The sequence below is a fragment of the Stylophora pistillata genome, chromosome 9 (genome assembly GCF_964205215.1).
Source record: "Stylophora pistillata chromosome 9, jaStyPist1.2, whole genome shotgun sequence".
NCBI classification, from domain to species: domain Eukaryota; kingdom Metazoa; phylum Cnidaria; class Anthozoa; order Scleractinia; family Pocilloporidae; genus Stylophora; species Stylophora pistillata.
This window is the reverse complement of record NC_142527.1, coordinates 20,475,861-20,617,714: the sequence shown is the minus strand read 5'-3', so window position 1 is coordinate 20,617,714 and position 141,854 is coordinate 20,475,861. Positions and strand designations below refer to the sequence as shown.

Here is a 141,854-nt window from a genome sequence, read left to right as displayed (position 1 = left end):
CTGAGAATATGGTGGATTGGAGTGGAAAGAAGCCACGAACTTAAATTTGGATACTATGTTTCATTTATTGACACGCCTTGGTTGGCCATTGTAAATAATTAGCATTTTACAGTTTTAGTATTTGGTAGTATGAGCGCGATATCAATTTTTATGGTGAAATTGCGGCTGTAAAATGATTATCAGAGGTGGTTATTCGACCCGAATATTACCGAATAGCTGCAGTTGGAAAATTCATGCAGAGTTTTGGTTTAATATGTGTATCAGTCGAGATAATGAACAAGTCTTTTTGTAAATATACGTTACAGTTGGTTATTAGGGAGAACTCTATATAATGTCAGCTAATTAACAAACGATTGTCTCTCGGTCGTACAAATGGCTTTAATATAGTGAATTTTCAGATGGCAAGGTACAGAACTGGACAAATGTTACATAAATTCTGAATAAACGCCCGCTCTTAACCTCGAAATGATTGGATTACCCGAAAATAAATGACTGGTAGCTGGATTGATACGATGGGCATCAACTGAGTCGAAGGAACTCAGGGTGTAAGACACGCTCGGGAGCCTCCTCTTCCTCAGGAAAAGACTCTTCTTTGTGCTCCTTGGCAACCCGATAACGCTAATACCGTCCCATGGTTACCATCTCACCTGCACACCCTAAGTAACACGCGCTGGTTTTATGGTTCTCTGGTTTCAAATACCTTTTCATTTGTTGTTTCTCAGCGATAGTATATATTAAGATTGCGGCAGCAACTATTGTAAAGTTTAGTTAAAATTGATTTAAGATTCTAAATACTGGAATACTTCTACTCGTTAATAATCGTTACTAGAAATTAATTTGATTTTGCGCTTATTTCAAGGGAGAAATTGGGGTTATGGTAAATTTTATGGAACCATTTGATAATTAAAATTATATCTCGCAAATAAATAATTAAACATAACCGCGACTCTCGCCTTTCCGAGTCTACCCTTCATATAGCAAGTAGCAGTGTGAATATACCTATAGTAGTCCAGAAACCTGAGAACTACCCTCGTTTGCTAAAAATTTGTCGGAAAAATTGCACACGACAACCCTCAGAGGCATTGTGGGTAGTTTTCATTTTAAATTCCTCGACGTCAAGATATCAGGGAAATCTGAGAAAACGTCATTGTAGGAAGAGGACTAATTCTGGCGGGTTGATGAATTTATTTTGTTTGCAAGGCTGACTTAATTCTTATCTTGACCAAAAAAATTAACGACGAAAACGATGCATACACAGCAAGACCGAATTCAAATTGACCTATAGAAAAACGTGAATAACGTAATATTCTAATTTTGTTCCTGTCGTATTCACGTGCATGGCTGTAGTCATCTCCGGTTCATCCGTCCTTTTGTCCATATTTTTGTTTCACTTATGAAAATTCATTGATAACTGGATACTCAGATTACTTTTCGCGATTCTCGCGTGCATTTCCCGACCACCTTTCTGCAAACAGCTGTATACGATTGCATGATTATTTTATATTTTCTAGAATCAACGAAATTCTTCCCTAATGACCACAACAAGTTTTGTGATAAACTATGCACTATGAGTAAAGTAACTAAGAAATAAGGTAAACTTTAAGGTCGAGTCGCCTGATGCGGAGAATGAGTATAAACCGACAGGCGAATAACAACATTGAAAAAAATGCAGTCGAACCTATGACTGTTCAATGCTGGTTCGGCTGTTTTTGAGTCAGTTGAGCTTCCTACAGGAAATTCCACCAATAGGAGTGAGCGAAAGAATTCCTTACGACACACCAGCATGTTTATCTACTTTCTGTCAGTCTAAAGGAAACTGCATCTTACTCATATGTGGAAAAAAGACCTGGAATAATTTTATTGCAGAGGATATTTTGTTGCGGGCCGGAAATACTTGAAGCTTATTCTCCAAGGTGTTTGAAATCAATAAAAAAAAAAAATGTAGAAATTGATATTGCTAAATTTGTCTGTTTTCTATTTTCAGGCTAGACTGGAGAAACCGCCGGAGTTAAAAAACCAATTGAACTGCACGGATAAAATTTGAAGTGGTAAACTAATCTGATTTCGTTTGCTTAATCTTTTGTAGTATCTTTCATCACAGTAGATCAAACAAGCAATATCGCAGCCACCCTTCATCTTGCGACAGAAAGAAAAATATATTGACTCTGTATTTTCTACTCCGATATCAGGATAAAATTCTCAGAAATCCATGCGATTAGCCGTATTTGTATAAGCACATTCAATACATTGATAGATAGAAATGTCTTAGAAAGTAAAAACACAGGAAATTGACGCCAGCAAGTATTAAAATGATATGCCTAATTGAAATTTCTTCCCAAATTTGCCAATAATAACAATCAAACTGAAATCATTTGTTTGCCCCAATTATGATTTTTATTTGAGCAACGTTTCGATAACCTTGCGATTTATCACTGGGAAAGCAAAATAAACGGGAATATAGCGGATTTAGCAGAGATACTGCGGAGATTGAAGTTGGTAAGAAAGACCCATTTGTTTGACTACTTTTTTAACGCGATTCAAGTGAACATACGGTTTTTGTATTATTAACAATATTTCAAACCGCAAACACATTCGTTCTCAATCGAGTCGTGCAGTTTATTGAAAAACAAGACAACTATGAACAAATAAATCAATCGTAATCATGATCAGAGCCTACCAACGGCGCACCCTGAATCGCGTGGTTTTTACAGCTGCTCTTTTGATCTTGTCGAAAAGCGAACTATTAGCATATTGTTCCTCTGTGTTTACAATCAGGATCTTGAGGTGCTTCTTGTTTTGAATAACTTCCGAAATACACCGTCCTATCCCTGACAATTTGCACGCTTCGATCTGCGCCACAAAATTCCTTTGTAACATCAAAATCAGTTCTGATTATTGATTCATTTCAGACAGACAACAAATTTAAAATGTATCCCCTTAATGCACGCTAATATTTGGTCTTTTTTCTTTCCTCTCGTCGAAGGCCCACGCTTCCCGTTATAAATTCCTCGTGTGTGTGAAGAACGAGGATTTGTTGATTATATTCCACATTTCTTTTAGGGAATTTGTACACTCTTTTACCCGCCATTGACAACATCTTCAATTTTCCAACTTAGAGATCCACCACGCGATGCGATCTTTATTAGACTTTGGTGAATACTTTAAGTAGGTGAGGAGGTTAGTTTTGCTCACTTGTTCAAATTTAAATGTTTTTACCCATCTGTCGCTGCATCTCTCACTTAAGCCGGTAGACACAATTCACGTGGTCGTACAATCAAGCTTCTTTACAGCATTTTTAAATCGTGCAAGATGTACGTTGTTGCCAGAAACTTTCGATACTGTCTTAGACTCACACCTTGTGTTTCAATTTCTCTTTCCATTTGCTCGCAAATCGCATGCCGTCTATTCTCTGGTTTTACCCAGCTAACCAATCGCTGAAAAGCCGAAGAACGCCTTCTCCTTTGCGACTGTGTTTGCTTTATTTGCGAAAGCTCTTCAACTTCGTCTTCCTCTGTAATTTCAACAGTGCCATTTTCCTTACAAGCGGATACTCGAGGAGAGATGCCCTTGCTCTGAAGACGTGAGCATTCTGGGGTGTTGTGAGTCTCCTGATCCGCACCGAGACTGCTATATAAGATCTCTCTCTTGGAAGTCGTTTCGCAGTTGGCTCGGGATTCACTGCACTCAATGCTATCGGTATTCTTCTGAACTCTCTTGTAGCCAAAGGGCCGGTGAATCTTGGACAAGAATCGCTCCTTCAGTCGTCTAAGCCTTTTCGCCATCGAGCACGGAAAAAGGTGAAGACCCGTGCGCTTTGTAGTTGAAGCCTCAATGCAAGATGCTGTAGTTTGAAAACTGTACACAATGCAGTTTATCACTGCAAATGAAATATTGCGCTCTGGTGTGATATGAAAGGTAGATTACTGTGCTGTTGTTTTGTTCGAGAGAGCGATTGTTACGTAAATCCGGCCACTGGAAAATGAATTAAAATCCTTCGTGGAACTAATAAAGAGAGGTCTGTTTCGATAAGAGGAACCGCTTCGGGCGAAAAGCCGTTTGAAAGGTTGCACGGCTTCACGGAATGGTGTGTCTTTTATGTTTATCTGTGAGTCCTTTCGGTTAGAAACGTGACCTGTAAAGGTAATATGATATTCTAATGGCGTTGAAAAACAGGTAAATATTGGCCTAAATGTGCGTCACCTCTCATATTTACCTGCGTATGTTGTCATGTAAATGAAAACGTGAAGTCTGCTCGAGCTAGAAACTAGGTGGAGGAAATGGTATCTGCAATTGGTATTCATGATTGTAAACAAATTTTTAATGTTCTTGTTTGAGACTGCCTTTGTTCTCAGTTGGCGCAGTGTTTTCACTGTCGTCTATTCATCCAGTTTAGTTTGTTCCTTTGTGAGGAACATGTTACAAGTGCTTGTATCAATTTAAATCATATTTGTCAGTCCATCAAAGCTGACATTACACTTACTTCCATTCTTGTCACTTTTGTAAACAGTTAGAAAATCTCTATTCATCTGTCTTCTTTTTTACTAGGATTAAAACTCTTTTTCCGATTAATACCGAGTAATTTCCATCAATAGAGCCCAATACATATTCAGTCATCATTTAGGAAACTAGCTAAGTGACATGATATAGCTAAGTGATATGATGGTTAAAATACTTTTAAATTCTTTTATCACGTAAAATTCTTCTTGAAAATTCGCCAAAGAAAAACCTTTACTTTATCTGGCACAACAAGCAAGAGGTTTTTTCCCTCTCGCTCTCTTTGCAATGAATTTGAAATTTGTGGAATTTTCTTTGGATTTCTTTTTTTTATGTAAAGGGTTAGAAGGACATTAGATTACTGGTAATTTAAACATGAGCACTACCTAATTTTCCGAGCACTTTCCAAAGATCTTTATGACGTCAGGAAGACATCAGGAAGATAGAAGAACTGATGATTCAACGTTTGCGTCGAGATACTCACTGAAAAAGCCATGACTGACGAACTTTTAAAAATTGACTTTTGAAAACATTGTAAAAAAATTCGTCATGTCAGTCACGTCAAGATGTCGTCCTGTTAAAATTGTTCGTCTTAAGAAGAGCATGAACTTCATCATGATAGCAAGCCATATTTTTTAACTTGTTATTGCGAAATCTTACACCTATTAAAAATTTATGACTCAACGAAATGTGTGTTGAATATTCCTCCTTGCTATTGTTTCAGTTATTCCTTGTTAATAGGATTCAACTGAGAAAATAGCACAGGAGAATGAAACAATCCCCAGGAAAAATTATGCCTTTGTAAAAGTCTAATTCAGCATCCTCACAGGCTGTGCAAATTTTGGAAAATCATTTGCTGAGGCCGAGCGCTTTAGTGTCCTTTGATTTCGTGCGTGGACACAATTACTGTACGACTTTGTCAGTTGTATTTAATTTGGCTTACTGTGTCTTTTCTTTGATTCATCGTTGGATTCTTAAGCCGGCTTGTGGTGTGCAATGCCTTTGCATTGCAATGTCTGATATTATGACCTGGCCAATTGGAATTAATTAATGCTTTCAACCAGTCAGATGCCCAACTTACACCAGGTACGGCGTAATGTTTTTTTTTCCTTTAATTTTTTTTTTTTCGAGCTTGAGGTTAGCAAAGTGTACTACATGTGTATTTTCTCGGATTTTTCACTGGTTCCTTTACCTTTTTCCTGATTGGCCTTTGGGCTTTTTGATTGCTAATTACCTAGTTTATTGCGTGAGGTTAATTGAAGCTCGCTCGAAATGGCTTTTTTTCTGACTGCCGAATTCTGACTTCTATATCACCCACCCTCCTATCAAAAACAGTTAGTAAGTTTGCTTTAAGGTTACTTCACTAGTCACCTTCGCGGATTTCTTTTGTACGTGAGTTACGTTTACTAAAATCCTAATAAACTATGCATCAGAAGAAAGCTTGATAAATGCAGTTTACTATAAAAATATAAGTGAGTTTTCCTTTTAGGAATTATTTGGAGCCGGTAAGGCGTGAAACGACCTAGGATTCTTCTTTTGAATTTATACTGAGGGTATCGCATGCCGCAGCACAAGCAAAATGGCTGTACAGTCTTATTCATAAGGCGTCAACGAACTAAACTTTGACAGGCCCTTTCGATATTCTAATTGGTAGTCTAGATATCGGCATATCTAAAGTTGGAGTAGCTTAAAATATACTGAGGCGCGTTGCGTAAATGGACGCCACGGTTTAAATATTTCAAATATCAAAATTTCCCGACAAAGATTCGTCTGTCATTATACCTGGAACGTTTTGACGAAACTTGACGAAAATCTTTCAAATCTTAATTTCCTATAAATTCACTCAAAGTGGATGCATTCCTTCCAAAATCAAATGTGAGATTTTAGCTCATAAAGGTTCGTTAACAACTCGCGCCACGCCAGGAAATTATGTCGACTCATGAAACCGCAAACCAATGGGACAGCGGGGAACCTCAAGGCGTCAAGGATTTCCCGCTGAAAGAAACGCATTGCAGACACGTTTTTCTTTTTTATCTCGATCACTCGGGTCTCTGTAAAACGCGGACCGGATAGATGCGGATGGCGGATGCGGATAGAAAAATGCGGATGAAAAATTGCGGATGGAAAAATGCGGATAGAAAAAAAAATCGGTTGAAAAGACAAAAAAAAACAACAACAACATTAACGTGTCATTACAGTCGAACCCCGCAATGTCCAACCCCTGCGATAGCACAAAAGCAAAATTCGTATCTTAAGGATACTACAGACTTCGTCAATTTTATAGAAAATACGAAAGTCCCGGAGAACGTTATACTTGTTTCAATGGACGTTACGCTTATATACAAATATACCACAAGAGGAGTGAATAGACACTGTATGCAAAGCATACGAAATATTCTACAGAAACGGAACTCCTATCTCTACACAATTACTAAAACAAGCGCTTAGGCTAATTCTCAAGGAAAATTCCTACCATTTATGAAAAGCACCACCTTCAAACACATGGTACGACCATGGGCACGAAAATGGCAGTCGCCTTTCTAATATTTTTATGAACAAGGTAGAGACAAATCCTTGACAAAAGCCTTTTAAGAGGCTGTCCGCCTAAGAACGGATAAGGCAAATTTCGGACCTTCACCGATTTCCCTGATTTTTACTGTAAAAGTCGAGACTTCTATCCCATGAACAAATATTGCGTTTATTTTGAACCAGTCTGGTGTTTTCACTTTTTACGAGATATTTTTCAAGGTGACCTCAAAGGCACCCGGTTTCCCCCCCCCCGACCTCCATAATTTAGCTACAAAAGTCGATCACTGCTGTAGCCGTATTTTCAATTCTAACGAGCTTTCTATTTTATATGTCTAAGATCAACCTTTTGCCATTACGTTAATGGTAAAATAATTACACTGTATATATTTTTCACTGAGTTACAAATTTTTCAAAATACTTACCTCGAGCACTGAAATTTGTGATGCGTGAGGTACGTCTGGTTGAAAGCTATTTTCTCTTATGTGGGACCTAATCTCGAGTCAAATCTATTACAGCCTATAAGCACTTACACCTAATAAGTAAATTATGGAATAGAACTTTTGGGCACTCTTCATGACGCGCCGCAGAGAGCTTTGCGAATTTAACAAATATTCGCCATTTTGATCGAAACCAGAGATAACACGATCCGCACATGAATCCGATTTCTAAGCCCTAACGGCCTAAAACTTTTTGAAGATAAAGTACCAACTCCTTAATGAAGTATCAAATCGATAAAAATATTGTTTTGTCCGTTTTACATGGCATGGAGGAAATGCTTCAGATTAATCTTTCTCTGTAGTCATATGCAAATTAGCTGCATGCGTTCCTTGTTTTTCGACACACGCGTCCAAAATAGTTTCCGTAGCAATATTTGACCATGCAAACAATAGTTTCTATAGAAGTGGAAACGTTACTGTTGTATCCCTTTTGGACTTGAGAAACTTACTTAATGTTCAAGAGCGCTAGCCTTTGTTTTCAGTTATCAACGACGTGTCAACGGAATTTGTTGTTGAAAAAGTTGTTCATTTCACTCGTGTTTATTATTGTGGCCAATTTGCCAGATTTGACCATTTCTTCCAGCTATTTGCTAAAGTTTTCCTTCTAAGTGGTTAGCAAGTTGTTCATCATCATTTGTAGAATGGCATCACAGTTGGTTTGTTAGCCTAATGGTAAGAGCGCTGAACCGGCGGTGTTGCAAAAGTCAGGGGTTCGAATTACGTTCAAGCATGAATTTTTCAGGTTTATTTTCTCAAATTAAAAGTTTCGTCTATAATTGCGATGAACTTCTTCTCGTTCCGCAGTTCCAATATACTGTATTCATATATTCATCATTTCAAAACGGTATTTGTTGAAGAGGTGAAATTTACATGTTTACTTTTTCAACGTGACTGAGTCAGTTACGCCTGGTCACGCAACATCTAGTTTCAGAGGTTTATCTTGTCGTCGAACCAAACGCGAATCTTGAAGATATACAATATGATTGAGTCATCGAGAGTAGGAGAATCCTGCCGGGAGAAATTGAAAAATAATGCAAATGATTGAAACTGGCATTTTAATAAACTCCTGCAAAATTCACATATCATTAATTTCTCGAAATTAAGAAAATCACAAACTTATATTTACGCGTAAATGCTATTAACATCTCCCACGGTCAGGGTAGTATTTTTTCCTTTCTTTTTTCTCTTTTAATTTTTGCGAGTTAAGAACATCGCCACAAACTTAATGACGACAAATTTTGAGAGATTTTCGCGAATTTTCTCAGAAGTGATTACGTTAATTCGCTGAGTACAACTGTTTATCAGGTTACTTTGAGGCTGTGCCTATTGTTCTAAAACAAACTCGCTCCACAGGCACCATCATTTGTTTTCCTGGGCTATGCAGCTTCTGATATAGTTTAATTAAAGCGTTGGCACTCCTGTATAAATGACATCAGTTGCTCAATAAGGTCTTTTTTCCTGTCTCTCGATTTAAATGGTACTTCAAAAAACGAGATTTCTTTGAGCATTGCTACATTAAAAAGACTAAGCTTATTCTCCTTTGCGCACTCGCACAGATTAAAGGCATCGTAGGACAGAGGGTGCTGCGGCTTTAGTTCATTAAGGATGTGTTCCATCAGCCGTTGTCGTTCAGCCTCCTCTTCCTCTAGGGACAGTTCCTTCGGATTTTGCTTGATTTCTGAGGGTGTTCGTTGCCTTTTTCTGTTTGCTGTAAGGCAAGAGAAAAACCCCTACACTTGGCTCTTGGTAAGCCACTCGTCTCGGTCAAACAACCTATTATTCTGCTCGTCTCTTGCCTTTCGCATATCATTCGAAACTTGCTGAGGGTCAGCTTCTAGCCCTGATTGTTCGCCTTGATCAAAATTTCCTGTTAAATAATTCTTAACTTTGTAACTGAATCTAGTGGATCCTGCTCGTGGCTTGGGTAGGGCCCAGCCCATACTGACAGTGTTTACTGGAGGCATTGAGTCACGTACAACCTGGTGGGTACTAGTTTCGCACTGTGGTTCGTCATTGATGCTGACTGATGTAGTAAACCTCTCTGCCCAATCTCTACGGAGTTTATCATATACTGTTTCTGACAGCCTTTCATCCTTCACACAATGGTCCCCCACGTTCAAATGTAACTCGAGCTCTGAAAACGTTTGGAAACTCTTCACGCATCCAAGCTCCGAACATTCAAACATGTCCATCTTTGAATCGTCCAAATCATCGTCTTTCATTTGAACCCTCTCTTCCAGGAACTGTGTATTCATACACACGTGCATTGTGAAAAGGGAAGAACTCCTTACTTACAACGAGAGCGGTGTCCCCTTGGTCATTTGAAACTTGCTGGTCGTAAGAAATCTCCTTGCCACGCCCTATTCCATACGACCTCCACGCACGTATACTTTTTTCCCAAACTGGATGTTGTGTAGCTTGCTAAAACAATCTATCTTGTTCACTTCTAAGGTTCTCTTAGACTCGTCAACTTCACATACGCACGCGGATGTACCTTTCACTGGTCTCTCAGAGAGCGCCTTTCTCATGTCTCCCGCTGTTAGAATGTCGTGTCCATCGTTGCAGAAACATCGGATGCATGTTTTCATTGGGCACAGGATACGATCACACAATCCTTGCCATACTGTGGCTCTGAAAAGTCATACCGAAAGACTTCAATACCTGCCCGCTGACCGATAAAAGAAGCTGTTAGGAAAACGAGCTCTGTTGCGTCTTGCCGGAAAAAAACATCTCTTGCTACTGAAGAGAGGTTAAGGAAATATTACTGGTAAGATCTTCGATGTCCACTTCTCTGTGGTTGATGATAACTGAATTAGTTGGCGATAAGCGTGCAAAACAAACACTGCTGTTTTACTTAATCAGCGCTTCGTGGAAGATGAAAATGGCCATAAACTCAAAAAATACCTGGCCTTAGAAGTGTGGAATAATATGCTCTTCAGTTAAAAGAGACAGCTCTTTGTGTTTAAGAACATCGTAGAAAAAAAATTTTATGGACACAATTTTAAAGAATGCTAATTTGCATAATTTGTTAACTATAAACACAGGTCTTTCCTCTTTAGAACACCAATGTTTTCAACTTAACGGCGAAAAAGTCGCATGATATGTATTTTTCAATATAAAAATCCGCTCTTCAGTTTTATTTTATGATTTGTAACAAGTTCTCAGATCCCAAATTTACCTGTTGGTCGGATCGCGTTATCTTTGATTTCGATCAAAATGGCGAATATTTGTGAAATTTGCAAAGCTCTGTGCGGCGCGCCATGAAGAGTGCCCAAAAGTTTTATTCCATAATTTACTTATTAGTTGTAAGTGCTTATAGGCTGTAATAGATTTGACTCTAGATCAGGTCCCACATAAGAGAAAATAGCTTTCAACCACATGTACCTCACGCATCACAAATTTCAGTGCTCGAGGTAAGTATTTTGAAAAATTTGTAACTCAGTGAAAAATATATACAGTGTAATCATTTGACCGTTAACGTAGTGGCAGAGGGTTGATCTTAGACATATAAAATAGAAAGCTTTTAAGAGTTGAAAACACGGCTTCAGCAGCGATCGACTTTTGTAGCTAAATTATGGAGGTCCGGGGAGGGAAACTGGGTGCCTTTGAGGTCACCTTGAAAAATATCTCGTAAAAATGAAAAAACCGGACTGATTCAAAATAAACGCAATATTTGTTCATGGGATAGAAGTATCGACTTTCACAGTAAAAATCAGGGAAATCGATGAACGTCCGAAATTTGCCTTATCCGTTCTTAGGTGGACAGCCTCTTAAAACCGCTTGTTTGGAAACGTTACATAGACGACATCTTCTCGTTATGGAGTACAAACAAAGCAACAATAGAACGTTTCATTGAAAAAGCAAACAATCATCACCCAACAATAAAATTTACGGCTGAAATTTCCAATACGGAAACAACATTCTTGGACACCTACATCTATAAAGGCGAACGATTCGAAAAGGATGCAATCCTTGATGTGCGTACTCATTTTAAACAAACTGAGACATTTCAGTATACACACTATAGTTCCTGTCACCCACAATGAGTTAAGAAAGGCTTCATAAAAAGGGAGGCCCTTAGACTTCTCAGAAAAAACTCCTCTCAAACAATATTCGAGGAGAAAATTGCAAATTTCAAAGCGCATTTGCTAAAGAGAAGCTACCCAGAGGACCTCATTAACACAACCTTCTCAGAGGTGAATTTCAAAAAGAAGGAAACTAGTTCTTCAACAGAAACCGAAGACGGACCAACGAATCTTTCCTTTTGTTACACAATACCAACCATCAGTGCCAAACCTAAAGCAAATTCTCATGAGACACTGGCATTTAATAGAAACACCACCAGTACTGAGCGAATTATACAATGATCCGCCGCACATATCTTGCAAAAGAGGGCGATCGCTCAAAGACATACTCGTGAGGGCCAAACTTTGAATAGGCTATTTTAAACACGAGCTGGGGAGTCGTGTAGGCCTGTCAATCCCCTTTTTTACTGTAATGACATGTTTAATGTTTTTGTTTTTTTTGTTTTTGTTTTTTTTTCCATACGATTTTTTTTTTCTATCCGCATTTTCCATCTGCAATTTTTCATCCGCATTTTTCTATCCGCATCCGCCAACCGCATCTATCCGGTCCGTATTTTACAGAGACCCCGATCACTCAGTGGAGGGGGACGACATAATAATGGGAAAAGTTGCGGCAAAATTGGAAAAACAGAAAATTTGCATAGAAGCAAGACAACGAAGCGATAGCTAATGTTTTTGTATCAAGGCTGGTACTTGCATGATTAAACGAAAACTTGTTTTTAACTTCATGAATTACAAATTTTGGTTAGACGGCGACTTCTTTGTTCGAAATCACACATAACATGAAAAACGAGCACCAAGGTAAGTGGTCGCCGCGAAAATTCCCCCGGGGCATTCGTCCAGCGACGAGATTGTGACACTAACCTGAATTTTTTACATTTATTTTAAAATACGTTTTTCTAAATAACTTGGACTCTTTCGGAGATCTGAATTTTTTAATTACTTTCGAAGTTCATTACCATAAATTGGTCTTCAGGAAAAATCGCTTAGCAACTTCTGTGTCTAATCCTTTGGTTCACAGATGTTCATAAAAACAAAAACAACCCATTAACTCACTTTGCCGTGCATGAGTCCTTGAGGGTACATTAGTTCTTTTGAAAATCTGCTTTCATAAGATATTATACTTCTGAAAGTTCCTCCTTCTTTTGTCATCAGTGACCTAGAGACCAAGTGCTCATTTACATATGTCGTTGTTTTTCTTTTAGTCTAATGGATTGTATGAAAATGTTTTTTAAGCGAAAATTACTTTTAGAACAAACCTCAAGGACACGTTTTTTGAGGAAAAATACAGTTTCCATTCTCTCAGCGGAAACTTGCTCTCACGCAAAAATTGTCTTCCTGTGGCAAAATTTTCTCGAAACGAATCGCTACATCGATATATGCTTACTTGTCCAAAGACAATCTGTGTTTCAGATGGCAAAAAAATTTCGCCGTGTACGTTCCCTAGCGTGAGGCATGAGTGTAAGCTAGTGAAGCAAGATAATTTTCAGGAGTTGCTGATTAATTTTACAACCCTATGATCCCTTAATAACAGTATTCAACGGCTTTGGAGTCAGCCCTTTCCCAGTTTTTCCCAGTTTTTTTTTTGTTTTTGTTTTTGTCAGCTTTATTCTAGTATTTATTGTACCTTCTCCATCGGTCGAATTCAATGAAAAAAAAAGGAAGTTGAATTTAAATAAGAAAAAAATGTCTTCAATGTTATTTTGGTGCCAACTCTTGCGTGAGAGTTGCCATTCGAATAACTAATCCCTCTTCAACCGCTTCCTCGACAGCAAATCTACTTTGGAATATTTGAAGGATTACATCAAGCCATATGCATGTCTAAGTTACAAAGTGTAGTTGAGCAGGATAACGGAAGGCGGTCTTAAGTATACGTCAACATTTCTTTATAGCAACAACTTCCGTGTCGCTGCCAAGGAAGTCTTTGGAACAAGTACGTGGTTTAATTAAGTATGCATTGTAACCTTTGATCGCAGGTTCCGTTGTCTACGAGAAATGTAAATTATTTCAGTGTCTGGCCAACCGCAACCTGGAATATTTATTCTAAGGAGCAGACTGCTCTACGCTTAAACTTTTTGTTCACTAAAATTGAAACGGGAGAAGAATCCTCCAAATGTAGTTCTGGAGGAAAGTTGTCGGAACGACTTAATGCATGCTAATGTTTCCCAACCACTTAAGTCTTTCCCCGACAGTCAAATTAGTTTAATGCCGTATGCCGTTAAGTTTGTATCGATGGATTGTTGTCTGTACACGTCGCATGGGTTTGTTAAAATGGATTTTTGGGATTCAAGGAGCATTTTATTTGATCTAACTTTCTCTCTCAAAGAGATGCTTCGACGTACGTCGGCTGTAATAATCAGGTGTCGTAAAGGATCTAGCCATTAACTGCATACTACACCGACAGAATAGTAATTAGCCATCCCTAAATGAAATGTTTCCCTCGGCAAATATGATCTAGCCGCTTATCTGGTTGTTTAGAGTGCTCATTGTGGCTCAATAGATACATTGATACATTCTCAGCTCTTCACGTTTCACCTTTTTTCATTTTTTTTTTGTTTTTTTGTTTTGTTTTGGTTTTTTTTTTTTTTTAACGAGAACCGATATCTGCCATTTTGTTTTTTACCTCGAGAGGTTGAAGTAAACATTTTAGGGTTAGTACACATCACACGGCGACATCTGGCCGCCATCTAGTAGCTGGCTTTCTGTAATCTCTCACAGTCGCGTCAGATCTGTCTTATAAATAAAGCTCAGTGCATTTTAAGTTATTTCAAATCTTGCTGCCATTCATAAAATTATTTGTCTAATATCGTCGCCGCTGTGTAGCTGACTGTATGATGAATGCAGCGGTTTAATCATTTCTGCGTCGACATCACCGTGAAGGCTCCTCGAGCATTGGATACTCAGGCAAAATGCTTTAGTATAAAACCCGTTCTCCTGACTTTTGGTGATTTTTTCCCCCACTATTCAGTCAGATAAAAAATATAATTCTGTAAACATGTTTAGGAGAAAAATTTCATTTACAGACGATAGGTCTAAAATTTGAACCCGATTCCAAATTTCCTCTGTACCTAACATCACTCTTCCAAATGAAAAAAAATAAAAATCTTCTTTAATAGCCTCATAGCACAGATTAATATCTACCTAAAAGACATACCAGTCTTCTCTTAAACAAAAACCTTTTACCTAAATTCCACATAATTTGACACCCTCACCAATCATGCTTCCTTTGCTTATCATTCCCATGTTTTGGTCTCGGTTGCTATAAACTTAATCAGCAATTTTAGCATATGGTATTTTGTTTTGCACTATGTTTGTCCTCTCTCGTCATAAAAAGGGCACCATCTATCTTTACTTCGCTCCAGTCCTGTGGAGTAATGTGCGAAGGGAAAAGTTTGCTTCAAAAATATATCTCCTTCTTTTGTTACGTAACAATTTAATCTAGAGTCAAAATGTAATTGCATAAGTCATCGATATCACTCAAACCTCAAACCTGAGTTTTTATATATATTTTGTTTTGATACATTCATAGGCTTTTCTGGTACAAATATATTACGAATGAATCTTGATGGCTAGGCTTTTTCGACAAAAAAAAAGCCTTACTTAGCGTTTCACCTTCTTTGGAATAATGACCACCCTCGCACTGGTCACGCGGCAGGATAGCCAGCTCGTTTCATCAATGAAGGCTAAGAGTAACTGAAAACACGTGAGTTTCCTTAGTTACGTAACTTCTCTTCGTTAGGAAAAGCTCACTGTGCTAATTTTTCTCAATAAGCGAAGGCCCTGGTGTGATTTCAATTTAACGGTAAATTTTCAAATTCTTTTAGCTTAATATGATTCATATATCACGGTTTCTCTTTCACATCAAAACGTTGAGTGACCTACATGGCGGAAAGAAAAACAATTAAGTAGCTTGTAAAAACTGATCCCTTCCGACACAGAAATCCAGAAAGACCTAACAAAGATTTCTGGAGCAATTTGAAAGCTTCAATTTCTTTAAATGCTTGTTTTTGGTCGTCAGGTATCCGTCAGATGAAAGGAAAAAAAGCAACTCTATCAAAGAAACGTAACGAGAACATGGACACCCCACTATCAAATCTACCTTCTTCTTTAAATGTTTCACGTTTTGCAAACATATCCTTGGGCAAATATTTTCAGATCAAAAATGTTTCCATAATTGTTTCCTATGTAATGTCTTGAAAAACAATGAGGTATCTCCAAAAAAAAGAATAGAAAAGAAATATTTCTACACCATCATAACAAATTCCTTGCATTTTATTTTATAAACGAAAGGTTAAGAGATAGGATTGTTCTTCGAACCGGAGAAAGCGGTAAAGGAAGATTTACTTAGTTAATTTCCACAAATATCGTGAATTTCCAGCCTTTTATCATGATATTGTGGATTAAATCATTCAAAGGAAACAAAAAAATTTATAATTTCAGCTAAGTATTTTATTACTTATTCAATATGCACGGACAACTTTGTGACCTCCGCATTGAAAATGTGTTTTTACATATCTTTCTTCGCAAAAAATTATGTGTATTTCAACTTCCTATTTTACGCTTCAACAAACAAAATGCACAACACATTTTGAGAATTTGTGAATGTGCCTTTGTTTTCTCATAATTTTTATCGTGTATCCAGTCAAATTGAAAGTTTTCGGGACCTGAGAAATTACAGGTAATACTATTATCATTTGTTAAACCCAAGCGTAAACAAAATGTCTGCTTTACCTTAGAATCATAGGTGTGTCTGTGTACTTTTGTTACAACAAGCTTATATGACAAAAATTTCACTTCTTTAAAGTTTTGACGTGAAAGAAAATCCTATCAATTTACATGAGAATGGTGTTAGTATATTTATTTATGACGCTAAGAAAATGTAGCCTCTACAAAAACTTTTACTTTATAAATATTGTCAATGTCTAGTCGTTTTCTTCCTTCTGTAGACTTCACTTACTGCTACTTTGCTTCTCTTACTCTTTTTCGCTGGTTTAACCAGCAAGCTCAAAACAATGCTCTTGCCATGTCTGTCAAGCCTCTTTGTTGGCAGAATTAGAGTCGAAACGACTTCAATGTTAATTCAAATAGAAGTACATCACTCACTTCTCTTCCGTCTATACTCAAAACTGTCGTAGCTAAGGAGATGTTTTAAATGTGCTGTAGCGAAGTCTCTAGCAAGTTTCTTTGTTATTTCTCAGCAGCTTCCTCTCTCTCTACAGCAGGTGCATCTCAAACAGTAGACGACGCGTAACAAGTAGCTCACGGTAGCCTCGGAGACTTATTCCCGCGTCGTTCAAAATATTCCTCTCCATTTCTTCACAAATAGCGTGTCTTCTACAACGCACTGGCAATGTTTCTTTCTCTTCTTCAACTCTTTCATCTACCTCGTCAACAGCTGCGTTAAACTTTGCCGCCGCTTCACGCGATGCTTTGAAACGATTGATGGCGAACTTGTTGAAGCCTTCTGTCGATGTGGCTCGTGTGTTTCCTTCCAGAGAATTTGACTTAGCTGAAAGCGATTCACATAATTCTTCTCTAGAACTCGACGCGAGCTTCTTGTATCGTCGCGAACGTATGCTGAACCGACGCGAAACGCAACTAAGCGGCTGATTTAAACTCGTAGTTCGGCGAATCTCTCCGTCAGTTTTCATCGTTCTTACTATTATTTGCGCACGAACAGCCAAATCCTTCGTCCTTGCAACTCTTAATCCCTAATCGAATCAGGAAGTCAAGGCGCCTCAGTTCCTTGCTTAGAGAACTCCTCTATTTCGGAAGCATCCTTTTCTTTTATTCACGGCGGTTCCCTATTGGAAAACGTGTTTAAAATTGACAGGTTTACATAGTAATGGAACAAAAAGCCCCAACAATGGACGCACCTGCTGACGAAAGCCAATATTATTTAAATAAAATTCTTTCTCGCGCCCTCCGCAAACAAATAGCAAAATTTTGTAATTGCGTTCTCACAAACGTAGAAACCAGACCAAAATTTTTCCCTCCCAACTAAAAAAAAGAAAAAAAACACGGAAGTTCGGTATATATATATTTTTTGTCTATAATGCAAATCCGACACCCTAAGTATTATGTACAAGATGTCTTGCAAAAACTATTGTTTTCTTTTTAGGTTTTATGATAACAAAAATTTTCAAAAAAGGTTTCACAAGTTTTCATATCTTAGAGGTGTCAAATAACAAAACGACTTTTAAGAGTTGACAGCTGAAATAGAGGAATCACTGAGGAGGGCCCATCTACCAGTCAAATTTAATGATGTCTCCAAATTGATCGATTCTCAGTCGAATATTAGTCACAATTGTTTTGTTCCTTGGTTGTTAATACTGTCTATAAACCATTTCTAAAATTCTCCTTTGTCAACCTAGAGGTATATCACTAACCACGAGGATTTTCTTTTGCTTAGTAACTTATCATGATGAAAGTCAACAGAGAAATGATCTCAAAAAAAAAAAAAATTCTCAGTGGATTTTAAGGTTTAAAACTAACAACTGACAAAGTGATTCTTGCTTTTATCTGTTTTTGCGTCGCAATTGCGTTACTCTAGACTGTTCGCACATCAAATTAACCATTTACTGGCGTTTTAAAGAGGTCCAGTTTCATCCGTTTGGCTTAACACTAAATACACATCATTCTTTTCCCCATTCCTTCAAAGGCCATTTGTTATCTCAATGATATATACACGAGAACATTTAAGAAAGGAAGTTTTGCCGACGTAAACAATTAGTATGCTTTTGTATAACGGAAATCATGTGAACGGAATATTCTCAAAAATTTGAAGTTACTCAATTCCAAAACCTTTATTTGGTAACCAGAACAGGCAGACAGTTATAAATAGAACAGTTTCAAGCCGGTGTGTTTATCTTATGGAAGTAATAGGTCACGAGAAGGAAATATCATCGATAGTTCATGATATATTCCATGTATGCCGGATTTCTAGGCCGTGTCAGTGGTATAAACTAAACAGTAAAACTCTCTCTCGGCGCATATATGTAGGCAATCATTTGAAAGTAATTATTTTATGAATGTATTGGTAACTGTTTGTTTTAAAATTTCCTTTCTTCCTTCCCTTTTTTCTTTTTCGATTTTATACTCCTCAGCAAAAGTGGCCAATATGCTTACCGTTTGCCATCAGCTCAGTAAACGAGATTTTGATATTGCAAAATTTCTCCGATCAAAAGGTCTCATCAGGATGAACCGTTAGCCGTAAAACGACAAAAAAATTAACCGTTATAAATAAAAATTGATACATTTAACCTTAAGTCGTGAAAAACGTTAACCATTACCGTAAATTGGTCAAAATTTTAACCATTGGCCGTAAAAGCCATCACCCCATTGCGTGACCCGCCAACAACTCCAGCAAACATTACTTTCACCCAAATTCAATTTGTGCATGACGCAGACTTTCTGAAACCGAATCTTGAATGAATTTATTTTTTGTTCTTTCATTGATCAAACAAAGGAATAATTCACTTGGCTCACACGTACTTAAAGATTTGTCTCTCTATCGGCAAGTGCTTTATATCCAAATGAACGGCGTTAGTTTTTTTTGATTGTTGGAAAATCGGATAATTTTACAATTTATCGTCGTACATTTAACTTCTATAATCTTTGACTAATAAGAGAATTTTAACACAAAAAATAAAAAATTGACGTAGTATGTAGAATATAATGTTTGTAGTATACCGTGGGCCTCGTATTCAATCTGAATACAAATATGGCGGCGTGCGAACGAGCTCCTTTGTTGTTTATACTTTTCGACTTTTAAACATTTTTATTTTCTCATTTTTCTCACCTTGAGTCGACGAATCTCCAAAGCTGTTCTGGGGGTCGAAGACATGAAATTTCGAGGCTTCCTTGCGACAGGAACAACCTAAAACATGATGGATACCAACATATCTCCAGAAGCAGTGTTCGATACTTCTGCAATTCCCGCTACTTTCGCTTTTGACTGGCGATGTGAAATTGAATCCAGGTATTGAATCAGAAATTGAATCAGAAATTGAATCCCACGATGCTAAAACAAAAAGGCAGCTACAACTACGACGAAATATCCAAATCGCTCATTCAGTCAAATGCTCGACCATCAGGAGTAGAGAACACCATATTCAAACAGAAGACCCTGTGCTAAAGACTGAATATGATATTTTTACCATACAAACTCGGATAATGAAGTTAAAATACCTGGCTAAATGTTTATCGCCATGAAAGTTTAAATAAGCTTAAAAGACGGGAGTCGTGCTTTTGTGAGAGACTGCTACAAAAGTAGAATGCTGGCAAGACTTGTCAAAAATTTCTTCCACTGGATTGCACCGGCTTTGACTCAAAATGCAAGTACAAAACCAGGTAGGCACAGTTTACAGCCCTAAACTGCTCTTTCTCACAATAAAAACATCTACATTCTGGTGGATTTAAAACTGAGATTTGTTAAATCCTAAAGATCCTGGCCTTCAGACCGGAATTCGGCTGTGCTTTCAATCTTACAAAATTAATCAATCAAAGAACGAGGATAACCGAGAATTCTGCAATGCTTATCGATTTTATCTTAGCTTAAATTACAAGCTTCGTAAAGAATGCGAAAACTGTCCCCTATTTCATAAGTGACCATCGCCCTTGCTTGTGTATGGTTTCGCTTGAAGAAAGTCCGGGCCAAGCCTTTCTATTTCACCACACGAAGGGTCAAGAGTTACGTTCAAACTGCCCTACAGAGAGACACATGTCTACTGCTCTTTCGTCTGTTGTCGATATCTTCGACGATGACTGAAGAGGATAAATGAAATGCGTCTCATCTGATGTTTAAAAAGATACTTGATTTCCATGCTCCTATTAAAAACATTAAATTAAGGAGTCGACACAATTCCCATGTCACCAATGAAATCATTTCTCTAATGAGAACAAGAGATAGCTGCAGCGAAAGCTTGCTAGAAAAACAATCGAACCCTCTTGCAGGATCCGCGTAAAAGAACTTCAAGAGGGAAGTCAAGCGTGAACTAAGATTTGCAGAACAGGATTATATTGAACGGAAAATCAGGAACAATCCTAATATAGCCTATATTAGGAACACAATCAGGGCTTGTATCCCTAAGAAATCAGCCTGCCGCAAAGTATATAGTTAAGATGACAAAGTGACCGTGGATGAGTCAACGAGATTTTTACTGCAATCGGCAGAACAGCCGTTTAAAAAATCCAGAGTCTCGCAGACAATTACGATCTCACCGGATCATCCTTTGTCCCGAAGCGTCACCCGCTAACACAACAATTCTCATTTGGAACGGTCAGGATTGATTGATTGAAGTCTTTAATAAACCATGAGATAAAAGATATATATCCTATGTTACATTAACGAGAAACCGTCTAATGAAAAATTACAATAATATACTAAGACCAAAATTAAATTATATAATTATAACAGGTCGTGTTCAATAATTAGTCCATTTACAAATGTGTTCATGAATCGTTCTGTGTTAATCTTTGGGCGGAGGCAAACCTTGCGACGTAAATTATATTGCTGGGGTTTGGGCTTCGGTAGAATTTCATTTAACGGATGATGGCTTAGGGCCCTAGCGCCACTCAATAATTTCTTATCCTGCATATGAATGATATCCTTGACATTCATTGGAACTGAAGTATAGCGCTGCTTGTGACACTTGTTTAAAAAGTTCTGTACCGTGTTTAGATCGTGTTCATACGCACCATACACTGAGAGGGCATAATTTAAATTAGGTCAGTAATACAATTGTCTTAAAAAGGAGATCAGTCTATTTCATTCTGGTCATATTGTTCCTTTCTCAAAGTTCTTATGTAAGGAGGCACTTGTTAGCCTTGACTAGTTTGACCATAACATGAGAACTAAACTTAAAATCACTCTGAAGTGTGACTCCGAGTAAGCACAATTCATCATGTTGTGGAATGCAATTGACTGGTTTATAGGTGTTCTTGTTCGATTTCTTTCTAATTACAAGCTCTTTGTATTTACAAGGATTACATGACACACAGTTATCTCGCGATCAATTTAAAACTGACTCATTACTAAGGCTACAGAGGTATCAGTATTGCCTAGTACCGGTGCAACGATTGTCGAATCATCAGCATATTTGAATAATGAGGAAAGCCATCATATGTAATTTCAAGATCGTTGAGAAAAATACTAAAGAGATGGGGGCCACTAACACTACCTTGTGTAGTACCCTTATTGACGGCTTTCTACCTTCAGTGATAGTTACCAGACGAAATGCGTTGCTGTATGTCTACCGGATAAAAAACTGTGATACCAATTAACAAGGTATGGAGATACATATAATTTTTTAAGCTTGGTAGACAAGAGATTATGTTTCACCGAGTCAAATGCCTTGGAAAAGTCCATGGCAAAAAGTCGCACAGCCTTACAGTTGTCATCATCTAGGTATTTGCAAATCTGGTGCTGAATAGCTAGGAGTACAGATGTGCAATTCCCACCCTCTCTGTACGCGAATTGGCTACTGCTCAGGTGATCCTCCATGACGCGTCTGACATGTGTGTTGTATACAGCCCTTTCAAGAGCTCTAGCAATCACCGGTGTTACACTGATTCCCCGGAAATCACCATTCTACATCAACCTTAGGTAATGGACTGATGTTCGCTCGGTTCCTAGATTCAGGCCAGGAATGAGTTGACAGAAAAAGATTCCACATATTAGTAGTTGCACATAGATTGCCGAAATACTCGTTTAACTAGTTTAGTGACTCACGGTCTAAGGTAATGAGGCATTCCTTCGCTGCGATACCAGATTAACGCCTTTCCACCGTTGCTTCGAGCCGATCACACCCTGTTTATACCGCTTTCTGTTCTCACTTCCGAAATCTTGTTATTCAGCACTTTCAGCCGAACTTCATCAGACACCCTCGATTTCGATCTCAACATGGCTTTAACAAGAAGGGTCACGTAGGCAGGGTCACGTGACGACATAGTGACCACCCTTACTGGCATACACCTACCCAAGCGACCTCGTGTAGTTGTCTCCAGTTTGTTCACCACCTCGTTTACATTCTTGGTTTCAAGTATGTACCTCTGGCCAGTCCTCTTCTACCAAAGTCATGTGCAAATCCTGTCTCCTGCAGCGTAGACGTCTTTCCCGGATGTGAACTTTACGACGCACAGGGCGAAGTTTAGATCTTGCAGGCAAAATCACACCTCGATGATCCAATTTTGTTGACAAATGAAAAGGGTAACACCTGTTATATTTTTGGGGTTTCAGAAGAGTGCACACACACACAAGATGGCGAGTCAACAGCAAGATTATATTGATAAGAGCACATGGTAACATTACCGCTGCATACTACGCGGGCTCACAACAAACGGACAGTCAATACAGAACATCTCCATACTATAACAACACCTTACAAACAAATCGGGCCGGTTCGTTAAACAGTTATCCAAGTGCGAATCGCCACGCGTCGGGAAATCAACCAGTACATTCCAGCCAGACAATTGTTGTAATCCCTCCATGTACATCTGATTGGAGTCTCCGCCCAGAAAAATGACGGTTTGTGAGTGGGCGTCAAGTACATTATCCGTGTAGTCAGTAAGATAGTTCATTAGATCGTTCTCTGCATAACTATGTTTAGGCGGGTGAAGAAATCTATGCCCCGTAGGGAGGCAGAGTGTTATGCAGATTACTTCATAAAGCTTTGAGAGATAAACATCCACAACAGATAGGTTTTTCTTGACGTTAACAGCCACGCCGCCCTTGTTCCTCATATATCAAGTCCTGACCAGTTCCTATCCCTCCTATATAAATTAAAATCCGCAATATTCACCACAGCATCGAGCTGGTCTAGCCTTAAATGGGTCTCAGTAACAATGCACACGTCAATATCATGGTTTTTCAAAACTGCCTCCAGCGCAACAGACGCCCGCACCTTGTTCTTCATTTTGGAGAGACTGCAGATATTAATGAACATACATTTCGGCACCGCAAACTCAGACTTGTTGTCAGGTTTGCACGGTTTCTCACGAGGAATCGAGGTGACATGTCTTATTAGCCATAGCTCTCGAGAGGAGGAGGTTTAGCGGGGCGACGACTCCTTACTACCTCTATCGGTTGTTTTCTTTCCGACCTACACTTCTTAGAGCCGAATTTGTCACTTCCTCTACCGTTCCTTCGTTTCTCTGGTCCTCTGTATTTAAGTATTCCCAACTCTTTTAGACCTCCAGAGCACTGAAGCCAAAGGTTTGCCAGCAGATTTACGCAACCTAACAATATCACAACGGTCCAGCATGCTTGTATTCTCTCTTCGGTGGACACCAGTTTTGCCATGTTTAGTACTGAGAATTAACGGCATCTCTGTCACGATCCTCCCATCCAGGATTGGAATGAATGTCCACTGATATAGAGATATCAAGGAGAACAAATTTCTCCGGTGCTGCCAGAAGGAACAACCCACGACTGTCCCATCTAGCGACAGCCCTCTTTACTCACAAATACCGGGAATAATGCATACGGAATGCAAAATTCGTCGCCCCATGAATACAATCTTGTCTTTGGTAACCATTAGAAAGGTTTCACCCCCAACAAACACGAACACACTGACAGAAGGACACAATATTGCTAGTGCTCTAAAGAGCGTGGCAGCCATCTTGGGATACATAATGATTATTAATAAATCGAAAAGACAATTATTTCCATGCCAACAGGAAAAACTTCAGGGAACGATGAAAGAACATGACGCGTCTTGAAAAATTGTTTACCGTCAATTCTCCTCTTTTATATGGTACCTTCCAAAAAATCTAGAAAAATAGCAGAGGTAACGCCAATATTAAAACTAGGTGACAGCGAAAAAACGAATAATCATGATCATCCCTAGATCACCACTACCAATTTTGTATAAGGCATGCGAACGAATTGCACAGAATTAAATAAATTCATACCATATTTAGTGTTAAACAAACAGTTATCGACAAACCAGAACCGCCGTAAGAAAACTTGTTGAAACAGACAGCTGGTAATTGACTAAAAGAAAACAACCGCTTTTGTTCTTTTTGGACCTGAGCAAGGCCTTCGATTACTTAGAGCCGCGGGTGATGCGTAATAGCCCATTTCCAAATTACCCTTGGCCTCATTTTCAAAACGAGTGCTGATGCTCATCGTTTTATATGATAATAAGTTTTCATTGACATGCAAATTAAACTCATTTTCACAAGAGTGGTTGAGCACCAGGCCGCCTCGTTTTGAAAATGAGTCCAAGGGTAATTCGGAAATAGGCTATTTTGGTGAGCGAGCGTTGAGTATTTTCTTAGCGAAAATCATGACCGTCACGGTCATCTTTGCTCTTAATGGAAGCGGGAGGTTAAAATAATAAAAAATAATAAAATTGTGGATTTGTACTGCACCGTTTCCAACACGGGATGATCAACAAGGTTGGGGAGGGAAAGAAATTTGTACCAAGGGGGTGAGCGACAGTGAAAAAATAAGGAGGGAGATGAGGGTGGGGGGGTGAATATTACCCGCGCCCCTTTTCGCCCCTTCCTGCCCCCCTCTCCTACCGTAGACTTAAGCTCCAAATTAAACATGGCCGGTTGAATAAACGATCGCGCTTCTTAACTTTAGCTCGCCCTAAAAAGTCGCTTTCATTGCAGGTTAATAAAGTAAAAGAGGTCGGTATTTCAACATCAGTTTTTAGATGATTCACTAGCTATTTGTCCGAAAGAAGCCATGAGCTTCACACTCTCGGATGCGCTACCGTTGGCCAGCGGAATCCCGCAAGGAAGCATCTTGGGGCCGTTGCTTTTTACCATTTATGTACGATCTACCAACTGTGCCCCAAGACCTGTTTATCCGATTGTTATGTCGATGATACCAAATCGTACATTTCGTTTGGTGTACATTATTGCAAGAATGATGTTTCTGCAATGAATGAAGACCTTTTAAGATTTCGCCACTGGTGTTTTTAATAACTGTTTGTTAATACACCAAGAGAAGACCAAATTAATGTAATACGGAGGCACCAACTCAATCTGCTATGAACCTTGGCGTGACCCTCGACAAAAATTTGACCTTTGATAATCATGTTGTAAACACCGTCTTTTCTTGCATGTCAGCATTAGAACAGACAAGTCGTGTGGAACATGTCTTAAAGTGCGATTTACGAATAACAAACATAGACGCTTTAGTTTTTTATTAGATTGTACAATCGTTCTTCGGTTTGGTCTAACACCACCGGTACAAACATTACAAAGGTGCAAAGTGTTCAAAATTTTGCTGCCCGCATAGTTGATACTAAGAAATACGACTATGTATCTCCAGTGTTGAAGAGACTGAGACGGCTCCCAGAGAAAAGCTGTTGCTTTTTTAATCTGCTCTAGTGTTATTGTTTATTGTTAAGTTTTTTTTTCGCTTAATCTTGGTTCTGGTCCCCTCACCTTAGTTATATATATACGTAGCTCTTTTAAATTTTAACGGTAACTTTTGAAAATGTATGTTGAGTACATACGAAACGTCAAGTCATAATCAAAATGCATATGTGCAATTTCAATATGTTTATCAGTGCTGTTTGTGTCTTATTTTTGATCAAAACAGTGTATATTTTAGATGCAGTTATGACATTTAAAAGGATGGAGGGCATGGCCCCAGAGAATCTAGGTGACAAAGTTATCTCTAGAGGTAACATAACTGGGCGGGCGACTAAAGACTCGCAACAATTATATATTCCATTATTATGGAAGAGGGCAGCGATCCTTTTCCTATAGCGTTGTTAATATATGGGATAATTTACCACCTGAAATAAAGCTTTGCTAGTCTCTAGATAAATTTAGGTGAAAAAATTTTACGATGAGCTTTTTCGTCATCCTCTTAGTCAGCCTTAATAACTTACTTTTGTTTCGTTAGCTATCACAGTAAATTGTCATTGAAGCACGCCCATGCAAGGGGAGTTGTCACTGTTGTATTGTCTAAGGTCTATCTGAAACTCCTGCGCATGGCCATTTCTATGACCTATTACATGACGGGTTTTTCGCGGAATCTAAGATATGGCGGCAAAGTACTTCTCTGTAAATTATTAAGCAGTTTATAAGAGTAGTTTTAACTGCTTTCCTTAAGTACGTAAAAAAATTTTTTCGTCTTTTCATGAGCGTGGGACAAGAAAAGTTCTGAGTTCCCACGAGGAATCGAGTTCCATACCTTCGGATTCCGGTTCCATACCTTCGAATTCCGGTTCCATACCTTCGGATTCCGCGCTCCGATGCTGTACCACTGAGCCACAGAGACTCTGTGGTGAGCAAGGTCATTATGAAGTTGCTTAGGTTCATATCAATTCGCATTCTCGCAGGACTTCCTCCATTACTAAATTTTTCCTTAAGTTACGTAAGCTGATACCATACTGGTCCCTCAGTTGCTTCTCAATGTTGTCGCATACGGCGGAGCGCCGTTGGGAAAGTCTTTCTTTGGCAAGTTTATCACCCCACCAACTGGGTACTCGCTCCAACGGCGACTTAGCCAACTGACCTTCTTTTTGAGCTGACTTTACTGTTTGAGGCCTCTTTTTAACCTTAGGATTATCCTTCTCTTTCTCACCCAGTTTGCTGTAACAGAATCCTGGTGGTTTGAATAGCGAATTTAGACTCTTTGCTCTTCCCAGACAGTTATTCGAGCTACCAAAGCATGAACGTCTTCCATAGTTTTTATTTCTGGCGTCCATTTTCCGGACACTTTTTTCCTGATATGATTTTCTCTCGTCAGAGATAACTCCCAGCTCTTTTTTGCCTGCTTCACTTGCGTCTGATAACTTGTCAACTACTCCAGAAGAGTAATTCTTCTTTTGGTCACAAAGACATTGGGTGTCATTAAAAATTTCCGACTCAAGTTGCAGTTTTTTACTTTGAAATTTTTTTGCGTGTCTATTTTTCTCCACTCTTGGAGAGGGGTCTGCGGTTTCTCTCCAGAAACTCTCAAAAGCGTCAGAGTCCGCAGGCGTTAGTTCTTCGTCGACCGTTTTGGAAGTTTGTTGTTTTCTAACCTCAGGGGAAGTGCCTAGCATTTTATGAGAGAGCTTTTCGCTGCGCTGGAATCGTCCAGTCTGGATATTCGAGATATTTTGCGGCTCCATCATGACATGTGCTTTTCGGTTTTCATGGGGAACACAAACCTGTTTCTCCTCCCTTGAGCTTCCCTTGCTGGAAGATCTTACGAGGCATAGCTCTAAGTTGCTTTCTTGAGCCTTGTGTCCTTTTCGTGGTATTTTCACTCCCTCCAAAATATCATTATTTTCACTACAGTGTAATTTGCTATATTGGAACGTTTCTTCCCTATAATTTTCCGTCTCACGTTGCAAAAAGGGGCCATCTTTAAGAGGTTCCAGTCCCTCTTGGTCATCGCAGCTAAGTCTTCTGTAAGACCACCCTGCAAAGTTGAGTTTCCGCTGGATAACGCGAACGGTGGGATGGCTTCCAATTGCGCTTGTTAACATTTGAACTTTGGAAGGAATCATTCTAAAAGGTCCTCGGTGCGAGTCTGAAATTAAGAGACAAAGATGCAGCTTGAAGGATTTCCATGAGCGACTGGGAGACGATCAAACTGGGAGACTTTTCGAGATCCATTTAAGAAAAAACCTCGTCAAAATAGTCCGTGTTGGGGTTGCAAGCATTGCGGTTCCCCAATAAAGAGGAATGACGCAACAATTAAAACTTATTTAATCTGGAATACTTAAAAAGCTTTATTTTGATGTGGGATACGTTCAATAGAAAAAGATTTCGTGTAAACTCTTAATTCAGCATGAAATAGTGGTTCTGTCAAAGTTTGAAATGTGAGAAATTTATATATTCAATCAGATGTTACCGATATGCTCAAAATATTGCTATTACGTAACTTAATCCGAAGAAAATTGCAAAAATTGCTTTGTTTTGACAAGTGGAAAAAAGAAATCATTATTTCATTATGCTAAAACACACGCGACGTTTTCACTTTCCTTGGAAAAAAACCGCTCGCTGCATAAAGTCGCTGCATAAAATCTTTTCAAGAAACTATTTTACGACTAATGCATTGTTAAGATGCGTGTCATTCTAACAGATCGCGTCCTAAAAAAGTTTCCTTTTTAAAAAGATTAGAAGGAGTTTTCCATGTTGGATATCGGGGCCGATTTGGCGTGTGTTTGCCATTTTCAATATTTTTAATGTTCGTAATTGTTCATTGCGCAATTTACATACGACAATAATTTGAATATATCAAGAAAGTTGATATTCGCTCCGACGAAGGGCTAACGCTCCGACGAAGGGCTAACGCTCGAAACGTCAGCTTTTATAATCGTAATGGTGGCCAATTTACCATTTCAACTTTGTTGATATATTCAAATTATTTCGTTACTCCCACCGACGCAGCCCCAAACAGTTTCTTTAGAAACTATCAGCCTTTATTCATTACATACGACAACCCGATCAATGCTGGAAAGCGTTTTTCATTAAAGGATATACTATTGTCGTGTATTTCCGTGTTATTGAATGAATAATCAACAGAAAGGACGAATTCGTTTCTCAAATGCTTGATTATGTTCAGAAACAGAAGACGGAGAAATTTTCAGTTAAAAAAACAATGAATGTAAAGTCCACGTTCGATTTAGAGCTAAAATGAAATCATTTTTCCATCGATTCAGCTTTGTGTCAACTTTTACTTCTATCTATATTTTTGAAATGTAAGTATCGAGAAATCTAAGCTAATGATTATGTATTCTAAAATGCGAGAGATTAAAAAAGTGTTTCCCAAAGGTTTTGCTTTCTTTATGAAACGATCGTTCGCAAAAATAATCAGTTGTTTTTCTTCTCGGCCGCTTTTAACTTTTGCTCAGGGTTAGATTTCTTCTTTATTTTTCTTAGTGATAGGCATATCTTTAGTGTCGTCATGAAGAAACGAAACATTTTCTAAGTGCAATTGGAGTATAACTGTGTCTGAAACTCACCGTTTGTTGGTTGCAATGAGGAATTCAAAACTAGGAATCGCCTAAAATTGATCAGCTTTCCAGCAACAAAGGAAATTAGCAAAGGCTTACAAAGGCGTAATCCCCTTATAGATATGACTTCCTGTTCGTTCAATGAGCTATTCAGCGTTATAGCCGTATATTTCATTTAACAAGTCCTCTTTATTCATTCTAGCCGCTTGGATGAATGAGAAAGAATTTGAATACTAAGACATCTGTCTTTACCGGCCATCTGCGACTAAATTGATTGATGCCAGATCAATTTTTTTTTTCTCCAGACGTATTTTTCGATTCATGCAAAAAATATATGTCGTCAATTTAGAATGAAGGTGCCTTTTTTTTTGTGTAGCATCGCTGCTAAAGAGCTCAGCCAACGCCTTGTCGGGTGTTTTTTGCCTGTCTGAATAATCGTGAATGAGGAATAGTCGCTATTCCGTTACAATCAATATATGTAAAAAAAAAAAAGAAAAAAAAAAATGCCAGACGCAATAAACGCTGAAACTCTCTGATGTTTTTCGTCTCGTATAAAAATAATACAAAAATTTTTTTAGAATCAGAAACGAACTCGTATGTTAACGTTAAATATTGGCGTCAAAAATTCAAGAATTACTTACGTAAGAAGGGAAAACGCGTAAAGCTCAGTGAAAACCATTCATTTAAATGCTGTTTTTCGACAGAATAGCTGTAAGTCACGTTCAGCTGCACGAGTCAATTTTGCTTCTGCTTTCAGTGAGGAAAGACAAACAAAAAAAAAACGCAGCAACGATTATCATGATCTTGACAAAGTGAGAAGTATGTTCAAATGGCCTGTCGTTCGGACATATTTTAATCAACAACAGGCAGTTAATATTTTTCAGTAGTGTTTAATTGGGCGCTTAAGGGTTTTAGTACAAATAAGTCAATGATTTTAAACGATTGGTTGTTAAATTTGCATGACTATGACAATCTTAACCGACACTAGCTGATAACCTGTGAGATAATTATACAACATACATACATACATACATATTTTTTGAGACTCCCTTATTCTTTTATTATACGAGGAAACGTTTTCAAAGTACACAGTTCTCACCTGTCTTGCTTTTTGAACTAAAGTAAACTGAAAACAAATGATGTCTAGACTAAAATAGCCTAAAAACAGTTTCTTTTACATTAATCATTCCCAGGGATCTGAAAAGAAGCAGCAAGAAGGAGAGAGTAACAATCCTAAGGGCACTCGAGGCACCATTACTCTGAAATTTGAACAACCAACTAAGCACCTCTACGCGGTTTTAATATTTTTTTGCCTTGTGACAATTAGCAAAAGGGATAAAATCCTTTTCGTAAATAAAAATTTATAAACATATTGTGCAATGTCTGCTAACGTTTTCCAAGCGTGTCTTAAAAGGAAAGGTACAAAGAAACGTCGTTATTGTTCCTTGCAGATTTAATAACTACACGTTTAAAGCCACAAAGCGAATGCACATTTACTTCATTTGCAAGATGGACGTCTATTTAGATGTAGCGATCTGCAGATATGTGTGTGTGTGTAATTCGACTAAAAATAAATTATTAATACAAATATCCAAGAACAAATATGACAACAACAAGAAAAACGACAAAAGAGCAAATGAAATAGAAAAAATCTTGCAATTTGTGGCGTAACCAGGTCCAGAAGTGAAACTCTTAAATAAAAACACGGCGCTGACAAAAACTAACGCAACGACTGACTTAGTTGAAATCAACTAGCAATGAAAGTTATTTAACGAAAGCAACGCGCATATTGGCGAAAATAAATAGCTACCGGCGTTATGTAATTCTTACAAAACCTCACGCAAAAACACAAACTTAATTGAACAGAAACAGAGCATTACAACGGCACTACAGTAGAAAGAAAAAGAATATAAAATTATTTCGCAGTCGCTTGACAACAAATATAAATGCAAATTCTAGTTGTTACAGTCCTTATGTAAGCACTTTTAATGGTTTCCAAATGTCAGCCGCTTAACGGTAGGAGAAAAAGGGATAAATCTGCCAAATCTAAAAACCGTATATAATAATCATTGAATGCTGAAATTATAGATTCAGTGAGCATTCATAGGGTAGGGATTTTTGTAGCGCGTGATGCGTAACTGATATTACTATTCAAACAACTGACTTTTTCTTTATGATATCTCCTCATTTATATGTAAGAAACTGCTTTTGACAGTGTACGCATACGTATTTAAACGACCTATCGACATCGTGGCATTCTACCACTTCAGATTTGTGAATATGAAAATAATCCTTAAAGGATTTTAAAGGTAAACAACGCATTTCGAACACTCCGCCAGATCCTTCAATGAAAACCTCTAGATCTAGCACTACCTTTGATTTTTTACCTCAGAATCATGCCAGCTCATTCGATATATTCCATTCTCCATTTGTCTCGCAATGTTTTTCGGTCAACCTCGGTTTAGCAACAATAAAAAGATTGTGTCGAGTACATTGATGCTGAAAATGATCACACCGTACGGACAAATGAAAGTCAAAATTCACCCTGTTGAATAACCATTTAAATGTTCACGATATGAATATATGTAAATAGCACATAAACATGATAACAAAAAAGTAAACTTTCCAAGCAAGTCTGAGAATTGAGACAATTTATTGACTCGAGAGAACCCTAGTGCACTGACAGTTTTATCATGTTCCGAGGATCAACCATCGATCATAAAATGTTCACTTTATTCAACGTTCCATTATAGTTTGAACGTCGAGAGAAAAACCATGTTGACGTCACTAATGGAATAAAACCTATCTGCATTGACACCAGCAACATATACTGTAAACATTTTTATTGAACTACGTGAATAGCATGCACTCACGATTGGAACGCGTCAATAATTGTGCACGTTCGTGATATATCGGTTCGAGATGCCTCGACAGTAGATCCCATGTGATACTGTCGATAAAGTATTTATCACATTTTGGGGTCTTCGCTAGACTCGTAGCTTCAGTATGCCCAGAAATAGGCAGTGTTACGCCGGCTCCACTAATGAAATATATCTTAGCTTAACGATCCGGACTGAAGTAACTACCTTAGATGAAAACCTAAAGCGGAACAAATACTTTATTCTTTTTAAATTAGAGTGGAACGTGGCCGGGGCATGAAGCCAGGTTCTGCTCGTCGTGTTATGAAGATACGATTAGCCTTCTGTACTCGGTGACGCTTGTTTTCATAACACTGCAACAGCAGAGAGACAAAACCCAGGTTGCAATGCATATACCGTAACTGTATGTACACCCGGTGTTAATCTTTTTGTTAAGACGTTCACTTGAGTCCGTCTTTGTCCATTTTCCTCTTTAATAATTTTAGCAGTATGTTGGTCGCCATCCAGCCAAAGAGACCCCAATCCCCCAAATGAATTATGGGTTGTTATCGCCAACTCCCGCTTGTAGCCATCTGGGCTCTCTGAAGGAGGAACGATAAACTTCATCTTCAACATTGCTCCCGTTTGGATAGCTTTTAAGCATCTTAAGCGATCACGCCGAATAGGCCAATGGCTAATGTTTGCAAACTGAAATCCTGTTGCTTCTGTAAACTCTAGATCTGGAAGAGTATTTCGCAGCTTTTGACCGTAATCCGGTGTCAAAAGGGTCCAACACAACGGTTTAGGGCTCACGGGATCGTCAAATATTGGTTCTGCTAAAGATGGTGGAATCTCATGCTTTTCACGCGATGGTGTATGATTTCTGAGCAGAGTCATCTCTTCTGAAATGGTTTCCTCGAAGACACCCTTGATATATGAGATCAAAAGGGTCGACATTTGTGCATGTCCGAGAAGGCTTGGGTGGTATCCGTCCGAACTAAAAAGTTTCTTTAGGTCCAATTCCTTGTCGCGCGAACATATTACATTCCTCCAACTCAAGGACGTTAATTTGTAATATTGTGCAATGGACTTTCCTCCCTCGTCCTCAGAGTCTGGACAGTCTTGACCTACAGCGGTCTTGTAGTAGTTTCCTCGAAAGAAGTTCGCAAGTATCAAGGCTGGCTTCGATGGCAAACTCAATATTATCCTAATCAGCTGTTCTAGCGGTTTTGCAGGAGCAAATTCTCGGCCCGCATATCGTTTGTAATCGTTAGCTGCCAGTTCCCATATAACTATGTCCGGAAGGAACCTCATATAGTTTTGTATGCAATACGAAAAGTATTCAGAGTCAGTTCCACCAATGGCAACAGCACTGATTTTTAACTCCGAAGTTGTGATCGGTGTTACTGTGTTATTCCACCAATCACTGAAGGCCTTGTGGTAAACACCCTCAACATTTCCACGATCCTTTTCAAGTCCTCCGCCTGCCGAAATAGAACCACCAACTACAAGGACATTCAGATCACTCCCAGTGAGAGCCTTTTTAAAGACCCTTTTCAGTCTTTGGGGTGATCCGAGATTGGCTATGCCAGACCGAAGCATTCTTAGTGTGATTCCTATTTCGTCCAGTGATCTTTGGTAATAAATCCAACTATTCATAAAATCCCGAGATAATGATATTTCTAAAGACTTGAGCTCTTCCTTATAGAGCTCATTTAGATCATCGTTCCTAATTTTGGACTTATCTTTGTCTTCGTTAGACGTTTTATTTATTACTTTCACTAGCGATGGACGTTTGAAATCCTTGCTTTGGGTGGTTGGATCTTTCATGCTAGTTACATTTCCAAAATGCTCTTTGAAATCATCCCTCGACTTGTTTGCAATAAGGTTAGGCATTAGTGTGATTGTCGAATTCTCTACCGTCGCAGCTTTTATTGGTATCCCTTTGTGCACGACTGGCTGTTGAGAATTGTGACTACGATTTTTCATAATTTCTTTAATGGACTGTGGCGACACTACAATTATTACCCTATCTTTCAAATCAGTTACGTTTTCCTTTTTTGAAGCCTCGGCTGCCATTATTGGATCTGAGTCACCACTGGACATCTTCAGACCTGATTCACTTTCCGAGACATCTTTTGCTGTTTCGTTCCTTTCAGCGGCTCCGTCTGAACTCAACAAAGAAATAAAGTCTTCTAAATACTTTTTCAGAGATTCTTCTTCCAAAGCGTCACTTTTATTCTGTTTTCGAATCCCAGAGATGTTATCAATTGTGCCATCCTGGACAATGAGTTTTGGAGTAGACTCCTTGGTCATATCATTTGAGATTTTACTTGTTTTGTTATTCTCAAGCTGATTTTCTTCGCCTTGTGAGGGAGCAATGGAAGTGTTTGACCCATTTCCAAAGTCATCACTAAAATGAAGTTGCTTGCGAAGATCTGTTTCGTTTCCGAAGTAACTCATTAGGACCAGATGTGAAGAAACACCGTCACCCCCCGTAGCTGACATATTCATGATATGTGTTGGAATACTTCTGTGTTGAGAGGTCAGCCTTTGGTTTACGAAGGTAGTGCTTACGTCACTTTGGTGACCACGCTCACTTCCTTCGAATTCGTTTTGAATTTTATCGCTTATAACATCAGTATTGTTTGGAGCCTGATTGAACGTTTCCTCGGAATTTGATAAACCAAATAAGGTCTGATTTTCAGCCTGGATACTCCTTATTTGACCTGATACTTCTCTATTCTTTTCAAAGCTGAGAGAAGAAACTTCATGGTTGGAAACATCCTTGTTGTTTCCAGGATCCCCTCCATAATTATAGGAGGGATCCTCTGAGATTCTCATATGCCCTCTGTATCTCCAGTTCCGTTCATTAACGTTACTTTTCAGGTTCTTGAGGAACATTCCATTTTCTCTTCTGGTTTCTTTTTGATCGCCGTATTTGCTAGCAAACAATGAATGAAAACGGGAAACCTCCTTCATCATCTGTTGGGTATCGTTCAATACAGGGTTGCTTTTAAAGCTAGCACTCTGTGCTGGGAGAGAATTGCCGTGGGCTTGCCCGTACAAGTCCCTTAATTTCTCAATTAATTTTTCATACTCTTCGTGCCATCTAGATAGAGATTTGTTTGGATTACGTACATTTTGATGAGGAGCCAGCTGCAATGGTACGCCAACAAAACTTTTAATAGGGTCTTTATTTTTATTTTGGTCCTCATTGGAAACAAAAAGTGGCCGGTCATGATTTCGTTGCCGACCGTTTAATTGCATGTGTTGAATTTTTTTCGTGTATTCGTTTGTTGAAGATTCATTCATCTCATGCAAATAAACCTCTTTAGCTCGTTGATGATTTGCTAAATTCCACGGAAACTTCCAGCCACCATACTGCGGGTTACTAAACTGATTTCCTTTATTTTTCAGGCTAAGACGTTCTTTACGTTGTGTTCCCATTCCTTGTAATGATTCTAAGTATGGTTTTCCCGGAGGAATGCGTGTCTCCGCTACTTTTGCTTGAAACGTTTCTTCCACGGAAGGCTCTAGAGACAGAGGCTTTGCATCAGTTATAGTCACCTTATCATTTACGGTACCTGTACCTTTACCAAAGGTTTGAGCAGTTGTATGAGTTGTACTCATGTGGAAATGGTTGGAGCCCTTTGTCTTAGCGAGGGGGCGAGCATTTACCTTCTTTCCAGGGAATTGGACGACATACTCACTGTTTGGCCTTCTTCCCACATCAGGGGTCCCCAAATAACCAACAGAGACCCTTTCATCACCTTCTTTTGTCCTGGTGGGACCATTTATCTTGAGAGGCAATGCCATTTGGATGCCTGGTTTCCGGTATTTCCCGTCGGTTTTATGAATAGTTTTAGTCGAATCATTCACCTTAAAGGTCCCTGAACCTGAAGGCAAGGGTCTGCTACTATTCCCTACTGATGCAGAATTTGAAATGTCATTCTGATCGTGCAAGTGCCATCTGGTGTGGAAAATGTTTTTTTCAAGTGTTAAGTTGTTAGATTTTATTCCTGGAGTTAGATCCCCGAGATGATTATTTTTGTTACCCGCTGCTGTTTTGTCTGGTCCTTCTTCGGCAGTTCCAGTAAGTACAAATTTTCGCTCGTGATCTTTAACATTGGCATGTGTAGGTTTAGGTTCCGTCTTCATATTGTGGTCATCTGCGGCTAATCCTGCAAAGATTTGAAGGTTCTTTTCGAGATTCCCAACAAAATGTCTAACGAGGGTAAGGTTATTTTTCTGGATAAATTTTTTTGAGGGAGGTAAGTATGCAAACGTACGATTTTTGTTTTCACCATTTGTAACGTGCCAATTGTGGGTGTTATGTTGACGAGTAACGTTTGTGTGAACTTGCTGGGCGCTTCCAGTGTTATGCAATGTATTGTTTTTGTTTTCCTGCGTGGGAAAAGGAACAGTTTTGTCAAAATATTGGGTGGCTCCGACGGTTTGAGTGATTCTATATGGCTGTGTTACATTTTTCTCAGCTTGTTTAATGGCATCCCATATAGGCTTACTGAGGACTGGACGTGTTTCTTCATCATTTGGACTCATTTCGTCATCTTCAATAATCGTTACCTCCCCAGGTAATGGAGTCTGGTCGTTTTGTTTCTGTCTTCCGTTTTCCATAATGGTCCCGTTCTCCGCTTGTTTATCACCGTACGAGGGCATAACTTGATTGGAGCTTAACTCTCCTTGTGCCTGGGGTAAATGAGTATCTATAACTTGACTTATTCTAGAATCTGATTTGGTCAACGCACCAAGCACGTCGTTGACCTCTTTTCCTACCATTTGAAATTCTTCATTTTCACCTTCGTTCAAACTATTTGCCACATTGGTATATTCTAGTTTGGCTTCATTCGAACCCAAGGTGTTATACGAATCCGTGTCTTTGCCATCAATGTTGTCAATAACTGTGACGTAATTGTTGCTGAGACCATTTTGGTCCTCATTTTCTGAATTGCCATTTGCTACAACCTCATCGTAACGTGGACTTTCCAACTCGTACTGTCTAGCCCCATTGTCTTGACTGTCCTCGATAAATTCAATATCCTGACGGGGTTTGTCCTTCATTCTCGTTCGAAGAACCTCTCTAAAACGCTCTATTTCCTTATTATGAAGGGAGCTGTGAGGTCTTGGCTTTCGGTCGAAATTTAAGCCCATGACATTATGGCCTCTAAATAATTTGTCGACTTCCTGATCTCTCCTCAGGTTGTTTTGTTTCTCATTATTTGCTCTCAAGGCACTGCTTAGGTATGTTTGTGGAAATTTGGCTCGATCTTCCTCACTAGTAGTCCATTTCTTGGCTATAGGCTGTTGAAAAGGATGAGTCTGCAAAAGAACTTTCCTCAAAAGAGACACCCTCGAGCGTTGTCTCCAGCTTTTGTCAAATATATCGTCTTTGTAATAAGTTTCACCTCCATGGCCAACTGCCAGCGTTAGAAGAAACGCAAAACAGGTGATGAAAACTTCTCTCATTACAGTATGTTTACTTTGGTTGCTTCCTTTGTGACGCCATGGTGGTGAAACAAGAGTCAGTGTAAGGGTTACGCACCGAGGAGGTAATCCTTGATAAACTCCATGAACAAGTCTACAAAAACACAAAGAGACATCTATCAAGCAAGTAGGCTGCAATTCAGTCTGCTTCACTCAGAAGGGCTATAATCGCTTAGTTTTACTCATAAATAATCTTAGTATGTTTTAGGCCGGGATTGATATAAGTTGTATTTGTAACGTTAGACTGACTTAATCCAGTGTATTGCAGGCTAAACTGCATGATTGTGAATTAAAATCTACTATGCAATTGTAATGATAAAATTTTGATATCCGATTAGGAGTTGTGCTCTTTAGTTTGAAAAGGGATTGCTCCTTCGCCTCCCAAAACCAAGATGAATCACAAATGCACTTCAGAGAATTCCGTTTGCTGCTCTAAGTTTCCTGCATTTTTAATAATGTTTTTAGCCGTAAGCTTTAACTTCCAGTAAGGAACTCCAAGAGCCCTTTCTTGTCGTAATCTGTGAACTGTGTCTTAGAAGGGGAACTGCGACGGGGAGGGGGCAAGTACTTGTTTGGCCCGATAAATGTCTTCCATATGTGTAACGACCGTGTGGCACTCAATTTTCCTTTCCTATTCAGGGAACATTTTAATGTGCCGGTTGCAATGACTGACCGAGAAAACGATTGCACATGATAACAATTACTCCCGTCTCACAGCAGGTAAGGTAACAGGTACCAAAACAGTTTTTGAGTGAAATCTATTGATACGTAGCAAGTTAAATGCTATCATTTCTAGTGGTTGGTTTGACTTTTTGTCATGAATTGATCTTTTTAAAACTGTTTACAATGACGATTCGAAATAAGTGGGAGTTGAGATTATTCTGTGATCGTTTTGATTTCCCAAAAATCAGCATTCTCTCTTCTTGGCAGTTGGTGAAACTGCAGTTGTGGAAACAACAGATAGTTCCTCAAGAACAACACTGTTAGATGTCGTTGTCTGGAACAGACGGAATTCATGGACGTGAAATCGACTCAGTGTTGTTTATGTATTCATGATGGTTGGAAACCGATACAATGAAGCCATAACAATATTCTATTTGCCTTACTCAGACATAACATACCTCATTGACTTAAAGTGAGGTCAATAAAGCCATCTCTGAGCCACAGTCATGGAGTCAATCATGGCACATCCCCTATAATTATTTTGTCAAGTGTTATTCAGCAATTCGATTTCCAGCCATGAAGGAACGGCTTCATTACTCGTTGGATTCTTTTCCTCCTGACTCCTCTATCTGTCGACTTTTAAGATTTTTAAAATTTCTGGAGTCAAAATTAAAATTGATCACGTCACTTCTATTTTTTTATGGCAATTTTGAGGCAAGAGCGCCTAAGCGGTCACGTGAGAGCAGGACACCATTTTCATTGGCTTATTTGACCCTGGATTTCCACGGCCTCCACTCCCTTATAATTTCAGTCGTTAGTCTATAAAGATCGTAATAAAGCTGATGTCCGATGCATTTTTCATCAAGAGAATTCTTTTCATTTATCTGGTCCACGTAAGCAGATCATCAGCCTTTACTCGATTATCTAGGCGCCCACTTTTGACGCTACTCAGAGGTATTAACAAATAATTATAGGTGGATCGTTTGAGACATTACAAGGAAACGCATTAAAATTCACCGGTGATGTATAAGATACAGCGATGCATTATATTTTGACATCAGTGCTTGATCGGAAAGGCCAATAGCACAAAAGTCGAAATTCCACAATAACAGGTAGTGGCGAGCATATGATGGGAGAAAGAAGAAACGTTCATGGTTTCTGATTTAAATACTATTTCATTTGTGTAGTTTGATATACTCCTGGTGGGAGTAGACTTGAAAAGTGCTGTTGTTGGAAGCAGCGACTGACGTTTCGAGAGTCTTTGCGGAAGTCATCATCAGAGCAGGGTCGTTGATCATGATCAAAGCGTCGTTTCTGTCTGCCGAGTACCGACCACATGCACTTCTCTTCAGGAGGGTCTCAATGGCGTTAACCTTTAATCGACCGATCAGAATATTCCGCCATTTTTATTGTATCATCTCATGTCCTTGGCTACCACCGCTGACCAAAAAAATTGTGGTCACCATACACGGAGCTCTATGGTGGAATGTGGAAGGTAAAGTGTGTGATTGTTTGGCAAGAAAATATCGCGATTGTTTATCGATGACTTCAGGAATGTCAAGATTGCATACAAAATGCGAAAAAATCACATACCTACCTTCAACATTCCACCATAGAGCTCCTTGTATGGATGACCACAATTTTTCAGAGGATCAGAGGAAACACCGGAAGTTTTGTAGCCTTGAGCCGAGGTCCCCACTCTGACTTATAAACAAAATGGCACCCATGATAGCACACGGGAGAATTAACATTTCTAGTAGCACTTTTTGAGGATTAAGGCAAATGGTTGTAGCATGAAATGCCACTTTGATAACGACCACCTAAGTCGCACCAGGTATTTATTGTTTTCATCCTTTCTTAATCTAGTTAGGGGGGTCCAGAGGGGGGTTCAAAAGGGGTTCCAAAAGGGGGTCCAGAAGGGGGTCCAGAAGGGGGTCCAGAAGGGGGGTCCACGTTTTGTACCGTTCCGTTTTCTAATCAATCCATTTTCAGAAGTTCGCCGGAATTACGTGCAGCGAGCCTGAAATTTACTGCCTTGTGTATCAAAGCAAATAAAACTTCTAAAATATGTGGTTAACAATACAAAATTCAACTTGCATTCGCAAGAGGAAAAGATTGCCAATTTCCCGCTCTTTTAGGAGCAAGATAACTGATGTGTTGCTACATGAGGTAACTATTACTAAGAAACGGGAGAGATTGGTACCAATATATTGTGGGAGTCCGCTGAGCAACTAAATTCAAAATTTGGCTCAACGCCGTCCTCTTTCTTTGGAACCCTCTCTGACGATTCCACGTAGTCGTCTGCCAGAATCCTCTTCCATCGGAGGATGAATAGTTTCTCTTTTTGCTTAGCGGCACTTGCTGCCTTACTCCTTGCATCATGCGTTCTCGGAAAAGATGATTTCAACTCTGGATTAGTCATTAGTGAGGTTTCTCGAAAGATAGACCTTTCAACACAGCTGGCTAAAGTGAGTACTTCCTTGACCCTAGAGAATGGAGGAGATTCTGCCGTAGGACACTTTCATCTGGCAATCGAACCAGCTCTTGTTGATAAACTGGCTTTTGTTGGAGCTATGGTGAGTTTTCTTCAGCTTATTTTCTATGTTATGGACAAAGTGCTCCATGTGTGACGGTGAAGGAGAACCTTTTGTCTGTAAATTCTTTTTCATTTCTGCCACGTATCGAATCACAGGAAATTCTCTCGTATGGCTCACGTTTTCCCTGTGGATTTATAGGCCAAGACCCCTGATGATGAGGACTCAAGTTTAACTTTGAAACAAGTAGAAATCGAAGCACACAGGTAAGCTTTTATGTTTGCGAATAAAATAAACGAAACAAATAATAATGATTGGATAGCTATCTTTTTAAAGGTGCGTGACGTCTTGTGGCATTACTCTTGTGGTTTTTGCACAGGGGGCCATACAATCTATTCGTGTAGCTGACTGTTGTTTTATAGTGAATGTACCAGATTTACCGTTTGCCTCACCTATAGTGATATATTGTTGACTATGTACATAAATCATTGATAAATAAATGTTGAATTACTTTACCTGTGGTGTATAGTGGTCCTTTTGCCTCAAAAATGTTTTTTTGAGCGATTTTGAATAAGTCTGAGTTTGTCGTTAATGTAATGCATAAAAGAAAGACAGAGATTCTCATGTGCCAGCCAGAAACCGTCATGCTGATTGCCCTTTTCTGATTGGATGATGTTATTTTGAATTGGACGACGTTATTTTGAATTGGTCAATCAGCTTGATGGTTTCTGGCTGGCACATGGGAATCTTGCTACGCATCCCAGGCGCTCAAATACTATGAGATTTTGATTTTCTTCGAGGGCTAGCCTCCGGTCTATTTGGATGGATTTTCGATTGGAAGGTACGAGGAGAATCGTGTATCTTTTGACCTTAATGCTGCAAAGTTTGAAAGTAGAGCAATATGATTTTTGGGGGGGGGGGGGGGGAAATCGCTCAGGCGCTTGAACCCTTTCAAAACAAGGCTTCCACACTTGTCTTTCTTTTATGCATTACATTAATGACGAACTCAGACTTATTCAAAATCGCTAAAAAAAACATTTTTGAGGCAAAAGGACGACTATACACCACAGGTAAAGTAATTCAATGTTTATTTATCAATGATTTATGTACATAGTCAGCAATATATCACTATAGGTGAGGCAAACGGTAAATCTGGTACATTCAGTATAAAACAACAGTCGGCTACACAAATAGATTGTATGGGCCCCCTGTAGTGTTTGTTTAACTTTATATGTTCTCGAGAAGTTCTTCGAACAGATCGCACAATTGTTTTCTTTTTTTCCTGAAGTAACTATGTTATATGTGATGTTACATGTCGTGATAAATACCTTTTAAAATGATTGCTAGCTAAATAATTTTTTTGGAGGTAGTTCGATGTGAATTTCGGTTGTTGTTTGATAATTTCTCATTTACTCTGGTTACATTACTTTATTCCTAAAAGGTTAGAAATACAAATCAAACAAGTTTGAAATTTATGTACACCTTGTACGCGTGTGCTTTCATAACACCTGGACTTTCCCCTATATTATCCATGTCATTTTAAAGTTAGTTTTTTAATTATCTATGTTTTAGGGAAACAAAGTTCTTCAGAGCAGATCTTGGATTTCGCTTGAAACCAGGAGATTCAGTTGAGCTGACTGTGGATGAAGTATTTGTTCATGCTATGACTCCTTTCCCTACTAAAATCACTCAATCTGAGAAACAATTTGTCCTCTTTTCTTCCAACCATTATTACTACACACCGTACACTGTTAAAAAGCAAAGTGCAACTGTTTCCTTGGCAACATCCTCTGTGGAGTCCCACAGCAAGCTTAAACCCACTAGTCAGTCAGACAATGACATATCATATGGACCTTACAGTGATGTTGAGGCTTTCCAGATCAGTCCCATGAGAGTTCACTTTGAGAACAACACTCCCTTCCTCTCGGTATGTACTGTACAGTTGCTCAACTGCTCAGCTGATGTGAAAATGAAATCAGTGAATCAAATTTTCAAAGCACACTTTTTTTCAGTGGCTCTTAAAGGGGAACCGAAGGGTATTTTTTTTTTTTGCACCTGTTTCTAGGTAGCTTTAGAGGAGTAAGATTAAGTCTAGGTGGTTAATTTCGTCCACTTCTTGATTTTTTACAAGAAAATTCAATTTGAAGTTACCTTTTACCTGCTCTTGTGGCTGGAAGACCCCAGGCTCAAGACAATTAGTAGTGGTTGAATATGACGTCAGTGGTGGGGAACTTACTTGAGAAGGACTCGTATCATTTAATATTTTAATTTGATCCCCATTACAAGTCGTGCAACTTCCTTAACTCTGTAGCCATACTGAAATTTTAAAGGAAGAGTAAGGGGTTATTATCTCTCTTTGCAACTAGTGACCTAATAGCAAGCTAAAATAACTGCTGACATCGCTTTTCTGAGCTCCCGTACTATAAGGTCAAAATAAGACATAAAACTATTTTTTTGAGGTGAAATTGGACCCAAGGACTGAAAAAAAAAAAAAAAAACATTTGGGGAACATTGATATTTGAGCTCTAAGCTGCAATTTAAAAATGATTCAATTTTAGGCCTCAGTTCCCCTTTGACTCTTCCCAAGTCAACTTTTTCTTAATAATAACTGACAATTTTGAGACAAGTTGTGAAAACTTGTATTTAGTTAAAACCAGCATGGGTTGCATGGGTTTTTGCTTGGTGCAAGTTTTACTACAGTTTCATTTGAACCCTTAAAAACATTGACAGGTTGAATCTCTTTAATTTTGGACATCCAAGAGTGATAATTATGTTAATCCTTCTTTCAAGTTGAACCGATCATTGAGCATATAGGAGTGGCAGGGTTGGACACTAATGGCAGCCAACTAGCTACAGACAAGTAGAAATTCAGTTTTGGCTAGTGGTTTTTTATTTCCACCAGCCAGTTTGGCTAGGAAGCAAACTGAAATTGTTGTAACATCTAAGTTGTCAAGAGCCACCTGGCTAGTAAGTTGAAAAGTTAAGTGTCAAGCCCCGAGTGGAGAATTCTGGGAAAAAAGGTGATCAAGATATTGTAAAGTTTCAGTCTATTGGATGTTTCTGAAACTTAATAAGAAAGTTACTACAGTACTTTGGTCTGAAATTTTTCTGTTTCAAGGAATAAATGATGATTATATAGGTGTGGGTACAAGTTAGATAAATGTGAGTTTCTGTGTTTTTAAATTCAGGTGCTGAACATGGCACGAACAATTGAAGTTTCTCATTGGGGCAATGTTGCAGTGGAAGAAACCTTCCATATGAAGCATGTGGGAGCAGAACTCCAGGTAAGGGAAATCACCTGAAATTCTTCCAAACTTACAGTACAGAACTCCAAATCTGTGAAAGCCAGGAACTTCCTGGAGTGACCATTTAACAATATCTTTGGGTTGGTGAAGGTTAAGAATGTTCCATGTAGGATTTTTTTATGGCTTTGACGTTGCATTTTCTGCATGCGACCAATTTATCCCAGACTTTTGTCTCTTATGCTTCTTGTGATGATCTTTTTTTTTTCCATTGCATGCGCATGGGCTAAACATGCATTCTGTCCTGGTGGTTCATGAATGCCATTACCCCAATCTCTACGGTTTCAAACAGCACTACCTGTAGTTGTGGTTATTTAGAGGTAAAGGTAAAGTCTGTGTGCGAGCCTAGTGGCCAATTAGGCCGGTGCTTAACTCATGTTTCTGGTTATTTAATGGAAGAATGTTGTTATTTTGTAACTGTTAATTTCCTCTACACTTATATCTGACCTGCAGGGTCCATTTTCAAGGTATGACTATCAACGTACCCCAGCTCCTGCTTCAATAAAGTCTTTTAAGTCTGTTCTTCCGGCATCTGCCAGTGATGTGTATTATCGCGATGAAATTGGTAACATCTCCACCAGCAACCTGTGGTCTCAAGAGGATTCAGTCGAGTTGGAGTTGCGACCAAGGTTTCCTTTGTTTGGTGGCTGGCAAACAAGGTTCTACATGGGTTATAATGTTCCCAGCTACGAGTATCTATACAACCTGGGTAAGTGGTCAGCTTTGCTGAAGAGGAGAATGTTTTGTTTGATTTATGATGACATGTTCTGTTTTACAGAAGATTTATGTTTACAACTAAGAGCAGTTATCAAAAGGATTATCAAAAGTGATCCTAGATTGCTTTGGTTTTACATGAACTAATCACACCGTTGTGTGAATGGTTCAGAAAATTTGCATAACCATCTTACCAGACTACCTGTTTGTACTTTTTCTTCTTACTAGTTAATGATATTGTTAACCTTGTTTTGATTGATACTTCTGTTTACTTTGATTTTGTTTTTCAAAAGTCAGTTGAAAACTGATTTTTCATCTAATTATTTGTTTTATCCCTGCTATTAGTGAAGGAGGATTGCTACCAAAATAAATGTTTTGACAAACTTTATCACCATAGTTTCAAGTTCAAGGATTGTACTTGATTTGGTGTGAACTCTAATCATTACTAAAGGGAATCTTTATCATGTATATCAAAAGATAGTGGGATAAATGATAAGTCTGTGACCAACTTGTAACATTTCAGACAGGATTGTGTTGATTATGTGTTCTGCCATTTCTGTATATAAATTTATGAAAAAGAAAATGAGTGCTTGGTTTCTTAGTTTTTTCCTAATTTTATAGGCAGCAAATATGTTCTGAAGATGAGAGTAATTGACCATATCTATGATGAGTTTGTTGTTGACAACCTTGCATTGCGCATCATTCTCCCAGAAGGATGCACGTAAGTTTATTTATTATACGTTGTCGTCACCATCTGTCTTCTCATCGACTAAATGCCCACAGTTAATTCTGGGAAACAGCGCAACCTACAGATTATTCACTAATCTGTACCTACAGATTAGTGAATAATCTGTAGGTTGCACGGGCAATGCATGATTTCCGGTGGAGCAATGTCAAGTTCACGGATGGTGAAGTAAGAATGGCTTCTCGATTCACTTCATCAACCCAGCGAAAAATTGAGAAATTACTTGAAGATGAAGATTCTGAAAATACTAAAAGATCTACAGTTTACTTCATTGATACTTTCTTTAGAAATGCATTTAACTCTTCTGCACTAGATTGTTTTATAAAAACAATGAAAATTTGTTTACCACACAGTAGTACATTTTTAAGTGTTCGGAAATAAACTGTGTTCGCTGCGATAATGCATTTCGCGTTATTTTCTTTAAAACAATATATAATAAAACAGTTATTGGATTCAGTTTTTGTGATAGCTGGAATAATCAAGGTCAAGGTAACTAACCGAGACCTTGATTATTCCGGATATCACAAACCTCATCCAATAATTGTTTATTACTTTGTTACTTGAATTGCACAGAGGAACAAATTAATGCTCGTTGTTATCCAACTACACTTTGTAGAGTACAAATAATGCCATAGACAAGTACAAATATCACACAGTATTTGTACTCTAAGAGTACCGGTTAAACAGGTTTTCTCACATCGCGCAAGAGGAGAATTGGATTGAAGTTTAAAAAAAATGGCAGACAATTTGAATCATATTTCCAACCACAAAGAGTCAGAATGGCTGGCATATATTAATCCAAGTTTATTAGATGAATCGAATGAAGAAAAACAGCTAGACAACTGGGAAATTTCTTGATTTATTGAAGAAAATAGAAACAGCAACACAAGAACGCGCCAATTCCATTCTGCTTCGCATACTTCTGTCATGCACTCCCCGTAAATAAGTATCCTCAAAATTCACCCACACTAACAGTTTGGCGTTTGGATAATAAATAACTTATTAGACATTTTGTTTTGTAGTATCGCTGAGTATTTTTACGAGTTATTTGTATTTTGACTCGCCCTTTGGGCTCATCAAAATATGGCACAACTCGTAAAAATACTCAGCGATACTACACAACAAAATGTCTAATAAGATATATTTATTTCATGATTTCATTGTCCATGATGTTGATATATTAGCTGTTTATCTTTTTTTGGCTACTGCCTCCTGTTGAGAGGTGTGGTAGCAGTAGCTACATGCATTCTTAACAGCTTTTTGTTTCTTTAGAGACATTCAATTGAAGGCCCCTTATGAGATGAAGGAAGGAAAACGTGAACTACATTTCACCTATCTGGATACAATTGGGCGCCCTGTGGTTGTTGTACACAAAAGTAACCTGGTAGAGCAACACATTCAGGACTTTGAGGTAAATGAAATTTATTGGGATCCCTTGTAACTCCCATGAGTGACCAAGATAGAATTTCTCCTTACAATATCAATACAATACCAAGCAGAAAGGTGACGAGAATAAAGAAAAATAAGCAATTAGGGGATCATTAATTTAGTTGTCATACAATACCAAATTTTTGGACGTAGCATCGTGAGAATTGTATGATAGACAGTTAGAAGAATTACTAACGAGATCTTGGGAGTCAGAGAGTTCATATGTCAGATACATATACATACACAATCGCCTCCCGGTTGGCTCAATGGATAGAGCGCTGGACTGTTGTGTGGGAGGTCGAGGGTTCAAGCCCTGGCCGGACCAACACTCAAGGTCTTAAAAAAAAAATGAGGAGAATATGCTACCTGTCTATAACATCAAGAAATGGTTAGATATTCTAGTCTTCTCGGATAGGGACGAATAAATTAATGGAGGTCTTGTCTCCTGCAGGGTTAGGGGTAAGAGACATTAATTTCCCACACATGAGTATACTGTGTGATGGATGTCGTGCCCTGGGTGGGATGGCTGGGTGCAGATAGAGGACCACCCTAATTAACTTAGTGTTACTGGTGATATCCTCTGTAAATATTGTTTATTGTTGTTATTATTATTATTATTTTTATTATTATCATTATTATTATTATTACTATTATTATTATTATTATTATTATTATTATTATTATTATTATTATTATTATTATACAAGCAGCCATTTGGTCAATCTGTCATTTGGTTTGTTGGTTTATCTGTAAGGCATTTGGTTGGTTAGCTGTTAGTCAGACTCTTTTCCTCTGCACCTAGATAGTAACTGAGGTACACCTTAATTTAACAAAAGCCTCTCAGTTTTAGACGTTTTCTATAATGCACATTCCTCATACTGTACTGAGATCAGTGGTTCATAGAATGATTGGAATGTTAGATTGACAATGGTGCAAACAGTTTTGCACTCTGTATCTGTATGTGTTCAAAGAACTGTAGCATCAATTCACTTGATGTGCAATTATGATTCTATGCTTAGCTCCACTCTGGTCTTTCAACAGCTGCACTACACCTTCAATAAAGTGCTTCTCTTACAAGAGCCACTTCTTGTTGTTGGTGCTTTCTACTTGCTTTTCATGCTGGTTGTTATCTACATGAGGTTGGACTTTGCGATCAGCAAGGTAAGGCTGCAAAATTTACTGGTGTGAAAAATCTCTCATGAGGTTTTAATTTTATTGTGTAGTGGTGTGGAGGTTGTCCAACTCATAGAATGTGGTAGTATAAGGTGAAACATTTTTTTTTTTTTTTTACCACTTGAGCCCCTTGTTCAGGCTTCGAGATCTCCACTAGCCGGTAGCCTGAGGCTAGTAAAAATTTGGTCGGGCTGGTAAAAAACCATGTTTAATAGCCCACTGGCTAGTTGAAAAATTGAAAGAACTTATATGAATAATGAGTTTACTTGAAGTTCATAGTTGATTGAAAAAAAAAAACAATATAGTTCAAATTTTAATGATAATACCAAGAAAGATGGCAGAAGCCTTTCATCTAATTCATGGCGTCTTTTTTTGTGTTGCGTGTCGATCATAAACATCACTATATCCCAGACTCTGCGCTTACCAATGTTGCGATGCCTTGCACATCGCCTCACACTTGAAGCATTTGTAATATTCTTTTTTGAAGACCTTGCCAATAAGTTAAGAGGAAGGTTTGTCTGTTTGGGGTTGAAGTAGACCTCGAGGGAAATTGATCCAGGCTACAAAGTTGTGTTTTGGGCTAGTAAATTTTAGAAATCACTGGTCCGGTGACTAGTGATGCAGGTAGCCAGGTGTCAAACTCTGTTGTTGATAGATACTGACAGAGTTTGAGTGGTGCTCGTCCAAGGAAGCTTGGTCTACAGAAGGGCTTTATGCTTGAAAGTAGAATGCTTCTCAGGGCACTAGGACATTAGTTACATGCATTGATGGAAAGTCACTGAAATTTCTGTCCTTTAGCCACCAGCAGGTTTCTTTTCTTTCTCTTGGTTAAGATTCTTAGATATTTTCTCAAATAACAGTCATACTAGGCAACTGGTATTACTGTCTATGCTTTTTTTACATGTAAAGAAAACTTTCTTGACGCTGCTGCATCAGGGATGTAGCTAAAGTTTTTAACAGGTGGGAATCTAGCAATGATAGGTGGGTATTTGGGCTAAAGGCCCTTTCAAGCATGCCTTTGGCACACTATACCTAGGGGGGTCTGGAGGCATGCCTCCCCCGGGAAATTTTGAAAATGCATACTCTTGGAGATGCGTTTTCCTTGGTTTTGGGGGCAAAATCAAGGGCATTCATTATTTTGCATACATGAACTACAAATACCGCTGGCCATTGAGCCTGCAAAATGGACGATGCGATGTTTACAATCCTTTCAGTTCAGGTAAGACAGCAATGAAGGTGTAAACAAACAAAATAAATAACAATCTTCTGGCAACATTTAAAAACATTTTGGAGAAAGAAGTAGTGCTTTACAGCAGGAAAAATCACGTTCACAGCCGGGTAATTTTCCCAGCTTCCAGCTATTATCTACATCCCTGTGCATCTATTTGTTATTTACCCACTGCATTGAGTACTTTTACCATGCACTGACTCCCATCTTTCACATATCATTTTTCTTCCCTTCAAGGATGAAGCCAGTGAGTCGCGCATGCGTGCAGCTTGCCTTATCGATGAGGGCCAGCGCCTGGTAGACCGTCAGAGTGGTCTTTACTCAGTGTACTCTGATGCCATCCATAAGTACAAATCAAGCAAAGATGCCACTGCCTTTGCTAATGCCCGCAAGAAGTTGGATGGAGATTACCGGTCCATCAGCCATCAGATCACTCAGGTGCAGAGCTCCCTTAACAAGGAACAACCTGAAGCTGCTGAGAAGGTGAAAATAATGTTCTTATTAAAACTTTGAGGGGTCAAATGTTTTGCCTGTATGGTTTAATATACTGTTACCTAGAATGGAAGTTGTTTCATGCATTCACCTTCTTGTTAACATAGATTCCCATCAAAATCCATTTACCAAAGGTATTCTTTCAAATCATTTTTGCTGGTCATCTCCATCTCTTTTATCATCTAAGAAGTTCAGAAATTGTTTCTGGGTTATAGGTACTGGAAATAAGTAAGGGTTGTATGAAAAGAACCATGAAATTTGACAAGCTATCACCAGTGTCTTTTAGCCTGGGACTTGAAAATACTACATTTATACTTGGACTAGTCTAGTAATTTCCATCACAACTCTGCAGGGAGAGTATAAATGGTGCAAAGTGTTCCCAGGGCTATATACCATTGCTTGTCATGTTTTGTTTATGGGTTCTCTTATTGACTATCATCAAGCTGTGTACTGTAAACAATACATGTACATGTGTTTTGTTGCACAGACATTTTTTTTGTTGTTTCTTGGTGGGGAAAGAGGGGGGGAGGGGAGGGGAGGGAAGGGGAACACTGATCTAAGGAAGGATATGCATTTATGACTGGGTGCTGACTGGAGCCTCTGTTGTTTCATTTTTATAGCTGACCGACCTTCAGCGGAAAGAACATGAGAAGAAGCAGTTACTGGATGCAGCCATTGTTTTGGCTGAAAAAGTGGTGAATGGTCGCATTAGCAAGCAAGGATATTTGGAGAGCGAATCTAACAACAAGGCAAAGAGGGAGAAGCTGAGTGCTGAGATCAAGGCCTTGGCTGCCAGCCTTTGATGAAGTTACTTAGTAATCCCTGTGATGTCAGTTTTAACAATATTAAAGATAATCTGTATTCTGCAACAGAAAGCTTTGAACATCATGCTTCAAGTGTAACTGTTAGAAAAAGTGTAACTGTTAGAATCGTTTTGGTACAATTTAAATGAGTTCTCTCATTGTGACTGGATACAATGGCAACCTGATACACTGACTGTGCATGCAATTTCATGTTTTGAGTTGATTGTGTTTGATTATAGAATGTTGTAATGACTAGAGTTCTGTGTAAGGTAGATGATAAAAATGTGAGGGAAAAATATGTTACATATAGTGTAAAGAAAGGTGATAACTTAAATGTCAAAGGCATGTGATGGAGATCTACAGTTGACAGTCTCTGTTATGTTCACCTCAGAGCTAAGTTTGTGAAAGATTTTCACATTGGAGAGAAACCATATCATTGCAAAGTGTCTTACAGCAAGTGTCTTACTTAACCCTTTAATTCTCAAGATTCAATTAGCGATTTTCTCTACCTACTGCCATGATTTCGTTTTGTAAATTAGACAGCAGAATGAATTCTTATTCCAAAATGACACTCTAGCTAATGTTCTGATCTGCAAGAAGTTACTGTTAATCACTTCTGGGAGTTGTAGGATTAAAGAGGACACCTTTGAATACATATCGAGCTGGGTTAAAGTATTAACTCTGACATCATAGCGGTTATTGAAGTGAGCATCAAACTAAAACAACTAAATTTCAAGTGTTTTGCGAGACTTCTCTCGGTTTTCATTTACTTAGGGTTAGTCCCATTTTGCCACCTATGTTAACGTGAAACACTGTGAAGTTGTAGCATGAGTCTTTGACCCCTTTATAGTAGGTTCTGCCGAAAAAAAATAATATTTTAAATGAATTGTCGATTGAGTTAGTCGAATAATTTATTTCCACCCGTTTTGTGTGATCTCGTGAAGACGTTGCACGGAGGACGAACAAGAGGTATGTTGCAACAACTCACTTTAATCGAAACCACCTGTGTCGCGATGTACAAGTTGTCCGAAGGCGTTCAAAGAGACTTGAAAACTGGTGAAAAAAAATCGACTTGACTCGTTGGATTAGCAAAAGTCCAGCTCACGTGGCACAGGCGTGACAGTGGCCTCAGCCATAACATATGGAAGGGTTACTAAGGTACACCAAACATCTCAGTTCATAGTGTAAGATATGTAATGCTGTGTAGAAGCTAGGAGCAAATGTTAAACGATTGAGTTAATGAATTATTTGAGAGGAAATTGGGAAGAAAGTGCTCCTTTTGTGGTCGAATTGCCTCTTAAATTAATTTAAAACTGCCGTTACAAATGCAACTCTGACTCCGTCCCCAGGCTGGGGTTTTGACCGAGCCGTCGGGGTCCGAAGTCTGGGTTATACAAGGTTGGGTTTTTTTTTCTGGTAGTTGAACGTAATTAACTAGGACTACCGAACAGCTGATCATGAACGAGGTTTTGAAAAATACCCATGTATTTGTGGACGTACTAAATATGGCAAGGTGCGACGAAGTGAAGCAATGGGACCAAAGTGCCTTTGAAAAGGCTTTCAAATGGGCCGGTTACTTTGAAGAGGCAAGTGGACATGGTCTTAATTTTTGTTTATTATGAGCGAGCTCACCCATTATATAATGAACTGAATCCAAAACGCATTTTTATCGACTGTTATTTACGATCTATTGGAAGACAGAAGTATAGATTACGTCATCATTAACGATATCTTACTTTTTTATCGTTTAAAACAAATAGAGTTTGTATTGCCATGCGTCTGTGTTTAATGGGTCACAGAAGATGTCAATTTGTGACAAACTCAGCTGCAACACGTGCCCGTTTTTTGTTCTTACCGCATTTTGACATCATCTGTAATTTATTGCTAAACAGATGTGGGGAAAAATGGAATCTAATTGTTAATTATCTGATAATAATAATAATAATAGTAACACCTTTATTTAGACGTGATAATGTTTAAAGCTGAACAGCTTGTGGGGTCATGTGTAAATCTAAATAAACTATAAATTAAATAAATTCAAATGATGATGGTTTTTGGGGAGAGGGGAAAACCGGAGCACCCGGAGAAAAACCTCTCGGAGCAGAGTAGAGAACCAACAAACTCAATCTACTTATGACACCAGGTCCGGGAATGGAACCCGGGACACATTGGTGGAAGGCGAGCACTCTCACCACTATGTCAACCCTGATGGGCTGAATCTTACATGCATTTTGATTGGTTCTAGCTAATGATCTATTAGAGGACAGATGCATAAATGATGCTACCATTAACAACAACATTTTGCTTTTTTATGATATGAAACAAATAGATCCCTTTTTGCCGTGGGACAGTACGGATATAGATCACAGAAAACATCCTAAGGGGCCGACCATTTAACTATTGAGAGGGGGGGGTGGGTGATTTCTGGTCATCAAGAAATTTTTTTCTAGCAATCTGCTGTGCAGGATATTTTTTTTCAATTTTTTGGTACGTTTTTTTCTGTTACATTTGGGCTGCATGCAATTTTTTTCTTCCAACAAGCGCTTACAGGAAATTTTTTTTCAAAATCACCACCACCCCCCCTCAAAAGTTAAATGGTCAGCCCCTAAATTCAGTAAGAACATCAGGGACACTTGCAGAGTCTCTTGTGCCATTTTTTTGTCCTTACTACAGTTTGCTTTCACCTGTAATCTAAAACTGAACTGATGCACAGCATCATGGAATCCATTTGTTAACTCTTTAACTCCATGAGTGACCAAGTCAGAATTTCTCCTTACAATATCAATACAATATCAAGTAGACAAGTAAAGAGAATAAGAAAATCAGGGGATTATCACTTGATCCAATACCAAATTCTCCAAAAATAACATCATAAGAATTGTATGACAGACATTAAGGAGAATTACTAATGAGATTTTGAGAGTGAAGGGTTAATGTGATTAAATTTGAACTGTCATTATCGGGTGTCTCGAAACTTCAGACCTTGAAACTCCAGACCTCAGACCTTGAAACTTCAGACATCGAAACTTCAGACCCCTTGAAAAGTGATTGAGATTTATGTTTTAACACGGTTAAAAAAAGAAAAGTGATTGAGATTTATGTTTTAACGCAGCGAATTACTAGCGACAATTTTTCTGTCATCACCGACACTGTCTAAGTTTGGTCAGCAGATGTTGGTCAAGAGGGTTGTGGAGTTTTGAGCTCCGCTAAGTGTGAGAGCATATACAGTGTCTGTTTTGGTAGCCTGCCTAGAATAGCTTTGCTATCTGCAGGCTACAAAGGCCTTCATTTCTTTAATTTTAAAAAGTAAAGTCAATGTTGTTGTTGTTGTTGTTGTTGATAAGTGCGAATGGTTTCTTGCGACTTGAAATATCGGATCTAAATAATCAGATATTTCCAGGGGGTTCATAGTATAGTTCTCACTGATTTAGGAGTATAACTATTAAAGAAGATTAAAGAAGATAAGTTTACAGAAAACACATTATTCTGGTATTAACATGTAGGACATCGATCGTTGCACTGTCTGGGGAGTTCATGTTTTTCTCTTTTTTCAGAGATTACACCCGAGGAAGTGAAATAACTTTGCCATTGTTCTTGTCATTCTCGTTTTTGTTTTGACTAAAAATATAGGAAATCTTCAGTACCTGTCTCTAATTATCAATGCGGGATTGTTGTGAGACTTGACACTTGGGGTTAGTCACAACAGTTATCGTAAATAAATCTTCATTCATGTAGAACTGCATTTACAATTTCAATCTTTTTTCAAGGGGTCAAGGGTCTGAAGTTTCAAGATCTCGAAACTTTAGACCCCTTTAAATTTCATATGAATTCAAACTCCAGTTACCAGGATTCATCTTAATTTGTCTGAAATTGTAAACTTTGCGAGTTTTGCAATGAAAGACAATCACTGCAATTATTTGGTAAACTGAAATCAGTTCAATTACCACCACGCTGGTGTTAGCGTTTACAAAAAATGATTGACAAGTTTATCACGGTTTTGTTTATTTAGTAGATTTTGCCAAGGTTTACGCGGGACAAATTTTGTTGGCAGCGTGTCTGAAAATTTGTCAGCTTCGAAGAACTGTCAAGTCACGAGAAACCATTTACACTTATACAGTGTTGGTGATGACAGAAAATTTGTTGCTAGTGCGGATAGGCCCTAAATATTCATTCACTGCGCTAAAACATAAATCTCAATCACTTTTCTTTTTTTAACTGCATTAAAACAAAAATCTCAATCACTTTTCAAGGAGTCTGAAGTTTCGAGGTCTGAGGTCTGAGGTCTGAAGTTTCGAGACACCCTGTCATTATCTTGTCTCTTAGTTTCATAGAAGATGATCAACCCACATACAATCTGTTACAGTAACTAGAGATGTATTTGTGGGGGATAAGACTAGAAACCATGATGTCATTTACTTGTAAAGCATACGCAGCATACATTTCCACTCAATGACTTAATATATGTAATCAGTGTGTATTTGTTTATCCCACTGTCTGTGTTGTCTGTCTTTAAATTATTGAATATACATGTGTAGACACCTAATATAATTAACAATTATTCCACGAGCGCGCGTTGGATATGAGATGATAGATAGCCAATGAGGCGTGTAGCGCCGAGTTGGTTATAATCATCTCATATCCAACAAGCGCAAGTGGAATAATTGTTTTATTAAAAAAACGCCCCCAAGATATTAGACAAATCTTCTCGACTTTATTTTGTAAGAAGAAACTGGATGTTACAATGTACAGATATTAGATTATGGTATATTGGCTCATATACCATAATGGCTTAGCCAATGAAAAGTCTTGATTTGCATTATCCTATGATCCAATTTTTAATAATTAACAATTATTCCACGAGCACGTGTTGGATATGAGATGATAGATAGCCAATGAGGCACGTAGCGCCGAGTTGGCTATAATCATCTCATATCCAACAAGAGCGAGTGGAATAATTGTTTTATTAAAAACGTTAAGTTAAGTTATTAAATTTTATTAAAGTTTTAGCTCCCTTTTAGTTTTAAGCTGACAGGTATGCTTGCCATATTTGTAGATTATGGTATATTGGCTCATATACCATAATGGCTAAACCAATAAAAAGTCTTGAATTGCATTATCCAATGATCCAGTTTTAAATAATAGTAGTTCTACTATCAGGTTATGGCCTCTAAGGGCACTGAGGCATTTTTGTAAGAGATTTACAGGAAACCTCTTCTCACAATTTCGATGCATACCAATCATTAAATTACACATTAAATAGGCGATACACTGTAAGAATCTAGACAAACTTCTCAGCAGGTGGCTGTTATATCAATTAAACACCAAATTATCTTTAACTTGAGCAATTGTAATGAGGTAAAAGTGGGAATTATTAATTGGATACTGGGGTTTTAAAAGTCTTAAAAGGTAATTTTTTGTCACTCTCTTCTTTGTCAGGTTTATCATAAGTTGCAGACAAAGCCTTCATTAGCAGAAAAACTGGATAAATATCTTGATAACTTCAATAAATCTGGACAGATACCGTTTGGAGATCTTATATTATCCTTGGAAGTTCTTGGTAAATCAAAGTCCTTGCTTAGAAGATTTCTGCTTCAAAATCCTCACTTGTCAGAGAGCCAGTTCCACTTGACACTCAAACTATATGGCTTACCTATAGATGAAACACAAAATTGTACCAACATTAGTGATTTTCTCAATGACTCTTTCCACTTGAGCCAAACAAGAGCTGCTGTGCAACTGTTATGCAAAATGAGGGATAGGCTTACTGAAGATATGAGAGCTTTTCAAGAAGGAACAGTAAAGAAATATGTTTCATCAAGTTCTTTGACAAGTCAAGTAGAATTTCCAAGTTCAATGACCTCAGCAGACGTTTCCATAGATGCAGCTGCACATTGTTTATTCAAGCATGTTCAGCATCAGTTAAATTTTGGACCCAAAGGTAATTTATTTCTGAATAAGACTATTTTAAGTATATATTAAAACAGTGGATAGCATTGAAGACGCGCTCTGATTGGCTAGTCAAACTCTGAATGTCCTTTGCTATTTACCTCTGAGCAACTCGGGAAAGAATGGCGTCCTGGTCTGCGTCCATGACAAGCGAAGAAATCACTCAAATTAATGACGGTGGTGTAATTATTATCTCACCACAGTTCAAAATATATGAACTTCATATATTCCTCGTATCTGATTTATCATCACGGGTTTATTACAAATCAACTTAACGGCCTGCTCCCAGTTGGCTTGTTAGCTCAATTGGTAGAGTGCTGCACTAGTAACGCAGAGGTCAGTGGTTCGAATCCCGTACAGGCCTGATTTTTTTCAGGTCTGATTTTCGCTATTGCATAAATAGTGCTCTCTACTGCGAGGATCGTGCATCATACATATTATCTCACATTTTTAGTATATACTAAAACAACTATTCACCTCAGTGTCGGTGCTTAGCGGTGGATATTTACCTCGCCGCTTCACGGCTCAGTAAATATCCACCACCAACCACCACTTCGTTGAATAGTTGTTAAATATTAAGATCTTGGTACCACTTGAAAACCTTTCTCAAGTCTGCTGTTTGTCTTTACCCTTTTACACAGTAACATCTTCAGTAAACATATTCTCCATATCATTCTTTATACATTTCCTGTGGTTCTGACAGTGACATTGTTAAACGATCAAAATGTTCTTTAGTCAGGTATCATTTCCTAAATTCGTCATGATAGCTATATTTGATTCTAGGATAATAATGGTACAAAAAAATTAAATTAGATTAAAAGTTTTAAATAATGAGAAAATGGCATTTGTTTAATATAAAATTTGAGAGATTTTACTGACTGTTCTCTCCTGTGGTTGTACTTTTAAAAAAAACTCCTTAGAGTGAAGGATCTCAAGTGACCACTGATAGACTTTAAGATTAATCAGAAAGGTAATCAATCAAATCAGCTTTTTGGTTCCGTACAGAAATTTAGATGCAGACAAAGTAATAGAGGCATCAGTTTACCGATGCTTTACTGGCCTAACTTTACCGATGGATCGAAAAAGACCTATTACAACTGACTTACCCACTTGAGTCTTACAGCCAATAACATTGTGGCAAAACTAACCAATCATTTTACACAAACTGGACTAAGAACATTCTGCTGACAACAGCTATTCACCTGACTCTGATGATGACTTCCGCACAGGTTGTCAAAACGTCAGTCACCACCACCGACAACAGTCTCTCTGAGGACTACACTCACCCAGACAATCACACTACACTTTCACAGAGGCATCAGTCTCATTACATTTCATATTGATATTTTTAGATTCCAGCAAGAATAGGAAACTTCTCTGTGATAAGCTGACAGAGCTAGCTAAACAGGACAATGGACTGGCGAGCATAATCTCATCACTGGTGTTGACTCCAGATGACTGTCAATCCACTCAAGAAGCTCAGACTGCTACTCAGCTAATTTTGAACTGGGTCCTAGGTAGGCGTTAAGTGAAGGTATTCAGAGCTTATGAGATAGAAGTAGACATAGTAGTTGGTCGAAAAAAAAAATTATAGATTTGGAAGTTGATATCCAAAAAGTGGCCTTTTCTGGTCAATTCATCATGTGGAGGGTTGCTTTTTTTCGGAGGGAGGGGAAGGGAAGAAACTGGAAAAAGCAAAGAGCAGGGACAAGAAAGATCAAGAAACTCATGGTGGTGCAAAAATACAATCCATTCTGTCTAATTCCTGATATTGTTAATGTTTGATTCTCAAAACTGTAAGCAGGAAATAACAACAACAACAACAACAACAACAATGAAACAGCCTGGTTGGACTGGTAACCACCCATACTTGCGGGAAACAGGTCCCATTTGGAATGGTTGTTCTCAGTACTAATGATATTTCCACTACATTTGGCTACATTTTTTTTTTTTTTTTTTTTTGTGTCAACTTTTGAAATTAGAATTTGATCTTACAATGTAACTTTTGAATAAAGTTTACAAAAAAATCTTACAAATTCAAAAATGGCTGTGAATATATGAAAATCATATATTTGAACTGCGGTTAAAGAAACGCATAGGAGAACGATCTTCGCTCAGTGGGTAGAGCGCTGCACCGGCATCGCAGAGGTCACGGGTTCGAATCCCGTACAGGCCTGAATTTTTTCCAGGTCTTATTTTCACACCTGTTCTCCAATGCGCTAAATTTACAAATGGTTTTATAACTTTCAACAGAATTTTTTGCTAGATGCAAACCAGATCCTCGTTTGCTGATCATTCCTCTCCACATGCTCAGTAGAGTGGCTTTTATGTATCCTGCCTTTTTCCAACTGTACCTGTCTCATCTACTGAGCTGGGCAGAACGTATGACCCCTTATGTCTGCAGCCATGAAGAGAAGTGTTGCACTTCGAGAGGAATTCAGTGGAGGTAAGCGATTTCTAGAATCTGTTGCAAGCAAAAAATTGTCAACAGTCGGTGCTTTTAGTAGCCCACCCATCCTCTCGCTGGGTCTCACACTTGAATTTACCAAACTCGTACAGTGTACGTCTATCTTTTATGACTGATTTTCTTCTCGGTTAAGCGATTATGTCGCATGGTTACATGTAGAGGCTATGCGATCGCTTTTCAGTTCATTTGCGCAAGTGGATTTGGATCCTGACCTCCCAGTCCCAATCACCGACAGAAAAAGTCGTAATTTTTTTGCGTGTTACAGGCGAACGGGGGAAAACACGCGGTGAGCGCGAGTCGTGCAATAGGGAAAGAGCAAAAGAAAAAATGGTTTGCACATCTATCACTCGTTCGCGACTCGCGCTTCGCACTCTCTTCGCGTTTGTCTCCGTTCGCCTGAAAAACGCATGATAATCAAGCTCATTCAGCAGGCTAAATGGACCCCTAGAATTTAGGGGGTCCATATCCGCTAGCGAACGGGGGTTACGAATCCGGAGGGATTCGAATCCGCTGTGATACTGGCATCCTCTTTTAGAGGTGAATTTCTATGGATCATTTCGGGAATTAGATCGCGTTTATTCTGATTCCTTTAAGAAATGAAAACAGTTCCAAATTTCCTTTAATTGGGTCACTTCTTTTCTTTTCTATTTCAGATACCAGGTCCACGAACATTCGGTGAAACTTCAAGACATTAGACATGAGCACCTTACGTTTACAAATCTCGCTGATCACCTGAGGCACCTAGTAACTGGACCTGTGTCTATTGCAGATGCAACATACAGCGAACTTCAACATCGGTTTGCTGAGAGAGAATCAGTAATTGATAGTCGTCAATGTAGAAATGCTTGTGATTCACTGAATCTGAACATTTGGGAAGACCTTGGAGCTTTTTTACGTCAAGATACAAACCACTGACAATTTAGCGAACTTTAATGTGTTTTCCTCAATAACTTTTCTTGCATTTCCTTCATCTCAGTCATTAAAAAAAAATACGAAAAAAGTGTTTTAGTTGATGGAAATGTTTACACTTCTAATTAATCCACTAACTTCTGCGCCAAACAAGAGGCACAGATTTAAAGTTTTACTGTTTGCGTTAAACTTTCCGTTGCTCTCTCATTTCTCGAGGTGAAAAAGTAAATGAGGTTAGTTCGCAGTCTTTGAACCGAGAAATGAAGTTATTGCTATAAGCAATCATTATAGAACTCTGTGGATTACTTAAAGTTAGGTTGATGAAACGAGAAATGTCGTTAACCAGCAATAACAGCTCTTTGACTTCCTTAACACAGATGGTCACAGACGGATTTAGAGCAATAACTCTCTCCACCAATCAGATGCAAAATTAGAACCAATCACGACTTGGTCGCCCGCGTTTTCCCGCGCTTTCCCGTGCTTTAGGCAGTTAATTTTTTTTTCTCAGTGACTGCTTAAGGTTTTTTCCTTTCTTCTGATTGGCTGTTGTGATAACTATGGTTTTGGCTTTACGACACTTAATCGAAAAGCGCGTTATATGATTTAACATACTAACTATGATTTAACAGCCGGCATGTGCGACTCTTTTCCTGTTCGATCAAAAACTAGAACTAACCTTGCTTATCACTGATGGCCTAAACTCGCATATTAAGTCTTTGTAAATCTGTAGGTAGCAGACTGGGCAAAATAAAATGAATCTTAGCGGAAACTATTGCATACATGGTATATTCTTGACTCAAAAATGTGAACTATTTTTATTTAGAAAACAGGCTTACCTCGTCTCGGTGAGGTTATGGAAATGAACACTTGATCCTGATGTTTATAGCTTCACAAAGTTTTCATTCAACCACGGGGTGCGAGCGATGGTCTGCTTCGATGTAGCATAAATTAACTTTAGGTCAGTTAATTTTTAAAGTTTCATCAAAGCATACTGAAAAATGATAAAACAAAAACTCTATCTCCTTAGCTAAGAAGCCCAACAGAAATCCGAGATACGGGAGTATTTGAAATTAGTTGACTAGAAAGTAACCATGGCAACAGTCTATCAGAACTCCCTTATGTTGCTAAGGAAACTGTCGAGCACGTGGCTCTCGCAAAGTATGTTGGGAATGGGAGAGGCTTGGTCGCGCAGGCTGGCGCGAAAAGAAGGAAATTTCGGCAAAAGGGAAACGACTGTCTTCATCTGTATGGTAAAATAACAATCATTTTGTTTGAGAGAAGTAGAAGATGCCAGATGAGGAAAGAGTGAAGAAAAAAAGGTCAGTTTCATTGGTAATAATTCGTGACATTTGGCGCCATGTGTTTGGCAACCGGTAGTTTACGAACGGTACCGTGACAAGTTTTCATTACATTTTTGCCGCCTTCGGTTATCATTTGTGTATTTTTCATTAGACGAAAGCTCGATTCCATAATCAGTAAACTGCATCAGACGAATCCATCGGAAAAAGAGGGCACAAGAGGGGAAGCACAGCAGGTAACATGCTTATTTTGCCATCCATGTTGCGTGAATTTTCGTGTCGGCTAAAGTATGTTTTTGTTTGATCGACGATTATGTGACATAAGAATACTAACCACTATTTACATATCTAGCATTGATCAACATCTTGGTTGATTTTACGGTACTGTGTTAAGGAAAATGTGTTTTTGTAACATTTTTACCACGTTATATTTTTAGTTTTCTGTTCGGTTCACTGGAATCGACTTCAAAATATCTGGCATGATATGTTTTGCTTCGAGTTCTGTTTGATTCGTAATTATTACACTTAAATTTTTCGAAGTCAATCGATTTCGCCATGACTAAGATTCGAATTACGGGAACCATTTACTTAAATTTTTGCCTTAAATCTTGGAGACGACGGATGACATACTGAAGAACCTCAGTAGCACGACAGATTTAATTTTACGTACCGCTGGTTTTTTTTCATTTATTGAAGATTACAAGCTTCGGTGAACAACTCACATCAGTTAATGTAATATAACTATTTCTGGTTGCTTAGTACTTTATAGTTCCTTTTTTTGGCTAAACTTAAACTTTGCCGTTTTCGGTTTGCAACAAACCGTGAACTCAGACCTGTGAAAGGTTGTAAAGACCAACATTTTTCACAATAATGTGTGAAACATGTTAATGAAAATAGAATGAGAAAGATGATAAGTCTTAGTTGAGCTCGGTTAAAGAAAAGTAGAGAAATGTGCTTTATCATCTTGTCATGAGCGTGGGAAAAAGAGAAGAATTCTTAAACACGAAGATGAAAGTTGCATTTTGTCCAAAAAAAAAAAATCTGCTAAAGTGTTGAGCACTGGAGCATTTTTTCACTGAAAGCCTAACAAAATACAGGACTTGGCAAGAAACAAATCAGTGCATAATGGCACAAATATTTGTTGTTTTAACATATATTCCCCTTGCTTTTAACGGCCTTTTTTTTTCAGCTTTAAATCAGTCTTTCTGGGTTTATGAAATGAGGGTAGATGCATGATAGAGTTTATTTCATATCAAGACTGGTATCTTACTGTTTTGTCTTGTCAAAGTAGCAAGCGCAAGGTATCCAGAAGCCAGTGCTCTTGTATGAATGTGTGGACAGGCACTTTGTGCATATAGAATGAATAGCTGTCAAAGAAATGCTCCATAGTTCTCGGCCTTTCTAAGTGAAAATAATAAAAATGCATCACTTTCATTTTTTCCTCTAAAGTAAGAATCTGAGAGTAGCACACAACACTTTTTGAACCATTGACCTCTATGAGTTACCAGTATCTAATTTTCTCCCAGATTATAGGAAATGATCACCAACTAAAGAAGTCTTAGATTGTTAAACAATTTCTCTTTGACAGCAGTTTAGGAAATGTATAGAGAAAACCTGATACCAGCTTGTAATTACCATGATTATAACCAATTAATCAAATCTTGTTCATACAAGGACATTTTGTATCTGTGCCCTGTTATTTACCCTCACTGAGAAAGAAGTGCCTCTCCACACCAAGCAGCTTCAATTAAAGTTGAATACAGACAATTTGGTTTTATCAAATTAGTTGAAATTGTAAATTGGCCATCATAAAGAGTTAAAAGGCTAATGTTTCGAGCATAAGAAAGAAAGGAAGAAAGTCTTAAGCACTCTAAACAACAAACGTGTCTAGTTACAATGATAAGGTTGAGGTCAGACGTCAGCATTATCAGGTGCCTTTGGCAGCTGCTTCAGTCCATGTAACGATCCACCTTCCTGCCCACCCCGTCCCAGGGGAGGACATCCACCACACAGTAATTTCGTGCGTGGGAAATTAACGTCTCCTACCCCTAACCCTGCAAGAGACGGGGCCTACAGTTTATTCATCCTTATCCAAGAAGACTAGAATATCTATCCATTTCTTGATATTATAGAAAGGTAGTAAATTCTCCTCAGTTATTTTAAGACCATGAGTATTGGTCTGGCTGGGGTCTGAACCCTCGACCTCCCACACAACATAATCTGACACTCTAACCAATTGAGCTAACCGGGAGGTGGTTTTTGTCTTTCACTCTGATGTACTATCAATTTAGTTGATAAAACCAAATTACTTTGTTACCCCCACCAACGCAGCACCACAGTTTCTTTAGAAACATATCCCCTTTATTCATTTGAATACAGGCAGCCTGCTGTGGCCTACAGTTTTGTATAAGACTTTACAATTTTCTGTGCACAGGCTTTTCTGATTGGTGTTTGCTCTCATTGTCCCTTTTCTGGGCACGGCCAGCTATGACACCATTTGCAGCCACCTTTGGGAAAAGCTATTAACCACTGAGAGTGACAAAGTTATTAAAGCCCCTGCCCTCCCCTCATTGAATTTGGTTTGCTTTAATAAGATTTCATTGTATACATTTTATTTAAAAATATGGCTTTTTCCTGCAGAATGATACAAAGAAAGAAAATGATAATGGTAATGAAACAAGAGAATCACTTCCAAGGGTATCAAGAAGGTAACGATTCCTATAAGTAAAATGTAAGATACAGCATTCAGTATTCTGTTGTTTGAATTATTAATTATATTTTACAAATGAGGCTGAAAGATGCCTTTTGTTATTGTATTTATGAAACTAATTGAGGACCAGTTTTGAATTACACTGATTTTTAGCTCAGTATGCATACATCAGGCTCCGGTTGTTAAAAGGGCGGAAAACGCTATCCAACAGATAAATCGCTATCCAGTGGATAAGTGTTACCAAAACATACAGCGCTATCCAGTGTATAGCGTTATCCATCCTTCGAACAACCGGGGCCAGTATTCATATTCTCCATAGTGGTCTCTATACATGTCCTAAGGTACTGATAAGGAGAATTTATTCAACAATCAAGAACATCTTCTTTAGTTGATGATCATTTTGTTTATTTTCCTGAGCTTAAAGTTTGATTCAAGGGTGAAATTGTAAGGAGAAATTAGATCTTTAGATGCTAGTCACTGTTGGGGGTTGAAGGCTTACCTCTTTAACTCCCAGAAGCAATTAACCTGTAACTTCTCCCTATAATATCTATACATGATCCAGCAAACAGGTAATGAGAATACTCAAACTTATCAGGTAGAAGCTGTTCCCTTGATTGAACACCAAATCCTCCTATCCAATTTACAAGGAGATATGTAGCAGCTAGAGGGGACAATTTATAATCAGATCTTGGAAAGGGTGAAGAGACTGGGATTTTGTAGGGCATTAGACATTGAAGATCAGAGAATTCTCTGTCATGATTGTTATGGTCTGAATTTTTTCAATTTTTTTTTTTTTGTTATTCACAATTGGAGAACATTCTACTATCACTTCATACTGTTCTCTTGCGAGTGTCTTTCTGAATGAAAACCCTCATGAGAACATTTTACGTTGCTGATGAGAATTTGTTACCTTACAGGAAAGCAGCTGCTGCACCAGTGAAACAAAAGAATAATGATGAGGACCCAGTCCAACACCCAGAAGGAGAAGTGGATGAGGAAGCTCATGTCATTGAAAATGCCATGGAGATTGATAATGAACAGGAGGTTCCTTGCTATGGAGAGGATAGTGCTGTTGATGAAGTACAACCTGAAAATGCTCCAGTGGTGAAACAGGAACCCATAGAAAACTATGAGAACTCCTTGGATGGCCTTCAGAAAATGCTGGGATATGATATCAGTGAAGAGGTGCAGAAGCAGAAGGAACATGGGAAGGAGAAGAAAAAGAAGGAGCACACGTCAGAAAATTTAGACACAGATGGTAAGGCCTGTGATGCAAATTATCTTTGCACAGTTGTGACTTGGGCACCCTCAAAAAAATAATGCATAGATTTTCAATGTAAAAGGCTCTTAAAGGTGAATAAGAAATTTTCCAACCTGCCAATTGCATTTCAACTGTAATTCAGGTAAATATTGAATTTAAAACTCTGCTAAGGCCCTAGATGTAGGTGTAAGATGAGGATGTGGTCAAAAAGCAACTGTAACAGATTAGGTCACCGTTTACTCTGTGGATCATTTTATTGCAAGAAAAGCTTTGTTTTTGCCACACAATACTGGATTTTGGATTTGGAACTGGATTTTGAATTTTTGAACTGGATTTTGATTTTGGAATCCAATACAATTAGATTTTCCACTATCTATGGAGTAATATTTGGAAAAATCTCAGTGATCAAATACAAAGCTGTTTTAAACTCGATCTTAGACGGTAGGGACAGGGTCGGAATTGAGATTGTAGTAAATTTGTTGCTGGTAGGACTTCAGTGCTCATGAAACATGAGCAGACAGGAAGAGAAAGTGCCAACGGCTACATGTGTTTCACCCCATTTTTTATGGTAGTTGCTTTTACTCATCTAGCTTGTCTTTGACAGTAAACTGTCTTAATACCAAACTTATCATTGGTATGAAATTTTAACATTTTGTATTTTGAAATTTTCAGCTGAGTTGCCCAGAAGAGTTCAGTGTACAGCTTGTGGAAGACAAGTGAATCCTGCACATGGAACTGTCTGTAGACACCCAAACTTGAATGTCTTGGTGTGCAAAGTAAGTATAAATAGATCTTTTAAAAGATAATTTTCAGTATAACAGTCACCTCCCTCTGAGATGAAAACTTTAATGCAGAAAAAATTATGTAGAGGGGCATCTTTTTGTCTTGTTACACGCACTTTTTTCACAGGCATTTAATGAACTCTTATTGACAGATTTTGAAATTTTTAATAACACGTAGATGCGTTATTACGCGGCAACGTCCTTAATTTGTGGTTTCTTCTAAATGCGGTCGTTTTTGTCTAATAGTATTTTCATTAGTGCCGTTTGTCTGAGGATTTAGTTTGTACGGTAGGTGTGACAGAGCAATTATTATTTGAATGTCGAAAGTAATGCAGGATTGCCTTAGTTTCGCTGTTTTTTGTTTTGCTTTTGTTTTGTTTTTGTTTTTTTGGGTCTGTGATTGGTCCAAAAGACTCGCGCCATTCTCTCGACCAATCGTACTCCAAATTAAAATCAGTGGTGGCTTGGTGACTGCATTTTCCCGCGCTACAGTCAGTTTGCTCGCGGACTCGCTCAGCTGCGCCCCGTGAGTCCACCACATTTTGACCACTGTGACGACAAATATCGGGTACAGAACTCTTTAAACCACTGTAGATTAGTTAAACTTTGGTTTTGGCTTTACGACTCTCAATCAAAATGTGCGCTTACAGCATGTGTGTAGAAACTTGTGTTGACCTCAGTGAATTGGCCGTCTTTTGTGGCAACACACACAAAGGAGGCTTACCGCAACTAGCTCTTCGCTATTTACAAGCCAGCCTAGTAATAACCACCTTATATTTACTTGGAAATAAAATCTCTCTCTCTCTCTCTCTCTCTCTCTCTCTCTCTCTCTCTCTCTCTCTCTCTCTCTCAGGAGGCTGATCATTGAAGACTAGTTACATCTTTTTTTTTCTGGTGTGTTCCTTTAATTTCCTACTTTTGCTGTGTTGTTTTACGTAGAAATGCAGTCGGTACTTTAATTCTGGGCCATTCACTCGTGACGAATTTGGTGTGGAGGAGCAATGTCGATGGTGTGGCGATGGAGGTTCACTGCTCTGCTGTGACAAGTGCGAGAAGGCATTTTGCAAACCTTGTATTAAACGTAACCTGGGAAAGGCTAAACTCAAAGAGATCGTGGATGCGCCGGAGGACACTGAATGGTTATGCTTTTGTTGTAATTCTAAACCTTTATCACAGCTTTTAAAATCATGTAATCGAATTATGAACATTCTGGACTTGCGCAAAGCTCAAAAGAGTCTTTTCAAATCGAAAAAAGGACCTTCGTTAAAAGAGGCTCCTAACCAAAAGGAACGGCGGAACAGACTCTGCAGTATAAGTGAGAATATGGGAATGAGCTCTGATGGCGCATTGTCGCCCAGTGAAAGTCCAACAAAGAAGACTGCGGCTGCTGCTAATCTCATCATTGACAGTGATGGCGATAGTGACGAGGGGAATGATCAAAAGAAAAACAGGAAACGTAGCTCTAAAATTGAAAAAAAGAAACATGCAAAGAAAAATGGCTCTGCTAAAGAGGATGTTTTGGTGATTGATGACAGCGATAGTGATGATGATGTCGTTGTTACCAGCTCCAAGGGCAAAGGTAAGAAGAATGCGAAGGGCCAGGGGAAGAGTACAAGTAAAAAGAAAACAAAGATAAGCGGCGAATCAGATAACAAGAAAGACACTAAGAAAAGCAAAGTGAAAAACAATAGAACTAGAAAAGATTCATCAAGTGAATCAGATTCTAATGACAAAAACCAAGATTCCAAACGGATAGCGAAAGCTGTCAGAAAGACGAAGAAGAAAGATAAAAGTGAAACCCGAAGTTCAGAGGAAGATTCAGACTTTTCAGACTTTGTTTCTATGGTGAGAACAAAAGATGGCCTTCAAAAGGAAAAAAAGAGTAAAAAGCAAAGAGGAAAAGGAAAGAAACAAGCTTCAGATAAAGATTCTGAGGACGAAAGCGACAATGTAAAAAGAAAAACACGCTCCAAAAAGGCAAGCGTGTCACAAAAACAAACTAGGAAACGTCCACGGATGGTTACTTCTTCAGAGGAGAAATCCAGTTCTTCCGATGACGAGAAATCTGACAGTGATGTACCTGCAAAAAGGAGAAAAATGCTGCAAGCTCGAAAGAGCAAAAAGAAGCAGAGGATAGCTTCGGAAGATAGTGATGAATATGATGAAGAGATTGCCAGCAGAAAGAAGGGAAAATCAAGGAAGAAAACTAAAAGGAGTAGTTCTGAATCTGACGAAGATTGCAAGAAGAAAAGGACACGGAAGGGAACAGGAAAACAGAAGAAAGGACGAAAGAAACATCAAATTGGGAAGGATAGTGACGACTCAGAAAATAATGAGGACGAAGAAGAAGAAGAAGAGGAGGAAGTGAGCCCATCCAAAAAGAAAGGTCGTAAGAAAATTCGCAAACTGATCGAAGATGAAAAGCTTGCCGAAGAAACCCGAAAAGCCCGAAGGCTCGAGGAAGAGAGGCGGAAACGTCTCTTAGAAAGGACTCGTGCCAATGAACTTGATGACTTACCAACTGCGTCAGCTAAAGTGTCAACACTCGTTCTTGAGGCTGACCCAGATACCAAGGGGCCCTTAGTCGAGATTAAAGAGGATCTTCTGCAGCATCTGAAACCTCATCAAAGCAAAGGAATACAGTTCATGTATGACTGTGTAATTGAATCATTGAAGTCATGGAAGAAAGAAGAGCCCGGTGGAGGATGTATACTAGCCCACTGTATGGGCCTCGGCAAAACACTGCAGGTATGTTGAGAACTGTTTATAGAACTATATTGAATGAACTGTTGAAGGATTGCATTGGTCTTGCTTAAAACTTCGCTTTTGTGTGTGATTGGACTAGAACACTCGCGCCTTCCGCTCGACCAATCAGATGCAAAACCAATAATAATCGTATCTTGGGCACTCGTATTTTACCGCACTTAAGGTGGTTTGCTTGTTTTGTTTTTGTTTTTTGAATTTTTTTGCATGAAATGAAATGCATGAAAACCAGGAATGAGTGCTGATTGTCGATCTTCTGTGCCATTCTCTCTCTACTGAACTCTGAATTGATTTGGCGATAGTGAGGCTACCAAGACGTTTTAAACTATTCAACAACTCAACTGCAGTTTTTCCTTTTTATATTCTCATTGTCTGAAACTGCGAGGTGCAGCCGAGTGGTTTCATCGGGAATGACTTTAATTGGCATGGAAAATTTCCTTTCCTGAACCCAGCTGAGCTTGCTGTAAAGGTTTAGTCAACACTTGTATGGCTTGATTTTAGGTCGTTTTTATTATCTCTTCTCCGATTGACTTTGGCTCCAGACCGCTGAGTCGGCGAGAATCTCAACAGTTGTTGTAAAGAAAGGGGTACTTTTTCTCTTAGGTCGTTGCATTGGTACATACACTGATGACCCATCCAGATATCAAGTTACAAAGCGTGTTAGTCGTGGCCCCGCTCAACACAGTGTTGAACTGGCAAGTTGAGTTCGAAAAGTGGCTTGCTGTGGACGATAGGCTGGAGGTAGTAATAAGTTTGGGACTTGATAATTTGGATATATCGACAAAGTTGAAATGCAATGAATATATGAAGTTCATATATTTTGAACTGCGGTATTAAATACGTATGATGCACGGTCCTTCGCAGAGGTCAGTGGTTCGAATCCCGTACAGGCCTGATTTTTTTCAGGTCTGATTTTGGCTATTGCATAAATAGCGCTATCTACTGCGAAGGATCGTGTATCATACTTATTTAATACCGCAGTTCAAAATATATGAACTTCATATATTCATTGCATCTGATTTATCATCACGGGTTTATTACGATTCAACTTAACGGCCTGCTCCCAGTTGGCTTGTTAGCTCAATTGGTAGAGCGCTGCACTAGTATCGCAGAGGTCAGTGGTTCGAGTCCCGTACAGGCCTGATTTTTTTCAGGTCTGATTCTCGCTATTGCATAAATAGCGCTATCTACTGCTAAGGATCGTGCATCATACGTAAAGTTGAAATGGTAAATTGGCCACCGTAACGATTACAAAAGCTGACGTTTCGAGCGTTAGCCCTTCGTCGGAGCGAATAGAGGAATTGTGGGTTGTGTGTGCTTTTAAAGGCAGAAAATGGAGCTACGTTATTGGTGGGAACATGGCAACGAGAAAAACACGAGTAAATTAGTGGAATGAAAAGCGTTCGTTGATCCCTGTGGGATTTAGACTGCCGGTTTGTAAGTTTGGGACTTTGTCTTCTTGTACGTTACCAATGTGTCTTTCAGACCGTTACTAACCAGGGGACTTAAACAATACCTATTTAAAGTGCACCTAGACCCAAAAATTTTTTTTCGCTTAACGAAATAAGCGTATTTTTTGGAGTATTTCTGTGCAAACATTTTTTTATTTGCTCAAATCTTCAATTGTCTGTGCCCAGTCAAAATACGGAAAATCGGCCGCCATCTTGCCCCACGGCCGAGTTTAAAGAGGAATGGCTCTAGCAGGTAATGTGACGTCAAATCGAGAACATGAAAGTCTGCATTTCACACATTTTCGCTTGTTTGGGAAGGTTGTAGGCGATTTTGTCCGAAAATATGCCGACTAAGTGTGTTGTAGGAGGATGTAGCAACGTGCGAAATTTGTAAGAGTGTATCACGCTTCATACATTCCTCATACAACACACCTGGTCGGCATATTTCGGACAATATCGACCACAACCTTCCCAAACAAGTAAAAATGTGTGAAAAGCAGACTTTCGTGTTCTCGATTTGACGTCACATTATCTGCTAGAGCCATTCCTCTTTAAACTCGGTCGTGGGGCAAGATGGCGGCCGATTTTCCGTATTTTGACTCGGCACAGAAAATTTAAGATTTAAGCAAATTAAAAAATTTTTGTACAGAAATACTCCAAAAAATAAGCTTATTTCGTTAAGCGAAAAAGAATTTTTGGGTTTAGGTGCACTTTAAGTGTGAATGACATTTTTTTTAAAATAAATTCAAAAGGAAGGGAATGATTTGCGATGTGTTCGAATTTGATCATGGAAAACTTGCTGTGGAACACATAACCCGGGCTTTCAAGTAAATTTCCCTCAAAACTGATTTCCTTGCTTTTTGTCGCAATTCCAAGAGCATGAACTTTGTTTCGGATTTTTCAAATTTAACTTGTCTCGCGCAACTCAGTGAAAAATACATATTATTATAGTAACGCAAAGGGCGAAACCGAGTATGGTGACCCCATGTCTTTATTGCAATTTTTTTTTCTTTTTTAATACTGGATATCAATCGTACAAAGTTTTTCAAAAATGTTTAGTACGGTGTATACATCTTTTTTAAAAGAAATGATCACCTTAACATTTAGTGTAACTTCCTTTTTTTTTCCAAGGTTTATATCCTTCAAGAAGCTGGAGGAAACAATTGGCGTCGAGTAGACATGCTCAAACATTGGATGCGACATGGTGGTGTAATGATTATGGGTTACTCTCTGTACCGTAACCTGTCACAATGCTACAGGATTAGAAGCAAACATCAGAAGAAAGCATTTCAGGAATCTCTGGTTGATCCAGGTGGAGTGAATCTTTATTTAGTCAGTCACTGGTTGTTTCAAGGACTTATGCTAAAAATGTTGTTTCAAATAACAGACATAAACATTCCTCGATTTTTTTTCTTTCGATTATTTTTTGTTACTTTTAAACACGAGCTTTGGAAATGAGAGCTGTGTCAGGTAAATTCGGGTTAACTGTTGGTAAGAATGGTAAACCACGTTATTACCAGTGGCGGATCCAGGGGGAGGGTCCGGGGGGTCCGGACCCCCCCTATCAAACCTGACGCTTACAAGTTTGAGACAGGATCGTATATCACTTTTAACTGGCTGATTTTTTTTATGAACCCAAATAAACGGTAAGCGGCCAAGGAGTTATAACGTGCAACCGGACTGGTGGAAGGGGGTGTGGGGGAGAAGTAATTTGCTTCAAAGAGTCCAACAGTCCTTTCTGAACCAAAATTTGGACCCCCCCAATCAAAAATTCCTGTATCCGCCTCTGATTACTACAGACGTGAAATTCCTTTGACCCGTTACACTCCAATATCAGAATGCATATTCTCCATATTGTTCTCTATATATTTCTTAAGCTGCTGACAATGAGAATTTGTTCAACGATTGATTGCTTCTTTAGTTGGTGATCATTTCCTATATTCTCATGACTTAAATCTTTGATTCAGAGGTCATATGGTAAGGAGAACCTAGATGCTGGTCACTCATAGGGTCAAGGGATAAACGTCGATATGTTTTGTTTTTGTTCTTGATTTTGTTGCAAAATACGCAATTTTAACTTCACCTTTTGGTCTCCTTTTCAGCATTCTCTTTAGAATAAGGAGGGAATTGAACGTGTACATGGATGTGTTAATTAATTTTAGATTCAACCTCGAGAGAATGTTAAAACCAAACGTGTCGTTTCTATATCTTCCAAGAATAAAAGCACGGGGCAGATCTAGTGATTTTCCGTGGGTGAGAAGGGGTCCAGGAAACATTTCGAGAAAACTCAATTTTAGAATTTCGTATGGTTTAGTAACATGCGATCCTGTCGTTGCATGAATATTTTTGTCAATCCTCGAATCTTCCGTTGTAAAGTGATGCTGTGGACGTGTCTGAGAATTGTTTTAATGATCAGTTCTTTTTACATGTTAGGTCCTGATTTGGTGGTGTGCGATGAGGGTCATATTTTGCGCAATGATGCCAGTGCCATCTCCAAAGCTCTCAACGCCATCAAGACAAAACGGCGAATTGTGCTGACTGGAACACCTCTGCAGAATAACCTCATTGAATGTATGTTCCCATGAGATTATTATGAGGGCAAAGTCCGAATAGCCTACCACTCGTTAAAATCGAAAGCGAATAATGTAACTTTTTTCGGTAATGTGAATCAAGTAGTCGTAACAACAAGGCAGCTCATGTTTTTATGTTTGTTTTTGTTTACAACCTCGCATCGTCTTACTTTACCCACTGTTCGTCACGGAATGGTTAGCGAGTAGTCGACCAGATTGCAGCATATATGATAGAAAATCAGGGCCTGTTCGCACTACGCGAAATTTTGTTTGTTTTGCAAAAAAATCTGTGAACGCGAAACCATTGTCAGTGCGAACGATTTTTTTGATTCACCAAACCTCAAAGATGCCGTCAACTAGGTTTGGAGGCTTACAATTTTTTGTCGGGCGAAAAAATCATTGTCCCTTGACAGATACCCTTCAACTGGTCATCATATTTCGTAATTGAACGTCGTAAGTTGTGGAATGACTCTCTCCCCATTCTAAAATGTCTACGGAAAAAGACTTTAGGGAGGTTATGATTGCAAAGTTGCTATGAGCTGGGCGCCAGAAGGTAAAAGGAGAAGGGGAAGACCAAAAACCACTTGGAGACGTACAGTAGAGAAAGAAAGGCAAGAGGCGGGTTGGAGGTCGTAGGAGGAGGTGCGGACAGCAGCAACCAATCGAGAGGAGTGGAAAAGCTCTGTGAAGGCCCTATGTGCCACGAGGCAGGAAAAGGATTGATGATGGTGACGTTTTCAAACCAGGATTGTACAGGTCGACGTTTGTTGAGCAACTGAGTTAAAGTCTCTATGATCGGTAAAAGCCGAATCCTTCCCAACAAAACCAAAAGTAATTGTTGACCAGCCACAATCAGGTTTTGCATGGCAAGCAAACAGCAAAGAAGGGCGATTACAACATTTCGCGGGGGCATTTTGCTTTGCGATCAGTCCTTGACCAGAAACGACATAAAAAAAAATGCACTGTCACGAAATCTCGGTATCTTTTTCGATTGACTGACATTTGTGGTTACCCAAACAATTCGCACGTCTCGAGTGCGAACGCTATTACAAAAAGAGAAAATTCGATGTTACAAAATTTTCAATTTTTTCGCAAATACCAAACCTAATTTTTCGGTGTAGTGCGAACAGGGCCTCAGCAGACGATTCACACTTATTGATGGCAGTAACCTTGTTATTGGGATAATGGGGTTGAGTTCGGGTTGAGAGGTTCTGGTTTGAGCTCTGTGTTGTGTTTTCCTTTCTGCCCCATTAAGGAGTAAAATTGGGTATTGACAAACGATTATACAAATCTTGCAAAATATGCGGGTTGGCTACGATTGACTATGCCGCAGGCATACTCCTAGTCGCTTCTTGCGGAGTAGACAAGGGATAAGCGCTAGTAGTTGCAGACCAGTTGACCTTCAGGACTTGGTCGCTCACAATTCTTGCCTATCGTCGCGTTAAATCGCAGTGAAATGGTAAGAATTGAGATCGCCAATCATGACGATTGAAGACCAACCTATCGAAGTGGAATATTAGGCTTCATAAAGCGACGTCGAAACGCTGAAATATCAACAGCATATTAGGGGACACGATAATAATTTAACTTTTAGTTTTGATTATGTACCATGAGCATTCTGTAGTTACTCATCTCGCTTAAATTATTTTGCAGATCACTGTATGGTGAGTTTTGTGAAACCAAATCTCCTTGGTACGCGAAAAGAATTTACGAACACGTTTGTCAATCCCATTCAAAACGGCCAATGTGCAGATTCTACTGCTCTAGATGTTCAGATTATGAAACAACGATGCCATGTGCTTCATAAGATGTTAGAAGGCTGTGTTCAGGTATGCGAAATCACAAACTATACAGGTACACCCATTATTCTACAAAAAGTGACCCATATTGCTCCTGTGATGGCATTTTTCTTGGAGAAAAACGCTTATTGCGTTATATTTATTGCTCAAAGAAGACCCGTCATATATCAGTGGGCGGAAAAAGATCACTTACAATTTCTTTATTGATCTTGTTTTTGTAACAGAGGAAAGATTACGCCGCGCTGATACCTTTTCTTCCGCGTAAACACGAGTACGTGATCAAGGTTCGTTTATCAGCATCACAGCGGAAGCTGTATGAACACTACCTCAAGACATTCGTGTTTCCTGATGGGGACGTTGGTAAAAGAGGTAGGTGCATTAAAAAAGGAAGTGCATTTGATGCATTTGAGCGTTTTTGGTTTTGTGGCTGTTGTTAATGGAAAAATTCGCAAAATCAAACAGCCTTGGTTTCTTTAGAAGGCGTCTTTGAAAATATGAAACACGGTTTGCGTTTGTCAGGTAACTTGACGAGGCAGCAGTTGAATAAATCGATGGTTTTGATATCACGGATGGGGCTTTGTTTGAACTTTTGGGACTCAGCGTCTATTTTGATCACGTTTTCATCTGTCTTTGTATAATCTTGCGTAATTTATTTGTGTGGTTTTTGTTATTTTGATTATTTTTTTGCTTTAAGATCACCCGGATATTACTGAATTCGCCCTCACTCAGGAAGTGATGGGTGTTCCATTTCGTTAAAATTGCCTCTGTAACCATTTTGAGAGTGAACATGACATTTATAGCAACGGCAAAACGCAAACGCAAACCCTGATTTAACTCACTTGTGAAATGATTGTTTTCAGTGAGGAAGATATTTTCACTTACGTCTCCAAAAGCCTAACAGGAGGCCATAGGAAGTTCAGTTGTTGCCGTTTTCTGTAAACCCAATGTCAAACCCCTATGTTGAGTATTTGAATTTCGCTCCCAGGGGTTTCCCTCTTCTCGGACTATCAGTGTCTGATGCGCATCTGGACACACCCCTGGTGCCTCAAGCTGGATGCTCTGAGACGGCCAGAACAGTTTTTGGACACAGACAGTATGGACGACTTTGTGGTGCACACCGACGAAGAAGACGAAGAAGAGGAGGGATCGGAAAGCGTTCAGTCAACGACCTCAGAGGAAGAAAACCAAGTTGAGTCTTCATCTGAGGGTGAAGATAAAAGAAAAACAGTCAGGGGTAAGAAAAGTAAGCAGATTTTTAGCTCAGACGAGGAGGAAAGTGATGACGAGGAAAACGAAAGCGAGGATGAAGTTCTTCCGCAGTCTTCAAGGAAGAAAAATGCGCTTGCCAGCGAAGCTTCTTCAGCCTCAAACAGAGCTGGCTCCTCTACTGTGAACATTGGTGGAGAGGACATAACAGTAGTGAAGATCAACGATGGTGCGAGTACTAGTCGTGATGGAATTAGTAGCAAGAAAGACGATGCGAAACCGTCAACAAGTAAAGACGTACACTATAGCGAGACGAACAACAGCGTTTTTGGAAGCACTCGATCGGGGGCGTCTTTCAAAGACGAGCCAGACGTGGAGATCGAAGAAGAAAAGGAATGGTACGATGAATTCCTACAAGATGACGACGAATACAACGTGGAACTTAGTGGCAAGCTTGTTCTTCTGATGGAGATCCTTGCTGATGCAGAGGCAGTGAATGATAAAGTGCTGGTGTTCAGTCAGAGCCTGGTTACGCTTGATTTGATAGAGAAGATGTTGGGCGGCGGGGAGATCGGCGGTGATAGAGAAAACTGGTGCCGAGGTTGTGATTATTTTCGAATGGATGGATCCACAAGTGCAGCCATGAGACAGCGCTGGGCTGATATTTTTAACGACGACGATAACAAAACGTAAGTTATAAGTGGTATTTGACTTAAATCACATTTGTTTTGCAGGAGATGTTTGACGAATTCATCCTCATGGGCAAAAAGCAATTCAAGTGATTGCAGGCAGTAAATCCTCAAGTCTCTAAACGAGATAAGCAGCATTCGTCAACTGTTTCGAAATAAGCGTTCACTTCCTGCACCTGTTCTTGGACAGGAGTGACACTTTATGTTGCCGTCCATTGTGGGATATTATTGATGCCAAAGTATCATTTATTGCTGTAAAAATCGATTCTTGCTTTTACTGAAAATATTTGTTAGGGAATCAATCGTAATGCGCTGTAGATTAAACGTGATTGCTCAGTTCCTTCCAATCAGGAAAAGCTGTTTAATAAAAACAGAATTCAATGAGTCTTACCTCTTGAGTCTCTTTAAAAGGAACTTTTTTCGATTCAGTGATGTCTTGTGAAACCATGTGCAGATTAAAAAAAAGGAAGGGAAAAAAAAGAAAAGCTTTTAAGCGGCGGAACAACGCTTAGAATGGTGCGATTGGCTTTTACCTTAAGTTTTGCAAAGAAAGGTAAGCCGATATCAATGCAATTTGCTAGTATCTTTTGACTCTAATTTCAATATTTTCATCTTCCCTTTAAGAACACTTTTTATTGAAAAGTGCTTTCCATTGACCATACTTGTTTTTGAGCCAGTGATTGTTTGGATTTTCTTCTAGGGCTCGCTTGTTTCTAATCTCGACCAAGGCCGGTGGACTAGGGATTAATTTAGTAGCAGCTAACCGGGTTGTTGTATTTGACGTGTCATGGAATCCCTCGCACGATGTACAGTCAATCTTCAGGGTTTACCGGTTCGGCCAGAGCAAGGCTGTGTTTGTATACAGACTTATAGCACAGGTAAGAATCTCGTATAGCATTCCTAGAACACCTGGAATTGCTCCACTCACTTGCCGTGAAGATTGTTTTACTATCTTACTCAAGTAAAAGTTTGTTACCATCAAAACAACCAAAGAATTACTTGATAGGGAAATCGGCTGTCAACGACAGAACTCTCGACCAAAACACGCGAGAGTTTCACATCTCACGCGAGATGCTCGTCTCAGGAAATGTTTGGTGGTCATGTTGCAACGCCCACCGTCCACGTGCATTCACCTCAGGGCGCTCAGAATTCCAAGCATGTAATTTTGGCTGTGTAGAGGTCACTTAAATGACCCAGTCTTAATCACTTGTATTACAGTGAACAATACAACAACTTTAATATTTCTATTGCGCAAAGTACATGTAATAGATGATCGCATGCGCATGCGCATACATTTCGGGTTTAACGCTTCATATTTTCTTGTCAGGGAACGATGGAAGAGAAAATATACGATAGACAGGTTAGTGCAATATTATCCGCATTATGGCAAGAATGCTGAACTTGATATATCTATGAAAAAAAAAAATTAAATGAAAAAATGGCGATAGAATACGTAAAAATATTGTTAGTGAGAAACACAGTGATAGGAGTATAGTAACTGCCCTACGTGGTCACAATTACATATCTTACAAGAACATTAATGGTTCTAACCTAACTTAGTGAATTGCGTATCGATCTGTAATCATACGTAGGCTTCTATGGTCCGCGGCAAGTTTGATTCGCAAGCGTAAATGTGATCAAAATTGCAAGACACCCTGACACGAAATGCGATTGCTATGTTATTAGATCCGTTTGAAATCGAAGATTACAATTGCTTTAGAGAAAATATTTGTTAAATTTGTCTCTTTTTTTATTCCAACGTAAAGTTTTGATAACAATAGTTGTATAACTCGCACGCAATCTGAATGGCTTTTGTTGTGGTTAATTTTCTTGTTATTGAATTTGTTGCCTCATACGAGCCTTGCAATCTGATAGGTTGAATTGTTTCAGTCTTCCCTTTTCATTCTTTTCCATCTCATGCATACATGATGGCTCTTTTTTTTTCCCTCGGGTTCTTACGTTCCTGTAAAGTTGTTTTTTTATTATCCGTTTTTGCATTGGTCATTTTTTTCCCCACAGGTGACAAAGCTGTCTTTGTCCAGCCGAGTGGTGGATGAGCAGCAGATTGAGCGGCACTTTACTGCAGCCGATCTACGCGAGCTGTACATGTTTACCCCGGATATTCTTGACGAGGAGAAGGAGAAGGATGCGGAGGCCGAGGTCGAGGCCAAGGCCGAGGTCGAGGTCGAGGCCGAGGCCGAAGCCGAGGCCGGCGAGAAAAGCAAAGAAGATGGAGAGGGAGGAACCGATGTCAGTAACGAAATGGCCGGCGACAAAGACGAAGAAAGGAAAAGTGATCAAGACGATGGAATACGAAAGGAAAGCGATAGAGGCAATGAAACTGAGAAAGAAAATGGAGAGACGCAAGAAAAGGAAGGGGAAAACTCAAACAATTCAGCAAGAGATAGCGAAAGCGACAAAGCAAAAGAAGGCGATAAAGTTGAAGAGCAACCTGCCTTACCACTCCCCAAGGTAACAACCATCTCACAGACCCTCCACCGAAGTTTTCTGCTGCTAAATCAATGACATGTAGTCAATATGCAATAATTCCTGTCCATATGACTCGCCGTATTGTAAGCCCATTGAGAGAGAGAACTGAAAACGTCTTAGGTCGTCCCTTCTCCAACATGGATACTGAAAGTGAAACTAAGAACAGTAAACGTTGAAAGCAAACTAATACTAGCCCCCAGGGAAGCGCACCTTATTCATTAAAATCGCAAAGTTTGCTTAGCCAATGTATTTTAGCAGAAAATTGTTATTTTGCAGACATTCGTATATTTGAGGTAGTGTTGCGTAAAGTTGAATACCAGGTGATGATCAACCAAGCTTTTTCAGTCGCGAACAGAAGGTCCATTTTATTCCTAGCCTAGCACTGTTATAAAAATCAAAGATAGCGGTATGAATTCCACCAAGAAAATGTTGAGGATTCGCTCGCCTAAATTTCCGCCTGCTCTGCAAGCTTATTAAAAAAGACGTTACGAAGTGGACAGAAAATTGTTTGGGTTCACTCAGTCGCACGATTATCGTTTTCTAGGACGCTGTACTAGCAGACTTGATCGTACGCCTTCATCCCAGATGGATAGTGAAGTACCACGAACACGACTCCATGCTGCAGAATATCGAGTCCGAAGAACTGACTCCGGAAGAAATGAGGCAGGCGTGGGAAGCTTACGAAGCTGAGAAGTCTGGCCAAATAGGTGTGTGATGTTATCTATATTATAACCGTAACGGTGGCCAATTTACTATTTCAACTTTGTTGATATATTTAAATTATTTCGTTACCCCACACCGACGCAGCGCCAAACAGTTTCTTTAGAAACTATCAGCCTTTATTCGCCTGTTATCTATATTGTCTGTCGTTTCACTCATCTCCTATTTCTTTCTCAGTTTCCTGGCTTAGGAGGAATTTATAGTACAATGAAATGGCTTTCTACGACACAAATGACTTATTTATTTAATCCTGTTTCTTCCGGTGAATTGTGCCAATAGAAACCATTATCCCAGTGCAATTATTCTGAGGTCAAGTTGTTAATGCCATCGTCATTCTGGGGTGGGTTACCAAAGTAAGCGTATTATTCCTTTTTGCTCTGGTTGGCCCAGCCTCTCTGTTGGGGATAGCACAAAACTTCGACACGTTATCCGTAATATTCCTTTAATTTTCGACCATCACAATTGATAGTATGAACATGTCATGAAAAACGGTTACAAGACGGTGAAAACTGAGAAAGAAAACAAACAAGAAGACGAATAAACAAAATGAATACCTAAAAAAAACGTCAATCGTAATCCTACTTACATTTTGTGTGAACTAAACGATTAAAAGAAGAGTTTACAGCCCGCAAGAGCTCGTCGATAAGAACACGTGGGAGAAGCTACAGTCCAAAAAACATGTGACCAAACTCTACCCCGTGTATATGTACCGAAACGTAACGCAACAAAAAAAAAACAAGAACAAAGGAAAAACGTCACGGACTAAGTTTAACTAAACACTCTCCCTCAGTCTTCCTTATCCCTTTCCTTCCCAAGATCATCTTAGTAATTCTTCTTACTGTCTGCTATACAATTCTTATGATGCAAGTTTGGAGAATTTGGTATTGGATCATCTAACAATTCCCTAATTGATATATTCTTTATTCTCATCACTTGTCTGCTCGATATTGTAAGGAGAAATTCTGTCTTGGTCACTCATGGGAGTTGAAGGGTTCATCTCAACCCTCCTTAAATCCACACTCGGTCTTCAATTAAACCTGAGCTGACTTTTCTACAACTCACCTCTCTTGAAGAGGGATTCCTTTTCAGTGCACACACCTTTTTACGAGTCGCGAAGTTGTTTGTCTGAGAGAGTTCGTAATGTCCAGACTTGTCTTAAAAGAAACTAATTGCTTCCAAATGCAATACTGAGGGGAATAAAAAAGGGGTGGAGGGAAGAGGGGCGAAACTATAATCTTTTGATTCCATTCGAGGTTGTGCCAGTTCATATGACGTTCTGTATTCTTGCCAACAGCCCCAGCATACAACCGCAGCCAGGAACCTCCACCGGGGAGCCACGCGCACACACAGATGCAGGTGGCGCAGAGAATCCGAATAAATTCGGAGATGCTGAAGCAGATTCAGCAGATTCATCAGCTGCAGGAGATTCAACAGCGTCAGGAGCTGCAGGAGCGCGCGCAACTTGCACGGCAAGAGCAGGAGCGGCTGTACCAGCAGCGCCACGCTGTGTATCAACAGCACCAGCGACAGCAGGACGAGATACGCCGGCAGAATCAACTGCGATTCATTCAGCACATGACGCAACAACCTGCTGCACAGGGCTTCCAAATCGGACAGAATACAGTGAACGTGCAGACGACTCTTCCGGCTGCCTCACAGGTCCCCCAGGCGTCATTTCCTCGGCCTGGTCTGACGTATCAGCCACTGAGATTAAGTTTTCAGGTACCGCCGAACGTTCGCCTTCCTACCCCTGGAGCCGGAACCATTCCAGTTACAGGAGCCCCACCCACTATAAACTTGACTCTTGGACCAGCCACGCCAGTCAGTACTGTCAGAACGTTGCCAAACAACGCGCAGGTTTCGCGGCCATAACCATGTTATGTTTCATTTTAAAAACGGTGCGTTTCATTTCGTGTGGATTGTAAGTTTTGACGTGCATAGAAAATGTCTCTCAGACTTTCCTTTGTCAAAGATCTTCAAGGGCTTGTATTTTATCTTACGGACCAGTTTATAAACGCTTATATTGGTATATGAAGTGCGACTTAATGTGTCATAGAAAAAACTTGTATGTCGCAATTCCACAACGGGCAGTCTTTTTCTTACATACGATACGCGTAGCGACTATTTTAGAGCGGAATACCTTAGGTAGAAATTATTTCTATTTGCCTTATTTATCGAAAATTAAATACGAAGCTTTTATATATAAATCTGTGTGGTTTCAAACAATCTCCTTTTTGGCGAGGGACTATTCTGTTCTTGGGAAGGGGGATATAGGGAAAGGTTGGTAGTCACACAAATTGATTCCTGAAGAGGAAATTCTGGGAGACAAATGAAGCACCCAGCGAAAAAAATTTTCGAAAGTGGACAAATGAAAAAAACAACAAATTCTGAAGGTAGCCTGTGACTCGATGTTTGTTGTAGCGCGAGAATTTTTTCAGAAAATTTATTCTACTGGGTCCAGTTGTCCGAAAGACGATTAGTGCTAACCCAAAGTTGATTTTTTCCCTCCTTTGTTCTAAAGCCTATTTGGAAGGATTTTTCCACACTCTTTTAAGAGTTTCCAATCATCAACTTGCAGATGAACCAATCTATTGAAGTTTCTTTTAAAGCTTTCTGATGTGTGAAATTAGATTTCACACCCAGCTTTGAACAACCCGGACCTGAGATCTATCCCAAACCCAAAGTATAATATTTCTTTTTCCGAATGAAAACGCAAGATTCGAGCAATTATAGTCGTCCTTCGGAGTAACGAGGAAACCTGCTTGGGGCTAGTATTTCTTGTTTAGGTTGATGGCACGCGCTCTATGTGGTCTAAAATTACGTAATATCCTCGATAACCACCCAGCGCAAAGTAATTACGATACTCAAAAACTGATTTAGATAGATAGATAGTTTATTTGTAAAAAGCTTGCAGCCACTGAGCTGAAATGTGTATTTACAATAAAGTATAAAATATAACTTATAATAGTAATAGGAAAGTGTTAAAGTCCTAAATAAATAATATCCTATAAATATGATGAAAGCTTGAACTGTTAAAATATATACAACAGCATCGATCTCATTTACCAAACTCACCGAGCACTAAAATGATCTTACTGAAAAACTATTTTTGAAACGCTCGGTCCTACATTTGGGAATCGCAAAACGCCTCTTGCACTGGAGATTATAATACGACGGCCCTGACGATTGAAGCATTTTATGTAAGCGATGGGCCGGGTCATTAGCAATCGAGAGGAAGGTCTTTTTACATAAGCTAGGGATGTTAGTGAACAGCCTTTTCGAAATGGCCCCTGCGCTGCCGTTCTGCAAGGTAGTGGTACCCAAACGATTGTTCTCCTCGGGCACAGCGGATATTGTTGAGAAATCGCTTAGGCTTTCAACTAATTTTGCAATAAATTAAATAGGATTTTTGCCGCAGTTATTCAGTCAGGGTTATGGTCTATAGGTATGGTTGTCATAGTGGTAGAGACATTCGCCAGATGTTTAGAGCAGAGCGAAGCTCTCTAGAAAACATCATTAACTTGGTAATTTGAAATTGTAAATTGGCGACCGTAATGAGTTATTAAAAAGAGCTGACATTTCGAGCGTTCGTCAGAGCGAATGACGCAGCACCACAGTTTCTTTAGAAACTTTCACCCTTTATAGAATTACCTCGGGCCTGTTGATTAAATCAGAACATAGAAATATGGTTACATCCAGCTTCGAAATGCACGGCAGGCAGCGAGGAGAATTACTAGCGATGCATTTCAGACGGCTTTAACTTTAAGGCGGACTTTTTTTAGTCTTTTTCAACAGGAGCTGTATGTATATATGTATTAATTTGGATATATCAACAAAGTTGAAGTGCGTATGATGCACGATCCTCGCAGTAGATAGCGCTATTTATGCAATAGCGAAAATCAGACCTGAAAAAAATCAGGCCTGTACGGGACTCGAACCACTGACCTCTGTGATACTAGTGCAGCGCTCTACCAATTGAGCTAACAAGCCAACTGGGAGCAGGCCGTTAAGTTGATTCGTAATAAACCCGTGAAAGTGATAAATGAGATACAATGAATATGAGAAGTTCTTATATTTTGAACTGCGGTACTAGATACGTATGATGCACGATCCTCGCAGTAGATAGCGCTATGTATGCAATAGCGAAAATCAGATCAGTGGTTCGAGTCCCATACAGACCTGATTTTTTTCAGGTCTGATTTTCGCTATTGCATAAATAGCGCTATCTACTGCGAGGATCGTGCATCATACGTATCTCGTACCGCAGTTCAAAATATAAGAACTTCTTATATTCATTGTATCTCAAAGTTGAAATGGTAAATTGGCCAACGTAACGATTACAAAAGCTGACGTTTCGAGCATTAGCCCTTCGTTGGAGCGACGTCGTTTCGCTCCGACGAGGGGCTAACGCTCGAAATGTCAGCTTTTGTAATCGTTACGGTGGCCAATTTGCCATTTCAACTTTGTTGATATATCCAAATTATTTCGTTACTCCGACCGACTCAGCCCCAAACAGTTTCTTTCGAAACTATCAGCCTTTATTCATATGTAAATATGTAATTGAGTTATTTTGTAAATTACCAGCTTTTAGATCCAAATATTAAAGGCTGTTCATTAACCTTGAAATTGAATTAAATTGTATTGGCAAAGCAGTTAGTAAGGCTGTTTGGTTTATTATAAACGGCACTGGAAATCGATTGTTATCAGCTTTGATTTATTGTTGACCCATCTGGCCATTTAAGACCTATTCTGTGTTACAGAAACATTGCATGAATAACCCCTACTGCATGACTAACCCCTATTGCATGAATAACCCCTATTGCATGACTAACCCCTATTGCATGACTAACCCCTATTGCATGACTAACCCCTATTGCATGACTGACCCCTATTGCATGAATAACCCCTATTGCATGACTGACCCCTATTGCATGACTGACCCCTATTGCATGACTGACCCCTATTGCATGACTGACCCCTATTGCATGACTGACCCCTAATGCATGACTCACCCCTATTGCATGACTGACCCCTATTGCATGACTGACCCCTATTGCATGACTAATCCCTATTCCCTATTGCACGAATAACCCCTATTGCATGAATAACCCCTATTGCATGAATAACCCCTATTGCATGACTAACCCCTACTGCATGAATAACCCCTATTGCATGAATAACCCCTATTGCATGAATAACCCCTATTGCATGAATAACCCCTATTGCATGACTAACCCCTATTGCATGAATAACCCCTATTGCATGAATAACCCCTATTGCATGGATAACCCCTATTGCATGACTAACCCCTATTCCCTATTGCATGAATAACCCCTATTGCATGAATAACCCCTATTGCATGAATAACCCCTATTGCATGAATAACCCCTATTGCATGAATAACCCCTTTTGAATGAATAACCCCTATTGCATGAATAATCCCTATTGCATGAATAACCCCTATTGCATGAATAACCCCTATTGCATGAATAACCCCTATTGTATGACTAACCCCTATTCCCTATTGCATGAATAACCCCTATTGCATGAATAACCCCTATTGCATGACTAACCCCTATTGCATGACTAACCCCTATTGCATGAATAACCCCTATTGCATGAATAACCCCTATTGCATGAATAACCCCTATTGCATGAATAACCCCTATTGCATGAATAACCCCTATTGCATGAATAACCCCTATTGCATGAATAACTCCTATGCTTGGTGAGACACTTTTGGGCTAAGCAGCAGAATACCCCGCCATCATTTGCATGTCAGTGAATAAGAATGGTGTCTATTGGGTTATGAAATAATTTGGATATGTCAACAAAGTTGAAATGGTAAATTGGCCACCGTAACGATTACAAAAGCTGACGTTTCGAGCGTTAGCCCTTCGTCGGAGCGAATAGAGGAGTTGTGGGTTGTGTGTGCTCCGAGGAAGGGCTAACGCTCGAAACGTCAGCTTTTGTAATCGTTACGGTGGCCAATTTACCATTTCAACTTTGTTGATATATCCAAATTATTTCGTTACTCCCACCGACGCAGCCCCAAACAGTTTCTTTCGAAACTATGGGCCTGATTACATGAGCCGGGCTGGCCCGGTTAGCCGGGCTGATTTCTTTTGTTTTGGTGTTCGCCAAAGCGTGAAAACAAAAGAAATCAGCCCGGCTCATGTAAACAGGCCCTATCAGCCTCTATTGGGTTATGCCTCGTTCTTCGAAACCTCCCGACACATGTAAATGAGGATGACCAGAGCGGCCGGGTATTCTGAAGTTACTCCGAAGTAACAGCGCGTTCTGTTTTCTATGTAGCCAAAAGCCATTTCAGTCGCAAAGCTGGACTCACCCGAGTCCTTCGCTGGTTCTCCACAACGCCCGCGATTCCAAGACTAGCGGCTTTCCGGCTAAAAAGAGAAATGCAAAATGGCGTCGGACCCTGGCTTTGTACCGACGGCTGTGAATGTGGAAATTGAAGGCGATATAACTGTGCCTGGTGCCCCGGAGGAAGATGAAGAACCTAGCACTCTAGATGAACCAGTTTCTGTAACTTTAGTGAGTTTTATTTCAAATGATTTCATTCGTATTTGGTGCCGAAAATTCTAGCTCTAGCATGTATGTTTTAGTTCCTGATTGTTGAAAGATCTAGACACCGGTTTAAATAATCTTTCTCGTTTCTTATTTCCTCTTTTCCATATAGAAGCGAGATTTGACGGCAGTTAGCAAGAAATTCCTTCATGTGCTTGTTCCAAGACAAAGTAAAAGCCTGCTACGTGATTGTAAGATGTATTTATATATACGGCTGCTGTTTTTTCACGTATAAACGATCTGATCGTAATATCACTTATCTTCAAGACCATCTAATATTTGACAACGCTTGATAAAGGCTGACTAATAATCACTGGTTGTTCCTTTATTTTCAGGGGATCTATGGGGTCCTTTAATTCTTTGTGTCCTTCTAGCTATGTAAGTAATTTATGCCTTTGAAGACAATTTTCTAGCTAAGTTTACCCTTTTTTCTTCGATTGCAGTCATGCTTTAAATTTTCTTTACAACTAGCGGTCAACGTGTTTATAACGGTCTTTTACTCATAATTTTTAAAATTAAGATGAAATACTACAAACTCGAATCATTGCTACAATCAAAGGTAGATACTGAGTTATATATCTGATTTATTCCGTCCTTTTAGTTACACGCGCATGTTTTTGTTTGCATGTGGCCATACGATATAAGCATACTTGTAACAACTTAAAGTAACCATGGAGTCAATTGGGCTACCTTATGTATACTTCTCCTCGTAGAGATTTTACACTTATGCTGTTACCGTAATTTAACTCTGAAGCAAAAATTAGTCATAAAGCCTTTTTCATTTTTTATTTAAACTATGTCTTGCTAAATAGGCATTCTGAGATGTGTGCAAATAATGTCATGGAAAGTTGAATTTGGTCATATGCTTGATTAATTTGCTGTAGTTCTGTGCACTATTTGATCAGTATTGATTTGCTGAAGCAAGGGCATATAAGAAACCAGGAAAGACTTATTGCTGCTCGACATTTCGTTTCCAGTCTCTTGATAATGGAGTCATGATGATTCCGAAACATTGAGCAGCAATAAATCTTTCCTGGTTTTTTATTCTGTATACTAAGCATTATAATTGGTTAGCCTGGAAGTGAGTAGCAAGGCATTTAAAGACTGCTTGAAACAAGGTGTCTGTCATATGTTGCTCTGCTTTTTAAGTAAAAAAGCAGGTTTATTTTATGAGATATATACTTTTAATTACAATGTGATGTCAATAAGACCATGTTGTACAGGAAGGAGACTATGTATATTCTAAGACTTTACCAGACTTCTCTTTTAAGTTCTATTTCGTGACTCAGCACACTAGACAGAGGAAGGTGAGCTGAGTACTCTTTATATTCATTGCTATTTCTGTCATTTACTGTTGTCATATCATTTCCATTAAGGATGCTTCAAGGTCACACTGTGGTTGACAGTAACAGTGATGGAGGACCTCAATTTGCTGAGGTGTTTGTGGTGGTCTGGGTTGGAGCTCTGGTTGTCACCGTGAATTCCAAGTTACTGGGTGGAACAATGTATGTACAGGCTAGTATTTGCAATATTCTCACACTGGCCTCTTGAGATACCTTATTATCACTTATTTTTGCAAGACTTAATTTTGCGATTTAGAAGTATTCGCGAAATTAAGGTCCCGCAAAATAATGGTGCTGTGAAAATTAAAGAAGTGAAATTTAGAGACCTTTATAAAATCCCTTATTTAAGCTTTCTGCCTGCTTAGAGTTTACTTATGAGCGGGATGGCTCAAATTTCAGTTCAATGCATGCCCTTACATGTATTCCTCATCATCTCACTCATCTTGGTTGTATCAGCCCTTTTAAAAGATGTTACTAAGTTGCTGACATTGTTGAACATTTCCGCCAGTTGTTTGTTGCGTTTGAAGTTTCCATCTGTTATGGTTAAATAGAATACAGAAATGGAAGTTTAAAAAACAAGCACCAGTACTTGATTCGCGAAATTTAATTTGAAAAACGGTGATTCGTCAAAATCACAAATTTTAAGTCCCGCGAAGTATTTTTATTCCAAACACACGAAATTAAAGTCATACAAAAATAAGTGATAATAAGGTATAAGATTGAAAATCAAAGAACAAAGGCTGAAATTCATATTTAGGTAGAGAGGCACTCCCTGGTTAAAAGCTTTTTTCATAAAAAACGGTTTTTGGTTTTTTGACTTAAGCCTTTCAAAACTGCTATAAAAGGCTTTATAGACCAAACACTGAAAGAGGAAATTTTGAAACATGGAATGACTTCATATGCAAATATGAATTATCACCCTGGTCACTGTTCTTTTTTTTTATTTTGGATGTTGATAATCTAAGGGCATTGAAAGTGATGTTCATTAGTCTGAATATATATATCTTATTGACCAAGTGCGAGGGCCATACTGGGAGAATATTGGCCCGAGGTCTTGACAGTATGGACCAAGCGCAGCGAGGTCCATACAAAAAAGACCGAGGGCTGATATTCTTCTAGTAGGGTCCGGAGCAAGCTTGGTTAATGAGAGATTTATTATATGACTGAAGTTCAAAGGGACACAAGTGTGGTTTCATTCGGGACCATTCGGGACCATTCGGGACAGTGCCCAGTCCAATACTTAGAGAATATTGGACCAGCAATAGAGCATTTTGATTGGTTGATTTTAGTTATTGACCCTCTGACTGCCCGAGTCGTGTAATAAATATGTTTTAACCATACCTTGTTTCTAAATGAGGCAAAGCCTATACGGTAAAACCCCTCCACAACAAACACTTTTAAATAGTAACAGTGAAAGTGGCTTTCATAGGGAAGTGGCTATAGTACAGAGATATACTGTACTTGTGTATTACGATACCTGTATTTTTTACTCTCATTTTTTCGTCCAGTTATGATAGAGTATTTCAGTTAAAAAAGAGTTTAAGCAAAGCAAAAAAATGCTAATTATGGACTAATAATCTGAAACACATTATACATCAAAAATTGATGTGAGTCTATCAATTTTGGAATGTTTGCTTGTAGTGAGGCCTTTTTTTGGCTGTTTGAGTGAACTTTTACATATATGTTTCTACACTGTTCATCAAATATTAGTGATTTAGAACTGGAAATTAGAGAGGATATTTTGTTTGTCTGGGGATAATCTAGTTACTATTACTAGTTGTGGACAGGTGGCTTTATGGTTACTCAAGATGCTGTGGAAGGAGTCATGATTAAGAAACTCCATAGCAAATCTAGAAAACTTTGAAATAGGTGTGCCCTGAAAAAAAAAATCAAACAAACAATAAAACAAAAACCAATGAAAACAATAATTCTCATCCTCAGAATTTGCTATACTTTCTGCTGAAATTTTATCAAAAGCCATATCAATGATATTAATATTCTTTGTTCTTATTTTTTCAGATCCTTTTTCCAGAGTGTTTGTGTTCTAGGATATTGTATTCTTCCCTTGGATATAGCACTAACAGTCTGTCGGTTGATTTTAATTACAAAGCAAACACTGGCATTATTTGCTGTCAGATTCATTGTTGTCCTATTAGGATTTGCTTGGTCAACATTTGGTGAGTAAGGTGCTATTGTTATTTTGGAGAAATTATTTCCTCTGTAACTTACTATGTAGGCGTGAGTAGTCCAGTGGTCAGTGCGCTGGACTCTGGGTTAGATGGCCCGGGTTCAAGTCCTGGCTGGGGCTTGACGTTGTGTCCTTAAGCAAGACATTTCACTCACATTGCTTTGTCTTCTCGGATAGGACATAAAGCTGGAGGTCCCGTCTCTTGCACCTATCAATTAGTTAATTTTGGCAGGGGACGTTAAAGAACCCACATCACGAGATTATTGTGATGTGGTCTGGTCTGTTTACTGGGAATGGGGGGAGGGGGGCATCTGTAAAATTTCTTCTTTAATTGTTGTAAACTGCCGCCGGCAGTCTGGAAAAGTCCCTCGCACAGTGTTGTAAAGCACATTAAAGCATTTACGTGGAAATTTGCTATAGAAATTGATCTATATTATTATTATTATTATTATTATTATTATTATTATTAGTGGTACTTTGCCAGTGATCCCTTTAAGTTCCAAGATCTGATTGTTAATTCTCCCCTCTAGCTGCTACACATTTCCCTGTAAGTAAGTTATAGGAATTTGGTTTTGAATCAAGATAACAACTTCTACCTGATAAGTTTTGAATATTCTCATTAACTGTTTGCTGGATGATGTCTAAATATATTAGGGAGAAGTTACATATCAATCATTTCTGGTAGTTTAAGGGTTTTAAGGTCTTTCAGCCCTTTACTTCTTCACATCAGTATGCAAGTTCTCCATACAGTTCCCTTTACATTTCAAGGAGAATTTTTCTTTAGAACAATCAAGAGCTTCTTGAGTTTGTGAGCATTTCCTTAAAAGGTACTAAGTATGCTTGGCTCTCTATAGGAACATCTCTAATGGAGGTTAATGTTCTTGTACAAGAGCATCAGCTTTTTGACAGGGATTGTAGGCGTTAGTGCAAATGTTTTGAACAACAACTTCGTTCTATTTCTGTGTTCCCTTTATTAACTCCACTCTTTTATTGTTTTGGTTCTGTGTTGTTTCATTTTTCTTTTGTCTTTGTTCTCTTTTTTTTTTTTCGCTATCCCTATTTATTTTCCCCCATACTCTGTGAGTGATGAAAGATTTGACCCAAACGAATCAGAATTTCAAAGCAAAACCCAAATGATTTGAGTCCTTGCCACAGTTCTGATGAAAATTTGTTACCCTCCCCATTCATAATATGCATTAATTTTACAAAGTATTAAATAACAACCCATTTCTGCCTAAATTTTAAGAAAACTGAGATTTTTTTTTTCCACTTTTTTGCCACTTTGCATCGCTTTGCAAACTGACCATTCGAACATCAAACTATAAACACGAGTAATAATTATAGAGATCTCTTTGGACCCTGAAAGGTGTTTAACACCTTTGATATGAACTCATCTGTAACGTGTCATTCACCAACACGCCAATATTGTCACGAAATCTTCCTCTTAGAACTACACTGATAGAAATCAAGTTATTCATACAATTTCTTATTACTGGTGCACACAAGTAAATCGCATTCGTTACACTGATTCTGTTCTTGTGGTCACGAAGCCGGCGCCTGTCGATCAGATTGTGGTGCGAGTTGACTGTCTCGATGCGTTTCTTCTGGTTTTTGAATCGCCGGGCACGCTACCTCATCGCAGGCAATATATTCTCTAGAGGGTTCGCTGCAAGGTTTTCCGCCATCGCTTGGCCTTGGATTTGTACATGTCCTTGTTCTGATCCTAGTTCCTTTTCCACACGTTACGGAACATGGTCCGTATTCGGTCCATTCCGTGTAACCGCCGTCGACTGCACATGGATCGCCACATTGGGTATATTCCTCGGCAGGGTCCGTACAAGGCTTTCCACCATTGCTCGGCGGCGGATTTGAGCAGGTCCTCTTTCTAGTCTTAATTCCCTTTCCACACGTGACAGAGCACGGCCCGTACTCACTCCACTGCGTGAATCCGCCATCAACCGGACACTCGTGAGTATTACAGAGTTGTTCTTCCCGCGGTGGTCCTTCGCAGGGTTTTCCTCCGAAAACCGCCGGTGGATTGTTGCATTGCCTAGTTCTAAATTGCTTTCCTCCGCCACACGATCTATCGCATGCCGAAAAACCGCTCCAATCGCTGAATTTTCCGTCGATGGCACATATTTTCAAAAAGCAAGGCTTTTTGTCTTTGTCCGGGCCGAAACGATAACAATCTTTTCCGTATCTCCCAGGAGACGGTTGAGCACAAGTTCGATATCGTGTTTGAAATCCCTCACCGCAGTCTTTCGAGCAGTTACTCCATGCAGACCACTCTGTATAGCCTCCGTCCATAGTGGCCTCAAGAAACGAGTAATATCCACCAAACGTTACACAACACAGAACCACCGAAAGCCCAAGCGTTGGTAGAAGCCTTCTAGAACACATGATCGTGTAATATTTTGATTTTAAGCTCTATTTCCTTACGAACCTTTACATAATAACAACTTTCATCGAGTCCTCGTAACATAGAATTAACCAACCGTGTCATTGTTGGTTCCTTATTGTTATTGGTGAAAAATATGCATTATTCACACGTGGCACGCGACATCTTGTTAAGCATAAATTATTTTCTCCCAAGTTTCTCATCGTTAAAGCATAGTTGGTAGAGGGGACTAACTATGGTTAAAGAGTCGCAATTTTAGCTTCGGTGCGACATTTTCCTTTTCGAAGATAAAAGGTCAAGAGTCTAAGGACTTCATTCCGAAGAATAAGTACGAAACGATAGATCATATGTCAACTTCTAGCGGCAGCGTTGAATAAAAAGTAAATGCGTTGAATAAAAAGTAAATACGTTGTAAAATTCCATGCGAATATTACGTCGTTGCTTAGAGTCCTGCAAGTCAAATACAACTGGAAAATGAAATCATTCTGGTCTATCAGTGTGAAGAGGCTCGGAATTCATAAGCAGCGAGAAGTCCACTTTTTACGGACTGTATTTTTTTTTTCTTTCCATTTATTTATCTCGTTTACGATTAATTTACAATTTTGGTTGTTTCGGTGTTTTCTTCAATAGTAATACAGTATTTTCTCTGATGTTGTTGTCCTTTCGGCGAACGAGTTAGTTGTGCGTGGTTGGGAGGTTGGCCAGAATTCAAGGCTTTACAGAGGTGCAAACGAGCAAGATGATAAACATGTCTCATCTATTTTTATATTTCTCTTTCCTTTACAGCTTCTGTGAAGTTCCTTGGTGACAGCCAGCCGGCTAACAGGAAAGCACTTGCAGTTTATCCAATATTCTTGTTTTACTTTGTCATCAGTTGGATGATTATTTCCCATTCGGGCTGAATACACGAAGCATAATGCTTTCTAACGAGTTGGCAAACCTCCCAGTCGAAGGTAGACAGAGTACCCCCTGCTCTAAGCAGAAGTATTGTAAGAAGTGCCGGAGGGTTTGGGGGCTGTCATGTGGGCAAAGAGTATTTCCTGACACGAGCAAACGAAGGCGAGTAGGAAAAGCTGTGCAAGGTTGTGCAAAGCTGGTTCCGATATGTCGCTCGTTATCTAGAGGGGTGTGACTCTTGTCTTTCTAGTCTCTTTACCGCTATTTGTCACCAGTTCTACGGTGTATTGTTATATTCGTTTGGATTGTCACGCAGTCATATTACTGCAGGATGAACCAACGTAACGCTTACCCAAAGATTTTGCATTAGTTTTGTTTATAACCTTTTCGGTCAGAAACTCGTCTCTTAAAATAATCTTAAGTTATACAAGAAGCATGTTAACTGAACGGTAATATTTGATGTATACACTCAGTATGAAAATTTTTAGGAGTTGCTCCGATGACGATTACTGTCCAGTCTTATCCCTTTGCATTCAATAACAGGAATTTTTGTTTCAAATATGATCATAGTGACTCGTCATGACAGCGTTATTTTATAGAGTAGAAAAAAAGTACTTACGGTGAATTTGAAATCGATATCCCTTTTTTTGTCCTTTGGACAGAGCAAGTGCTTGCGATCGGACTTCTCTCTTTTCTTAGGTACATTTACAAGGTCTATGAAACATTAACGAATTTAGAATGTTAAGAAAATAAAAGAAACCGAACGAAACGAAAAAAACGACAAAAAAAATGTTATGAAATATTTAATCAATTGAGCAAGTCAAACGTTAAGAAACTGTTGGAAGTTGTTTCACGAACAAGAATATTGTGACAATTAAAGAATGAAGATTTTTACTGACTTTAAAAGTACGAAGCCCTATGTAGTGCATAACCGAAATAAAACACTGCTACATTGTTATTCGAGTTATCAGTTGTCATGAGAAAAACGGGCTCCATAAATAGCCGATAGTCATAAAGTTAGCCCAGGCTTCTATCTTTTTTCTCTTGAGGAAAAACAAAGAACTCGGGCAAGCGGCAGAGATCAAGGCTATACAAGAAACAGCCCCCTACCCCCTCCCCCTCCCCCCAGAAATACCTTCAAGATTGGTTTTGGGTGGGGCGGGTAGAGGATTGCTTCAAGACTCCCACAAAGCAGTCACTTGTGTAGACAGGTTCATTCATTGAAAGTGGATATGCCTTCTCCGAACGTTTCCACAATTTCGTTTTAAGTCGTCTCCAAAAAAGGTGATTGATGAGGCCAGAATGTTGTGAGTAAAGTAATGGAATGAACCGTTCTAGCTGCCCATTCCTTATTTCTCTCTTGGATTAGGATTTCTTGGCTTTGGGACGACAAAAGGAAGAATAGGTACCCGATGGGTACACGAGTCGATGGTGCTCTATGGTTTAACACTGGGTCTCAAATACCCTCTTACAAGGCTCAAATATCCTCTTACGAGGCCCATTTCTCTGTAAGTGGACTTTGTTAAGCGCCGCTTTTAGTTGAAAAGGTGGGAGCAATCGAGGGTGCTATGACCAGTGGTACGGTCATGACATGTTACCAACTAGGCATAGCTATATGTAAATTGGTCAATGAATGCTGTGATAAAGGTAGTGATTGTGCAACTAAAATCAACTTTATCTCTTCCCTGAAAGCATCCATATGTAAACGATGCAATCAAACGTAATAGTCAAAGTGGCTGTGGACTCTGAAGGGGTGAAATATTGAGGCCAGTGTATTTCAGTGTAACTTGGTATTTTCAAACTTTTGGTCCACTCCCCGAAAGCCCATCGTCAGTTTTAAATTAAATTTGCTCACTTGACGCAATGGACTGTTCTTCTACCCGCAGGCGAAAGGTCGTGGAATCGACTCCAGGCAATAATTTCGTTGCTATTGTTAACGAGTTCACAAGTTTACACAACAGAATTGTACTTGTATCTTACTTACTTGACTACGAACTTGTCCTTAGCAATAATCGACATTTGCTCGCACACTTGTGCGGGAGATATTTCGAAAGGATGAATATGTGGACGTGTACGAATCATCCAGTTGTTCGGGTACGAAGCGATTCAAACTGGGTACGAATCGTCTGAACTTGGGTACGAATGGACTGGGTCCGAAACGACCGTGAATACGGAACGAGTGGATACCTTTCGGATGCTTCTGGGAATAAATAACCAAATTGAAAATTTTGTGCCGAGCGATGGTTGCTGCCTTTTATTATTGTGACAATAGTTTCCGCTGGTAATTTGGCAATGTTCAGAATTATTTTTTCCGAAAGTAAATTAGTCAAGCCTTGTTCACGTCTTCGCAAGGCTTTTACATACACGATATAATGCACACGAGTATAGAAACGTACAAAAAGGTATATAATCCTTGCACTAACACGATAGGATACAACACAGCAATCTAGTACAATGACTTGACACACTGAGCTGTTGGGTTTTAAAAGAGAGGGATAGTGCATTACCTAAACAGTTCCTGTATCAATGAGGTTAAAAAAGAAAGTAAGACTCCTTTCTCCTTATAACATTGCTTTTGTTATCGTCCACGTCTCTCATTGGAGAAATTAGGTTTCTTTCAAGTCCTTTGGCGTTCATTCCTCGTTGTTTTTTATTAATCTTTGGTTGGCCTTTGAATGTTCTCGTCCTTCTTTCCAATTTTTCTTCAAAATTTGATCCCTTGCGACTCATCAAATTGACAGTGGTTTAGCGTGGTCTGTGCTCTTAGGAGAAAATTTCATAGATTATCTTTTATTTTTAATTATATTACAAAAAATAATGATTTTAATTATGATAATATTAAGCATGAGGAAATTCACGCCCATCATACAAGAAATAAATCTATGTTTCTAAGGTTCGAATAAAAACTAACTGGGGGAAATCTAAGTCGGCTTACATGTTTTTTAATGAATGGAACTCTTAAATGGATCATTGAAGACATCGGTGAATTATAGGATTTTTAAGAAACAATATTTTAATAATATATGACCTTCTCTTCTTTTTGTCCATTAATATTATATTCAGTTTTCATTAATTTATTTCATCTATCTTAATTCTATTCTTTTAATGTATTTAGTTTTTCTACTTCGAATATTTTACAATTATTGTCGTAATTAATTAACTTATTTTTATATGGAGATCCCTCATGAAAACCACCGAAGGGTAATGTGGTTTCCTCCTTAAATAAAGTTTCACTTCACTTCTACTCTTACCGACGACAGCTAAACTGGCCAATCACATCGCGACGCTACTGCCAGTTGTGGAAATATAACTGACGGAGAACAGAATGGGTATAGTTCATGCATTTTAATCCAAATTTGGATTTGTAGCATTTGGTTATTTGCACTTGTTGCAACTGGTTATGGCTGAGCCTTTGTTCAGGATCCCATCATACCATCCTAAGGTCTCGCGAGCTTCAGCGTAAGCAATGAAGAATATGACCACCGCACTTAGTAAATGGATGAACTGAAATACTGCTCAAGTGAAATGTTTCTAAGTTCAATTTCATCTATACTCGAATTTATATTTCTTAAATAAAAACAATGTTTGCACCTCTCAATTGAATTTCCTAATGTCTAAAATCAGCCTTAAAGCCTTTTTAATTGAACGAAACTGGCCCAAACTTATTTTCAAGCAGTCGGAGAACTCATTTGAATTACAAATTATTTTTTAAATCAATTTTCATATTTGCGCTCAGTGTTGCACGTGGAAAGAGCATCGGCGACCTACAAGAAAAGTCGACGTCTTTTCCAGTTTTCTATGGATTCAACGAACACATAATTTCGATCCTATTACCTTGGATATCGACAGTCCTGTTAAAGTCGGCGAATCTTTCTTCTGCTGAATTGAGGGGCTATGAATGAACGTCAAGGATTTGTGATTTCCAATTTTCGGTTTTCGGTTTTCGGCACAACGTTTCTTCAGGTAAATAATCTACGCTTTGATGTATTTTGCTTAGAAGTGTTAAGCTTGTGTTTTTCGTTATAGTTCTTGTAAAATTATTTCTACAGAGTCAAATGTAAGAGGGCAGAGCCTATCATGCATAGCATATTATGAATAGCAGCTGCCATGATAGTTCTTGTTGAACGTGCTTTAACGGCGACGCTATAAATTCGTTGTTGATTAGTGGTAACCTTATCATTTATTTACCTTTTCATATGTGTACTTATTCCTAAATACAATGCGCTGTTATGATTTATGGCTGTATTGTTTTAACATAAGTGTGTTTTAAGCCCTTAACTTCCACGAGCGAAGACAGAATTTCTCCTTGCAATATCAATAGATAAGAATAGAGAAAAATATCAATTAGGGGATTAAAAGTTGATCCAATACCAAATTCTCTGATCTAACATGATAAAAATTGTGTGGCAGACGCAAAGCAGAATTTTAAATGAGATCCGTTTGGGAGTTAAATGGCCAAACAGTCAACGCCCAACCCCAGACGCTGGATCCCCGACTTGTTGTCCACAGGCCGCCCAAGCTCTCTTTGAGAACCACACTGAGGAACACAATTTGCATGTTTATAAGGACTTGTATGGGATTTTCTACAAGATATCCACAAAGATAGTTAAAAGTGAAAATATTAAATAAAAATGGCTTACCTTGTTCCATACTTGTGTTGTTTGCTCCTGGTGTCGTTACTTTACCGATTTCACTTGATTAAAGGCATTTTTTCGAATCATGGTTTTCTACCACATAAAGAGAAGACAAGTGGTAAAATAATGACACCAGGAGCAAACAACACACGTATGGAACAAGGTAAGCCATTTTTATTTAATATTTTCACTTTTAAATATCTCTATGGAGATCTTGTAGAAAATCCCATACAAATCCTTATAAATACATATGATGCACGATGAAATATATGAACAATGAAATATATGAACAATGAAATATATGAACAATGAAATATATGAACTTCATATATTTCATTGTATCTCAAATTCTTATAAATATGCAAATTGTGTTCCTTGTGTGGTTCTCAAAGAGAGCTTGGGCCACCTGTGCTCAGCTGCTTTTCGTATATCGGCTGCTTCGCCACAGATTTTCACGGAGATTCATTTGCACGCTCAGTCAACTATTTATGACTCAATCTTGATGAATGGCATTGTAACTGGCGAATCCGCATGTGACAGGGAAGCGTTTACATTAATTGCTTTCCAGAGAAGATTTAGTGAAAAGAAAAATATCCTTACATCGAAAGAGGACTTTAAGAACTTTGTAGGTTAAACGGTCAAAACAGATTTAAAAGATTGATAAAATTAGAATTCTAGATATCAGGGATAAATAAAATAATTTGGATATATCAACAAAGTTGAAGTGGTAAATTGGCCACCGTAACGATTACAAAAGCTGACGTTTCGAGCGTTAGCCCTTCGCTTCGACGAAGGGCTAACGCTCGAAACGTCAGCTTTTGTAATCGTTACGGTGGCCAACTTACCACTTCAACTTTGTTGATATATCCAAATTATTTCGTTACTCCCACCGACGCAGCCCCAAACAGTTTCTTTCGAAACTATCAACCTTTAGGGATAACTTGAATAAAGACTGAAATACTGATCAAAGCTTCGTTTTAAAGTAGTATGACAAGACGAAAAAATTATTCGTATTTCCCTTCTGCAGCTCTGGTTTTGGTTTGGAGACTAAGGAGTTTGTACAAATGAACAATACAAAATAAGTCAAATCTATGCGAACCGCATCTTCCTTTTTTGGAAAAGAAAGCACTAGCACGGCTCACAACAAGGAAACTGAATAAATATGATTCAGCAGCGACTGGAACTTAAATCTGTTTCAGCAACGCGGATACTTCTCGTTTACATAGCAACGATGTCGCAACGATTGGTGGTTTCAAGTGTCTCGCACTCACGTAGTATTCTAGACTCTCTAGACACGCAACTAATTACGAAAAGAGGGCTACAGGATATTTTTGAAAATTTAGGACATTTAGAGCAAGTTAGAGCAATCTAGCAGAGGTATTTTACACCGCAATCTATCAATACCGAATAAATGCAAGTGTTTCCAGCGTCCACTTCACGACGTTAGCAAAATACCAGGAAAAAATATGTTTTTGTCCTTTAAACCTCAAAAACAACTATTGCTATTATATGATAAAAAATTTTTCGCCCTAATTTCTCATCATTGACTGCTCAGAGAGTGTAGTTTAGAAAGAGGGAGAGAACTTGTCGTCGATTGTTAGCTCGAGTTAAAAAATGCTACATTAGAAAACTTCTTGTCGTAATTGAGACCCAATTGTGTCGTCAGGAAATTTACTACAAAGTGCAATGGACGTGCAAAGTTTTTGTTTGTATTTCACCGAAGCCACTGGTTTTTCTTGAATTTTCGAATTGCCTCCACGTTGTGGTTTCGCTTACAGCGCTCTGTAGACATGAAAATTCAATTGTTAAAACCCCTGGGGCAAAGATCTAACTTTAAGATCTTTACATCAAAGGGAACTTGTAATATTAGCTAGTCGGTTGAGAATTCTCATTAGCTTGAGTTTCGTGATAGACGATCGGGAGGTTTACAATGAGTAGCAATGAACTATTCATTTCCACATACCACTCACTTGCAACTTGAGAGAATGATTCACACAGTTCTAATGCTTGAGAGTGTTTTAATGAAAAAATTTGGATCAGTTGAGTCAGTTAAAAATTCAGTTAAATTATGCGAAAGGTTGGTTTCATAAACATAGACCTGTCATCGTCATGGAGCATGACGACGGCAGGTCTATGTTATTTTGGCATTGTCTATGTGTCTTTAAGTAATCATTCCGGGTAATTGTTCCAAATGTGGTCAGAAAAATTTCCAAATGTTTTCTGTTTTTCAAACTTCTTCAATGATGTCCAAAACGTAGTGGGCCTCGCAAGCATCAAATTTTGCATGTCCAGGGCCTCTCTTGAAACTAATTCTTGTTAGAATTGAATCAGTTAGGTTTTAATGAAGTAGGTTTCCACATGAATTTACGTATATTCCTAGACCGGATGTAAAAGGTATATGCAGCATGCGTTCCTGTTTTGAATATTGGACAAGTTTTTTTGTGATTTTATAATTTCGAGTGACATTAAAGTTTCTTTCGGTCGGCCGTTTTAATCCACGAGTGATTTCTTTGCGTGCGGACACAACAATTCTGTCGTAAATGGCTTTCATACCTTGCTTAATATATATGTCGATGAATCTTTGCCTCAAGGGGTACATTTGCTTAATGTAATCAGTTTCCATAGAGTCAATTCACTGGGACGTGACTGAAGCCGTTGCCGGATTCAATGCTTTTGTAGCTTGCCCAAACATGCCAGTCGATTTAACGCGAACTAGAGAAGGAAGAGTGCAAAAGAACGCATAAAAAATATGCATTAAAGGCAGTTTAGGAAAGCAATTAACATCGTGATACCAATCGTTCATAAATCAGACAGAATTTGCCTCTCGCAAGGCTAACGTTGACGTTTTTTGCTTTCGAACCAATGAAATTTTTAAAAGTTCGCTCTGTAAAATTTGGTATCTTTTCCACAAAATATACCAGAATATTTACACTTCAGAATGAACTTTGGTTAGCATTGCATGTGCTAAAATTAACTACAACTTTTGGAAATGACGAAGTTGTGAATCAACCGGGTTCTTTGCTTATTTGATACTTTTGACGAAATCTCCCTGTAGAAGTTTGAAAGCAGTTGCAAGACAAAATGTTAATTCTGTAAAAAGTGGCTCGTTTAGCAATTCAAATGAAACTGTATTTGAAATGAAAAGAAAGCTTTGTCCGAGCCATTGTTGTCTAAAACATTGCTCGCGCTCCGGTTGTATCGCATTCTTCCTGGTTTACTAGCAGGGGTAATGTCCACTTGGGATTTAAGGCGAATCACTTGCCCCTGATTCGTAATTTACAAACTTTTCTCGCGTTCTCCTAGCATCCCATTTGGGTTATCACATCAGGAAACCGATAGAAAGTGCCGTATATTGCTTTATTAACGTACGGCCATGCATACTTAGCATAAGTTTTTTGGGAGAGCCGTTTTTTTGGTTTCCGCAAAACAACTTGTCATTACGTTGATTCATGCAGAGTTAAACTGTTTCTTAATTACATGCGCATCACGTTTGGTTCACCTTAAGAACTGAATAACCTTGAACGTACATGAGCTCACCATAAGCTCGATACAGGTGGGCATATTGAAAGATATGATAATCATTTTAAGAAATATCCTCTAAAAACAAGAATATCAATACTAGTGTTATTATCATTGGTCTCCTTCTGAAGAGAAGGTCGATAAGAGATTAAGTTTACCCGTTACGTTGAAGACCTTCAACACTATAAATCATTTTTAGTTCTTTGTACCCAGTTTAAAGGCTGAATAAGCTAATGTTGCTTCAACATTTTATTTCGAAGGGTCGACTTTATAAGTAACGTTCACATGATGGACAAGGGATTCTTTCCGTTAACAAAACCTTCGAAGGGTCGTCTCAGTCAACTATGCTAGTGACCTGAGGCTCAGCGTAAAACCTCACAAAAAGCGCGCTTTGTTCCGTTTTTTCCCTGAAAGTCCCTAATTAAAAAACTGTTGAAGGGAATAAAAACTGGTAGGAATTCATTGATTCTGGTTTTCGCATTATCACGTTTTGTCGCAAAATTACCGTCCTCTATTTGTTCAGCTCAAACTTCTGTCCGTCAATGGAAAAAAGTTGCAGATAGTGGAAAAAAGTAGCAGATAATCATTGTAGAGGTGACTTTTCTGCCAAAAAATAGTTAACAGTTAAGAGTAGAAACGGAGAAAACAAAGCAGCGCAACCGACATAATTTGCTTCATAGTAATTAACTCAGTTTTGTGAAGCTGCTTCTGCTATTGTAGTGCTAAGTCGTTTTAGTAAAATTATCAATTATCAAGGAACTTTTCACCTCTTACTTAGTAAACCGATGGGAAACCAAGGGTTGTGTAAGCTCGTGTACCCCAAAATTTAAACTGGAACCATCAATATAGCCATTAACTTGGAAGCTATAAAACCTAATTACATGCGTCATCGTCGAAATATGTGAATGAACTTATACCACAGTGGGTCAATATAGGAATTATGAGATGGGACGCGCATACGAGCGGTGCATGTATAATTTAAAATAATACCGTGTGAAAATGTTCAATTGAGTCTATGTGTCTAATTAATGAACCTAGAATATCTTTAGAAAATTAAGATAGACTGGGAAAATGAGCGATTTCTGGTTGTTGTGGTTAAAATTTCGGGTCGTCAAAATGTCAAGTAAATTATGAAATTCTTAGAGCGATGTTTTGAACAGCTGTTCACAGTGGTTCGCTCATTTGCACAAACAAGTTTGTAGATAATGACAACCATCTAGCGTGATGTTTGCCCGAAAGGATAGCTTCAAAAAAAGTCCTTACATCGGATTTGCTATTTTGGCCAACCAATTTGGTGAAAACTCCTTCATGAATGAAGACTGTGTTTAAGTTGAAATTAGGAAAAAAAATCTCAGATATGTGGATCAGTTGACAGAGCTTTGTAATTCTTTCCACTTGTTTGTTTCCACAAGTTCAAGTTCAAGTTCAAGTTTTTTTATTAATAATATTGTAAGTTAGGTTTTCCATCAACACATATATTGGCTTGAGTGCAACCAAATTGATTTTAGGCGGCCTCTCGTGGATGGTTCTGGGGGTAAACGGGAAAAGCCGTTTTGAAGGTGGAAAACAGATTTGTAAACTGAATGAGAGTTAATGAATCAATGATAAATATAAAATTTTGAACAACCTCTTAAACTTGGAAGAGGCTAGCAAGGTGCTCTTTTCTCGATGAAAAGATTCAGATTCTTTCCCTTTTCCATATGGACTGGTAATTATCACATTTCAACGCCGTTTTACCATCCAAACACTTGTTATTAATACCGTGAAGTGTTTACTTCCTTTATTTAAAGATCGCTATAGAAACAGTTCTAGCAAATGAGTAAAATCATTGTCCCACTCACGGGCGCTTATTAAGCTTTCTCGTCATCGTTTTATGGAAATGTGCGTCCAGCAAGATCTAAATTATGCTTTTGGCTTCGTTTCAGGCGCCAACTGTGTAAGGTTTAACCAACCCCTTAACAACCAGGTCAATGAATTAATGGTCAAAGCAACGAAAATACGGAAAAACAAACTTTGTCGAGTAGTTATGAATACGATTACGTCAGTTCAAAATAATTTTCCGTTTTGAACAACTCGGTTCCTGCCGCGGCCTAATTGCGGAGATAAGGTTAATAATAATAGCGTGACTGGTTAGCTACCTAAATATAGATCAGGCGAATCCATAAGAAAGAGCTGGTGGATATTTTTTTCCGTGTATGTTTAAGCGAATGTTCGTTTACTAGACTAAACCAAAATGTGGATCGTCGGTTCTTTTTTCGTCTTCACAACTTGTACAAGTCTGTTTGGTAAGTCTCTTGTACTGAAGCTTCTTGAAATGAAACTTGAAATTATTACTGTTGCTGTACGCATATGCACAATTTAACTTGGTGATTATTTCTTAGCCCTATTTGGTTAGTGCAACTCGATTGAAATCTAATGTCTCTAGAAAAACTTCAGGTAGGAAAAGACATCTGGAAAGTTACGATATTCATCAGTTAAGCTTCTTGTCATCTCTTTAAAAACTAATTTAGTGGACAACATTCAAATTGTTTAAGGCTACTCATTGTTTGTCATTAAAGCTGATGTTCCATCCTTGAGCAAATGCAGGCTGAAACATTTCCTGCTGCAGTTATTTTGTTATACTTTAAGTTCTAATCTGTGTAAGTTCTCCTGGTAAATTTCTGACATAGTAACTCTGTAAGGGAATGATCTAGCTGCATGCAAATACAGCTAACCTGGTTAGCTAATATTCATTAGATATCATCATTATTTGGGTGGATTGTAGACCTCAAACATAAAACGGCATAAATCTTCCAGCAGATAGTAAACAAACACTTTTCAATTTTTTTCCGTTTTCCTCACTGTTAAAGATGGATTCAGAATTTTTATTTTGTCTTGAAAAATTGAAGATCATGTTCCTTAGGTTTTTAAAATATCGTAATAACTTATTGGCATTCCTTGCTAAGAAAAAGAAATAGGTGAATAAATAAAGAAGAATAAAGTATGATATTAAAAAATTATTGGATGAGGTTTTTGTGATATCCGGAACTGAATCAAGGCCGAAGGCTGAGGCTGATAACACTAACCGAGACTATACTATACTTTCTTTTAGTATTTTCCGAATCTTTATCTTCAAGTAATTTTGTCAATTTCTCGCTGGGTCGATGAAGCTAATCGAAAAGCCGTACTTACTTCGCTGTCCGTGAACTTGACATGGGCCATTGCAGAAACGTAAGAGGACTGGGAAAGAGTGAGGCTGTTTTCCGTTTGTTTGAAAAACTAAGATATTCAAATGAAAGATCAACTAAATTTGAGAGTCTTAAGCAAGAATAGAATTATTTAGTGGAGGAAAATGGCAAAATGACAGCTTTTCAAATATCACCTAAAATAGAGAGTTTGTATGCATTGGGTAGACAGGGCTTAATATTATAAGGGTTTGTATGGAATTTTTGCAACTTTTGCAAGGTTCCAATTTAGACACTTTTCCGCTGAAAACTCTCAAACTTGGCTGGGTAGGTTTTCATTTAGTAACATTTCAGTTGAAGTGTTTAGATTTTCAATGTAATCAATATAAGAAACTCGTCCCAGTCCTCTCAAGTTTCTGCAATGGCCTATGGCTCAACCGGAAATCATGCATTGCGCGCGCAACCTAGGTACAGATTAGTGAATAATCTGTAGGTTGCGCTGTTTCCCAGAATTAACTGTGGGCGTTTAGCCAATGAGAAGACAGATGGTGACTACAATGTATAATAACATGAATAATCAGTGGAGAGTTCTGAGTTAGCAGCCGCAGCCGAAGCCGAAGCCGAAGGCTAAGGCAGATAACACATGCACAGACACGAAGTTTAATAATTCAATATATCATGCGAAAACCAAATTTAATAACTGTTTTATCACACATTCTTTTAAACAATCTGCAAAGTTTGACAACACTACACGGACGAGGGGCTGGAAAACTAGGCAGACTTTGAACTCGACGACATGATGATTCAATAGCTGCTGTAGATACTGGGTTATCATGTCAACCTGGTCCGCTTTTGTATAATGATAGTATGTTCTCGAAAAATCAAAGTTTTCATGCTATGTATATGTTTAATAAACATAACTATACATTCTTTATTTTTATGCTTAGACACGCTTGAGTCATTTGTCTCCTTTATTTGCTATAGACTATTCCAGTGCTAAAATAAGATAGCTAAACAGCGCAAGTTTTGCTATTTCAGGTACGGAAATTCTTGATAAGTACTCATCACAGGATTTCATTCTTATTCATAGCATTAACAAATGCAACGTCGAATGCAACCACAACGATTCCGGCAAGTGCTGATAAGTTTGGTTTGATCTTTGAGCTAAAATATGAGAATAATTTACTGGCATATAAATCCATTGTAGTGACAATATATTGTTAATCTGGTTTTTCCTTTACAGACCGTAGATCTTTGTTCGGCGAGTAATCTTAGGAGGGGAATTACTTTTGCTCTATTTTCTCCTTTATGAAGGGCATTTTTAGGTCAGGCGGGCTGATATCGGTATTGCCAACTACAGTTTTACTAGGTAAAGAGGGAGATATGTGTGAAATTCCAAATTAGGTTTGTCATGTGATTGATCTGGGAACAGTGAAGAGTGTTGAATGCCACTCAGTATGTTATTCACTCTCTCAGTCGCAAAAGAATCTAATTTCAATATCTACATTTAATCGAGCTCGGTTTATCGTTGCTAGTTTTTAAAATAGGTTTTTCAAAAACGATCTCGAAAAATGCCTCTTACTCGCCATTATACGATATTTTGTTCATTAGTAAAAATTTCCACTCTTTTTGTTAATTAAAAGACATTTTCGATGAAACTTCTGCTTGTATGTCTTTTATACTTTATTTATTCATATTTTCCCGAAAGAAGAGATAATATAAGTAAGGGTGTCTACTTTCAACTGATACTAGTTTTTAGAGACGAAACCCGACATTGTTATGCCTTTTAAACACAATGACTTTACTATGACTGTTAGCCCCCGTATCGAGTTAGATTGGGACAAGAAAACAGCCACTTGAGACAGATGAGTTTTCGATGATCATGAACTCAGCTCATTCCATAACAACTAATGTGCAGCTAACGAAGTGACCACTTTCAATTTATTCAAGTTTTGTTACGTGTTTCGCTCGTTGCTGAGTTGTGTGCTTGTGGTAAACACTATTCCGGAAGTGTGCCATTGACTTTGAGAAGTGGCAAACTTATGGTGTCATTTGTTTTCGCTTTCCGAGGATAACATAGGTGCAAGTGTTTAGTAAAATAAGCGCGACTAACTTTATAATTTGGGATTTTGTTGGGGAAGATGTAAGAGAAGACCTACTGAAGGTTTAGGGTAGGTTAAAGAAATATATCCACTTACATCGTTAAGCAACAGTATCAATAATACATACATGTGCCTCTTGGAATCGAAGGCGTTAAAGCTTTTGGTGTTCAATTGGCTACGAGAATTTCAAAAGCCTCTAAGCAACGCGGCTCGACTACCTATTGGATCATTAGTAAGTGAAATCAATCGTCGACAAGAAAAAATATTGGTCACGAGATGATCTTTCAAATACCGAATTTTTTTATAAGGAAGGTATCGCCAAATTATTAACTACAAGCTATTGAAAGCAGTTCTGGATCCTAATCGTTTGGTGCCAATTGTGATTGAAAAAGCGCTTCATTATCGAGTGTTGTAACACGAAAGCTAATCAAGTCCAATTAGCTAATTTAAAAAGAAAAAAAAAAGGACGTAAATACTGTCAGGGAGACAATGAAAACTCACACCAGATGGTGGTGCGATTTTTTTAGACAAACACAGAGCGTAGCATAGCATACGAAACGCACTGAAATTGACATCACTTTTGACTCTCAACGATTATTTCTCCAATGGTTTTTGATGCCTTAGAACTTGAGTGAGCTAAAAAGTTATGAATTACCTCACTTGAACCGCTGTTTGCATCTCTTCTCAGGTCCAGTTGTTTTAGCACAAGAACAGCACCACATAATGCAGTCAGCTGAGTATCGCTTACGAAAAGCTCTACTTTCTTCGTACGACAAAATGATTCGTCCGGTTTTGAGGCCGAAAGATGTTGTCGATGTCACATTCGATGTGCAGTTCCAGGCTCTAAGTGCAGTGGTAAGCGAAGCTTAACCTGATATCTCATGATGTTAAGCAATTTGCAGCAGCTGTTAACATCTTAATGTTATGTGTTAACGGGTAAGTTACATCTGGGACAAAAAAAAAAAAATGAAACAGACAGACAAAAAACAAAAGCAGCAACATCAACCAAAAATGGCTAGTGAATTATTCCGAAGATAAAAAGGAAAATAAATCCAGCTGGTCGAGGGGCCTGTTCTGTCGCACTTCGTCGTAATCGTCGCACTTTGTAATACCTGCAGCACTTCGTAGTAAAATTATTGAATTTTGTAATAACACGTCACACTAAAAAATAAAAAATTTGTCGCACTCTATAATATTTTAAACTGTCATACTTATCTGAAAGTTTGACGGTTATTACAAGTGCGATACAACGTTGATGAATTGTGGGCACAAAACATCTACTTTCACTTAAGTAGTCTACCATCCCCGTGAACCAAATCGCTGCATTCCCAAGCTCAAAGATACATTGAGAATGCATTTCTAAAATTTGATGTTTTCTCTTATAAAGCCTTGCTAAAAACCCAAACGATGAAAATTAATGCCACAAAAAAAATTTGTTTCCTGAGGGAGCAGACTACTCTGACCACCACAAAGACCGATATCATTAGGATTCAATTCTGTCGGTGAGCTTTGAAATAAGGAAACACATTGACAGGTGACTGTCTGTTCGGATGTTTTTGAAGTCAAAGTATGTGTATTTCCCACCATAATCCCTCCTAAAATATCCTTAACTTTTGAATCTGAACTTTTGTCACGCAGGACAACAAACAGCAAGTCATTACAGTTGACACAGTGATCACACAGGTAAGATTGGTCAACATATAGTTCAGTATCAAGAGTTTAACAAAATTCACACGTACTTTTGCTTCGTGCAAAAACGCAGAGCAAGACCAAGGACTAGATTTCAAATGAATGATGACAATCGGGCTCTTTAAGTACTAGAAAAATCCTTTTCTTAAAAACGTTTTGGATTTTTTAATCTTTTCCTTTTATTTCATTTCAAAAAGAATTTGGCGATCAACGCCGGGCAATGTAAGTCATTCTTCCATCTATTTACCCATACCTCCTTGTATTCTTGTCAGTTCAGATTTAACAAATGGTAAACACCACAGCGTACGCTATTGAGTTATGGCTGTACGCGGGAGGTTGCTAAGCACGAAAGAAGCGTAAGAGTCGCTCGAGGCGATAGCCGAGAGCGACTCTAGCTTCTTGAGTGCTTAGCAAACCTCCCAAGTGCATCCATAACTCAATAGTGTACGCTGTGGTGTTTACCATTTGTTTTATAACATAACATTGATACATTGTAGCTAAAGAGTTCCCTTTTATTTAACAAATCTTACGTGACTAGAAAAAACAAGCGCGCGCAGAAAAATAGTCTTTGCATTTGCTCACGTCAGCAGCGTACACCCATGGGAAAATGGGGGACGCTAAATTGACCAATCAGAGCGCGCGCTTTACTTTGGTTATGTTATAATAAATTTTTCGAATCGTTAATTTATGAACTTTTGCTTTCGCTCATTGATGATTCACTCATACCTCCTTATACCCTTGTTCAGATTAAACGTTGGTGATATTTAACAATTATTAGCCGAAGGCGAGGTGAATATCGTCGAATAATCCCCGAGGCGAAGTCGAGGGGATTATTCGACAATATCCACCGAACCTGAGGCGAATAATTGTTTTAGTAGAATTTCAGAGCTGAACAACAGAGAAATTTCTAAAATCATAACATTTTAGTAACATTTATTAACATTCTATTTTAACATTTTGTATAAACCGCGTGGAGCGGTTTATATAGCGTCATATATGGAACCGCTTGACAAATCAGATTGCTGGAAACTCTTTGCTCAGCTCTGAAATTATACTAATATGAGTTATACAGCAAAATTTAACAGAAGTAGTAACTAAAGCCAAGCTGCAGCGCAGGTTTATGAGTTTTTCCAATCTGGTTCGCAGAAATGGGATAATCCCTATCTTCGGTGGGATCCTACCACGTATGACAACATAACGGTGATCCTTGTGGATCCAAAAGAAGTATGGGTTCCCGATATTGTACTTGAAAACAAGTGAGTTGAACTCTTCCACATGTGAATGGCATTTAGTTTACCTGCGGCTGGGTTAATAGTAAGCTGGCTAAACAGTAAGCGATAAACAATTCTCTCGTTCGACAATTCAAATCAGGTGAAATGAGGTTTCTTTGCAGTCCTTTTTCCTGACATGTACATGTGCACTTTTCTACATCTATCTCTTTTCTAAATAAAAGGACTGTATAAAAGTAAAAAAATTCAGTATGGTTAAGGGCGTTGACTATATCCCCGCGATAATAATCAAAATCCACTATCTGCGAGGCTCAGGTCCTATCAGACAAAAATTTATTTGATATTATAATAATTTGTTACATGGCTTGAATTTTGATACATCCTGTCAGCCATGTGTTCTATCAGTATATGGATTAATCGTTTTTTCAGTGTTACAGTGCTTTCCCCTTGTTTCGTTTGCTTGTTATGTTCTGTCTTGTTATTTTAATTTTAAGCACCTTTTATGTAAGGGACTTTCGTTTCTTGGCTAAGATAGAGTACCTTTCCATGCGTGTTTAGGCTTAAATGGTTTTCTTAATCCTCAAACATTCTCTTTCTTCTTATTTCCAGCGCCGATGATGAAGTCGTTCAGGCAGGCCACTTGGAAAAGTTCCGTAGTTGGGTGGTCTTGAACAGTGGTGGAAATAACTTGTGGTTATCTCCAGCGACGTTTAAAAGCACCTGCAAACTAAATGTCCAGTTCTTTCCCTTTGACAAACAGGAGTGCAACATGTTGTTTCGTTCACTAACGGCTGATCGCACTCTTTTAAATATTTACACCAAAGAAATTGACAGTGATGATCCAGATGAAGGTAAGAGTACATTCAACTATTGGTGCAACGGGCTGAAAAGGGGAAACAAATTAGAGAGGTCAGTAATTTCCAGCGAAGTCACCGGGTATTATCTACGAGACTGGAAAGGAGGGAGGCTGAGACCGATGCTCTTTACAACCCTCTTGAGACACTCATCGGCAAAGGATCAAACCTAATACTAATACTAATACTAATGCCTCAGCCTTTTCCATGCTATTTATGCACCGATCAATTCGGAGCTTCAAAATCCCCTCCGGGCAACCTACGGGCATTCGACCGTCGTCCTTGCCCGAAGGGTTGAGAGTTTGAACCTTGCCTAGGTAGGGTAGCGAATATGAACCAGCGGAATCCATGTGCTGTAAGTTTAAACATGGAGGAGTTTAAAGTTAAGGAGTCTCATTCCGCGAGCAAACGGCCTGGAAGAAACATTTACTCATCGTAAAATGATGCTTACGAGGGAAAAATCCAACAGAGGCACCAAAAGCCAATACTTGACTCTGCCAAATTCCACAATATTCTTTGATCATACAAAGAAACGTTAAATAAAAGAATTGCGCATGAGCGGGGGCCTTTGAATGCAATTTTTGGCCTTGGGAGAGGGCAGTAATTTGAACAAACCAATTTTCAAAAGTCTAAAGCCCGCAGTGGGGAAGGGGGTTCCCGGAGGAGATTTTGAAGCTTCCAATTGATCGACGCATTATGAGTTTGATAAGGGAAAATTTTTGGCCACTCATTTTGTATTATTACTCCAAAGCACTAGGGCCGTCTTAAGGGCGCGAAGTTGACGTGGTAACAACTTGACGTTTTCATAGCATAATGATCCTCATGATGGATCACCTTTCAACTTGCCCCTGAAGGGAAAGCCTTTTGCATCCCGTTATTCTTAGATGACGTTCAATAATGTTGGTTGGGGTCACTCTCAGTGATACTGGATCCATCCATGTTACTTCTTTCAGAGCTTAGACTCACCACATCAAACGGTTATTGGTCACTGAGGAGCATTGAGGTCAAGACAGAGGATATTACGAAGCACTTCCGGATATTCAGCGAGGTTAAAGTTTCATTTTCTATTGGTCGCAAACCCTTGTTCTTTGTTCTTTTCTCCATCGTCCCATGCATGATCATTGGCATGCTGGTTCTTGTAAGCTTCTTTATCCCCGTGGAGAGTGGTGAGAGGATTGGATTGTGTGCAACGATTTTGCTGGCAGTTAGCGTTTACCTACTTGTCGTTACTGATCAGCTTCCGGAACAGTCTGATACACTGCCCCTCATTGGTGTTTATTACATTACGATCATGTTTGAAATCGGCCTGGCGCTTGCCGCCACAGTTCTCGTTCTGAGGGTTCACCACGCGACTTCAGAACCACCCCGCATCTTGACTTGTATTACAGGTGAGAAAAGTAGGATAATGACAATATTTTAGCAGGGAGCCCATGGACGTCACCAAAAGGTGTTCTTCAGTGGGGCCCTGAAATAATCAACTCTATCACAATTAAGAGCCAGTTTATAAACGAATGCCCACTTGAGTGACAATAGCAACGAAAATCTTGAGACAAAAGGGCCATTCGACAATAGTGATAGCTATGACATAATTACTGAAAATTTAATTTTGCCAAAGGCTGCTGCAGTACGACAATAACGGTAGTTGTGACATCAATCGTGTGATAACCGTGGCTGCGGGAAGCTGTGAACTTGAAAGCAAAATCGATACGACCATAAATCTATGAGTCTGATATATTGAATATGAAGAATGCCGTTTGGCTAAACCATGTCTTGATTTTTCAGCAATCAACAGGCTCGGTTGCTTCCGCTGCACTCAAAAACCACGACGAAGAGAGGTTCCCCGTTCTCCTGTAATTATAAATTCTAGAATCACAGCAGAAAATAACACGAACAAGGGGGAGAGAAATGATAATCTGGAGTTAGAAGATGTGAAGAAGCAGATACCAGACACACTCAGTCGGGTAAGGAACTCAACAACGAGTGGAATGTCTATCATTCAAGTCGAAGACGAAGAAGAAGCTAACCAGAAAATGTGGAGGGAGATCGCTCGTGCGCTCGACCGAATGTTTTTCTGGTTGTTTTTGGCGCTATTTGTGTCTTCGTCCATTGCAATATACTCGCAAGCAGGACGGCTATCGTCGCTGAATTGAGGCATGCGAGGATTTATACGTTTATTGAGCCTTAATCATAGCTGAATCAAGTTTACTCCTTTTCGTATAACGTCAGTCGAAAGTGTAGCAAATCCTTACATTTACTAGGCTAAAGATCATCTACACTTACTTGTGTGCAATGAAAAAGTATCGAACATGTAAGTCAGAATATTCTCGCCAGTGATTTTATGGCAGTTTGTGGCTTGGTATCGTAAATAACTTTGATTTCGTTGTTTTTGTAGTTTTGTAGTTTGGAATTACAAAGCAGTAACTATTACAAATACTGAAGATAAACGACCTTTATAAAAACAGGATAGCTGACGTAAAGTATACGTTATTCTTAAGATAGAGCGTTGTCACGCGATATAGATGAAAATATATATATGCATGCACATGCAACAAAACCTTTGAGAGGACACGTTGAAGTGGTGCTCAGTACCTATGTTGATAAGTACTGTAAGAACAAACTTGATTGAGATTTGACTGAAATACATGGAAGCTTTGTGATTAGATTTCGTCAACAAATCTACGCAGAGTAAACTGGGGTAAATGTTAGAATCCAGTACTGTAAGTTAAGAAACGGTTGCAAAAATCGTCTGTTTGCTATTTAATTTTTTTTGATTAAACGCAAATAAAACCAAACCATTTAATCTAGTTAATTTTAAAAAGAAATAATTATTCCCCCCCCCCCCTCGATTTCATTGCCGTATAAAATGTAATATAGGAATCTCAAGCTTGACCAGTTTCATTGACATATTTAGAGAGGCTTATAGTGTCAAGAAACACCAATTTAAATCCGCGCGTACGAGAATTGGATCCTTTGGGAAAGAGGCTTGATTGAGAAAAGTAGTTGCTTCAAGATCAGGAAATGCTTGCATTTTTGAGAAATCTGTTGATACCCGACCATTATTGAGGAACAAATAGAAATTACGCAGAAGTGCTTTATTGCCTTCCTCATGTACATAACCAATCTGCCAGGGTGTCTTGGGCAGGCGACTCCGCGTTGATTTACATTAATCTGACTACCTTTGGTAGTGCTTGGAAGGAGTTAAGTGGGCTATGAATGTAGATCTCAAATGCGTTAAGGAGTTGCGCTTGGCCAATAAATTGACCCTTGATGTCACAAAAGCCGATTTCATAAGAATTACCTGGCTCCCATTACAATCTGAGAATCCTTCCATCTCAGCCGTGTGTTAAAATTGATGACAAAAGCCTGAGACAAATTTTGCAGAGTGAGGAGCTTGGTGCTAAAAAATAGATCTTCATCTCTCTTGGAGAAACCACATTAAAAAGGTGACCCAGAAAGTCATTTCAGGAATGGGAGCCTCTAGGCAGGTTCGGGATTTCGTAGACAGAGCCACCCGAGTTAATATCTATAATGCATTATTAGTATAATTTCAGACCTAAGCAAAGAGTTTCCAGCAACCTGATTGGTCGAGCGGTTCCTTATGTGACGTTATATAAGTCGCTCCACGCGGTTTATATAAAATGTTAAAATAAAATGTTAATAAATGTTACTAAAATATTATGATTTTAGAAATTTCTCTGTTGTTCAGCTCTGAAATTCTACTAAAACAATTATTCGCCTCAGGTTCGGTGAATATCGTCGAATAATCCCCTCGACTTCGTCTCGTGGATTATTCGACGATATTCACCGAACCTGAGGCGAATAATTGTTAAATATAACCACATCCAAGCACTGCAGGCTACAAAAGTTGCAAAATATAAATTGGCCACCGTTACGATTATAAAAGCTGACGTTTCGAGCGCTAGCCCTTCGTCGGAGCGAATATGGGAATTGTGGGTTGTGTGTGCTTTTAAAGGCAGAAAAAGGAGCTACGTGATTGGTGGGAACATGGCAACGAATAACACGAATAAATTAGTGGAATGAAAAGCGTTCGTTGATATCTGTGGGATTTAGACTGCCGGTTTGAAAGATGAGCTTTTGTTCAAGAGTTTTCCGGCTTTCCGTGGTACTAAGTGTAAAGTATTTGTTGATATATTCAAATTATAAGCCTGGCATACTCATGATGCTTATAAGCAGTGTTATTTATGTGTCAGAGGCTCTCAGTGCCTGGGGCTGGGAAACCTTAGACACCGGGCAAGGTCCAAAGCTAAAGAAATGTTTGAAGCACTTAACTGGTTGGCTCCAAGTTGTCTTGCTGGCCCAGTCGTACGAGAGAGTGACACTACTCATTATAATCATAGGGAGTCTTCCAACTAAATGCAGTTGCCTTTCCCTTGGACCGGACACATTGATTTCCATACAGCTTGGTGGGTATCAGCTCTTGCATTTGAACCAAAAATGGACCATTCAAGAAAACATCACACATACTTGCATTGACACCTACATCGAAACTCTCAAGAGTTTATGTTGCTACCACTTCTTGCTTGACCGACGTAAAGTCAGAGGTATGTGAAGGCATTCATCATCCATTGATTGAAACAAGAGATTTAGTAAGAGGATACGACGTTACGAATACTCACTACTTGTCCCTTTCACCTTTTTTTTTTTAATTCAAAAGGTCACCCAGCCACACAGCTTCAGCACATCACACTCAATCGGTTTCATTTTAAATTCATCGATAATTTATGCACTAAAGTGTTGCTTTGCGAGTTGAACTCTTTTTCATTTTCAGTGCCTTTTAGGTTCGGCGAAACAATAATATTACAGCCTATTTCGTGAGCGTATGTTCGATAGCTCGTAAATGATAATAAAGTATTTATAAACTGTCTCCTCAACATTTATTACGCGAGACCAACATTTCAATTTTATGTTCAAGTGCAAGACTATCTTTTACCCCTGTCAATGAAACTATTGGTGCAGTTAATCATGATGATAAAAATAGATGTGGCGAGGAAGCCTAAGAGAAGCCACAAGAGCTTTTAATAATAAGCTTTTTCAGTTTGCCGTCTAAAAATAGTTTCACAAAAAAATCCGATCAAACTCCTTCTATTCTAAATTATTCCTATGTTTGAAGCGAAAATCGAAAGTAAGGGCTTGGAGAGAGCTAAAAAACTCTCTTATAGTAGTTAAACGAAAGGGGAAGCAAAAGAGCCCGAACTTTTCTTTTCATCAGAAGGCATAAGATTCGCCAGTGAAAACATATTCACTCTTGAACCCGGCATTAAGAAGACTGGCTTTGAGTAAAAACATAAATTTGCCTTTTGAGGATGTTATCAATATTTGATATTTTAAAAAGACGCCTAAGGATTGCGCCCTCCCCGATCTTTCTGAGTATAATCCTTGACCTATCAACCTTTCGTAAATTTCTTTATGCCTGCAGACAGAAAGAGAGTGAGGATTGGACTACCTATTAAGAAATAATTTGGATATACCAACAAAGTTGAAATGGTAAATTTGCCACCGTAACGATTACAAAAGCTGACGTTTCGAGCGTTAGCCCTTCGTCGGAGTGAATAGAGGAATTGTGGGTTGTGTGTTCTTTTGAAGGCAGAAAATGGAGCTACGTTATTGGTGGGAACATGGCAACGAGAAAAACACGAATAAATTAGTGGAATGAAAAGCGTTCGTTAATCCCTGTGGGATTTAGACTGCCGGTTTGCCAGATGAGCTTCTGTTCAAGAGTTTTACAGCTTTCCGTGCTGCCTAAGTGTAAGGAAAGACCACAGATTGTCATATGTTGCTTAGAATGATTAGGTAAATTAAAGTGTCTAGCGACTGGTTTCGATGTGTCCTTGTCATTCGAATTCTTTTCCATGTCGCGAAGGTGTTCTCGGAATCGGTCACCTCCCGGTTAACCACCTCCCGGTTAGCTCAATGGATAGAGCGCTGGACTGATGTGCGGGATGTCCAAAAAACATTGAGAAAAAAAGTATTCCTTCATTTGTAAGGCTCTCCCAAAAAGTTGCCTAATATATCAAATTTTTGTGCAAGCTAAGGAGTAACATGTTGACAATCACGGCAAGTTGTTCGATCCTTTTGACTATTAAAATATATATTTATACCTTTTCTCGTTTTTGCTCATGCTTTCTTTATTTTAGTACCTATCTTTTTTTGGGTACTGTTCGTGATTCACTCTATTCGTGGTAATGCTCTCACGGACAGAACGGCTGTCTTTGTTTGTGATCAAAACTGGTAGTAGCTATTATTTTTCCTTTCGGTAATTAGGGTTCTCGAGTCTCGGTTAGTCAGCAATAAAAAACAAAACAAACTCACAGATTTTCGAGTTTGTTCAGCTGGGATCTCAAGCAATCTTTCACATCCTATTAAAGGCCATCCTTGTTCCACCTTGGTTGCACTTTACTACCGTCTTCCCGGGCTAATCAATTTTCTATCGTGTAGATATAATCATTCTTCAGCTATTTATCAGCTAAGTTTGTTATTTTCAATTCATGTTAATTAAGATTTTTTTCCTTTGGACATTCTTTTAAAATGTGTTATTTTAATTACCACTTTGGTGGCTATATATCTAGCTGAGCAAACTTAAGTATCATTTTTGTTCGAGGATGAAAATGACTCAAACATCGTCACTTGACTCCTCTGTCAAACAGAGGGTACTAGAGAGTGACAATACGCACGACTGAGTTAGCAGAACTGCCACTTGAATGTTCCAGTCAAAACAACTTAAAATGCTACGTCAGGGTTTATTGATTTCGTGCAAAAATTTTGCCACAGATTTCAAGTCCGTTAAATGCAATCCTATTTAATTGTTTGCATACCCAGTCACCTTTTTCCTTCATAGAGCATTTTTGCCAATTTGAATTTCTTTCTTCGCTTAATCAGTATTTTGAAGTCTTTCGTGAAAAAGGTAATTTTTTGACAGGTGTAACAATGAACTTACTAGAGTCAATCAAGCTGCCTTTTTACTCAGCTACAGCATCATTGAAAACTCCGGATTTACTTAATTCAGCCCAACTATTAAATGAGATTCTGGTTCAGCCTATTATTAATTGGCTGATTTATAGCGACATTTGGAATAAAAAGGACTTTCCAGAATTTTAAAAAAATCCCACACATTTTGTAGGCGATTACACGTCATTGCCTGGGAATGGGGTACTCGAAGGCTAACGCAGAAATGTCTCGCAGTTACACGCCAGTTTTCAACGTCCGTCTCTGTCGTTTGTCCAGCAGTCTTATTTTACTTTTGTCACGCAATACAGATGGGGAAAATAACAATAATAAAAGAAAAATCAAACTATTTTACACTTCAATAATTGACTAATCTCGGATAAGTGCTAATCGACTTGGCGTGCAGAAGATGCCATATCCATCGCACCATCCAACAAATGAAGAAAGAATGTTTATGAGGCCTTTCTAAAGAAGATATGGCATGATAAAGAACGATGTTTGCAAACATAGTAGCAAAAGTCTTCAACTGGATAGATTCTCAGATTGAGAGCGCAACGACCTCTATTTTAAATCACTTTAGTTGCAACAATAAATTTCCATATTTTTAACAAGAATGTGCCTTGTGGCTTGAAAGAATGTCAACACAATGGTTGTGGAAAGGTGCACGAGTTTTCAAGAACATTTACATCAAATGTTTAGTTCTAGAGAGCTGCAAGCCCAGATTCTTTTAGCCTGCCCAGTATACAATTTATGGGCTCCTAGTTGCAGCCAAAAGATTGTAGCTTAGACATGGTGACAAATCGAGTGACCTAACCATGGTTTGAACTGCAAATATCCCTGGGAGTATAGGAAAAACATCTCGATTGCTGACTACGCTGGACAGCATCTTTATTTTCTCGTGCCCCGTGAAGATTTACGGTACGTCCGGAATGAGGAAAATTAACCATAACGAGATAAACGGAAATTAAGGTCATCCTTTAGACACTTATATTCGTAATCGTTGTTTGAAGAATCCTCCATAAATACGCTGAGTTGCAGCACCACGTAAACATTACATCACTTCATTTACTACGAAGTTGTTAAGGTCAGTTCTCCGTGCTGTGCGCCGTGGAGTAAATCTAGTTACGTGGATGTCAACCGACTGCCCAGCCAAGGTTAATTCTAATGTAAGTCGTTTCGCGTTTGACATACACACTTAAACATCACATGATGCGAATATTAATTGTAACAGGTGAAATTTTGATGGGTTTTAACTTAAAACTTAAATTATTTTCTCTCCTTGGAGCAATTTCGACTACTCTTACCTCCATTATGACGTAATTTAGAACTTATTATAAATAGGTCACCCATTTTAAGCTAAACAACTTATTTTGTATTTTGGATCTATCCAAACCATTAAGCTCGATAAATAAGAAACGTATTGCAAAGAAGCTTTGAAATGCCGTGCTTCTAGAAACTACCTCTGAGAGAAAAGAGGATTGCATAGTCCCTTAAAATCACGTTTCCATTGTTACAATCATGTAAAAAAAAAATTGGATGGTTTTAAGGAATTTTAACAGAATTTTGGCCACGATTCAAGTATGAAAAATAAAATACAAACAAATTCAAAAAGGCACAACAGAAGGAATTCTTCTTACTTGTTAAATCAATCGTCTTGTGACCAGGTCGGGTCGCAAAGAAGAAATGTAACAATACATAATAAATTATGAAGAAAATTATACGAGTCCAGACATGAAATACGCTGCTTAGTAATGGTGACATCATGATCGAGAATGAAGTTATAAAAGAGTAAGCTGGGAATAGAGACTACTCGATATTGTGAGTAGTTTCTCTAACAAATGCTACTTGACGTTAACAGCTGAGATTGATCAAGTTCAAAACAGCCAGCAAATATGACAAACAAAAATTATCACGAGAAAAACAAGGTTGGCACGGTAGCATTAAGTGCTGGGCGACTGGACTGGCTGCCGGCCGGTTTCTACGCATTCATTTAATTTCAAAACAACAGTGGCACAGATTCAAAAGAGCCATACACGATGATAATTCGATTCTCTGACCTTCGAGTAGAGAATAACAAGTAAAACTGAAAACAGCGAGTATTCAAACGAAAAATGTGTTTTGGTGAAACAGCTCAACGACTTTCGTCTCGGGTAAGTGAACATCTGGTGAATCTACATGTTTCTTCGCTTGAGTTGTTAAAATGATATGGCAAATTAACCGCTTTTGTAAATCTACTTAAAAGAGTCAAGATTTCCATCTATATCATTGTGTTACGTATTGTTAAAAACAATCCCTTTCCTATTACGCTCTAAGACAGCGCTTATATAGAAACCGAGATCCGCACAGTGAAACGAAGAAATGTTGTCAAAGTGCTGCGTAGACATGTTTGATATTACACGCTCCATAAAGCCCTTCACTTGAGAATGAGACATTTTATTATTTAAGAGATCTGTTAATAGCTAGACGTCACTACACAGGAAATAGGACAATCAACGATGACGGCGCCCGCCCTCAAGACAAGACGGCGCGAGAATCAAGGTGGCTGAGTTGTAAACAGCCTTGTTATATGTTTCGTCATTCCTAATGCACTGTGATTTCTAACCGCAAAATCATCACCAACAATCCTGAAGTCGAGATATCGTCGCTTAAAGAGCTCTCTGCAGCAAAAAAACGGAACTTAACTTTCAGTTTATTCCATAAAAATCGCTGCAATAGCTTCGAAGTCGTAGCCCAGTTTCGCTCGAGGCAAACATCGATAGATACATTTCTTAACGCCAAGGAACCAACCTTAAGTGTCGTTTGTCTGTGAGCCTAAAGAAAACACTTAATACTTTTAAAATTGTTAAGATTCCCTCACGTGAGCTCAAGCTCAATTATCTAGCTTTACCTGTGTGTATGTCTCTTCAGTCCCCGCCCCCAAGAACGCCCACGTAAAAAAATTCCCTTGTAACTCGGTTTGCCAATGTTGGTCCACCATTAGCGCTTTGGTCGGCTGCCGAAGTAAAGATCGCACTCTAACTAAATACGTTTTCGGCATAGGAACTGTTTAATCGATCAATCTTAAAGTTTCTTTATCAATCTGCTTAATTATCAGTTTTTTTTTTCAACTGGTAATTTCTACACATTTTGATGACGTTTGTGTTACATGTCTACTTCTTGCTCATGCAGACGACATCACAACTTCTTGGGGGGAAACATCGCGATGACACTGTTCAGTTTAACTATTTGAAATAATTTTTAAGCTGTAGCAGCACTTTTTGAACTTTGAATAATTGCACAAGTCATCATGAATAAACAAGTTGCTCTCAAAAGCAGATGTTTCAATATAAGCAACGATCAAATGCGAGAAGCCTAGAGAAAACATTCGTGGCTTCTTCGGGATCCTAACCCGTGACCTTCGCGATACCAGTGAGATGCTACATGGGTGAGATGCATGCAAGCATAATTCTGTTATCCAGGTAAATAGTAACTCCTGATTAATAACGTCTCTAAACGTTTACAGTTTCTAAGTGATTTGTCACTCATCGTAAATTTCGAGCTTACTCTTTCCACAGAAATTTCGATTTAATAATACAATGTTCGACAGTGTCCAAAAATTCTTCCGCGTGATATTTCGAATTTATTGTGAGCTGCCAAATTACCTTGGGGAAGGTCACATAATTTTCGGTTTGGCGTGGGAGATTAAACACCAAAATAGATAAATCTAATCTAAAAGTAAACAAGGTAATCAAGTTTGTCGCGGATATTTTTAGAGTGGAAACGAAAACAAGAAAAATCTAAGCAAAATTTTTCTGGATGAACGAACCGTCATGAATCTCGTTTAAGATACTATTCACTCAATATAATTACAGACATCGATCCAAGACAGACCCATTAGTTATTAACCTTGTGTCGTACATTTTAAATTGCTATGCAAGACAGAAAAGTGCCGAATATATACCTCAGAGTTGCTGTTATTAACTGGGACCTTAGTCCAGTTTGACTTTTAAGGTTACGTAACAAGAATTTGAGCTTGCATTTTTTAACGTGAGAGGTAAATTTTCGATGACAAGATATTAATGGCAGATCGACTGCGCTAATGACTACATCGTTGACATCCAGTAATGCCAATCCCCTTAGAATAGAAGCCTCCGGCGAGGTTTACATCTTAAGCGTCAAATTATAATGAAAAGTCTTGCAGAATGGATAGGGCACTATTTAAAACGCAGTCCAGAATGGAGACGGAAAAAGTGCCCGACTAAGATTACAGAAAAAAAGATTAAAACAAGAAAGAAAAAAAAACGTGTGATCTGGTATCGGTTTCCACGCAAACAATATATTTAATCATTTGTGATGGCTCTGCCTCACACGAGAAAAACACAAATAAACCGTTCAACACTTATAAGGTGTTACCCCATAACAGTTCTCGATAAATCTTCACGAGCAGCGAGTTTTTTGTACTTGGAAAATCTTTGAGCTTCTTCAAGTGAAAAGTAAGCTCAGACTTTTTTTTTATGATTTTATCGGTTGTGGTATTGTTCAGGGCACACCATCTTGACGATATGGCTGTAGTGGTCATGGCGTCAGAATATCAACGTCAACATAGATAGACAAACATAGAACATCAACCAGCATATCGAACTTTCGAGAACTAGTCGCATACAAGATCACCTGAAATAGGGCAAAATGGTTCCTTGATGGCGATTCTACGCTGTTAGGTTTCAAGAGCGAACTAAGGACGTTTACACTTCATTCTCAGGTCTGAGTGATGATCTTTTCAGTTGCAAGTAAAGCAATTCAGTAACTCAAAATAGCCTAATAAAGTATTTCAAACAAAAATTATGGAAAAAAAAAAACAAACAAAGAATAATACATAAATAATTCAAAACAAAGAAACAAACAAACAACTAGAGTGAGATACCTATCTAACGCGATTTAATTTCCATTCCCGATAACAGATAAGGCCGGTCATATAGATACTTCCCAACATGATATCATATTCGCCGCACCGATACCACGCGAGCCATATTACTTACAGAGATAATGTGACTATTAACCAAGTGTTTTTTTCTTTTTACCAATCATAATGACAGTGACTCACCGTAAAACTGCTCAGCGCTTAAGCCGAGAAAATCTCTCTGGGATGAAAGTGCCTCTAGCCCATCTCCTAAACCCACAACCAACTCGTGAAGAAAGCTTCAGAGTTCGGGGTTGCGATTTCTGTAAATTTACACCTCTAAATAAAATCTTCAGTTTCACCTTAAAAATTAAAGGCTAAAAAAAAACATGTTATGAAATATGGATTTCGAAACATGGGCACTTTAAATATTTTATGGCGCATAGTAAGCTGCAATTTTAAAACAGTTAAGAGGTAAGAAGTAAATGCAGAGAAAAGGTATAGACTTAAAAGGAACGAGAATGGTTTTTCACCACAAAGCACTGAGACGTCAATTTAGTGCGCGAGTAACGCAAATTACACCTCGATACCACAAACAGAATGAGGCTATACTGTCAGTGATCAAGAAGAACATAATAAAGTTTAACGGCAGTGAGATAAATGACAAAAAAGTGGAAGCTTTAGGATAGCATTTCTCAATGGCAATGTCTTTGGGTTTTAAAGGTGGCACCGCGCATTGCTTACGGATTGTTTTAATAATATTGTTGATAATGGACATGGGATGTATACGTGATGTATTTCCTTTACCTGATATAAAGACATTTCTATAATCCTTCCTTGGTGAGAATACTCTACTGATAAAAAGAACTTTCTTACTGTTGCAGTATCGGACGTATACCGGCCATCTTTTTCCTCTTTTAAAGTCTATAGAGGTAGTGAAATGAATGGATATAATGTTTGAAAATGGGAGCTTATTAAAGATCTAGCTCAGAACCTTCCTAGGCTTCGTCACGTTTTTTTTTTTTTTTTTCAAGCCAGGCTGAATTGGGATCTATGTGCAATCTTAAGTCTCACCATGCAAGATCATTTACATGTGAAATTGAACCAATTTAAATCTGATATCGAAATAGTTTTTTTTATAAACTTTCAAGTAACAAAATCTTTGAATAATCTTTGTAAATTGTTAGAAATAACTTCCAAATCACAAAAAGCGCTCTCGAATTCTTTTTCACGTGGATTTGTTGATCACACCAACAAAATTTCAGTTGTTTCATTTCGAGACAAACCTGATTGAGGTTTTCAAAACAATTGCTATACGCTGCTGTATTAATTTCAGCTCACCGGTCGCAGATTAGCTTACACAGCACCGTTTCTTTCATTTGAGCATGGTCCACTCTGTGGAGAGACTCGGATTAATCCGTTGGAGCCCAGTCGCGTTGTCTACCAACCCACGGAGATTTAGCATAAACGCAAGGGTTACTGAGAATTGTCGGAAAATCGGCCAAAGGGTTCTGACGTAGAACAAAGTTTCCGCCGATGCTGGGTCTCCCATTTGTTCAACAATGGTTTAACGAAGAGCCTTTATTGTAATCATTTCATAAGTTCGAAACACGCCACGCTGTAACTGGTAAAGGGGCCGACAGCGGATGAACTTCAGAGTTAACGAATGGCCCCACAAACCACAACTTTTACCTCTCTCGGCTTACACGAAGTTCACTGAATTTATCTTCATAGGGCTTTCGTGAACTTCTTGTATCACCAGCTCATCGTAACGGATTTCATTTAAATGGTATGGTTCCATTAATGCTGTCCTTTTTAGTACGATGATATAATGATAATGTTTGTAACTTAGGTCTATTCATCGGAGTAACCAATTTGTGTCATTGACTTCATAAAGTGGTAAGCGTGATAACACGTCATAATCCGTTTGAGGGATTCTCTGACGGTATATAATGACAGAAAAGAGTGCAAAACGAAAGAAAACACCTTGATCTTATTCTCTGGCCATAAAAGTAGCGCTAAAATTTGAAAAAACAATTTTTAATTCAAATTCTTCGAACAAGAGGACTACTACTTTTGTCAGCAGAGATTCGTTTCCAATTTCACTCGTTTCTTCCTATCTTTTGTTTTTGTTTTTTTGTTTCTCGACTCGATGATACAGTATGTTAGAAAAACAGATATAGACCTCAACTTTAGAAGAGAAGTAACTCGACAAGATCAATGACAAAGTTACTTATCGGTGAAGGCATTGTTATTCCAATCAATACAACTTCTGCTTTGGCATGTCATTTTATTTCAAGAGTTAAATTCAGTTCATCTTCTCAGCAAATGTCGGAAAGGAACTGGTAAATTTCGCATAACGACTTTAAGTTGCAGCCCCAAGCCTCTCAATGACACAGCCACGAAATTTGCAAACCGCGCATCATGCGATGTGTGATAGTTAAAAGAAAAACAAAAGGCGGAGAATTTAATGTGTGACTGATGTGTGTTTTTATCCTAATTTTTGATATCTTACCTCTCGTTCAATAGAAGAAGTTATCTCTACCAAAGCAAGCAAGTAGTAGATTTACAATTCTGATTAAAGGTTGAATTGCTCACACTTAATTTGATCAGCTGACTAATGTTCGAACACCAGCTTACCCCAAGTCATTATTTCAGATATCGGCATGGCAACAAGTTATGGTTGCATGCTAAACTAAATAATTTAGTTGGTGTCATTTATCGGACATTAGTTCTTCGTTATAACTTTTTCTAGGCTAAGTGAGTTTGTGAAAAAATTACATCTGAGGCATGCAATCTTGGTCATCCGTATTGTAGAATAAATAACCAACCTTGGTTTATGCTACCATAGATCATTTCTGACCAACGTGCGCGTGAATTTAAACAATTCTAACTAACCCAAAAGCGATTTCGATGCTACGTTTAGTTCTCTGCAAAGACGGTTTTTGCAAGGGAAGGGTTAGTGGAGGTGGAGTTCGCCGGGCAAAGTAGTATGCAAAATAACAAAATCTTTCGCGACAATAAGACGTACACTTCACTCTGACCTGCAACAAATGGAGGACTTATCCCGACGAAAAATTCATTTTGTTTCCCAAGCGTTACTGAGCCAGTTCACAAGCGGCAGATGGCTGTCACAAAGCAAACTAATGATGTGATAAGCGGCCATTTTAAGATCGAAAACAAAGCAAACACCACTATGGGCAAAATACAACTAAGGAAGAAGCACAATTCAGGGGTTTGCGTTACAAAACGTTCAAAGAGACCGCGTGTTTTGGCGGCGAACGTTTGAGTCTAGACGGTCGTACAAAGCAATGTTATTATACGAGGTGCTAAAGGGTACGTTTCCGGATCGCATTTGCCGCATGTTTCTTCAAATCTTTTTTAAAAGCAATTTTATGCCACTTAATTAGCGAGATTTACAAATGATGAATGGTTCGAACGTCCCATCTCTGTTTTTCTTTCTCTCTATCAATTACTTTGGTTTTGTTGTTTCAGCAGACATACTTTTGCGTAATGTCGCATTTTTCTTTTTCAAAAACTGGCGGCTTCGTTATCACAATATATATAAGATGCACTTGAAAGACAAAACGAAATCAACTGTCCATCGTTCACCTGAGAAAAGTGAGTTAAGGTCCATAGATGATTTGTGTTTTTCTTAAGATAATATAATCAGATTACTCTCGAGAAAAGTGGCTCAACTGTTGTCTTCTTGGCTTGTTTTTCTTTCAGTGATGAGGGTTATAAAACAAAAACAAAGCTGACAGCAGAAGGAAACTTCTAAAGGGCTCCTGACTGGACCATGCTTGAGTGGGTGAGTGAATAAATGAGAGAGCGGCTTTTGTTTATCGGAATGATAACGCGCTTGAACACGGGCTCACCACTATGATTATAAAACCACAGTACCACGTACTACTTTGAACTTAATCTTAATCAAACACATATTCCAAAAACCCTGGTTAAGGTGGGATCAGCTTGAAAAGACTGAAGATCCAACTCTGCTTTTTTTACGAAAATTAATGATTTCATCCGGTCGTAGTGTATCTACCAAACCACGTTTCTACTACTCCCGGACAATCAAAATCGCATGAAAATAAAGCCGTGGAAAAGGTAATGCATGACAATACATAAATTGTGGAAAAAGTCATTTCAAATGTTAAATGCGCACATGAGAAACCGTAGTCAAGCCGTAGTGTTTTGTAAGTTATCGTGCGGTTGCACGTAATTTAACCACTCACTCACCAAATGCCCAAAACTTTAAGTGTTTTTATGACAAAGAAGGCGGCTAAGCCAAGCGAAACCTCACGGAAAGGGAAATTAGCTTCACCAATGCATGACTTTCATCTATAGGAATTAATTCCTAAACAAAGTAAATACGTCATGCTTGCGATTGTACCGTCAAGTAAGAGTTGATTGTGCTGAGCCAAAAATATCAGCCGGATTCTTACTCATTGGGCCATAGGGCATAAAACGGAGGAACAGTGGACCAACGTTGATTATTCACTAGGTTGGCTTGAAAATTCCAAGAATAGTTTGGGAATTAACCGCAGTCTTTCCTATCAACAAAGCACACACGAAACTAAGCTACAGCCAAAATTAAAAGCATAGCTGGCGCTAAGCCGTTATTAACTCGAAGCAGTCTTAAGTACACGAAGCGATTTTAGACATTCAATAATTTGTAATGTACTTGGATTAAACCCTGTGAAAAGACTAAGTGATCTTAATTAACGTTTCCACTGAGTCAAACTATTTTCAGTTAGGATGAAAAAAAAAAAAATACGGTGTAGAACAACACTGGTCATTTTATCAAGATTTCCAATGGATTCATGCTTGTTCACAAACTTTGATCTTTTCAACAAACGTGCTATCTTCGCATCGCTGTCTAAGGCTACTAGTCACTTTCGTCAAACTTTATTGCGCCGTCATTGCCATAGAGACAACATGGTATTTTTAGCAGTCTCTCGAGAGCAATTACCTTCGTCAGAACACGGACGCCTAGTAATTTATGCATAGTTTAGGATCAAGGACTTCGTATGATTGAATCAACAAAGAGTACACTTAAGTGCCGCGGAAATGTGCACAAAATCACTCCTTTGGAGAAAGGTTGACAAATTCAGGGGAAGGTAACCATAAATTTCAGTGGATAAAAGACTTTTCAAGGACCTGCATTCGTTCTCTTCTTCCGCTGTTTTCACTTAGAATAAAATACCTTTAATAATTTCAAAACAATGAGATTAGGGCGGCCCGGAAGTTAGAAATAAGTTTCATTTGGACTGTTTTCTACGAGCTGACTCAGAAAAATACTTTCTGTGTGCAAAAAGAGCACAGCTCCTAAGGGGAACAGAAAAGATTATCGGGGCTTTTCGTCTGAGCGAAATGCAAACAGTTAGAATACTATAATCAATAGCAGTAATTCACTCTTTTTGTTTCCCCAAGTGAAAGGCTCCATTTTACTCCAGAGTAAGGGCGCTCGGTGTTCGGCCAATAACTTAAGATTAACAATCAACGCAACCTGAAATTTAGCAAAATTCTCCAATATCTGACGCGCACATGTGCAAAGAGCACCTCCTCAAGCCGCGGAAGTCGCTAAATACACTTCTACGTTCTTCGGTGACTTAGGGCTCTTTTGTTCATTTGCCGAAAAAGACCAGATAAGACGAGCAAAGAATTCCAATTATTTCAAACGGCTCGTTCTTTTCTTTAACCAAAAGGTTCCGTAAAAAGTTATCCGAATCAAATGCCTGTCATCTCATCACCCAACATTTAGCCTTAACGAGTGTTTGCTATTTTCCGCGTTTGTATAAACTTTGGCCACAAATAAGGCAGTATTAGGCTGCTAGATGGATCAGTCACATGGGCCCAACATGTCAAATGAGACATCGGTTTTTTAGACAGTTTTCTTACCGCACACTGGAGCAATTATTCGCAGCTAACAATATCACATCAGACTGGACTGTGGCAAAACGGGTACAAAACTAGTTAACAATGAATCGAATCTCTGCTGTGACGGATCGAATATATTAAAAGCATTCTCGTAAAAAGACCAAAGCGTAGATATGTCGTAAAACAATAATGACATCCCCAACGCGTAAATTGTGGTCTCATTTTCCAATGCGAGTAGATGGGAAAGGAGTACTACGCGACGGAGACGGTTACGAGAATGGTAAGAAGTTTTACTAAAAGACGTAACCGTCCTCTGGTTTCCAGCGCCGTTCCCTAAATAACGACCTCTTTCTTTCTTTTTGTCTTTAATCCAATCTGTACATTTTAGGGTTTTATAAGTCTTATCACCAATTTTCGCGCGAAGGTGGTAACATAACGATTTTTATCAGTTTGCTTAAATTATTAACAAGTCTTAATAATCTCTTGTCTATTTTCTGTATATATCTAGGTAACGTTTGCACCCATCATTTGTCTGCTTATTTGTTCATCAGTGGCCTTGCCGTCACAGCAAGCTGTTAACGCTAGCAACGACAATTTTAAGCAGCAGACTCAAGCAACAAAAAACCAGCGAGAGGAACTAGTGCCGAAAACCACAAGAGTGTACAAAATGGGCATTCTCAAGGTACCCACAAACACAAGGCTGGTTCGACTTTACAACAAAAATGGATATTTTCTGAAAATCTCTACTGCAGGAAGACTTCGAGGAACAAGGAGAATCGACAATCCAAACAGTAGGTACACATTAATGAGGCAAATCGTGTAAAGCGAGACCTGCTCCTTTGTGCGAATATTTGTTCGATTACTCGCAATGTTTTGGTTCTGCGATTTCCATACTAATTATCTCCACGCACGATCAAAACATTTGCTTTTAACGACAGTAAGTTTTCTTAAGCCTATCACACTGGAAAGCAAACAAAACCCCCGCATCGCCAGACGATTCTTAGCGGTGCGAAGTAGTTTAGGTTTGTTCAGTGTAAACTTGACTTTCATTATGCGGTTAACAAGTTATCGAGTTGTGCCATCTTTCCACCTTACTTGGCTAGAGCCAACGAAGTCTAGCGTCATCAAATTCCTAAACACTCACTGCAATATAACGACCACATATCGTGGATATAACCACAGCAGAAGAGGAAAAAATTTGTAGACGACCCCCAAAAAGTCGATCAGTCATTTTCTACCGGAAAGTAAAACCACTTTCCTTGTCAAGAATAAACGATAAAGGATCGTGTGGGTGCTCATTTCTTTAGAGTCTGATCCACTTAACATGACAATAGAAGAGGCTTCTCGAAAAGACACTGAAAGTTAACCAATTTCAAGAATGGAGTGCGTAGATGATAACCATCGAAGTCTTCATGGCTATCGTTTAAGAGTTTATCTCATATTGAGGTCAAGATTAAAGGATAAATGATGTAGAGGTTTACAAACGAGCGAAACAACGGAAGGCAGAAAGTCTAGGATAACACTTGTAATCTTGTTAGCCAAACATAACTAGACTTTGGGAAGTAACTCAATAAATTATGCAGCCTCGGCGAAGTAAACGACTATGGATTCCGAGTTACTTGACAGATAATTTAAAAAGTCGTTTAAGGGGGCAAATCGCACAACTAGTGAGCTTTGACATATTGAAAAATGACATCTATTAATTCATTTATTTAAAGAGAAACAAATTGAACCGCAGTTATCGTAAAATACATTCGTTAATTAAACCATTACCCATCATGTGAGTAATTTTCACTAATTGTCTGTGAAATTGATGTCTGACGCTTGCGATCGAAGCAGAAATAACATACAAAATCGGCAGTGACTGAAACGGCTCGCAAAAAAAAAGAAAAGAGAGAGAGAGAGAGAGAATGGAACGTTGACTATTTCGCTTCCGTGAATTATCGAATGCGAAGTTAGCTCTTTCATCTCAACTGAAGCGCCATCAAACAAACACAGCAGTTTTGTTTGTTTACTCATTTCCGGAGGCCGTGAGATTCGTGGGCGTTCTTTTAACAAAAGAGAAGCCTGTACCTCCCGCGATAGGGAGAAGTAAAACACTAACAATGCAACGTTAGTGGTTTATCAATGAAATTAACGCGCCCGAAAGATGCCTGAGAGAGAGAGAGAGGAAGTGCGCTTGGAAAGGCACAATCAAAGCATTCGATATTTTTAATAAACGAACCCTCGAAACGGGTTGTTCTCCGGAAAAGCGCCAATTCACGCTAGGGTTGGAGTTTTGAAAAGCGTAATCAAAAAGAAACACAGTTCTTCTTTATCGAACATCTTAAAGGTAGGTCCTTGGACAAGAGGGCGACGCGCGATAGCTTTGTCGCGCCAAACGTCCACAGGCTGGCGATTTCGCAAGAAAGAGAATAAAAATAATATCAATCACATCAACTGAGAGAAACAAGTGTTTCTTTTTATCAGTTAGGCTATGTTCCTATGGAAAAAAAAAATAAACTACTACAAAGGGTCATATTCTAACTGTAGAGGCAGTTGGCCGCTGCATTATATATGATCCACACTAATAAGCCCTGATCCTGAGATACAATGAAATATATGAATTTCATATATTTTATAAGCCCTGATCCTGTAGGGAAGTTTGTAGAACACTTGTTACCCATATCAAAGATAAGTTGAAAACGAGATTTAAATTAACAATATGCTATCACGGGTTGTTCTTTCAAATATAAGACCGTTGTGGCAAGTTAGCTTTCCCTAATTGCGTGATAGTCACAAGAGGCTCCCAATCAAAATTATTAATATACGTCGTGACAATTACATTTTTATTTACCCACCTCACAGCTTGTTGGCTCAAACAAGCCTAGCTATTTTTAGAGCGGTGTTCAATCCCAAGCAGTAAGCGACAGCAGGGGTACAAAATTGTTGACATTCGAATTCCGGTCTAATATCTGAGCTAATTTAAACGAGGAGAAAAACTACAGACAACATGATAAAAACTGAGGGAAAACCCAAAAATTACCAAACAAGATCAGTTGAATTGAAAAAAAAGTGACATTCTTACAGAATTGGATGTTTCACTTCAAACAAAGATCTGACTCCAAACTACTACGTTTTACCGTGAGAATCATTTATGTTATGCATAAATAGTCATAAAATATATTTATCACTGACTCAGTTAGGTTCTTTACAAATTATAGAAACTATCTTTAATATGTGGTCCAATATCGGCGGAGAGATTTAAAATAATGCTGAAAATCGCTTTCGCAGCGAATATCGTCCTCCTCGTAAAAGGAATACGCAGTGAATATTTCTATTCGAGGCGCTGTGTGCGTTTTGCTTTCTTTGGTACTTGCTTAACCTTACACTTTGTGTTGCAACTACATTTATCTTATGAACTTTGACATAATAAGAAATGAAAAGACGAGGAAAAAAGATACACTTCTTTTGAAGCAAGTGGCCGATAACTACATGAATTAATGAAATTCAAGACATGATTCGTTTGTGGACAAAGTCTCGCATAAAAAGATTTTTCCACAAACTTTTTTAACATAACTTGTTTAGTTTTTGCCATGCCCATTATTTCGCATTACCAGTACTCAAGTAACTCGTAGCCACTAGTATGAAACCGAGATCAATGCTTTGCCGTATCTCGATTTTACTTGTGTATGTCACCATGCGATTTCCTCATGTGAAAGGAAAGCACGTTGTATACTCTCCTGTTTCAACACAGGCAACAAAGGAAGGGGTTTCTACTTTTTGGTTGGTATATTAGCCACTTTTTGTGAATTCTCTTAACAAAAGACTTAAAATAGAAAGCTTTAAAGTCACTTCTATCATTTCTAGGTCAGGTTACCAAATTCCAACGCCGTAAGTAGTGGCATTATATCTTTAGCTTCAGCAGAACTGATATTTTTTGATAGGAGCTATGAACACTTTGTTCAAGCTCTTCAGAAGATAATTCTAGCAAGGGGCCTCGAAATATCTACGATTACTACTACCTCAGGTTTCCAAATTCGCAATTTGGCGATAAGTGATCTTCTATCTTAGGCTAATCACTTAGAGAGGAAATAAGGATAATTTTCACTGGGAGGTATGCACAGAATAACCTCTCAATAAAGTTTTCCAAAAAAGTATCTAGCCACTTAAATTATCTCAAAATTAATTTACATTTCTGAAGCGTGTAACTATTGCGATGCTTCTATCAAATCAAGAGACTGATAAATTACTGACCCCTGGTTGTAAACACATGACAAAACATTTGGCTTCTCAAAAGATTCGTAGATCGAAGTACGAAACACGAGGTTAACCAACACGGTTTTCCTTTCGGAACGTTTTATTAAGGCTTGGCTGTAACTTTAGTTAACGGAAACGTGATGTAAAAACTAAAACCTTCAAGAGGTCTTTCCTTATAACCAGCGTGGTATAAAAAACGTTAATTAAGCCTCACACTGATCTTTTTGTAAAACGGTGTGTTACGATAGCCAATATTAATTCTTTGTTTAGCGATAAGTAGGTACTTCGCGCATAAACCAAATGAAGGTCTTTAAACACGCTATCTTATATTTACTTGGTAGATAACAGTTTCGTGGTTGCAAAAGCAATAAAGAAAGAGATACAATAGAGTCTGTCCTTCAATCACGTTTTTGAAATAAACTTGCCCGGAAAATGCTCTTTTTTGTTGTTAGATACAAAACGAAATTGGATCATCCAATAAATCGAGGAGTTCAATTTGATTCCCACGAGGGGCCTTTAAGCATTTATAGCCTATTAATTGTATTCGTAAACCAATTGATAAGAGAAGCAACAATACTAATTGCGTCATGTCTTCTTTGTGCCACTTGTAAAGGCCACTTCCGTTTAACTTCAGTAGGGGGGTTTGTTCTATATGCACGAAGCCATAGCTAACCAATTGAACAGGAACGCTCACGAAAGCGTATTTCAAGAGATACAAAAAAGTTTTAACAACTTCGTTAGGATTATTCCACCGGCGAGGGATTCCATTGAGGATTCCACGAGACTAATTGGTCGTGGCTTAGGAATGTCAGAGAGTGCTCAACGCAGATGATGAGTCATCAGTCATAGCTTCACGTGTGCCCTACACACCTTGTTTTATGGCAGACAGACGACTGATGTTGACCCACATTTGCATTTTTTTTCAGTTACAACTATTCGAAGGATTTCATTTAAGGGGGTCTTCTCACGATCGAAAATGGAGCCCAATATTGGGGCTTTCGAAACTGTTTCAGCGAGCTACTAGCCCACAAGCTGTAACTAAGACGGCCTGCTTTTTGCAAAGGAGCACTATGTCATTGTTGCGTGGGCGTTTTGCTACACCCTTTCCGTAGTTGCTCAAGTGAAGTTAATGGGAAATTTAGCCTTTATATTGCATCAAATTAGAAAGTTTTTCGAAACCCCGTAAGTGAAGAGTTACCTTATTTGGATGTCTCAATAGCAGTTCTCTAAGTTTAGAAAGTACTCAATGAAGTTATGAAGAGCACGATCATCTTTATCTTATATTCATCTCCATCTAATTTCAGCACTTATCGTAATGGAGTCGATGGGTCCTAGTATTGTTCGACTCAAGGGCGTGGTGTCTAAGACGTATCTCTGTATGAACGATGAGGGGGTTTGTCACATTATGGTAAGTGTCATTAAAGATTCTTGAAACAGGTTTTTTTTTTATTGCGTAAGTGGGACTAATAGACCAGAGACCTCTTTCTCAAACGTTCCGGTACCCATCAAGCATGGACCCGAAGTCATATTCTAAAATCGACATTTAAAGAATAAAGGAGCAGATTCTGGAACCCTAACCAGTCTATTTTGTTTCTTTAGCTAAAAATTTATGGTGTAATTTTCCCGAAACTTTAGAAACCCCTATCTTGAGTGAAAAGAGCCTCATGAGCCCGCTAAGTTAGCGACCGTAACCGTTAGCATGATCCTTACTTTTTGGTTAATGCCTTGACTTGTGTTGGCCTGGATTACGCACCCGATTAACGATCATCAAATATTTCACAAAATTTCTTCTGAGCTAAAAGACTAATCGAATTGACAGACAGTCTGAGCGCTTCTATGGCTTGATGACTTTTTGTTCTACGCTGATTAACTAACTCGGAGACTCCCTATGCTAACTGGCTAATTAAGGGTGGGATGCCTCCTTTCAAAACTTCTTGTGCTGCTTTATTGACTGACAGACTGACAGATCAATTGATCGATGGTTTTAACTGACTGACTGACTCATTGAAACACCACAGAGATGACCGAAGTAATGACTGGCTCAGTGGTCGGTTGACTAACAAGCGAGCTGGCCGGATGGATGAACGTCAGATTAGACTCGCTAGCTGATTTACAGTCAAACGAGGTCACACTGTGCATCCTTGAATGGTTAGATATCTATTTGGTTGGATTGTTGGCTCGATCTACCCGAGGATAATGTTTTTGTTTTCATCTTTTCAGACTCAACCATCGGACGAATGCCTGTTTAAAGAGAAGCTAGGTGCAAACTATTTCAACACTTATGCTTCATACAAGTATAGCGGAAAGAACCCTGGAAACATAACCCAAGAATTCTACATCGCTATCAAGAAAAACGGGAAGCTTAAACATGGCGCTAACACAGCCATGATACAGAAATCTGTGGACTTTACGGTTGTGCCGCAAAAGAAGAGAAGGAGCAGCGGATGATCGTGCTACTAGAAAAAGCACCGAGAAGCCGCATGGCTTCAAGGGACATCCATGTCGGTAATGGAAACGTACGAAAATCGTAAACGTGTTTGGTCGAGACAAAAAGAAAGAAAATGGATAACTCTTGAAAACTACTGTAGCTCGTCAAACAGACAAACAAACACACAAGGAAAAAAAGCCACAATGCACAATTAGGATTGAAGAAAACAGTAAGAAATAACAAGAAAGCAAAAAGAGGTTGTAGGGCAGGATATACTATCAAAAGTTTAAGTGAGGAGGGTTGGCTGGGTTGTAAACGAGTAGCAGCTCACAGGAAAATATAACGGGAGGATTGACAGTAGAAGGTGCCAATGAGGGGCGTAGAAACTGATGCACGCCTTTGAAAAAACTGAGTCCAAAATGAGCCCGTTAAACTTATTTCCGGTTTGTATCGGTTTATGTCAATGACAACTGGTTGGGTACCGTTCACGGAGTGTTTTAAACGACTTTTGCAAATATTGTCTAAGAAACGAGGCTTTGAGTGCTTCGTTCTCTTGAGATCAGTTATTTTAACAAACGTCTACGGCTAAAGCAAACCGCCTGGCTCTACACTCTTTCAATGTTCAACTTTAACCATGTTGTGTCCATTTTGGGCGAATTTGAAAACTGATGACAGAGAGTTGTTACACCCCTTACGGCTGAAATGTAGACGAGATTCGACAAAAAAGTATGTTTTCACTGGAAGACAACATACTTCAGATGTAGGCCACCGCTGAACTTCTCATCTCTTCTTCCGTGGGCAGCACAATTGCTACGGCGTCAAAACATCTATTTAAGAAACAAATGAATAAAATTTTCAGAGGAAAATGAACGAAAAACTCTCTTATAAGTAAAAACAAGAGAGATATTCTCTTGGTAAATATCGACGCAAAGTTGAGCATTCTTTGGCACAGTCCAGATACGGAGAAAAAGAATATTTATTTTTTTCAAAATATAACAAACAAAAGAAGAGGAAGTGTGAAATTACCTCAGAGAAAAAAAAAAGTGATGTAGATATAACGCGATGTAAATATAAAGCGATGTAAACATAGCGTCATTTGCAAAAAGCGATTTCAAACAATTCACATTAATTTTCGAGATATAAAAGAGTCGACAGAGGCTGCTCTGAATTCCCACGATATAAGAGAGGACGTGAGTATTATTATTTTGAAAATTACACTCTCGAATTATTGTAACAACTTTCGTAATAAATAAAAGTACATCAAAAACATTTTTTTGGTCTTCAATCTTGTCCTCATTTACTGAATAGGACCTACTGGAAGGAAGAAATTAAAACGAAAAAAAAGAGGAACAAAAACTAATTTAAAATGTTTCTCTAACGATAACCAGTTTTTTATCAGCCACAAGGGGCGTTTTCCAAGGAATTAGATCAACTCAGCAATTTGCGCAAGGTCAGAATGCTAATGGCGGTAAGTACAGTTCGAGATTTTCTATTTCTAGTGCGCCAACATTAAACAACTGCAAATGAAAAATTACTGCCCACAGACGTGTAAGACATCTATTTATTACACGACCCGGGCAGTCAGAGGGCCAATAACTAAAATCAACCAATCAAAATGCTCTATTGCCGGTCAATATTCTCTAAGTATTGGACCGGGCACTGTCCCGAATGGTCCCGAATGATACCGCACTTGTACCCCTTTGAACTTCAGTCGTATAATAAATCTCTTATTAACCAAGCTTGCTTTGGACCGTACTGGAAGAATATCGGCCCTCGGTCTTTTTTGTACGGACCGAGCGTAGCGAGGTCCGTACTGTCAAGACCTCGGGCCAATATTCTCCCAGTACGGCCCTCGCGCTTGATTAATAAGATATATAAATTGAAAAAAAAGATAAAACGAGTAAAGGTAGTCTCCTTTGACAATGACACAGTAAGAGGAAATATTCACAAAACGATAATAATAGCTATCTATGACTGCTATTCTCCAACAAGGTTGCAAAATTCACCTCATTAGTGGTGGAAAAGCAAAGCAGAAATACAAACTCGAAATGCATCTCGGGGACCCGAATCTTTAAAAACTCGCTATATCCAGTGGAACCAGGGTAAGGGAATGGAACCGTATTAGCCTCAGTATTGATTTGCGATGCAACTCGATACCAAAAGCATCAAAACTTAACTCCAAGTCGATGGGATAAACATAACGGTCTGTTAGACTTTATTTTCCGGGCTAACAAACCGAGTGAATTCAGAATCAGTATTGAACCCAAACAGCAATCAAAACTGATAGCAAAACAACCCAACTAAGAAATTATACCCTCCTGTAAGTAATTAGCAAACACTGCCTCTGAAGAACTTCAAGAACCTTAGAGGACCTGTACAAATTCTATTGGTAAAATATCAGCCAACAGAATGGTCTGGAAATCAAATTCAAGGATGAAATGATAGTTAATTTGTTCCACTTTTCTTTCACAGAAAACAATAACTTACACAAATTCTTTGCGTGGTTCCAAGAGTGCATTAATATGCACTCATACAATTTGGAAGTTGGAGGATACATGCAATTATGTTACTTGCAGGTTGACATTTAGTAGGTTTATTTAACAAAACTATCATTTACGATGAATATATGAAGTTCATATATTCATCGTATCTGATTTATCATCACGGGTTTATTACGAATCAACTTAACGGCCTGCTCCCAGTTGGCTTGTTAGCTCAATTGGTAGAGCGCTGCACTAGTATCGCAGAGGTCAGTGGTTCGAATCCCGTAGAGGCCTGATTTTTTCAGGTCTGATTTTCGCTATTGCATAAATAGCGCTATCTACTGCGAGGATCGTGCATCACACAAAACTATCATTACTCCAGTGCTCTGTAGGCGGTTGGAGTTTGAAATTCAGAGTTGCTTGCAATGAATCACAAATTTTCAGTTTAGGGCTCTAAGTGTCGGAAAACATCATTCAGAGCACAAGGTAGCTCTGACTTTTCTTCTACTAATTAAAAGTAAAAGATAGATATTGTGATGAAAAAGAGAAAGAGAGATGCAGATAAGAAACTGTGATGATTAGAGATCATTTCATGATAGAACATCCATGAGAAAAATCTATCATGAATCAGGAGATCAATTCTAAGCAATCTTAATGCCCACCCTAGATCTTAACATACCGTTAGCATACCATACAATCATCGATTTGATAGAGCTTTACATTCGTTTTTCCATACCCCAGTTGACAGAGAGATACACTCTAAACCACCAGTTGACTTGGATGATCTAATAGCATTCACCAGCAAACTTGTGACTTTTAATGTCTGGAAGACATAAATCAGAATTCTCACTCAGTAAGACAATGTTTAGCATAATAAGATGCTGTCAAAACACAGTTCATTCCACACGTCTACAGTCAAGAACTCAAAATAATATAAAACTAGTCACCAAAGTGGAGGTGGCTAGTTTTTTTTTTTGTGTATTCACTTAAACAAAAATATAATATGGTCCTAAAGGATGATTTCATCTCATTAATTCCTGTTCAGTAATACTCCATCAGAAATAAGGTCCAAATATGGTATGAACAAAAAGTGGCACGTGAAGGGCAGTCGAGTGTGTCACTCATGATGTTTTTTGATGTCTTTTGTGATCTGTTACCCGACAGACCCCGAGCAACATGGAATCTATTTCTTTTATATGACAACATGCAAGATATAAATTATTAATGGTAATGTCATCTTTGCATCTGTCCTATAATAGATCACATAAGTGAAAAACCAGTCAAAATGCAAAAAAACAATTTTAAAATAAATAAATAGATAAAAGTATAAATAAAGAGGTTAAGATTTTACGACCAGATCCTACTATTGTAAAACAAAGCTGTAGTCCCAAAAAGGCACTCTACTTTTTTGCCATTGTTTTGTCTATCCAATAATTGCATGCATAATGAAGCATGGGGCTGTGTGGAAATCATACCATAAAGAAAATTAAACAGCCTTAACATCAGTATGCACATTCTCCCTACTGTTCTCTCTTCACTATGGTACTTACAAGGAGAACTTGTCTAATAACCAACAGCTTCTTGAGTTTGTGATCATTTCCTTTATTCCCATGACCTTAATGTTTGATTCAGGGGCGATAACGTTGGGAGAAATAATAATAATAATGATGATAATAATAATAATAATAATAATAATAGTAATAATAGTAATAATAATATAATATGCGACATGCATGACTAGGAAGGAGTAAGGAGCCGCTGTTCATGATATGAACCCGCGCTCCTTCCCGGAACAGTATCGTATGGCGGTAGTTTGTCGCGGCAGTTGAGTCAACTTTAAACTTAGGAGCATCATAAATTTTGAAACGGCTAGATTCGATTTATCAAAACTCACTCAACAGTTAGGTATTACCTCAAAATGGGAAATCCTAGAGTTGTGAGAAAATCTATAGAGGATTCTCCGAGACCATCCCCATAAACTGTTTTACGGGATCAGTCCCACATCATTAGCACGATAATATATATTTAATGTCCAACTGTGCTTTGTAGAGTACAAATAACGCGCGAAACGAGTACAAATATCACGTGATATTTGTACTCCAGAAACATCCGCGAAATTCGTCCGCACTGAAATAACAGTTTGGTGTGTTGGATAATAAATCTCTTATTCGTAGATGTTTTGTTGTGTAGTATCGCTGAGTATTTTTACTCGTTGCTTGTATTTTGACCTGCCCTACGGCGCGTCAAAATACAAGCAACGAGTAAAAATACTCAGTGATAGTACGCAACAAAACGTCCTATAAACTTTATTTATTTAGCATGGGGTTTACGTGAGAGGGCAAGCGTCAACTTTTCCTTTCACGTTTCACGTAAAATAGCTTAAGCTTTGCGTGAGCTCACGTCATGGAGGATTTGAAGGCGCCCCTGTTTGATTTACAAGGAATAGTTTTAGAGCCCTTTTTCCAGCAATGATCTTCTACTCCGTTGAGAGGAAAAGGGAAGAAAATCCTACTCACAAGGCAAAAGCAAAACCGGTTACTTTCGCGTAGAAACGGGAAAGCGCAACCAGCAAACGTAAAATAATGGCGAGAAAACAAGGTCACGTGGTCATTCTTGCCGTTCACAATTCACTTAAACGCGGTGTTAAGTCTCTCTATTAGTGATTGCCATGCAACACCCACTATCTCAAGCTTCATTCCTTCGGTCAACGTATGTGTGAAATTGGTTCGACTTCGAAGAGGGAGAATTTGTTTTTGAGCGCTTTTAATATAGTCGGTAGGTGTCTAAGAAAAACTCTTCTGTGATTTAGTTATACTTTTGCACTATTAATTGATTTTACCTCTTATCTCTTGTATTTTATTCGTTATATTATATATTATCTCAAAGTTATGCCATAGTTTTTAACATCCGTATTGTACATAATTTTAGAGGGCCACAGGTTTGATAGTATTTTTATACTATTTTAGTACTACCCTCTTTAAATAAAGTCTTTACTTACTTACTTTCCAGCTACACGTTTTGCCCTCGATATAAATGAAAAGGATCGTGAGGAGGGCGAATTAAAGGAACTATAAAAGAGCTTGACACCTTCAAAAACTCACAAGATTCAAAGGAACAACACGGAAGCAAGGAAAGTTGTGTTTCTACACAGTTATCATCAGATATAGTGACAAGGAGAGAGGCAAATGAAAGAGTTTGTATAAATTACGTGGTCAAGCCCATAACAAAATCGGCGAATATTACAGAAAAGCGAGATGAGATAAGTGAAATACTGTTCAAAGTACGCGTTGACGCGTGAATTTTTTCTAAAATTTGTGCGTAAAACGGGATCAAGACCTCCCCCCTCCCTCCTTCGCTAGCCTCTATATTTTCTGCATCAGGAGTTCTTTATTGCCTTTCGTCTTCTAGGAACTGTATTTTCGTTACATGCACGTTTCATCTATCTACAACAAAAGAAAACGTGACGTAACTTCACACGAGAATAGAAGCATCATTGGCTGTTCAATTAAGTGACTTTATCGTGCGTTATAAGACTTGCGCACGTGATAATGCCGACCTAACCCCTGCGTGCGGGAACGAGAAAAGGTGGAGACGCGTGGCGTAACAAGCATTGAGCAACTGGGTGCCGAGACCACGGGCACTCCACTGGCTCCCCACCATCACTGAAAGACAACATTGACAGAAAAAATCAGTCGATTTCTTTTTCGTGCTAACATCATCCCTACAATACTAGATATAGGGACCGTTTGCCCTTTGACAAAACATCAAAATATCAAAGTTCTTTCCGCCACAACGGCGCAAAATCATGGCATACAAAGAATAAGAAACGAAACTACATTCTCTATATCCAAGAAGCTACTTTAACGACATTTTGTGTTATAGCTTAGAAATGAGGCGTCACAGTTGGCACAGGACATTTTTTTAACTTTCTACGTATTGTAATTTGTGTCGTGGGTTAGTTTGTGTATTTTGTATTTATATAAATATATTGACATATTTTGTAAAGGCCCCAATATCTAAACCAGCTTCAAGCTGAACTGGACCAGCTTGTTTAAATCTTGCATTTAAATAAATAGATAAACGATGACTGGACGTTTCCGTAAGATTGAATTCTTGAAATTCTTTCCAAGTCGTCCAATATGGTGCAATAAAGACGATTTCTTTTCCCTGCAGAATGCTGATGCATGACCGTTGTTTCATTGCGAGCATGCTCATATAGCTTTATCCCACGTTATGATGTTTTAGAGTAACAGCAAAGAAAAAAAAAATGAATAAAATAAGTAAATAAATAAAGAAATAGAGTAGAAGGAAATATTTTATTACACGTGTCCAAAAATGAAATGCGAAAGCA

General features: G+C 38.6%; 11 protein-coding genes, 4 long non-coding RNA genes and 1 pseudogene across 27 annotated transcripts in view; 10 read left to right on the top strand and 6 right to left on the bottom strand.

Annotated features, from left to right (window-relative positions):
* Positions 1-940, top strand: part of LOC111338810 (maternal embryonic leucine zipper kinase) — an 18,845-nt gene extending 17,905 nt beyond the window's left edge. For both annotated transcript variants that reach the window (XR_015991531.1, XM_088732625.1), the window contains exon 23: positions 1-940. This exon is cut by the window's left edge and continues 118 nt beyond it. The gene's annotated coding sequence lies outside the window, so the exon portion shown is untranslated.
* Positions 941-2,591: 1,651 nt separating this feature from the next.
* LOC111338820 (uncharacterized) lies at positions 2,592-4,154 on the bottom strand. The gene has a single exon (XM_022945359.2). The coding sequence runs from the start codon at positions 3,780-3,782 to the stop codon at positions 3,285-3,287; it is 498 nt and encodes a 165-aa protein (XP_022801094.1). The 5' UTR covers positions 3,783-4,154; the 3' UTR covers positions 2,592-3,284.
* Positions 4,155-11,797: 7,643 nt separating this feature from the next.
* LOC148723751 (uncharacterized) lies at positions 11,798-14,377 on the top strand. Its single transcript, XR_015991624.1, has 2 exons — positions 11,798-12,406; positions 13,378-14,377. It is a non-coding gene; the product is annotated as an uncharacterized LOC148723751 (long non-coding RNA).
* Positions 14,378-14,962: 585 nt separating this feature from the next.
* On the top strand, positions 14,963-19,271 carry LOC148723750 (uncharacterized). Its single transcript, XR_015991621.1, has 2 exons — positions 14,963-15,308; positions 15,624-19,271. It is a non-coding gene; the product is annotated as an uncharacterized LOC148723750 (long non-coding RNA).
* Positions 15,857-20,095, bottom strand: LOC148723749 (uncharacterized). Its single transcript, XR_015991622.1, has 2 exons — positions 19,407-20,095; positions 15,857-17,409 (listed from the first exon to the last, which is right to left on the bottom strand). It is a non-coding gene; the product is annotated as an uncharacterized LOC148723749 (long non-coding RNA).
* A 5,654-nt stretch (positions 20,096-25,749) lies between these two features.
* LOC111338805 (uncharacterized) lies at positions 25,750-32,069 on the bottom strand. 3 transcript variants are annotated; one of them, XM_022945336.2, is made up of 2 exons: positions 31,911-32,069; positions 25,750-28,094 (listed from the first exon to the last, which is right to left on the bottom strand). In XM_022945336.2, exon 2 carries the CDS (start codon positions 28,069-28,071, stop codon positions 26,890-26,892), a length of 1,182 nt encoding a protein of 393 aa, XP_022801071.1. In that variant the 5' UTR covers positions 28,072-28,094; positions 31,911-32,069; the 3' UTR covers positions 25,750-26,889. The 3 variants fall into 3 exon arrangements, with proteins under 3 accessions (XP_022801071.1, XP_088589101.1, XP_022801070.1); XM_088732975.1 differs by lacking the exon at positions 31,911-32,069 and adding an exon at positions 30,165-30,657; XM_022945335.2 differs by lacking the exon at positions 31,911-32,069 and adding an exon at positions 29,533-29,746.
* On the top strand, positions 29,867-30,903 carry LOC148723748 (uncharacterized). Its single transcript, XR_015991623.1, has 2 exons — positions 29,867-30,234; positions 30,717-30,903. It is a non-coding gene; the product is annotated as an uncharacterized LOC148723748 (long non-coding RNA).
* Positions 32,070-32,159: 90 nt separating the features above from the next.
* On the bottom strand, positions 32,160-39,828 carry LOC111338809 (uncharacterized). Its single transcript, XM_022945339.2, has 2 exons — positions 39,008-39,828; positions 32,160-37,980 (listed from the first exon to the last, which is right to left on the bottom strand). Exons 1-2 carry the CDS (start codon positions 39,010-39,012, stop codon positions 32,748-32,750), a joined length of 5,238 nt encoding a protein of 1,745 aa, XP_022801074.2. The 5' UTR covers positions 39,013-39,828; the 3' UTR covers positions 32,160-32,747.
* A 959-nt stretch (positions 39,829-40,787) lies between these two features.
* Positions 40,788-51,854, top strand: LOC111338815 (dolichyl-diphosphooligosaccharide--protein glycosyltransferase subunit 1). Its single transcript, XM_088733027.1, has 10 exons — positions 40,788-41,125; positions 41,285-41,349; positions 42,656-43,010; positions 44,272-44,367; positions 44,839-45,094; positions 45,721-45,820; positions 47,117-47,255; positions 48,314-48,433; positions 49,911-50,156; positions 50,786-51,854. Exons 1-10 carry the CDS (start codon positions 40,877-40,879, stop codon positions 50,966-50,968), a joined length of 1,809 nt encoding a protein of 602 aa, XP_088589153.1. The 5' UTR covers positions 40,788-40,876; the 3' UTR covers positions 50,969-51,854.
* A 151-nt stretch (positions 51,855-52,005) lies between these two features.
* Positions 52,006-61,059, top strand: LOC111338808 (uncharacterized). The gene is made up of 5 exons (XM_088733028.1): positions 52,006-52,554; positions 56,405-56,906; positions 58,267-58,431; positions 59,168-59,360; positions 60,035-61,059. The coding sequence occupies exons 1-5, from the start codon at positions 52,426-52,428 to the stop codon at positions 60,294-60,296; spliced, it is 1,251 nt and encodes a 416-aa protein (XP_088589154.1). The 5' UTR covers positions 52,006-52,425; the 3' UTR covers positions 60,297-61,059.
* Positions 61,060-61,480: 421 nt separating this feature from the next.
* Positions 61,481-82,236, top strand: LOC111338814 (uncharacterized). Of its 3 annotated transcripts, none has more exons than XM_088733155.1 (18): positions 61,481-61,609; positions 61,743-61,824; positions 64,229-64,296; positions 65,216-65,556; positions 66,232-66,335; positions 67,281-69,089; positions 69,708-69,845; positions 71,687-71,867; positions 72,989-73,126; positions 74,779-74,954; positions 75,149-75,293; positions 75,910-76,819; positions 77,520-77,697; positions 78,147-78,179; positions 78,839-78,979; positions 79,028-79,291; positions 79,854-80,016; positions 81,324-82,236. In XM_088733155.1, exons 1-18 carry the CDS (start codon positions 61,578-61,580, stop codon positions 81,899-81,901), a joined length of 5,481 nt encoding a protein of 1,826 aa, XP_088589281.1. In that variant the 5' UTR covers positions 61,481-61,577; the 3' UTR covers positions 81,902-82,236. The 3 variants fall into 3 exon arrangements, with proteins under 3 accessions (XP_088589281.1, XP_022801079.2, XP_022801078.2); XM_022945344.2 differs by having other exon boundaries at positions 78,839-78,985; XM_022945343.2 differs by having other exon boundaries at positions 78,839-79,291.
* Positions 82,237-86,424: 4,188 nt separating this feature from the next.
* Positions 86,425-94,406, top strand: LOC111338822 (protein YIPF6). The gene is made up of 6 exons (XM_022945361.2): positions 86,425-86,584; positions 86,730-86,808; positions 86,953-86,995; positions 87,994-88,122; positions 89,980-90,137; positions 93,333-94,406. The coding sequence occupies exons 1-6, from the start codon at positions 86,456-86,458 to the stop codon at positions 93,446-93,448; spliced, it is 654 nt and encodes a 217-aa protein (XP_022801096.1). The 5' UTR covers positions 86,425-86,455; the 3' UTR covers positions 93,449-94,406.
* On the bottom strand, positions 91,100-93,280 carry LOC111338821 (coadhesin). Its single transcript, XM_022945360.2, has one exon. The coding sequence runs from the start codon at positions 92,546-92,548 to the stop codon at positions 91,691-91,693; it is 858 nt and encodes a 285-aa protein (XP_022801095.1). The 5' UTR covers positions 92,549-93,280; the 3' UTR covers positions 91,100-91,690.
* Positions 94,407-103,390: 8,984 nt separating the features above from the next.
* Positions 103,391-113,438, top strand: LOC111338816 (neuronal acetylcholine receptor subunit beta-3). The gene is made up of 7 exons (XM_022945348.2): positions 103,391-103,881; positions 107,551-107,717; positions 108,501-108,545; positions 109,698-109,807; positions 110,390-110,631; positions 111,588-112,022; positions 112,417-113,438. The coding sequence occupies exons 1-7, from the start codon at positions 103,830-103,832 to the stop codon at positions 112,782-112,784; spliced, it is 1,419 nt and encodes a 472-aa protein (XP_022801083.2). The 5' UTR covers positions 103,391-103,829; the 3' UTR covers positions 112,785-113,438.
* A 4,896-nt stretch (positions 113,439-118,334) lies between these two features.
* Positions 118,335-136,289, top strand: LOC111338817 (fibroblast growth factor 1). 7 transcript variants are annotated; one of them, XM_022945352.2, is made up of 5 exons: positions 118,335-118,763; positions 126,203-126,284; positions 128,862-129,144; positions 133,897-134,000; positions 134,813-136,289. In XM_022945352.2, the coding sequence occupies exons 2-5, from the start codon at positions 126,273-126,275 to the stop codon at positions 135,038-135,040; spliced, it is 627 nt and encodes a 208-aa protein (XP_022801087.1). In that variant the 5' UTR covers positions 118,335-118,763; positions 126,203-126,272; the 3' UTR covers positions 135,041-136,289. The 7 variants fall into 7 exon arrangements, with proteins under 7 accessions (XP_022801087.1, XP_022801089.1, XP_022801091.1 ...); XM_022945354.2 differs by lacking the exon at positions 118,335-118,763 and adding an exon at positions 119,370-119,747; XM_022945356.2 differs by lacking the exon at positions 118,335-118,763 and adding an exon at positions 120,990-121,055.
* A 4,929-nt stretch (positions 136,290-141,218) lies between these two features.
* LOC111338807 (battenin-like) overlaps positions 141,219-141,854 on the bottom strand; it is an 11,554-nt pseudogene continuing 10,918 nt past the window's right edge. The window contains exon 14 of the transcript XR_015992070.1: positions 141,219-141,854. This exon is cut by the window's right edge and continues 373 nt beyond it. The product of XR_015992070.1 is annotated as a battenin-like (transcript).

What these genes read in the sequence shown, in the direction of transcription:
- LOC111338816 (XM_022945348.2), top strand. Translation starts at nt 103,830, where the DNA reads ATGTGGATCGTCGGTTCTTTTTTCGTCTTCACAACTTGTACAAGTCTG. An exon ending in GATATTGTACTTGAAAACAA is followed by an intron (nt 109,808 to 110,389) that starts GTGAGTTGAACT and finishes TCTTATTTCCAG; the next exon opens with CGCCGATGATGAAGTCGTTC. An exon ending in CAGTGATGATCCAGATGAAG is followed by an intron (nt 110,632 to 111,587) that starts GTAAGAGTACAT and finishes TACTTCTTTCAG; the next exon opens with AGCTTAGACTCACCACATCA.
- LOC111338808 (XM_088733028.1), top strand. Translation starts at nt 52,426, where the DNA reads ATGAACGAGGTTTTGAAAAATACCCATGTATTTGTGGACGTACTAAAT. An exon ending in AATTTTGAACTGGGTCCTAG is followed by an intron (nt 58,432 to 59,167) that starts GTAGGCGTTAAG and finishes AACTTTCAACAG; the next exon opens with AATTTTTTGCTAGATGCAAA. An exon ending in TCGAGAGGAATTCAGTGGAG is followed by an intron (nt 59,361 to 60,034) that starts GTAAGCGATTTC and finishes TTTCTATTTCAG; the next exon opens with ATACCAGGTCCACGAACATT.
- LOC111338821 (XM_022945360.2), bottom strand. Translation starts at nt 92,548, where the DNA reads ATGTGTTCTAGAAGGCTTCTACCAACGCTTGGGCTTTCGGTGGTTCTG.
- LOC111338814 (XM_022945343.2), top strand. Translation starts at nt 61,578, where the DNA reads ATGCCAGATGAGGAAAGAGTGAAGAAAAAAAG. An exon ending in CTGTGGACGATAGGCTGGAG is followed by an intron (nt 69,846 to 71,686) that starts GTAGTAATAAGT and finishes TTTTTTTCCAAG; the next exon opens with GTTTATATCCTTCAAGAAGC. An exon ending in TGAGAAGTCTGGCCAAATAG is followed by an intron (nt 80,017 to 81,323) that starts GTGTGTGATGTT and finishes TCTTGCCAACAG; the next exon opens with CCCCAGCATACAACCGCAGC.
- LOC111338817 (XM_088732633.1), top strand. Translation starts at nt 128,543, where the DNA reads ATGACATCCCCAACGCGTAAATTGTGGTCTCATTTTCCAATGCGAGTA. An exon ending in CGGAGACGGTTACGAGAATG is followed by an intron (nt 128,634 to 128,904) that starts GTAAGAAGTTTT and finishes TTTGTTCATCAG; the next exon opens with TGGCCTTGCCGTCACAGCAA. An exon ending in AGGGGGTTTGTCACATTATG is followed by an intron (nt 134,001 to 134,812) that starts GTAAGTGTCATT and finishes TCATCTTTTCAG; the next exon opens with ACTCAACCATCGGACGAATG.
- LOC111338820 (XM_022945359.2), bottom strand. Translation starts at nt 3,782, where the DNA reads ATGGCGAAAAGGCTTAGACGACTGAAGGAGCGATTCTTGTCCAAGATT.
- LOC111338822 (XM_022945361.2), top strand. Translation starts at nt 86,456, where the DNA reads ATGGCGTCGGACCCTGGCTTTGTACCGACGGCTGTGAATGTGGAAATT. An exon ending in TAAAAGCCTGCTACGTGATT is followed by an intron (nt 86,809 to 86,952) that starts GTAAGATGTATT and finishes CTTTATTTTCAG; the next exon opens with GGGATCTATGGGGTCCTTTA. An exon ending in CTTTGTGTCCTTCTAGCTAT is followed by an intron (nt 86,996 to 87,993) that starts GTAAGTAATTTA and finishes ATTTCCATTAAG; the next exon opens with GATGCTTCAAGGTCACACTG.
- LOC111338815 (XM_088733027.1), top strand. Translation starts at nt 40,877, where the DNA reads ATGAATAGTTTCTCTTTTTGCTTAGCGGCACTTGCTGCCTTACTCCTT. An exon ending in ACAACACTCCCTTCCTCTCG is followed by an intron (nt 43,011 to 44,271) that starts GTATGTACTGTA and finishes TTTTAAATTCAG; the next exon opens with GTGCTGAACATGGCACGAAC. An exon ending in TGGACTTTGCGATCAGCAAG is followed by an intron (nt 48,434 to 49,910) that starts GTAAGGCTGCAA and finishes CTTCCCTTCAAG; the next exon opens with GATGAAGCCAGTGAGTCGCG.
- LOC111338805 (XM_022945335.2), bottom strand. Translation starts at nt 29,698, where the DNA reads ATGAAATATACGGCTATAACGCTGAATAGCTCATTGAACGAACAGGAA. An exon ending in CTCATTGCAACCAACAAACG is followed by an intron (nt 28,095 to 29,532) that starts GTGAGTTTCAGA and finishes TCTTAATTTCAG; the next exon opens with ACTCGCACCGAGGACCTTTT.